General features: G+C 42.5%; 10 protein-coding genes and 1 non-coding gene across 22 annotated transcripts in view; 4 read left to right on the top strand and 7 right to left on the bottom strand.

Annotated features, from left to right (window-relative positions):
- Positions 1-6,849: 6,849 nt before the first annotated feature.
- cenpi (centromere protein I) lies at positions 6,850-25,776 on the bottom strand. Its single transcript, XM_030395342.1, has 20 exons — positions 25,520-25,776; positions 23,009-23,146; positions 22,312-22,430; positions 21,520-21,627; positions 20,243-20,291; positions 20,062-20,108; positions 19,722-19,820; positions 19,507-19,635; positions 16,767-16,910; positions 15,378-15,498; positions 15,058-15,152; positions 14,485-14,602; positions 14,228-14,292; positions 13,907-14,016; positions 12,064-12,199; positions 10,953-11,077; positions 10,468-10,516; positions 9,700-9,915; positions 7,666-7,707; positions 6,850-7,519 (listed from the first exon to the last, which is right to left on the bottom strand). Exons 1-20 carry the CDS (start codon positions 25,680-25,682, stop codon positions 7,388-7,390), a joined length of 2,205 nt encoding a protein of 734 aa, XP_030251202.1. The 5' UTR covers positions 25,683-25,776; the 3' UTR covers positions 6,850-7,387.
- Positions 25,777-27,413: 1,637 nt separating this feature from the next.
- tmem35 (transmembrane protein 35) lies at positions 27,414-29,982 on the bottom strand. Its single transcript, XM_030397169.1, has 2 exons — positions 29,760-29,982; positions 27,414-28,846 (listed from the first exon to the last, which is right to left on the bottom strand). The coding sequence occupies exons 1-2, from the start codon at positions 29,877-29,879 to the stop codon at positions 28,481-28,483; spliced, it is 486 nt and encodes a 161-aa protein (XP_030253029.1). The 5' UTR covers positions 29,880-29,982; the 3' UTR covers positions 27,414-28,480.
- A 2,574-nt stretch (positions 29,983-32,556) lies between these two features.
- arl13a (ADP-ribosylation factor-like 13A) lies at positions 32,557-37,917 on the bottom strand. Its single transcript, XM_030397168.1, has 10 exons — positions 37,798-37,917; positions 36,422-36,538; positions 35,553-35,623; positions 35,211-35,463; positions 34,959-35,064; positions 34,666-34,871; positions 34,471-34,579; positions 33,411-33,687; positions 33,206-33,322; positions 32,557-33,091 (listed from the first exon to the last, which is right to left on the bottom strand). Exons 1-10 carry the CDS (start codon positions 37,815-37,817, stop codon positions 33,036-33,038), a joined length of 1,332 nt encoding a protein of 443 aa, XP_030253028.1. The 5' UTR covers positions 37,818-37,917; the 3' UTR covers positions 32,557-33,035.
- Positions 37,918-42,517: 4,600 nt separating this feature from the next.
- On the top strand, positions 42,518-54,718 carry xkrx (XK related X-linked). Its single transcript, XM_030397155.1, has 3 exons — positions 42,518-43,440; positions 51,415-51,674; positions 53,078-54,718. The coding sequence occupies exons 1-3, from the start codon at positions 43,082-43,084 to the stop codon at positions 53,932-53,934; spliced, it is 1,476 nt and encodes a 491-aa protein (XP_030253015.1). The 5' UTR covers positions 42,518-43,081; the 3' UTR covers positions 53,935-54,718.
- A 1,537-nt stretch (positions 54,719-56,255) lies between these two features.
- Positions 56,256-65,449, top strand: nox1 (NADPH oxidase 1). The gene is made up of 13 exons (XM_030395775.1): positions 56,256-56,615; positions 56,804-56,899; positions 57,432-57,542; positions 58,446-58,530; positions 59,231-59,376; positions 59,933-60,126; positions 60,219-60,345; positions 60,445-60,537; positions 60,636-60,877; positions 62,060-62,222; positions 62,428-62,574; positions 62,665-62,789; positions 64,110-65,449. Exons 1-13 carry the CDS (start codon positions 56,571-56,573, stop codon positions 64,234-64,236), a joined length of 1,701 nt encoding a protein of 566 aa, XP_030251635.1. The 5' UTR covers positions 56,256-56,570; the 3' UTR covers positions 64,237-65,449.
- A 1,317-nt stretch (positions 65,450-66,766) lies between these two features.
- On the bottom strand, positions 66,767-79,217 carry cstf2 (cleavage stimulation factor, 3' pre-RNA, subunit 2). 2 transcript variants are annotated; one of them, XM_030395777.1, is made up of 13 exons: positions 79,060-79,217; positions 78,745-78,823; positions 78,336-78,505; positions 78,113-78,249; positions 76,390-76,509; positions 75,767-75,889; positions 75,079-75,208; positions 73,558-73,617; positions 69,399-69,498; positions 68,580-68,779; positions 68,000-68,124; positions 67,234-67,317; positions 66,767-66,898 (listed from the first exon to the last, which is right to left on the bottom strand). In XM_030395777.1, exons 1-13 carry the CDS (start codon positions 79,154-79,156, stop codon positions 66,773-66,775), a joined length of 1,551 nt encoding a protein of 516 aa, XP_030251637.1. In that variant the 5' UTR covers positions 79,157-79,217; the 3' UTR covers positions 66,767-66,772. The 2 variants fall into 2 exon arrangements, with proteins under 2 accessions (XP_030251637.1, XP_030251638.1); XM_030395778.1 differs by lacking the exon at positions 73,558-73,617.
- Positions 79,199-118,350, top strand: bcorl1 (BCL6 corepressor-like 1). Of its 10 annotated transcripts, none has more exons than XM_030395771.1 (13): positions 79,199-79,533; positions 85,852-85,917; positions 103,419-103,503; positions 103,617-106,220; positions 106,504-106,636; positions 106,966-107,439; positions 110,504-110,697; positions 110,960-111,226; positions 111,316-111,482; positions 111,684-111,829; positions 113,519-113,596; positions 114,913-115,084; positions 116,631-118,350. In XM_030395771.1, exons 3-13 carry the CDS (start codon positions 103,498-103,500, stop codon positions 116,992-116,994), a joined length of 4,605 nt encoding a protein of 1,534 aa, XP_030251631.1. In that variant the 5' UTR covers positions 79,199-79,533; positions 85,852-85,917; positions 103,419-103,497; the 3' UTR covers positions 116,995-118,350. The 10 variants fall into 10 exon arrangements, with proteins under 10 accessions (XP_030251631.1, XP_030251627.1, XP_030251632.1 ...); XM_030395767.1 differs by having other exon boundaries at positions 85,852-85,913; XM_030395772.1 differs by having other exon boundaries at positions 85,852-85,909.
- Positions 81,755-81,827, bottom strand: trnav-uac (transfer RNA valine (anticodon UAC)). The gene has a single exon. It is a non-coding gene; the product is annotated as a tRNA-Val (tRNA).
- An 18,151-nt stretch (positions 118,351-136,501) lies between the features above and the next one.
- Positions 136,502-139,441, bottom strand: mid1ip1l (MID1 interacting protein 1, like). 2 transcript variants are annotated; one of them, XM_030396580.1, is made up of 2 exons: positions 139,292-139,441; positions 136,502-137,825 (listed from the first exon to the last, which is right to left on the bottom strand). In XM_030396580.1, exon 2 carries the CDS (start codon positions 137,750-137,752, stop codon positions 137,258-137,260), a length of 495 nt encoding a protein of 164 aa, XP_030252440.1. In that variant the 5' UTR covers positions 137,753-137,825; positions 139,292-139,441; the 3' UTR covers positions 136,502-137,257. The 2 variants fall into 2 exon arrangements, with proteins under 2 accessions (XP_030252440.1, XP_030252438.1); XM_030396578.1 differs by lacking the exon at positions 139,292-139,441 and adding an exon at positions 138,244-138,396.
- A 1,130-nt stretch (positions 139,442-140,571) lies between these two features.
- The window catches only part of tspan6 (tetraspanin 6), a 9,874-nt gene continuing 8,475 nt past the window's right edge, over positions 140,572-141,970 (bottom strand). Inside the window, exons 7-8 of the mRNA XM_030396577.1 lie at positions 141,458-141,542; positions 140,572-141,240 (exon numbers count right to left, since the gene is read on the bottom strand). Coding sequence (XP_030252437.1) covers positions 141,474-141,542 — 69 coding nt within the window. The 3' untranslated portion in view covers positions 140,572-141,240; positions 141,458-141,473. The remainder of the gene's footprint in view (positions 141,241-141,457; positions 141,543-141,970) is intronic.
- srpx2 (sushi-repeat containing protein X-linked 2) overlaps positions 141,539-141,970 on the top strand; it is a 21,673-nt gene continuing 21,241 nt past the window's right edge. The window contains exon 1 of the mRNA XM_030396567.1: positions 141,539-141,970. This exon is cut by the window's right edge and continues 16 nt beyond it. Coding sequence (XP_030252427.1) covers positions 141,919-141,970 — 52 coding nt within the window. The 5' untranslated portion in view covers positions 141,539-141,918.

The following is a 141,970-nucleotide window of genomic DNA, read 5'->3' on the forward strand; positions in this document are numbered from 1 at the left end:
AGATCACTCTCCTGAATTAAAAAAAGGGGGGAGAGAAAAACATGCCCAAGACAATCTTTAACACAGCTTGCTCCCCACATAACAGCATAAATAATGCAATCCCAAAAAATACATGTTTAGAATTCATCAGAGGTGATGAAAACAAATCATGAAAGAAACCAGCTCCCCGCCTTGAAGTACTGGCGTATTTAGGATTAACCTTTGGCGCTACGAAAACTGTGAAAAGAATCCAGAAAACAACACAAATGCCTGAACATAATGATTCACAAGCGGGGTTAGTTTACTTGTATTCTGCAGTGCACAGTGTGAGAACTATTAAGCAGGGAGGCAGAGAATTATTATATCATAAGATCTGGATGTCGGACCCAAACATGGCACCTGCTCAGTCCAATTAGAATTGTTTGTCCAAGGTGTCCTGTCAACCACTTGACAAATGTATGAAATAGCCTGGCAATAGCCTGGAAACAGATTTTAGCTTGAAGTAATGGAGAAACAGTTGACGTAGTTATCTAAAACTGATAGATGGACAGCTGTTAGATAAAAGTAATGGCAAAGCAGTTGACGGAGTTAGCTTAAACTGTTGGATGATCAGCTGTTAGCTCAAAGTAATGGATAAACAGTTGGCGTAGTTAGCTTAAACTTATGAATGAACAGCTGTTAGCTAAAAGTCGTGAATAAACAGTTCGCGTAGTTAGCTAAAACCGTTGGACGAACAGCTGTTAGCTCAAAGTCGCGGATAAACAGTTGGTGTAGTTAGCTAAAACCGTTGGACGAACAGCTGTTAGCTCAAAGTCGCGGATAAACAGTTGGCGTAGTTAGCTAAAACCGTTGGACGAACAGCTGTTAGCTCAAAGTAATGGATAAACAGTGGCATAGTTAGCTAAAACCGTTGGACGAACAGCTGTTAGCTCAAAGTAATGGATAAACAGTGGCATAGTTAGCTAAAACCATTGGACGAACAGCTGTTCGCTCAAAGTCGCGGATAAACAGTTGGCGTAATTAGCTAAAACTTATGAATGAACAGCTGTTAGCTAAAAGTCGTGAATAAACAGTTAGTGTAGTTAGCTAAAACCGTTGGATGAACAGCTTTTAGCTCAAAGTAGTGGAGAAATGGTTAATGTAGCTAGCAAAACCGATGGATAAGACGCTGGAGTAGTTAAAAACTAAAAGTAATAGATATAGCCGACACGGTTGAGTTAGAGCTAAATGTAACCTGATGTTTGGAAATTAATTTTGCATAATGGATGAAGAAGTTGAGGTACTTAGCTCAGTATGAATGGTTACATAAGATATCTAAATGTGGTTTAGGATGGTTGAAATGTCCAGCATGCCGCTCCACAAAAGGAGCCTACGATAGCGAACTTGACCAAGCCACTGAAATTCAGTTGTGAAAAAGAATGATAATATCCACTTCACATGATTAAAAGTGTTCAATGACATCCAGTTTGGAATCAGTTCAGCTGATATCAATGAGGAGGTAAATCTACTTTCTTCTGAAGGGTCTGGAGGTGCATCAGATTATAAAAAAAAAAGGTCGGGAGCCACTGATTTAACATTATGTGATACAAGTGACAGTGGCACTGTCATCCTTAGGGTAAACAAAGGGCATTAAAATGAGATGACGCTGTAGAGTTTAATCTACATTCTCCAAAACGCAGCTGGAGGGCGAGCGTTGTAATGCGCAACATAAAACATGACCAGGAGGCATGTAGACGCAGAGAGGCAGCGACACTCGAGCGTCCTCGTAATCCTTTTAGCATCTTTCACAATTATACGTCACTTCTTCTGTGGAGCTTTAAGAAAAACACACACTCTGCCAGATCTGACACACAGAGCGACACATGATATGGTCATCTACAACGTACGCTGCTCATTATTGAGCGTTATAAAAAGCCACAATCTGCAGAATTGTTCCTCTTATTCTCAGATGTTTTTGCAGCAAGTCTCTGAGATCAAAAAGACGTGCAGTCCTATCATCATCACATCAAATTGGATTTGCATGAAAAAAAAAAAAAATTCCAGCGCTCCGGGTGGGTCTTTCAGTGGAGGTACAGAAAGATTACTGTCCATGAAAATCACTTGAAGCGGTTTTAAATGAATACAGATTGATAACAATGAGCAGTCCTGCAGAATGGAAACACACAAATGTCATTTTACAGAGGAATTTCTCTTTGATTCAGGATGTCCCCTCCGGCTAGGAAGCATTATTCAGCATTCAGCTTTTTTTAAACCCCAAAATAAACCGTTTAAAGCTTTCCAGAGATCTTCAATTTCATCCTGGACCGATCCATGAACGCCAAGAATTACCGGCCTTTTTTTTTTTTTTTACGATCAAAGATGAAAGAAGGAGCGACAGGATTGCTTTTAAAACCCCGAGATGATTCCATTCATATAAAAGGAAATGATTGTTTTTGTGTTCTGTCGATCCCCAAAAAAGAATGAACCTACAGAACACTGACAAACTGTCTGATACATAAAGACGGACACATTGTTGTAACAATTTGTCACAGCTCAAGTATTTCAGCTCCTCCAGTGGAGACATTAAAGGAACAATCAGTCATTTATTCTAGACATCAAAATCAAGGATATCCACATGTGGGAAGTTTAAGATAAAACAAACATTACATTTGCTTAAAATATGTATCAATACGTTTGAAAAACAAACGTTAAAGATGCATTTTGTAGTTTTGGGAAAGAGAAAGATTTTCATTGAGTGATTGACCTTAAAGGACGACACAATTTCATACTGTTTTATTTTGTTTATACGTGGCGGACCCTGCCACCTTTCCAGCTTCAAACTTCTGGGACCTTATTTTCCTCTGAGAACATCTTGTTTAGTCGCTTACGGCAAAAGGAAATAGCTTAGTTTCTATAAATTCCTCGTTAATTTTGTAAGAATAAAAATTCTGAATAAATTGAATTTATTCCCTTAAACTACGCAGTGCCCCTTTAATTCAGCCGTTTTCCCAACATTAAAGGTGCGCTACTAATAAACAAACTCTTTCTTTTCATGACTGAATAAACAAACTGACTTTAAAGGACAACACACTCTTATCCTGCTTCACTTTGCTGGTGTTTGGCGGACCCCGCCACCTCTCCAGCCTCACGCAGCACTTCCCTCTGAGAACAGCTTGTTTATCCGGTTATGGAAGAAGATAAATACTTCCGAGTTTGTATTATTGCCTCATTAATATTGTAACAATTGAAATTACAAGTTTGAAATTCTTCTTTTAAACGACATACTGCCCCTTTAATTCAGTTGTTGCTGTCAGTACACTGGGAGAGAGTGCAGCGTCACTTCTTTGTGTGTTTTACTTCACATGTTGGGTTTTAAACCTCAGACTACACTGAGCTGCTGGAGCTCCACACATGCAGGATCACTCCTCCCTCCTTCCCTCCCCGCATCCTCCCGCAGCGGGTCTCGTCCTCGGGGCCCCTCACAGGAGACGCACACCGTGTAATTGTCATCATAATTACTCGCGACATCCAAAGAGTTCAAATCCGGCTCAACACCTCAGCGTGCCCATCACACACACACATACACACGTCAGTCTCCACCCATACACACTGGTGAGGCTGCTTTATTCTGCAGGAGGAGGAAACTTAACAGAGGAATGTGTGTCAGACTCTGTCCTGCCTTTTTAGATTTCATTTCATCTCGTTTTAATTCCTTTGGGCTGGACAAAACAACGCGCACTCCATCAGTGTCGGCTGAACCCACCGGTGTGCGCGTCTTTGCATGTTTCTCCAGAAATGTTCTGCCCAAAGCGGGTCCAGCTGCTCCACAGCCCCTCATCCATCCATCCATCCATCAGCACCGCACGGACATCAGCTTATTTAAAAAAAAAAAAAAAGATAGAGATCCAGCAGCCTGGACTGTGACCGGGACGATACCTCCCTGTATCCGAACTGCAGCACAACCAAGACCACATCCTCCTCTTCCTCAGTAGGCACTCAGCAGTGACCCAAAGGCGGTGTAAAGACAACAGCCTGGCGCACTGTCACACCGCGTCCCGGTGCGTGTGCGCCTCTGGATGTGAGCGAAATATATCCCCCTCTCTCCCCAAAAAAGAAGCTTTAAACAATCTTACCTTTTTCTCTCTACCCTCCTCCAAAGGCTCAGGCAGGACTAGGGGGGGTTATCTTTTTGAATGTGCAGGTTGGATTGAGCTACTCCCCGTGAATGCAGTCGAGACATGAGCTGGAGAAAAGTGAGGAGAGCAGCAGCAGCAGCGGCGCGGATGAAGATTTGAAACGGCGGAGCGGCGCAGCGCGGCACCGGCGGCGGCGGCGGCGGCGGCGGAGTCTCTGACATCAGCGGGGGCCGCGTGTCTTTAAGGTGGCTCCGCGCGCTCGCATCACGCACCGCACGCACATACACACGGCTTCATCTGCGTGGGGAGGGACTTCCCCCCCCCGACTCCTGTCTCAACAGCGTGATATTCCTCAGTCTCAAAGAGTTGGAATGGAATGAAGTTCTCCTCTCCGTGCGTGTTTTTTTTTTTTTGGCGTTGCGGGAAGGGAGGGAGGGGGAGTTGCTGCTGCTGTTGCGGGAGAGGGATGAGAGGCTCTGGGGTGACACAGCTGAGGGAGGAGGGAGGGAGGGAGGGAGAGTCCGAAAGAAAGATCTGGTCAGGGAGGAAAGATCTGGCTCGAGTCCTCATCTGCAACCTTTCATCATGTCTGACAGCCGGGTGGAAACTTCATTATTAAAAGGATTTCAACGTGGAGGAATAAATCAGGACTAAAAGGACTTGAATACTTTATCCTGTAGAAGAACATGTGTTATTTAAAGGGCAGCTCCACCAGTTTTACATCTTAAAGGTGGTATTTGTTGGAAAAGTTGATTTCTCTTTGGGATTGTAAGAAAAGTTAATCTTTGTGTCTCCTTCCCTTGGGATGGCGGCCGCCGCCACCATCCCAAGGGAAGGAGACACAAAGATCAACTTTTCTTACAAGTAGCACCTTTAAAGTGTGTTAACAGGTCTATAGGAGGAATAAAGAGTAGTGAATAAAGTAGTTATGTTTTGTGGACTACAAAACTTCAGACAACTTTCCATCGGCTCAGTAGATTATGACTGAATTAACATTATTTCGGGTGAATTTATCCTTTAAAACTGTCCTTAATGAGTCCAACGGTGTTACGGGAGAGCATAAGTCTATACCACTGGGCTGCTTTTCAAAACCTGTGGCGCCTACATTACCCACAAAGCAACTGAGCCCCTGAGTGACATCACTGGAAGCAGTTTATCAGGTTACACACAGCTTCTGGAGCCACAAGATCCTTTAAACTACTTTTTCACAAACGCAGTTTCACTCCACAGTTTAACGTGTATAATTGGTAGTTTCATCATTCCTGATGGATCTTTAGCAGTTTTTGTTGGATTATATTTACGCAACACCCGACATTTTAAATGTAAAAAGAGAAAATATTGCAGAAACATCCCCCAGTTGAAGATCGTGCAGCTAACAAAAAAAGCCAGTTCCTCAGTAGGAACCATTTCTCCTCTCTTTTCTTTATAGTCCAGGAAAACACCTCGTGACTCTGGATAGAAAAACTTTCAGGGTATCCTCGAACTTCTGTTGTATAAAATCACAACAAGCCAAACAGTGAGTCATGAAGATTTTAAAAAGATTTCGAAAACCAAGGTCAGGATGCATTTTTCCATTTTCATTTATTTCAGACCCCGACTCGCTCCATGCCGACTCTGCTGATGTTTTTCTGCCTTATGAAAAGCTCAGATTTTTTTTTATTAAAGACAAAACAGAGATATTTATAAAAGTTCTGTTCTGATCCAAACTGGAACACTGAAGTATACAGCAGCAGTTGTTTGCAGCTTTATTATTCCACTACTTTTGTAAACTAGACTTTTACTCAGCAACTAGGAAAATGAGCGGTGGCATTTAATGAAAGCTTGAGAAGGGAAGCCCTCCCTAAATTTACTGCTTTAGTCTTCATATATAGAGATCACAGTTATATCTGTAGGATAATCGCAGATCAAGTCCCCTGATCATAGAAATTTAAATTCTGATTAATAGCTGATGGGATGCTGGTGGGTGAAATAATACATATTTGATGAGGGAAATGTTAGCTACATTGCCTGCAGCGATCCTCCAGCAGCAGGAAGGGGATGTGCATTTCCTGACGCGCGATTCACAGCATCTTAACTTGACTGAACATGAAAAATTGAGCGGCCGGCAGGTTCGGTCAGCATCCGATGTTAATTAAGGTTCTTCTACAGGTCCACAAATCAAACAGACGGTTAAGGTTCAGAAAATAGGCCCCTCTTGATGAATTGTGAACACTGAGCTGTCTAGAAATAATAATTTTAACAATAATAATTTTAGATGCTAATCTGTTTCCCTCGGAGAGTTTCCTCTGTCCTGTCAACTTTACATCTACGGCTTTCGTTGCCGCTGCTTAAATGTATCGTGATGGTTGGCTGTATTAAACCTGTTGGCCAACGTTTGGCCGTAGGCAGCCCTGCACATGACTGATGGACTCATAATCGTTAGTTTCAGACTTAAAACAGTGACATTGTATTGTTTTTATTGTTTTGCCTTAGTAGGTTTTCTGAACCTTCTCTTTTTGTGTAACTTCCAAAAGAAAGTTTACGAAAACAGAAATCAAAGTATCAGACATGTTCTCTGATTGCCGCATGTACCTGGCATCGAATAAATTCCACTCGCATCTTCAAAAGTAGCCAGAGGAGCTGGGGGGCTAATAACCACCCCAATGGGTTCTTCCATTAAATCAAGATGCTGTTTTCCAGCTGGCAAATGTGAGTGAGTGCCTCGCATAAGAATACTGTCAGCGGTAAAAAAAAAAATCAAGACCAACAGCCAGCCTTTAAGACACTAGTTAATTGTATTTGCTTCGAGGGGAAGGTTAGTCCAACGCTTATATTTTCAACAATGTACAAAAGTCAGATTTTGCAGATGGCAACGCTGTACAACAATATATTACACAAAAACAAATGGTAAGCTAAAGAAAAATGTTTTTCCAATGTAGTAGCTGGTTCAAGGTCAGTGTGTTGACACCACACAAAGAATGAGATTGTGTTTATTGCAACAACAACAAAAAAAGCTACAAAGAATAATTTATGTTTGTCTGCGGTCATTTGCATTATAAGCCATAAAGTAATTTATTTTGTGATATAAAAATCTTACCAACTGTAAGATGAACATGAGTTAAAATGAGGTTTTTACTTTGCAATAAACACAAAATCATTCCATGTGTTCACTGAACTTAAACAGACTACTGATGCTGTTTCAGGTGAACGGCCACCAGGGCATTATTGTCTATTGTGGCTGAGCGGACAATAAAAAAAAAGTTCAGATGTGTTCAAAAAGACACGTCGTTTGCAAGTGTCTCGCGAGGAGGGGTCTAAGACAGGCTTTCGTCCTGCTCGTCGTCTGCTGGTGACTTCTGGCTGATGTTGCTCTGAAAAAACAGTTTGAAGCCGTCGTAGCCCTGAGTGAACAAATACTCCAGGTACCAGATCCATGGCTTTGAATCCTGAAACGCACACAGACAGAGACAGTTTCATCACCGACATCCAAAGATTTCTGCGATCAAAGCAATCTGTCTCAATCTGAAACATGACTGACGCACATCAAACTACAGGTGAACTCTGTTACAAAAGCAGAGGAGACCCATCGTACCTTTATGGAACTGAGGTCCATGTCCTTCCTCTCCGGCCAACACTGGTGAAGAGAGAGAGATCGTTAATATTCATCGTCAGCCCACCCAGTTATATCTCCTAAGATCACTGCTGGATGTTAGAGCGGGATCGAACCAAAAAAAGGTACGTGTATTATTAACCATGATGAAGACCACGTCTCATGCAGCTCCCATTAATAATAAAATGTCCTTCTGTATTAATGTATCTTCTATGAAAGATGCATTAATTCCACATTTGTCTCCTTGTCTGGCCTGCAAGTCTATTAACCAAACTGTACCGACTGGCTGCACACTGATCCATCACAGGCCATGAAAATAAGCAGAGCCTTGAAGGAGTTTCTTCTTCTTTTTTTTTTTAAAGTGACAGACAACTTTTTAGCTCCTACTTATCATCCTGGAGTAAATACTGACTGCACGGTGTAATGGCTGCAGAAAAATGACACCATCTGTGTTCAGATTGCCTCGATTTCACTGTTTTTCGGCCTCCCACCAGCTCGACTTTTGCAGCAAAATCAAACATTGCATTATGGCACAATGGAAGCACATCTTCGATTACACAACCAGAACAGGCAGAGGCATTGTTTTTCCAAAGGTTGATATCCTCAGTTAACGGTGGAACAACTGATATAACTGTGGAAACTCAATTCCCGCTGATGGAGGAGGCAGGAAGAGAAAGACTGACGGAAATCGAGGAAAGACAAGAGTGAATGGACGAGCATTTACTCAGTGGAGACTGCCGGTGTCTGTTCCCCTGTTGATATGTTTCCCCTTACCAGCGGGAAATGAAATAGCTCAAATTGCAGGGTTTTCCTAAAAGATATGGAGAAAGCAGCCAGAGGGGAAAAGTAGCCAGCTAGGGGGGCTCGGAGAAACATCTTCACACTGAAAGCAGAAAATAGTTGGTCACCTTTGCCACATTTAAATGTACCACTTCCGTCAACTGATGTTAATTCTTGTTTTTGGTTTGCCAACATTATTCAAAACAAGAAGAATTAGGCCCTTACAGTCTGTAAATGGCTATTATGATTTGGGGTATCTGACATTAGTTTGTATAACGGGTGAGTGGCATAAAAAAAAAAACATTCTAGGACATTTTTAACTGTAAATCACAGATTGAGACTGCGGCAGAGAGATTTTCAAGGATTCAGGTCAGTTACTTCGATACATTCATCTTAAAGAAGGCTCTGCTTTAAAAAGTGCATTGTAAAACAAAATAATTGATTTATACACGTGTTTGTGGCATGTATGGAACATTCAGCCTTCACTTTGTCTTCGATTATATTGCTGATATCTGTCAAATTCTGAGAACAATTTACTTGGCATGACACGACCTCTTTGCTTTATTAGACTTTTTAAAAAGTAGCCAGCTGGATTTAAACGAGTAGTCGGCTGTTTGGCTGACAGATGGCACATATAGAAGGTCAGTAAGCAACAAAACCTGCCTACTTCTTTATACTAACTAAGGTGTTTTACTGTGTTTGTCCTCATATGGCACTGAGCTCACGGTTTCTCAGTCAAATTGGGATTCTTACGGGTGTTTTTGCAGTAGACATGTTGCTAACCTAAAAAAAGATGGGAAGGTTGTTACATCACCGAATCTTTCTTTGGGGCCAGACTGTGGTGTCAGCTTTATTGAAGTCAAGATATCTGCGTCGTATGACTTCTGATGAAGAAATGCTTCCAGAAGATTAAAATACACATTTTGAGTTCACTTAAAGTTCTTTCATTTTCTGGAGGCATTTCTTCACCAGCAGTCGTACAACATAGTTGGGTCTAGTGTGTTTCTTCATGCATCTCCCATTACCTTCAATATCGCTGACACCTCAGTCTGGCACCAAGGAAAGAGTCAGTGACATAATGACTTTTCCTTGTTTTAAGGCTCCTTGGCACCAATACAAAAATGCCTGGAGGGGAGGTAAGCTGAAAAATGGTCTATTTCCTATGTCTATTTTGGGCTGAAGCAGGTACGATGCAACCCAAATATCTCTAAATCATCCAAAACGATCCACACTCACCTTCTGGTGAAAGTCGATAGCGTAGCTCATGAAGGCGGGGTGGTGGATGAGGTCGAAGCTCGTCCAGTGTTGTGGTACGCTGCTCTTGAGCAGCAGCTCCTCACTCAGCTTTAAATCCATGTCTGGTTTAAACATCCTGGAGTTCCACAGGCTGTTGACCATGACGACTACGTAGTGGTTGAACTCGTGGAACGTCTGACTGCTGATGTGAAAGGCCTGGTGATAAAAAGAGCAAACTAAACCACTCTCCAGTTCTGAAGATTTTCACATCTGATGTTTGTTGTGCCGATTCATTTGCATGCCATTTACCAACTCCATTTTTCTTAATAAAGAGTGCCATTGACATTTCCAGGCGAGCCTACAGGCGACCTGACATGTACTTGTAAATTCACATCTCGCAGTGCCAGATATATTAAAATATCAACAACTTTTCTCAGAGGGTATTAAAGGTTATCAGCTGTGGGTAGATGCTTGTGAAAGCCTAAAGAGCCGGACTGAGAGATGTAAAAATCTATTAAAAATAAATCTCAACGTACAGCAAGTCATTATGGAAGAGAGCTACTGATAAATGCCTGAAATCTAAATGCAATCACAAGAAATGCTTTAAATGAGCTCTTCTAATCAAATCAGTGCTAATAAAACATAATTTCCTCCACATCGTATGTCGAGTGCTCAGTGCACAAGACCAGAATGAATTCTTGCATTGCAAATCACAGTGTGTTAGGTTGTCTCACGTGCATAGAGACGAAAAAAGCAGTTTGTTTTTACCTCTGTGAGCTTTTCTTGACTCTTGGCTGAAGCCAGGTTCACCTTGTACCTGAACCAAAAAAGAAACAGAGACAAGGTTGGTGACTTATGTGATCACCACAAAACTGCTTGTTCTTTCTGCTCCGTCAAAAAATATAATGCAATTACGTTCCAATTTTCTTTTTCCATGGGATTTCTACGCTCAGCTTTGGTAGAATTACTTCACCACCCTGGGGTGTAGTCAATCAGCCGACACTGTGCGGATTTGTGTTATTAAAGTGAGGCTTGAATCCGACATAAAAGGGGAGAGGGCTTAAGTGTACTGCCTCTTAGCCTCTCATTATCGTAAATCATACATTAACATTTGAGTACAATCACGTCATTCGATTCCCGTCCTGTTCTGCCATCAAATATGCATCAACATGCCACACACCACATTAAGGCAGTGGTTAACGTACGCATCGTAGTTTACAGCAGGTTATACGAAGGAGATGAAGAGTGCCCACCTGTACATGATGTAGGCCAGTCTGTCTACACTAATGGGGTCCGTGGCGAACAGGGTTGGGTAAAAAACTCCAGGTGGGGGCATCACCACCAGGGGGAGGCCATACTTCAGAAACATGTCGCACACCTGAGGGAGGAGAGAAATTGGTAACTTCACATTGTATAATTCTGTTCTTGGCATCTTATCTACGCATTTATACGTTTTGTTGTTCCAAATAAAGATGAGAACTGCAGAAACATGGAGCCCTTCTATGTTTCTAAATGTAGTTCTGAACAAGAGAAGAAAATGTTCATATATTCTGCAGCTCTTGATTGTAAAATGCTTCAATCAGACATTACTTCATCTCATCGCACTCATAAAACTTTTCTTTGTGATCTGAAAGCGATCCAAGCCTTCAGTGTCTGTCCTGTGGAGTTGGAACATTGTGATAACGACCATAACACAATGAGTGCATTGTAATGTTTCATGTGCATTTACAAAATTTGCTTTCAAACCCATCTGTCTTTTCCATCTGTCGATGCCGACCATCGCCATAAGACCAGCATACTAAATTACAAATCCTCCATTGGCGACGACATGACCCGCAGATCAGAGGCAGAGTACAACAGGTCAGCAGCAGGCGTGTTTATATCATCCTTTTGATCTCGTCTACAATATGATCCTCCATTATTCTTTCCATATATTCTAATTCTTTTCTGTTTTGTAGGTTAAGTAGCTTTTATCTTTTTCTGTCTATGTGCTGCTGCTGCTGCTGCTTGAACAGGAAACCTCTGACAAGGAGATTTTAATCTTAGTCATGTTAAAGGTCCCCTCCACACACCTTTCAAGATATAAAAAAATGTTAAAGATTGAATAGTAATTTGTGCCAAATGTGTTCTTTTGAACCAAAAACATTACTTTAAGTTTTTATAATGTATCTACTATACATCTCATTGATACATTTCAAGAATCAGTTCAACATTCAGTCATCAGATCAATGTGAAACCCAAGAAAACAACAACAATAATCAAAACACATTTTTAGATAAAATGACGTCACTTAGAAGCACCAGTTAAACCCATGCACAGGTTGTATCTTGCCTAACGAAGCACATTCATCATCAGCTCATTTACCGTCTCGTAGAAGTCCAGGGTGAAGCTGAGGAGGAGAGAGTGGCAGCCTTCAAGCTGAAGGCCCACTGAGGCCAGCTGACCCACAAAGTGAACCAGATCCATCACTGAATCCTTGAACCCCGACAAAGTCATGTTTCTAGGACAGAGGGCAGAGCAGAGAGTCAGACAGAAACTTTAATCGCAACTAGGAACGAGGCTGAGTTATAGCTTCCTCTGGCTAAATACCAGAGTGAATTTAAATGGATCTCTGCACTAATAGGATCATTTGTTGTGGAGTTTCATGTGCGAGAGCTCAATACTGATGAAGCACAGGTATTAAAAACATAATTGACACCCGCTCCACCCCTTCATTTGGAAGCTGGAAAATAATTCAACTGGATATTGGGGCCGTTTCTGTCTCCAAACCAGTTTTAATCAAGGGATCTGGTGGTTAACTGAGCTCAAAACCAAAAGAGAAAACACGTCAATACACATTTCTGCCTTAGCTGCTTTATCTGGGGATCATGGATCGCTTAAATTAAAGCTAAAAGGTTACTGTATAAACCCGTGTGGGGCTTCAGTCCACATTTCATCTTATAGAATAAAAAAATGTTGTGACAATGTTTGTAATAAATTAATAGCACCATCAAGCCTCATATTTGGAACAACAGTGGCCAGTCATCTGGGACGCCTGTAACAGGGAGTGCTGTTTTCATTACACTAAGCCACAGTAAATAAAACTGAGGCAACACCTCAATACTTTTATTACATCTGTAGGAACTGATTAGGTGTGAGAAGGCAGGCATCTTAGCGTTTCTTGGCTCCAGAAACAAGCTATAACCCTTACGCTCTGAAGTAAATACACAAAGTGTTTCAGGTCTACTGCTTGTTTATGCTTAGGGCACAAACAAGTAGCAGGAAGTAGACGTGAGAGGGAACTCAGACCTGGTACTAACTTCCACCCTGAGTGATCCTATCACAAGTGGACAGCTTTGAGCTTGTTAGGTTACACGTGGCATTAACACGGATCTCGACATGTGACTCAATTGACCACTTATGATCGCGTCTCTGCTCTGTAGGCAGATGTTCACATAAAAAACTAGAACCAGCAGTTACACAAGAAAGAAATATCTTCATGTATAACATTTGTCAAATTAATAAAACGGGTCAAATAGTTAAGAATGTGTTGTAGACAGTGTTTCACAATGTACATACAGTTTTTTCCTAATGCAACAACTCTCAAAATTGAGTAATTCGTAAAGGAGTCTGGAGACTTTCTCCACAGGTGACGCAGAAGTAGCTTGTATCAGTTACTGTCTAACGTATTTGTAAAATTTGACATATTTACAGTTGGTGAAATGTTGATAGATTCAGTGAAAATGGTGAAATCAGTCGCAGGGGTGTGTTCAAACAGCAGTTAGGAGGCAAGGCGCACTTCAGAAGTGGAAGCAGAAGCCTCAACATACGGACAGTTCTGACAAGGAAAGAAACAACTTACTGCATTACATTTAATGCCGAACTTACAAGACCCAACAAATGCTTTTGAATTTGTTGTGACCATTTCGCAAAGTTTGTTAAGTTTTTCCACATGCAAAGACTATTTAACAACGCAGTCTACAAGGGAGTCTGAGGATAATGCAGTCACATGTTCAATGGTTAGTTGAAACAGTACTGCTAACAATTAAAATATGTGATCACATATATCACGGGAAAAAGACGTGAAACCTCTTGGATTACATGTGAAGCCAATGTAAATGTCGACACGTGCAGCCATATGTATTTTTTTCCTGTGTTTTTTCTGTAAAAGCATATAGTGTGATCTGTTTGATGGCAATATTACATGCAAACAGCCTCTGAGACTCACATGGAGGTGTAGCTCTTGAGGCTGATGTCCAAGTCGTCCTCCAGAGCGTACACCGAGTGCCAGGTCAGCCACTTTAGCAGCATACTGTTCAGACACTCCACCAGTCCACACTGCAGAGACACACACACAAGACGAAGAGGAGAATCACAAACCATACAGTCATTTAAACACTAAGTCAATATGGGACTTGTGAGTGTTTTATAATTACAACACAAACACTATCGCTTCATTTCTATTAACTTCTGGCAGAAGGTTTTGTAATTCTAGTAGAGTATCAGAAGCACAATTCTTTCTGCTCGTGCCTCAGAGCGGAAAGCCTACCTTGAAAAACACGGAGGACGTGAAGAAGAGCTGCATGAGGGGCTCAAACAGAAGCCGTCCAATTTCTGCAGCCGGAGAGACAAAAGGTTACGGTTGTTATCAACGTACCACAACGCAAATTTCTGAGATACAGCACCGCATAATTGATGTTGACATAGGAAAGTGTAGTTGAGAGCGAGGTTGGGGAAACAGTTATTTACTGTACGTTTATCAGAGATGGTGATAACAGAAATACGCAGTTTGAAGGCAAAACTCACGGGAACTGGGAACAACTGGAATGTTGCTCAGCAGGGCGAGGATCTGTGGGCGGAGGAGGGAGCCGTCCCAAACTGTGAGGAACTTGTAGAGAAACGCCTCTGAACTGGTGAACCCTCCCTGATGGAGCAATGTGACAAATTATTATGAAACCCCAATTTATTTTAGTCCATAATAGTCACACTTCATTGAAATATGCACTTGATAATGTAGTTTTTGTAATTTCCTACGACAAGACAGTGAACTTAACGAAAGAACTACTTAAATTATGAATGTGTAAAACAATCACTTATTAAAACTTTAATCTCCCACATCATGATGCAGAACTATAGGCTATAGAGGTAATCAGATGTCTTTTATTATTGTAGTCTTTCAGCCCCTCTGTCAGCAGCTTTCATTAGCCTTGCAGATTTGACATGATGACAGTGAACACAACACAGCATGTCAGAAAGGACTCAGTCCATAAGTCCAGAGGGTGGATAATTAGATTCAGCCATTGTTTCATTAATGTGGGTGCGGGTTGAGGAACGTAGGAGAGTGAATGACAGGTGTGAGATGGCTGAAAAGTGACTCACCTGGAGAAAGTTCTCTGTGGACAGCAACTTGTTCAAAAACTGCAGCGCTTCATCTGAATTCTGGAAGCCTCCTCCATCACCGCAGAACAGAAATTCTAAAGAAGCATTTAGCGAGTGAAGAAGCCAAAGAGTAAAAACAACAGACGATTTCAAATTCAGCCTCTTCCAGCCCCTTTAAACCCTCTCACAGAGAATCTCTTTGATATGCCAACTAGGTAATGTGTTAGGGTTCAACCCAAGGTCTTTGCGTTGCGTGAGCCTTCCTGACAGAAGACGTCACAGCAGTTTGGTAGTTTCTTCTCCTCCCCCTCCCCCCTTACCTTCGTAGAGAGCGTAGCCTAGCCAGAAGTTGAGGCGTAGGAGGGCAGACTCATCCTGCACGAAGTCCAGGTACTGCAGTGCCAGACTGGAGCCCAGCAGTGAGCCCATCTGAGCGGGCAGCTGGTGGAGGTAAAAATAAGAAACAGGAAAAACATTCAAGAAACTGTGATGGAGAAAATAATCACATGTGCATTAAAGCAAAGAAGCACAGAAGCGGTAAAAAACAATAAGGTCAAGTATCGCGTGAAAAAAAAATTCTGTTTCAAATCTGTCTTGAGAATAAACGGAAGCACGTGTCCTTGTTTTCATTGAGTGCGCCAGCAATCCGCTACTGGGCTAATTCTTCAGTACCCAGTAATCCCCATAATGCCAGCACTGGGACATTTCTTCCATCACTCTGGATAGTTTATACAGTCCCTTATTGTGTGTGAACAGCTGCCTCCCAATATGGTGACTTTGTCAGTATAATAAATAAATTAGAATGAGGATAAGACAGACTGGGAATGGACACAGCTCAGTTCTCCGATAATTATGGAGCTACTGTATCATTAAACTGAGAAAGCTCCATTCGCCTTTTGAAAACAGCAGCGCAGGCAATGGGGGAAATAATCAATGATCCTTTGTCAATGCCTCTGCTGAATAATTTTACGAGTGTGATTGGATTTACTCGTCTATCTTTTCCTGGGACGCGGCAAACTGGAGTAAAAGTCTTACTGCCCATGTTGGCTTTGTGGGCAGTGAAAGAGGTGGATTTATGCACCATGACGCATAAAAGTCTGCGAGCCATTTAAAATGACTTATATTAGTTTATCAAGACACTGAATCTGCAGGGCAAATAGACATTTATGGAGAGGGCTCTCTAAATGACCAACTCTGATACATCGCATCTTGGGTCTTTTGCTTTCATTACTCATACGGGATAGATTACTGATGATATCTGTAAAAAGAACAATGGCCTGTTAAAAACAAGCATTGTGCACAAGATGCTTGTTTATGCTCTAATCTGATAAACAAATTACAGCCCCGGGCCATCTCTGCTGTGGTTTCCCTTGGACAAAAGTTGTTTGTAGCCAAGAACAATTTACAGTTATTCTTTTAACAGTGACACAGCACCACCATGTGGCAGTGAAGACACATCACAACATAACAGACTTTGAATTACACAGAGAATCTGGCATACGCTTTATTCTGCTGCTTACATGATTAATGCTTTTTCACACTTAATGCTTAAATGATATTCCATCTGTTCCCAGTCCAGCTGTGTTGGGGCCATGAGATTAACCACAACAGCTGAACTGTGGAAGCTGACTAAGGGGAGAGTCAGTAAAGGGGCAGGGGGCGGCACCCCACAGATGCAGAACTCAGAGATTTGTCCTGGGAGAAATTACCTCTATATGGTGCATATTTTCCAGCAGCTGAGCAAAGGAGTGGAGCTGCACCAGTGGGACCAGCTTTCTGCTAGAGGAAGGCTCAGACTGAGGCTGTTTATTGACTACAGAACTCAGCGCCGGCAGTTGCAGGTGGGTGTGTTTCTGTGAAGGATGAAGAAAAACAACAATAAATACTGAAGAAATAAAAGGCCTTGGCCAGCAACTTTTATATGTACAAACCTTATTTTCCTGAAATGAATAAAAGGCTAAAATCATGATAAACAGATAAAGTTTAAATATATATGTAATATATATGGTGCTTGGTCTTTTTTCAATCCCTGCAATCATTTAAAAAAGGGGCAGTTATCCTGCAAGAGGCTTGCTAACTGAGGTCAGGCTTATACTACCGATGTTGCACGATCCTAACCATTTTTTTAATCCCGCTGCATCAAGCACAGACAGACCATCTTCACAGAGGTTATTTTAACCTGCAGACATTACAAGACAAAAGGTACATCACACACTAAAGGATATTAATAAGATTATCGTGCCAGAGGGAGTGATGCACCACCTCACATGATCTCTCTTACATGATCTCATGGGGACTCAGAATTACACAAAATGGAGACTGGCACAACAACTTCCTGGAGGAGCTTCAGTACTTTGCAGTGAGAAAAAAGCAGAAGAAAACAGGTCTGGGGGGAAAATGTTTCGGGAGATACGTCAATACAGGTTTTCTATACTTCAGCAAGAACTGGAGGTGAGACTAAAATGTCAGTTTTCATTTATCAGAAGCAGTAAGGTAGCTAACATTAGCCTCAGGGGCTTGAATCATTACGGTTGCTCTGGGATCTCTCTTTCTTTGGCTGTTCTGGAAGTACTGATGTAATGACAATCGAACTCAGTCAATCGAGACAGTTCGGGAGGTTTACGACTGGATCTGTACACCCCTCACATTACTAGATAATCTTGGTGAAGCATTGGTACCAACTGAGGTCCCAGATCAGATTTCTCCAGGATGGCCGAATCGAAATTAAATTGAGCCCGCAGCCACTGTAGTGCTATCTTGGCTTAAGCTTAGTAAACTTAGAAGCTTACTAAGAGTAGATGCAGGTGAACAAGGTCCGTGGATTAACTTGTGTAACCGGGTCACGATTTATAAAGAGAGACATTGCTCTAGAGTTTTTCAGAGCTACTTTTTGGCACTTTGAGGACCACAAGCTGGGTGCCGTCTAGTTCCATTATATTCACAAGGATGCAGACATCCCTGCGGCAGATCTGTCCAAAGCTCCACAGCTCACATCAAAACAGTCTAGATGGATAAATAGCACTACAGGTTTAAGGAAAAACATCCAATTATGACTCAAGGGGTGAACTGTCTCTTTAAATAGACTTCCATACCAACCCCTCTAGCCTTACCTGCAACCCTGTGGTTAACGCTACGCTTAGGATATGGTTTCAATTCAGGAAACAGTTTAAATTTACTGCTCCCACGGTTTTAGCCCCACTGTTAAAAAATCTTGTGTTTAAGCCCACCTTTACCGATACCACTTTTTCCTTATGGCAAGATAAGGGTTTGAAATGTTTTAAGGATTTCTATAAGGAAGGGGTCTTTTGCTCTTTCGCAGAACTGGTTACTAAATTCAGTCTTCCACCCTCTCATCTTTTTAGATATTTCCAGGTGAGGAACTGTGGCAAAATCCTTATTCTCCAACTTCCCCAACCTTCCACCTAAGCAGCCATGGGCTGATCTTTTACAATTTAACATTTCACAGGGGTCTTTAATCTCAAGATATACAGTTCTATTCAGTTATATGATGATCGTTGATCACTAACACAAAAGAGACTTGGGAACGTGAATAGGATTGATTTTTGATGAACATTGGTGGGAATCTGCACTGCAGGTCATTCATAAACCTCTATTTGTGCCCGTTTGACCTTGATACAGTTTAAAGTTGTATTTAGGTGTCATTATTCGAAGACAAGGTTGGCACAGATTTTTCCAAATACGGCAGATGTCTGTGACAGATGTGGAGGCTCACCCTCAATCTTGCGCATATGTTTTTCTCCTGTCCAGCTCTGTCGAACTTTTGGCAAATCTATTTTAACACCATGTCTAAGGTATTCCTCAAAGACTTTTCACACCTCACCGCACATTGGTATTTTTGGTCTTCCGGAAGAGCATACTCAAGACTCTACTAAAGAATTGGAAGTAATAGCTTTTACCTCCTTGATTGCTAAGCGCCACCTCCTTCTTAACTTAACTTACTTAACAGCTCCTTCCAGTACACAATGGATTAAAGTGGCTATGTCCTTTTTAAAGTTGAGAAAATTAGATATTCAAGAAGGGGAAACTTGAAAAAATTCTACAATAAATGGCAATCGTTCATGAATTTTTTTGCGACAATGTAATTCCCCCCATACACACTCCCCCCTTTTTTTTTTTTTTTTTCCTCTCTTTTCTCTTTCCTCCTCTTTCTTTCCTTCTTTTTTATTATTTACTCATCTCATTTTTATGTTTATGTGCTCGTTGAATCACTATACAGACTAGGTCTAAACACTTTTTCACTGTAGGTCTGCTGTCTATTCGGTTGTATTTTTCTGTAATTGTTGTTTGTTCTTAAAAATATGTCAATCTAAAACCAAAGGGTGTATGCAAACATGTTTAAAGCCGACACTAATGTGTCCCGATATAGTGCCTTTGTTACTCTTTGTATACACATCAATAAAAATATGAAACAGAAATAGACTTCCATACCCTTTTCCTCGAGCTGGCCTTATCTTTAATCGTGAAAGCCAGACCGATGCTCGAGGCCGCCTGGGAACCGTTCCTCTTCTGGACACCGATCAATGTCGATTTCCACGTGGAATTGTGGTTCCTAACCCACTCTGTAAGAAAACACAACATATAATTCCGTTGGTGCTTTAGAGATGACAGTCACACAGTATTGTTACAGTAGAATGAGCATGAACTGAACAAACCCTCATTCGTGATGGAATGGAGAGCGTCACCAGTTCGGGACACAGGACTTTGTAAAGTGACAGAAGGTGCATGAGGAACGGCTGCCGTCCCTGAGGAAACAAGAGCAAACGTCAACATGTTTAATGAGACAGCTTTGTACTTGAAATCTCCCATTTATGATTGATGTTTTTCTTAATAATGCAAAATATAACAACAACCAATGACTTGGAAAGGGTAAATGTTTATGGGTATAATGAATAAAGTGTAGAACTGAGTGTAGAAGATATTCTGCAATGAATCACTAAACAGATCCTGAGTAAGGAAATAACTTAGTATCAGCAGGATGTGTACCAGTTTAGACTGCAGCTCCAGAAGCTTCCTGACTCTGAAGACTCGCACTACAATGAGGGAAAAAATGAAGCAGTTAATAATGCTTGCAGAAGTGATGAGAACACTAAAAAGAGGGAATAACTATAAAATTGAGGAAAACGCTGAATAAATGGACCATATCTCAAGTGTGAAAATGACTTACCGCTTTCCTTTCTGGTCAAAAGGTACAACAGATGGCAGATGAAAGGACACTGAAAAATGTGACAAAACATAATTACTTTGCATCTCACAGCAATTTTCAGGGGATCCAATATCACATCTTAAGTGTTGCAGTCATTTCACTACACTGTTAAGAAGGCGATCCTTCACATGTGAACAAACAACAACTGAGAAGGAATGGGACCTGTTCCAGTTAACAATTCTACTGATTCATCTGAAAGACTTTGATGAAGAAAACCCCAAAAAACATCTGTTAGTGTTCACTTTCCCAGAGACGAGGGGATTTTGGGTAACAGCACAGTTGTGAAAACCAGCACAGCATTAATTAACGGTGAGATTTGTTTTCATTTCAATCTTCTAAAAAAATAAAAAAAATACATGTTATTTAAATGTCAAATATTCATTTATTGCTCAACGGCATGTATAAATGAATCATATTTAAAAAACAATGCTATCAGATGTTACTTAAAGGGATATTCCGGTGTAAGTTTAATCCATGTTCTAACACACCGGGACACTGAGTAGGACCCCCCCTCGAGAGATAAAGTTTGTGGACAGCTAGCTTACGTAGTTTTAGCATCCTCTGAAACGAAGAAACCGAGTGCAGTAGAGTTCCGCAGCTCAATGATGATCATTACTGCGGGACTCTACTCCACTCGGTAATCGACTCACAGGGCTTCCCCACAACAAGGAAGGCTTCTCGGGTGGTGAGTTTTGTTTATCTTTTCCGACAAATCCGTCAACAATATCAAATGTTTGATGCCGCGAAATATGTGCTGGGACCCTGTTTCTAATGTTGCTGAAGTTTGGTGCTGTTCTGAGCATTTTTTGTGGCTTTTTGAGGGCGGTTTATACTTGGACCCATTTACTGCAATGTATTGATGTCGTGCGGTCGTTTCTGAGGATGCTAAAACTACGTAAGCTAGCGGTCTGCAAACTTCATCTCTCGAGGGGGGGTCCCTCGAGAGATGTCACAGTATGTTAGAACATGGATTAAATTTACACCGGAATATCCCTTTAACATCTTATAACATCAAAGGGGTGGGAAATATGACCTAATATTTATATCATGGTATTTATTTTATTGTTTGTTTGTTGCGTGAAGTTATTGTGTCACGATATTACAAAAATAAAAGGGATACCTGGCTCAAACATGATTCTACTTCTTTTCACTCAAAGAAAATTAATTCAGGTATTTGTTGGTTTCATATAGAGCCACTTCTACAACAATGCAATGATCATTTATGGAGAAATACATACCAGATTTTCTTCTGTGACGAAACTGAAGATGAAGCCGTAGATGGCTCGAAGTTGGTCCTTTCCATCAATCATGTCAAACATGGTCAACACCCATTTTATGAAAAGAACCTGAGAATTGGACACACGGGTCAACACAAACATTGAGTTACTAAAAGCTTAAAAGAAGCAGGTCAACCAAATATCTGACATACTGTGTAATTCAAGCTACAAGACTGAAAGGCCCTCACTCTAGTGAACTGAATGAATTGATCTATTCATGAAAAAGATGTGGGAGCAGAGGTAGTTTTGAATTATGATTCTGTTTAACATTGTTTAATGAGCTGAATGTAGTAATTGGGTTTAAATAATTATTGTTTAAAGGGGCTCTATATTACAATTTGTAGCAAACTACATGCATTAATCACATTTCTATTGTAACGTGACGTAAAAATAAGACCTTCCCCGTCTCCCTCTGCCTTTAAAAGCCTGTGGACGAGTTGATAAAGTTGTTTGGTGCTGCTGGACTGTGGATTTCCTTGTGAAGGATTTTCCCCACCAGTCCAAAGGATGCAAATTTTTATGACAATAGGCAAGTTATAAAAGGCCTCATCTCAGTGCCCCTCAACACTCCATTAACAGAGAGCAACAGTTTGAGATGCAGTCCGCTAAAATAAACTAATCACCAGCCTCCAGCTCAACAGAAAGGATCCACCGACCCCTTATGCAGTCAAAAATATCATACTGCTCAACACAATCCATTGAGAAGTTTAATCCTTAACATTTCTAATTGCTAATAAAATGACTTGCACTTACTTGTGTGCTCATAGGTATTTTGCCAACACCCAGCCAGACCACTGCTCGAACAACAGCCTCCTGTGGCACCACAGTGGCAGGAATCAGACATCTCAGCACGCGGGCACATAGAACCGTTCCTACAGAGAGAATTTCATAGAAATAAAAAAAAAAATCAGCTATAGGAGGCAAACATTAAGACTGACCGTAAAAATTCCAGCTGTCTACCACATAAACACACTTTTTTTCTTTGTATATATGCATCTACATGTTTGCACAGAAGCCAGACAATGTTTATACAATGCATTCAGACTGTGTGCTCCTATCACATTACATGAGTTCTACTACAGGAGTGATATTTGGCTCCAGCATTCTCATCATTTAAATGGCACTAAAACTACCAGATGGTGTTACAGGTCCAGTAGCTCAGCGATTAAGACTGCCATATTTAAACAGACTGTGGTGTGAACACGGGTGTGACTGGTTAAGCCCTGTGATAAACTGGAAACCTGTCCAAGGTGTACACTTGTTTGGTACGTGATGGGACAGACTCCAGCTCACTGTGACCCTGTACAGGTTAAGCGCTGAAGAGGGGGGAGAGGATGTATGTAGGTGTGGATGGATGGACTGCACAAACAGGCTCATTCATTCTGCTAGGAAGGATTAATTAATGCAATTAAATAACACCTACACAACTGCTGTTAAGTGCTCGTCTTACCCATACGGAGGCTCATGGCAAACTCCAGCATGACAGAGATGGCCTCCGGCGGGAGTCCTTTACTGTAGGCCACCTTCTCCACCAGCACCAGGTGTCTCTCCACTTCATCGTTCCCGTGCACAGGAGTACCTGCTTCAACTACAGGAGGGAAGGCAGACATCACAGTGTGTATTTGGTTTTTAAACATGTTCATGTACTCACAGTTTGATACACACAAGAGGAAGTTTAAGTTTACTCTTATGTTGATGCTGCGCGACGTGACAGCAGATGATCCGTTACTCTACAAACTGTCTGCTTGAACAAACACCAGTATTTTCTCCAGAAAATCCATTAACTACTTTGACTCACTGGCACAACAAAACTGCAAGCTTTTACAGTTAAACTAAGTGTAGAATCCACCATAAAATATTTAGTATTTGTCTCCACGTGGAGCATCAGAAAGACACTAATGTCATCTAGAGGCAAATCCAATCCAAAAATGTTTTGGTCAAAGGACGGGAAGCATCATTTACTTATTTAAGCATCCAGAACGTCATCTTCATATCCTCTATATCCAACTCGCTCTATTTTGTATCACTCAGACTTGCTTATCTCGTCTTCAAATGTTCCAAAATGCAACAGCAGGACTTCTAACAAGGCCAGAAGAGACACACAAATGTTAAACAGTCTTCCCCATCTCACATCGCATAATCCTGTTCCCGTATCAAACTGTGACAGAGCTGAGATCATCTGATCTGATCAAAGACTTCTGTCTGTCCCCAGATCCAGGACTAATTAGCGTTATGTAGATAGTGTTTTCTCTGTCGCTGCCCTGAAGCTCCAAAACTCTCTTCCTCCCACCGTATGATTCTCCCACACTGTTAAGATTTTCAAGAGTCACCTTAAAACACACGTTTGCTCATTACACTTTAACTATGCCTGATTCTTTATCAGCCCAGGTAATTCCCCCTCAGTCTCAACAGGGCTGCGTTATTCACTACTGGCTTTATATGGCAATTAGGGACGGGACAATAAAAGACTTTAGTGCAGATCTTGAATAAAAAAAAGGACAAAACACTCAGGATAAGTTGATCGTAGTGGATTTCCATTATGAGGATAATCGTGAATATCCTCTTGTGAGTGACTTGAGAAAGCGGTCTACCTCTCTGACATAAAGTCTTTTATTGATTTCCTGACTTATCTTGAGGAGCCGCAAAGGTTAGCCCACATTTTTTCAGTCATTCCGAATTCCTAAGCCTGTCACCATGGCTGAAGGCTCGGCTTGCACGTAGTATCCACCCAGAAAATATAAAGTTAAATGGAATTTGTTGAAATACTGTGGAATTCAAACTAAAGTATGACAGGAAGATGAGACAAAGCCTGAAGAAGATGTCTCACAGTCCAACACATGAAACATGCACTCCCATCTCTGTGACCATCAGCCAGTTCTTTTATTTAACACAAAAAAAGGTGTCCACTTAAATAAAATATGAGTCCTATCTGTGATGCGTGATGAATATATAGAGCACATTTTAATGATTTTTTAAGAAAATATTGTGAACAGCTGTTATTTGGGCGAGGATAATTTTATGATCTTTATTGTTTAATGTTCCCTTTTTATTATCATTATTGTCATTGTTATTGTTATTATTATTATTATTATCCCAACCTGATGCCTATGTGCCCTTACAGTTGTTAAGGGGTTGACCAATATGGCATTTCAAGGGTGATACCCATTAATCAAATCAAGGGAGACTGAAAATCGATATTTGGGACCGATATTCAATTTGAAGACAATATCAAATTCTTTGTTTCAAAATTTTGAACAACCAGCGATGAAATAAATAAAACTCTACTTGAGCATTTGATTTTCTGATAGTGTATATATTTCCTATCCACAACATTCATTTGATAACTTTAGTTATTAGTTACTTTGCAGATTCAGATTATTCAGTTCATAGGCTATTAATTGTGAGGTTTTACCAGGATAGATAGATAGATAGATAGATAGATAGATAGATGTTTGTTGTTGTTTGTTGCTGCTGCTATGATAACAGCAATGTTGTTTTTGTTGTTTTTTATTATCATTTCATCAGCACTAGTTTATTTATGTTTGTCTTCCTGTGTGCCCATAAAGTTGGGTTGAATTGAGTTGAGTTTACCCGCAGGTTGTGTTACAACTTTAGCCTGGTAGTTACAAAATAACTCCTTCTGTCAAATACCAGTTGATGAGTTACATGACACAGTTGTAGTCGTTTTAAATAACAATAACAATGGTACTTTCTGTTTTGAGAGCTCCATCACAAAGAAAACAGCGAGTTATATCGAACGTGCTGAGACAAAAAAAATGTTTCCAACATCTCCAGTGTTTGCTAGTTTACAAACTCGGGTTAAAGAGACACCCCGCTGTCTTCGAGTACACCTTTCTGAATGACACAACACCCCACAGATAGTTCCGTTGGTGTCAGTAACAGTAACGCCACCATCTGTCTGTGTCTGTGTCCGTGTGTGTGTGTGTGGGCCGGGTCCTACCTTTGGAGAAGTACTTAATGCTCAGAACAAACGGCTCCTCCGCCTCGCTCTTCCCCTTCTTCTTCTCCGCCACTCTGCTGCTGCTCCGGCTCGACACAGACTGGTCGCTCGCAGACGACTGGTCTGAATCCGACGGCTCCGACAGGTTTAGCTGTGTCGCCATCTTCTACATTGCTCCAAGTTTCAAAACACTGCGCCCTGCTCCGTCATCGGCCATTCAAACCAAACTCAAATCCTTCGCGCGACCGTTTGCTCTGCGCCTGCGCACTACGTTCCTTCCGCTTGGTGGCTTCTCGGGAGTTGTAGTCCGTTTGGCGTCAACCGCCGGCGAGTCAAACTACAAGGACTACAAGAGGAAAGGATGTGATTCATGTCGCAGTTTGTGTGAATAAATGTTTAAAATTAGTGTTTGTTAGAGGAGACACTGATTCAGGGCATATGTAGGAATCCTGAAGTTAAATTTAATACATTTTACACTGTGACAGTAAAGCCCTTACATTTACTTTATATTGATTGTGAGACAGCACAACTGAACAGTCTTAGTTTGTGGTAACGCCTCGTCAATACAACATAATTCATATAAGCTGACTGGGAACAAATCACAAGAGAATAAACTGAGTGACTAACCCAATTCAAGGTTTATTAAAACATTAGAAAAGTATTGACCAAATGATCAAAACTAAAAACTGAAATTATTTAAACGTGAGCTTCAGGAGGGTCGTGCTGCGTAGGAACTCCCGCACAAACACCCAGTGGTGGAAGAAGTATTAAAAATGTTTACTCAAGTAGCAATGTGACAATTTAAAAGTACTCCACACTAGCTAAAAGTCCTGCATTCAAAATAATCACAAAAAATTTACTGTAGAATGTTTTCCCTGTGACTGATATATTGTTAGATCAAGAGCCTCAGATATCTATTTAAATTAAACCATATGAGCAGGTAGGAGGATTATTGTCTGGTGACAACTCACAGACAGACATGGGAACTGGAGGATGGTGCACGCTCAGAAAATGTAAAAATGTACTCATTGCCCTGTTTAGTTACAGGTTTTTATGTCGGTCACACTGCTCCACAGACACCAAAGTGACAATTACCTCTTCAGGGGAGCAGAACACATAATTTCAAAAGACGGCTCCTGCCTCTCAAGCGTCCCCTCAAACTGTAACTGACCTACAGTCCAGTTTTCATGCTTCGGGGGAGACACACGGGCAAAATCACTTTTTGTTCTGAGGGTAGAACAGAAAGACCCTTGTGTCTGAATTACGCTGCTTGTCCCCTCACTCTCAGTGTTCGGGTGACCATGCGCCTGGTCCTTTTCTGTGGGGATAGAATTAGTGAAGGGTTTGCTGTGACAAACATCACAAGAGAATGAGGCACAGTTTCCTAGAAATGTCTGCCACATTCTGCAGTCAGCGTGACATTTTGTGAGGGAAGTAAGTCAGTTAAGGGAACGGGGGTCATGGTAACACTTTGCATTTTAAAAACCCAATGCAATCATCTCTACACAAATAACCATTTCTGCTTTGGCAAGGGAAAAAAAGTTTGGCCACTGCTGATCCCAACTGTTTGAACGCCAAAAGCCAAACTGTCAGAAAGTGACAGACATGAGAAATAAAGGATGGTGCATACTCAGAAAAAGTATATCTAAAAAAATAACGACACAATTAAATTATTCTACGATACAGTTGCCCCATAACTCCACTTATTTCATGCCAAATCTGATAAATGTTCAATTTCTGCACTGTGCCCCTTGACATGGACTGACAGAAGTTATATAAAGATTTGACAACAGAATTATCACGCAACAGCACCCAATGCAAATTTAGGGAGGGGTTAATTATTAACTTTGACTCCATGACAGACAAGAGCGCTAATAAAACAAATAACACTGGGTCAGTCTCACCTCCGATTCTTTATTTCAAGTATATCATTTACAGAAATACTGTGAATCTCAAAACTGACAGAATTTTCAACTGAATTTTCATCCCTTAACAGAAACTTAATAGGAATGCTTTTCATATTTTATTTAAATTAAAACCAAACAGATGAGCAAAACCTTTAAGAGACGGTGAATAGGTTTAAGACTTCAGCTGTGCATTACAAAAGGTAAAATTCAACATTTTAACAGACAAAAAAGACTTTTTTGGATTTGGTTTTGTTCTGCTGCACAAGTCTGCAGCAGACACCTGAGGCAGCAACTGCTGTCCTTTCCAGCTAAACGAATTCACTGTGGTGACTGAACTGAAAGGAGACAGGGGGTATACAGCTTATTTTACCAGGGAGGAAGGATTTCATGCATACTTCTGCAAAAATGTATCACAATTTATCAATGTCTTTCTTTCTAAAATAGCCTGCTGGTAAGACTGCACCAAAATAATACATGGATATGTAATAGTTGTTGATAATTAGTACAAAATGCCTTTCAAAGTGCTCATTTTGGTTTATGTTCAGTACTCTAGACCAAATGAAACATGCTTTGACTATTGTAGTTCATACATTACCAGTCTCTCCCACCTTCAGTATAAAAACAAATTAGAAAAACAAGCTACAAAGATTCTTTCAGGAAAAAACAGCATTCTCAAATCAACTTGAAACGTAAATGAATTCACATTTGATTGAAAACAAAGAACACAAACACATTTAACACAGTGTTGGACTGAAGTTGGGGAAGAAATGGGTCGACTATCGTGACAATGAGCCGAGCTCATCACAGTTTCCACAGGTATGATTGTCCCAAGGTTATGTAGAGGATGGACGGGTCAGGAGTTCTCAGTTTCACATTAAGAGTGCAGAGAGAGGAGCAGGTGAGATTAAATCAGTCTGCCGGCTGGACGGGACACGAGATGTGTGTGAGGGGTATTATATCTGGGAGTGACTCCTTCAAAATTTTAATTACTACAATCCATGGAGGCGCACCAGGTTCCCTTTGTTGTAGCTTGGAGGAGAAGTAGAAGGGGATCTTATGACTGCTTGACCTTGTTCTTTTCCTGGTCATTGATGTGCTGTTCCTCTCTGCTGTCCTCTCTCTCCGGCCGGTCTTCGCTCTGGCGGGCAATGAGCAGTCGGCAGGTCAGGAGAATACCGAAGACGAGAGCGTGGGCGTAGCGTTTCAGGGGGTCCCCTACAAGCTGGTGGAAGAACAGGACGGCCAGCATGACCAGCAGCAGCAAGAAGTTGGCCACATCCTTCGGCCGGCCGGGGACGAGGGTGAGCACCACGCCGCAGCCCACCTCCAGAGAGCCGATGATCTTACGAAGCAGGACCGAGCTGATCCCAATCTTTTTCAGTCCTGGCAGTGCCTTGGCGTAGCTCTTGTACGCCCTTTTCTGGAAGGAAGAAGAGGTCTGTTTTTAGATATCTCACATTTAAGTGAAGTCACACAAACATCCATGGGGTGTCTCTTAATGGGGTCAACTGAGGGACTGTGTGAGGTCACTATCCCAAAGTGTTGAACACTCATACAGAATGATCTCATGGTGGCACGACTCATCTTTGGGCTTTTACTCAACCTATAAACACATACAAATATGATAAAAGTATGCTCTGAGGATATCTGCTCTGATTTCTAGCATTAAGTATTTATCCACAGCGGCTATCATCCTCCACAACATCAGCAACGACAGGTGCACCTCACAGAAATTGCTCGAATGCGCCGCCATTGCTCCTCAGCCGTTATGTTGCTCTTCATATTAAACAAACAGCTTAGCGGCTAATGTTGCTACACGTTTATGAGGCCACAGCGAGGAAGCTATAACCTAGAAAATACGATGATTATAGGGGGTGTTTAATACGAACTAAAGTCACAGCATGTATTAAGAAGGCATGGTGGATTTGTAGCCTTCACTATCATCCCTGTTTGTTTGTTTTTTACGTTTGCTCGCTAACGGCTGGCACATTTCGGTTTTGTGTTAGGTGACTGTACCGATTCAGAGATGTGTAACCTTAAAACATACATGACTAGCATGTGTGCTAACTGTGTAGTAACAGGCAGTAACGGTGGAGCATGTTTCATCATTTCATACACAGGAATCTAAATAATGCTTCATGCTGTGGCAGGTTAATGTAACGTTATATATCGACAGAATCCATTTTCCCTCGTCTTTGATTATTTAGGTCAGCATCTCCTCTCATTACTCGAGCCTGAGAGCCCATCGCGTCCGCAGCCTGAGCCCCGAACAATGGCCTTTACCCCCCCCCACACACACAGATGTGGGCACAGCATCGCGACGGTTTACTCACCATTTCACTGTACGCGTCCTTGCTGAGCCTCGGAGTGAGCTTGATGGTCCCCATGAACACGAAGAATAACCCCAGAGCGAAAGATAGAGCCACGATGGTTATTGTCCTTGGTGAGGCCATCTTTCGCCACCGTGCGTGCAGCAGTCGCTTCCCACTGAAGTGAATGAGAGGCGGACGGTTTTTCTTTCCTCTCCCGGTGAAGATGCACCAGGGGGGCGGGGCTTCGGGAGCAGCCGCAAAGATGGCGACGCGCTGGTCCCCTCTTGGTCCATAGGTCCAGTTTCACAATTCTACAGATGTAAAGTCCTGCTAAACACTATATTTGTCATATTTTCCCTGATTTAATCAACAGATGCTCTTATGTGACTGTTAGGGGACAGTATTGTTTCCATACTGCTGCATTTTGGCTTGATTATACAGAAATACTTTTTTTTAAAGAAATGCTTCAGAAAGATGTCACTCTCAAAAAACATTGATACTTTACTCATTTTTAACAAATCCAACTTCTGCCCAGATTATATGTTTATAATTAAATTTATTATTTATTATTTCTCAAATGAAATGGCTTGAAAGTTTGCCCAGATTTTAAGTTACAGATTTTAAATATAATAATAATAATAATAATAATAATAATAATAATAATAATATATTGACTTCCACTGAACATCTGTAGTGCAGCCACAAGTACCTTTATTTAAACTGGTATCTTGTTATGGAACAATTTGCCACCTGTCACCAAACTTTTAAATTGTCAACGGTCTTTTACAAATCAGGCCTTTTTATGGAACAATGTATGATGAGTCATGTCTATACTTGCCCTATTTATGTTTTTACTGGATATATATTTTATTTTTCTCATAACTTTTAGTAATTTGTTTTTTTCTTTTATGGATTTTGTCTGATAGTATGTCAGTGTTCTTGTTTTCTGTGTTTTTGTGTCTTATGTGTTGACACCGAGGACCATGTTGGAAATAAGTGTTATCCTTTGGATTATGTTTTCTGTCTTGAACTCCAAAAATAAATCAATCAGTCAAAAAGTAGTGGAGAAATACTGCACATGGGACAACTTTTAATGGACCGACTCCTTATAACACTGAAGCCTTCTAGGAATGTTGTTTTGGACATAATCCTGGTGCCAATATTGACAGGGATACGCAGCAGTTATGTCTTGTTTTTGTCTCATCCTTGGCTTTGAGTCCCAAAAGGTAATAGCTGTCGAGTGTGGTGATGTATAGACTCCAGATGTGGGTGTAAGCTGGGTTGCGTGCTTATATAGGAGGATATTTTTGCGCCTTTAGCTGAAAGCATCACATTTTGATGGTTGAAGTGTCCACTTGGAAGTGTTGAATAAAATAGCGACAACATCTAAACTGTATTTTTTGTGTTTTGTCTTGTTTTGTTTTGTTTGGTTGTGCTGAGGGCGGATGGGAACTTTGAACTTGTACAGATTGTTTTTATGTCTTCGAAGTTCTTGAATAAAATATTTAAAAAGTTATAAGTCCATGGTTCCCTTCTCTGCGCTGCATCCATGAGCAGGAGACAAGAGACACAGCTGTACGATTTACAGCTAAGTATGGTTTCACTTACAAGTAATGTGTCTTTGGTTTTTACATCGCTGTCAATGTATTGAGACAGGAGTAGACATAATAATACAAAAAAAGAAAAGAAGTGAAAAAAATAGGTGTATACTATATATACCCTAAAAATATGTATTTAAAAAAGAACCAGTGACCCAAAAAATTTATATTGATCAAGTTAATTGCCGATTCACGTACAAAATGCAGTTTATTACATATTACGCTTTACCTTCATTTTAAAGTAATACATTACGTTACAGTATCACAGTCTGCGTAGAGTAATATATTGCTTATAACACTACTTTTTAGTTACTGTAAAAAAACTGCAACTTTCTCGATTTGAACATCATACAGGTAAATTCATGGCACAAATCAAAAAGGATTTTAAAAGATATTTCTCTCATTAAGTGTGGTGCAGTATAATAAAAGTCTAAAATGGCAAAAAATATGAGCAGAGCCTGTTTCAGGAATTTGATTGTGTTCCCAATTTATTCTTAATTTGTAAGAGTATTTAGTCTGTATCCTAGCAACCGTGGCTCTAAATAAGTGGAGTGCTGAATTGAGGATTTCAGAGTCAAGGACGAGCTCTATTCAACCCTCCTTCATCTGAGCAAGTCTGTTAAATATTTGATTCATTTTTTAAAAATGTTTCATAGGCAAACAAACCTTGAACAATATGTTTTATCCCCAATTCCAAAGTTTTCTATGATACACTTAAACCAGGGATGCTTCACAAAAAGCATGTAAAGCCACAGCTAAAACCCAATGAGACACTCTTAAGCTTCAGCAGAGCTTTTTTGTGCTGTGTTTGACTTCAAAGGAAAACTTACGATCAGCACAGAAGTCGCACTAATCTTAAGTCAATTTAACATCTTTTCTCGTTACTGAAGTCAAGGACAGAACAGTCATTATCGATGAAACTGAACAGCTGCCAAAGCCAGAAGCTGCAGCACTAAGACTCATATCTGTGGTGCCATCTGGTAAATACAGTTCCTCCAGACTTTATAGGAAATGGAATTGTAGATTGTGGAAGATAGTCAAGGCGACTGGAAGGCCGCCATAGATGAATGTCTCTGAACGAGTACACGTTGGAGCTGAAGTTTTACATTCAGCTGAACAATCTTGTTCTCTGTTCGCTCTGTTTGATTTTTTAAATCTAAAAACTTGTAGCACACATACTTTGCTGCTGTGACGAACAGTAAACACGGAAGACTTGCAAGTAGTGACAAAAACGTTTATTAAACAATTTCACAGTGACAACATTGTCCCATACTTTGTCTGTTCATGACAGGAAAATGTTCAAGCAATTGTAAAAAAAAAAAAAAAAATGGGGGTACCGTTCAATTTCAGTTCAGTTTCCCTTACATCAAAATTGCATAGATTCATACAAACACAACCTCCTTTAATAATTTGGCCAGACACATAAAACATTTTTTTCAAATCTAGATATATATCTTTGTATTTGTATTTCATGTTTTATTTGACATTTTTAATGTTTCTATCATTACCTGATTACACAGACCTGCCCTTCACTACACAGTGGACTTTGCAGTTTTTGCTCCAAAGGTTCAGGGCATCAGGTCTCAAGTGACTGTCTACAGAGAGCCATAAAGACACAGCAGTCAACTGTAAAGGTGTGAGTTTTTGTGAAGCGATGTAGTTTGAACGTGCACCACATCCTTCACTCAGGTCCCACGATTCACTGTCCCTGATCCTGCCGTTCCTTCAGAGCCAGTATTGCTTTTCGGTAAAGATCTATCGGGAGACAGGGTCATCTTTTTTTTAAAAATCGAAGCCGATTTTCACTATTTCAGAGCCCAAACTGTTATTGTATTTGATTTGTAGATGGAAGAAGTGGATGAGGCTCACCAAAGGTTGCAGACAGGTCTACAGGCTGAGAGTAAGCTGCAGGCATCTCCTCCGTGTTGATCTTGTTCTTCCTTTTCACTTTGACAATTTTCTTCTTCTTCTTCTTTTCTCCTTTAACTAGACAGAAAACAAAAGAAATATTAGATTTTCATTGTTACAACATCAAACAAAGAAAATATATAGAACATTAACAACTGATTTCTACCTTTGAGCGGCTTCTCGTCATTCTCAGGTGACTCTGGAGCATCTAGCATCTCTTCTTTTACTTTTGTTTTGCGTTTTTTTGGTTTGTCCTTCTTTGGGGGGATCAGGGCACTGCTGGCTTTCTCTCGGTGACCGGAGTTTTCTTGCTCTCCTTCATTACCATCACCCTCCTCGTCCTCCTCCTGATCATTTGCTTCTTCTCGATTCTTTTCAGCTTCCTTGACCTCAACCAGCTTTTTCTTCTTCTTTGTCTTCAGCTTCTTTTTCAGAGTAGTTTCCTGTGAACAGCAGCCGGCCTTTAATTCAACATTTATTTATTGCAACATTCATTTTACTGTGTATCCATACCAAATTTTTTTGTTTGATTTTCCTTAACTAAAAAATATACCAAAATTATCTTGTTCAGCTTCTCAAATGTGAATATTTTGCTGGTTTCCTGAGTCTCCAGTTGTTTGACAAAATAAGACATTTTCAGATGCCAGTTTGGGCTCATGCCAATGGCGATGATATTTATAAACCGATCAGGACTGTCAATAAATCGACAAGATAATCAGATTAATCGATAAAGAATATAATAGTCAGTTACAGCCTGCAGGTGAAAAAGCTGATTCCATCAAATAAAGACAACAGAGACTGTCTGTAGAAATATTCTTCACATTTACTACTTTAAATAGGTGTAGAGCTTAAAGGATTAGTTGATTAATGGTTAATCGATTGAAAAAAAAACTTAGTTGCCAACTTTTTCGATCACCTATTAATCATTTCAGTCAATTGCATGTAACATTTTCTGGTTCCATCTTCCTAAATGTGAGGATTTTCTGCTTTTTTCATGGTTTGTGACGCACAAGAAACACAGTTCCGTTCAAACACCACTGCAAACCACAACCTTGATAATACAATTACGTTTTCTTTGAATGGTGACCTCTTTGATGGAGTTCATCACAACTAAGTGAGGCTAGAATTCATAGCCGAGCTGTTGTGTTTGATTGCATTCGATTTTCACAGCTGAACCTAATAAAAAGGGGCCACAGAGAACAGTTGGAAAAAGATCGTCGCCAAACCTTTTGCAGCATGTTTCGGATGGGTTGCAGCTTTCCTTCACCCTTGGGTTTCTTCTCCTTGTCTTTTGGCCGATGAACATGGCGAAGATCGGACTTGCTGGATCTCATTCTGAAAGGAGGAAAACATTACATTAAAGCTCAGATTAAGTTATCTGTCAAGTTTAGTTTCATGTTGATCCGTACAGTTTTTCTTACCGTTCCCCTTTGGTTTTTCTCCGTACTTTCTCTGATTTCCACGTCTTCTCTCTCTCTCTTGGCTCCAGAGGCCTCTTGCTGTCCTGGGCCACACGAGTACACAGCTCAGGGTAATCCAGACAAACAGCGCGCAGAAGCCAGCGAAGGCCTCGCAGAGTCTTCTTGTCCGACCAGCGCCGCAGGTCCATCAAGGCTGAACAAGGCTCCTGAGAGATGGAATGATAAATAAGATAAAAAGGTCAGTTTCTGTGCATGTGTGGTCTGTTTCAGGGGATTTATGATTTATGACTTACGATATGGCACAGAGAGCGGCTCTGGTTGACCAGCGTCTCCAGTGACAGAATCTCAATCAGCTCACTTCCCAGCAATGCGTTCATTTTGTCCTGTTTGTTCGCCAACCTGAAAACAAAACCATTCACCACAGCAAGCCTTCAGTGACTCAGATTTCAGCTGTGCAGATGAGTTATCACAGCATTTCCTCTCATTAGCCCCCAGGGGGCACTGTTCACTCTGTTTCTTAACACTTGACAGTTGAACACACTCACACTAATATTGGTTTTCCTGCCACTCTTGGTTGTTTCAGCAGGTCAGCGAGAACCTCCTTGACCTCCTTTATCCTCCCTCTGTCACTGGAGTCCACCACGAAGATGATCCCGTGGGCCTCTCCGGAGAGCTCCCTCCAGGCTCCTCTCGACTCTGCTGATCCTCCAACATCCAACAAGGTGACCAGGTAGTTCTCCACTCTCAGCTCATTGCGGATGCAGCCCTGAGTGGGTCCTGATTCCACACCATGGGGGACTGAAGTGAAACACAGGCAGATCATTTATTGTGCCTCGACTCTGAGAACTTTAAATCCTAATCCAGTTTTACAGTCGCTGTTGAGTTACCTCTCAACATCCCTCTGATGGAGGAGGTTTTTCCTGCTTTGTCAAGACCAACCACCAGAATGGTTGTTTTCCTGCAGAGAAGTATGCACAGAAATGAAAACGGAAACCAGGAAACCAGGTGGAATCAGTGAACTGTGCATGACATACAAAATCTAATTACACATGACTACAAATGGAAAAAAAAGGAAAGATGTAAGTGTGATTTGTGTAGTTTTCTCTAAAAACAACTGAGATGAAAAATAGAATTGCAAAATATTTTATTATTTGCCAACCATCAGGATCATTGGTTAATGAATTTGACAAGTTTTTTTGAGTCTCATTCTCAACTGGGATGAGGGAGCGATCTGACATACAGTCCCAAAGTGTCATTATTTGACAAATTGGGAATGAGACTAAAAATATTTACTTCAAGCTTAGGCTTAAGCCTAAACCTGTTCTGTTTTATTTTACATAGAATGTATTCAATATGAGGCTCATGCAGAAATTATATGTTTTTTTGTATTCATCATATATCTAAAGGTGCAGTCTCTCAGAGTTTTAGTTGAAAACATTCAAAACTTTTATAAATTGCCCATAGAATGTGGTTACGCAGATATCAACAGAATTTAACATGCTAACTAGCTAGCCTTGCCTCGTCTCGGCCCAAAGAGAGCAGACTAAACATCAACTCTCCCCCGCTGCCTCGAGCTCCCACTCTGGCCTGCTAGCTCAACAGCTAACTGAGCTAACCAGCTAACTGCAGCTACAGTTAGCAGCAGTTAGCATCTATTCTGGTGTTTTGCTGCCACCTATTTCTTTTGAGTATAAGTTTGACACGTGGTCGATCCTTACATTTTGCATCTTTAATGCTAGACGCGAGTCATCCGTACCTGATTGGCTCCTGTATTTTCGAGACCCAGGTGCAGCAGTTGCTCATCAGGTTGAACATGCTTACTTGAGGTGAGAAAGGTGTGCACAATGGCCACCATCTTCTCTGGAACTGGTAGCTACAAACAGATGGCAGGCTTTAGTGTGACTCACACACACACACACACACACACAGGCCCGGTCGGTTGAGTCACTGGGGGTTCACAGTCAGGTCTACAGATGGTCAGACATCCAGACAATGATTTTACTGCCAAGTGTGTCTCTCAAGTCTCCAGGATTTAACTCTAGCTGTAATCTAGCATTGTTAAACCCACTTTAATGTCAAAGATTATTTTGCCTTAGTTTCTTGTACTGATAATAAGAATCAGAATAAAAAAATAAAGTATTTCTCTGCTGTCAATCTTATGTTTTTTCTTTGTTAACTAGTCTTGATATCATCTTGTTCGGTGCTGATGATGATGCATGAGTCCTGTAAGCTCTTCTCCATGTGAAACTATGAGTAGTCCTCTCTAGCTGTGTAATACACAGGCAGCAGGTGTGGATGAGGCCATGTGCTAAAAAAAAACACCGGCAGATCTTTCAGTCCTTTGTCCAGTGTATCTGCTGAGGCTCTGTAATCTGCTAAAGCCAGTTTACAGTGGCCTGTTTTTACAGTGTAGTCAACAAGCTGACCCATATCTGTTTTGGCTAAAGAAGACAGTGCAGTGGTCGACCACCATTTACACCTGAGTGCGAGTTTACATGTTTGAGTAGAGTATTTGCTGTGACGGCATAGAGACATTTACAAGTTAGAATGTGAAATATTTATATGTTTTCTGTATGCAGAGATTAAAATGATATATATTTTATATTTTTCCTCACAAGTATGTTTGCGCAATGCAGAACCTCATTTAAAATTCCATAATTTTAAGCATTTTGTAGTGTGATAATGATTAGCAAGATGCTTTTTCATCCAAATGCATGTTAGATTCTGGTCCATACTGCCAGACAAATATATGTAAATATGTTACTATACAGACTGATTTAAGTGACAGCAGAAAGGATAGATAGATAGATAGATAGATAGATAGATAGATTTTATTTATTGCCAAAACACAAGAAACTGGAATATTAAGCACAAAAATTACCCAGTGAAATTGCAAAAGGTTTAAACTACAGTAGATTACTTTGTGTTACTCATTGATAGTAATGTTGTATTTTTTTTCCATATTCCTGCATCAATGTCTAAAGAAACACAATGCATAACAGTGCACATGGTTGACAAATGCAGCAAATCAATAAGCACTAAGCTTCCTGTATCTGATGCCACAGAATGACTAAATCACATTTAATAGTTGTAAAACTTTAATAAATTAGTACATATGTAAAGAATACTCACAGAAGTAAGTCTACGTCCATGCATTTGTTTGTGTGCTCCTCTCTACTAACATCTTTAGCCCAGCAGCTACAGAACTAATCAGGCTCACACTAAGCCCCTAGTCACCCCATGTGGGAGGTACAAGCTGCGCGATGTTGTTATGGTGCTTCAGCCAATCCCAGAGTCACCTGAGTCAATCACCAATCCCATTGGATGGCGTGGTTCATCTCTAAATACACCTAATTAAGGTGTATATTCAACTTCCTGGAGAACTAAATGTGTCTGATGGTGTAATCTGTGACCTCCTGCTCCTGAGGGAGCACAAAGAGACACTGGACACATTTAGGCTGCACTGCACTGAACTTCAAACACTTTCTAGGAGATAATTACATCCTAACTGTGTTGATGTCACACTAGGATGTATCTGACACGAGTATAGACAGCTTTAACTAGAAATAAAGCCCACAATAGAGGACCTGTTTATTCTTGGTTTGAATTAGATGTGATGTGATCGTTTCACAAATAACAAGTGGATGTCACTGTGGATTGTATCCATCATGTTACTGTGTGTATACTAATAGTTACTGGTGGGTGTGTGGTGTGCTATTATTATATTATTATCTATTGTGTGAAGATATGTCATGTTATTCTACTATTATGTTGCCTTTGTAACGTCTGACAAGCGGCAACAGATGGAAATTAAATTCATTTAGAGGTGTTTTCTTGTTGATCAGCGAGCGTTGTTCCTTTAACATAAAAGAAAAACTTCATTAAACAAAATATTATTTAGTGTGAATAATAAAGAATAGAAAATAAAACTGTTTATTTCAGGTAAGGTTTATTTATAATAGCTCATTTTATCAATAATAGATACAAATTTTGTTCAGAAGAGATCAAAACAATTATCAGACCGCAATTTTAACCCTCAAAGAAAATCAGAAAACTGAAAAACAGCTATTTTTCAAAATTGTTTAATAACTTTTGTATCGCTAATCCTTTCCATATGATATCACATGAAGGGGGTCTTCTCAGCTTTTCAGGTACAACACATGTCTTGTTTGGGTGTTCAAGGATCATAGATGGCCGTAACTTGCTTGGGGAAGGTCAGATGCAGAGAAAAAAAAATCATATGAAAGTCTAAAAAGATCAAGTACATCTTGTAAATATAAAAACACTAAACTTCCTCAGGTTCCGTCTGAGTTGAAACAAAAAACACCAAATTTTGACTGGCATTTTTTAAAATTCTGGTAAATTCATCCATTCTGAGACAAAGAAAAATGAGCCAGACTGAAATGTGAAGCTCTGTTGAAACAGGTGATGTATGGCACTTGATGCTGACTGCTAGAATAAGGTAAGAAGAACAATACAGGAGAGTCAGGCACTACGAAAACTCTTCCATGTCTTTGAGGGTGCCACATGCTGTCACTGAGAGGATCATCATATTGCATAATGATATTAATACGGTAATTAAGCCAGTATGAGCCACTAGATGGCCTCATACTCACAAGTTCTGTTCTCACTGGCGGCAGCTGTGCATCTTAACATCTCTGTAAATAAAACCGTGGCTCTGTTTTGTTGTCCTTGAAAGGCTGAGCTGCGTCACCTCTGCAGCTAAATCTCAACCTACTTACAGCTGAACGTACATGTTTCCATCTGCGGCCTCTACGTATCAATCCACAGCCGATTCTGCTTACATAATGATGTTTGTGCAGGTCAATAAAAAAAAAAAAAAAAAATGGACAGTGGACTGAGGAGCAGAGCTGTAACCAAATTATACTTTAATTGAATAAATGTTGACGACAGCTTCCAGAGACCTGCAGCAGCTGTTGTGTGTGGAGGCTTTATCTTATTATGTCATTAAACCAACATCCAGTCAGGCTCTGCTGAGTAGACGCATCCCAGACTCTGACCACAGCCCTGTGTCAGCTGACACACACACACACACACACACACTCAATGCAAAAATAAAAAACAGCAGCAGCTGAGGACCACACCCCTCTCTGCTCCTGTTCACCACATTGCAAACATGCTTCAAAGACCCCAGACTGCTGATTTTGCAATATGAGTTACAGTCAGATTACTTTGCAGTCTGTGCTATAACATATTACCACTAAGGGAATACTTCAGCACAGCGTAGCATTTGCTCAGATGATCAAAACCTTCGTTATATCTATAAGATAAATATTCAACTGTATAATTATTGGATTTAAAGCGGGCAGGACGGTTAGCCTAGCTTAGCATAAAGACTTGCAACAGAGGGAAAGGACTAGCAAACTTATCAGCCTCTACAGTTCACTAACGTGGACTTTATACTTGGTCTGTTGAATGTGTACAAAAAAGTAGATAGATAAAAGACATGTTGTGATTTTCTGAATGATCATGTGGCAGGCAGCCAGCTGAGAGGAAGTGACTGGGTCATCAAGACATCACAGACACGACCCACGCAACATGATGCATCGCTGCTTTACAATTAGTTCTCCATTTTGGATTCAAGGTGCACTAAGTAACTTTTTTTTAGTGCAAATTTTGATTATTTAGTCCAACAAACTTGAACCCTAGGACTCAAACTATCAGCCTGTTTTGCTCTAATGTCCACACATACAAACATAAACATGTGGCTATAAAAGGTGTCATTTGCAGGAAAGGGTCAGAATTTAAAAGGTTCTTCCTAAACTACAGGGGGCAGCATAACCACTCACTGCTGCTCATATTGGGCTTAATACTCTCTGATATCACTATCTACCTGTTGCTAGTCTTAGTTTGGTAAAAGAGAGAAACTTTAAATCTTGTATTTGTTGGTTTAGTGTAAGAATATCTCCTTTGTTGACTTTTGTGTTTGTTAGTGTCAAGAGCTCTGTCTCTTTGTTTACAGCCCTTTAAAAATGTTGCGTAGTGCACCTTTAAAATTTTGTTTTCTTCATATTAAACCATACAGACGTGTGAGTGGTGTCAATGTGCTCATTTATCTCTTTGCACAAAGGCGAAGACACGCTTTCCAAAATGTCAAACTATCCCTTTAAAGTCGTTCAAACCCAAAAGGCAGGGGGAATTGTTTATTTCTGTCACTTGCAAAGAATTTTAAACAGAGACCGGCAGTGTAGCCTTTCACTGACCTGATTGGCCGGTAACACTGTATACAGCATGTCTGCTGCTCAGTAATGAGGTTTCCGTCTCCCACTTCCCCCGGGCTCCACGGAGCACACAGCCTCTGCAGTCTGAAGTCACTGACCCACACCAACGCTTCACCAATCACATGCATTAGTAATGACGAGCCTTTCGCAAGCTGTGTCGACCCCCCTTCACAGTGCCAGGGTGATGTCACTGATTTAGATGAGATCTGAATGGGCGTAGAGGTCAGCATGTTTGGGATCAGGAGTGTTAAAACTGTACAGTGCAGCTCCCTTTGTTGGTTTTGTTTTATGTCATTGGAGAGGAAACAGCAGCAGAGTAACATCCAACATCCTGGATGTGTCTTGAATTCTGATCTCTCCAGTAAAATAAAACAGGACAATAACCCAGACAATTGTTTTGCGACGGAAAGTGTGGGTGTGCCGCTACAGATGTGTGTTTCAGACGCTGAGCAAACAGCATTAGACGCCGAGCAAACATCAAACTAGTTCTGTTCACCTGGGTCACAAAATGTTAACAGTCACGGAGCTTTAACAGTAATATAATGAGGAAATGTCTGTGTTTGATGGAAGATGGAGTGACGTTTCAGTAGCTGATTCAATCTGTGGGCGTGTGTTTGTGTGTGTGTGTTTGTGTGTGTGTATGCTGCACCTGTTCACTCACAGGCCTGCAGGTCGCCATAACAAGGCCAAGTCCGCCCTGTTGGTGTAAACTAAAAATGGAAGTGCAGAGAAACTGATCTCTGTGTGCTCGCCCTCCAAAGTGCTTCCATTTGGACGGGCCAAATATTGTATGTAAAAAAACTACAGTGCATTCACATTGTATCAGTGTCAGTTAGTTAGAAATGTAAAAATAAACCTCAGTGTTCCTCTCAATTAACACTAAATCCTTCTCTTTTCTTACTAATAATTGTAGTTATAATAGATGGACTTCAAAGTCTCTGAAACTTTATGACGTTGACCTTTGACAGTAGTAGTAGTAGTAGTAGTAGTATTAGGCCCATAGCCAGTGTGTACAAAAGTCGTACTTGGGAAGATATCCTATTGAAATATGACTTTGATAAAAGTGAAACTTACCCATACAAACAGGACTTGAGTAAAAGTCCCGAATAATCTGATATCAAATGTACTTAAATATCAAAAGTACAAGTAAAGTAAATTATATATATAATTAAATGTATGTATAAACTGTATATAATGGGTCAACCGATTATCAGATACGATAATCATCATTTTCTTTTTTTTTTCTATTTGTTGTATAAATACAGAAACACATTTTCAGAGACTTCAAAATTCATCTGAAATAACTACAATAAAGAGTAAGTATATAACACTGTTTACACGACTCTTTAATTCCCCTCTATTTCATTTTTAATTTAGTAGGCATATGTACATTAGTATGTATGCCTATATATTTATTTCCAGAGTAGCTCTAGCCAGTCATTGTTCCTTGTATGTTTATTTATGTGTGTATATATATATATTCTGACAGAATATATATACAGAATAATTCTGTGTTTACAGATGATACATATATAAACGTCTTCAGTGATGAGCGACGTTTTGTTTTATCTTATCTCTCTTACTTTGAAGGCGGCCGCCCTTCACTTCCGGTCTCGCCCCCTGTGTTTTTGGCTCGCTTGCCGCGGCCGTTAATGTCAGCGCGTCAACAGTCTGGAAACACGAGCTGACAACAGCCGCACAAGTCCGCAAAACCTCCCACAGTCTGCAGTCAGACTCTGGAGGAGACGTCGGCGTGTGTTGAACCAGGAACAACAAACTGAATCAAACTTTGAGCGACAGAGAAAAGAAACCTCCGCGAGTTGTGACGATGACTGTCTGTTATGAACCGACTGATGACGCGGCTGAACTCCCCCGGTGTCCGCGCTGATGCCGCTGCGGACTGTGAGGTGGTGTCGTTCAGATTAAACGAGGGTGGTGGCGCCACGTACGACGGTTCATACAAAAAGATTTGGCTAGTCAAGTGTTTGGCCGTGCAGCCGAGTTGTTGAGCGAGAGCAAATGTGAAACTAGCGATGATCAACTTGGTGGAAAGTTGGGAGAGACGACGCAACAAGGGACGGAAATATTAAAAGTCATGTTTTTCTAGCGCGGTTCGGTGAAACGCCGGCGACCTCCGAAGTCGTTACTCCCCCGCTCGAGACGCAGATAACATCATGAGCGAGGTGGCCATGGAGGAGCACGAGAGGGACATCTCGGACCTGGACCCGCAGGAGTGCCCCTCGGTGGTGGTGGAGAACGGGGTCATGCTGGTGGTGAATCACAGCCACGTCCACGCGCCCTTCAGCGTCGTGCTGGCCACCGTACTCTACCTGGCGGAGTTCATCACCGCCGCCGTGCTCTGCAGCAGGTACCATAAGTCCGAAGACAACATCTGGCTAGGCTTCACCATCACCTTCATGCTGTTGCCCGCCGTGCTCATACAGCTGGCGCTGACGTTCATCCACAGGGACCTGGGTCGGGACCGGCCCCTGGTCCTCTTCCTGCACCTGCTGCTGATGGGCCCAGTCATAAGGTGGGTGACGCGGAGGGACGGGGTCAGGTGGGGCCACGGTGATGGGTGTGGCCGGCATGATAAAGGACTATTCAGTGTAAATCCTGATAGTCTGCAACACGCAAAGTAATCATTCCATGTTTGTCCAGCTTTTCAGCCAACGAGCAGGTTTGTGTGGATGAACAGTTAATCGAAATATTATAGAAATCACATAAAGGCAAAACCCAAATGTGTCACAACAGACCACTTTAAATAAGCAGTTGACTAGTTTTCCATTTTCTCATGTAAAATGAGAGAAAAAGCAGAATATCCTGTAACATTATTCAAACTCCACAGAAACTACACAATACAGTATGGTATAGTAGTATACTGCAGAGTATTATAATACAAATATAGATGTAAAACCAGTGAGTTGTTTGTTATAGCTCGTCTTATTTTTGTCTTCTGTATGTTTACTGTTGATGAACGCAGCCCTTGGTTACCCGTGTTCATGATATTCAGCTAGTCAACCATGAGTAATACGCTGTAATTCAAAGGACAAAAAGGCGTTGGGGTTATAAATTGATTCATTAAAGAAGATTAGATAAAGCGCGCTCCCTGTCCGTCACACCAGCGAGATCTCAGGCGTTTAAACAGCGGTTTCCAGAGTCGCTGTCAAGGAAAATGCTTGTTCATCATTATTTTTGTATGTCTTCCAGTGAAGTTCTGACTTATATCTCGGTATCAGTATGATTTTCTTTGCATAACGTTCAGTTCTACTTGAAGTAAACACCAATTAAAAAAGAACAAAACAAAACACAACAAAACCTAGAAACTTCCTAAACTAGAACTTTTATTATGAGAGGTTTGGAATTGTTCAGTTTTCCCCATAAACACTGAGACCTTCAACTATTTGTCAGTTGAGAGATCAGCAGCTGTTGTGATGCGAGTTTCGGTTTCAGTCAGAACAAAAGTGGAAACCTTCACTCATCCGAGCGTGATTGAAAACAGTTCAAACATCTTTGTCTTTTTTGATTATTGGATCGACGAAGCTGAAGATTAGCAGATTTCACCTTGTTGACTCCAATTAGCAAATAAGATATAATTCCCGAGTTGCAGCGGCAGATGTTTATCTGATGAGTCGCATCACATTTGAGCTTCCACATTAATCAGCTGCTGATTCACGACCTCCCTGTGATCAGTTTGTGTGTGTTGTAAAGTTCTTATCAAAGATTGTGTAACGATTGATTGAATCACTTGCAGCAATCAGCTAACAGTAGTTTTTATGTTTTTGATAATCAAGATTTCTTTGTTCATCTGTCACACACGGGGGATAAAAAAACAACAATGAAAACATCAGTATTGACATTTTCCTACTGGCAGAATTGATACTTTGTTATCAGTATTGGTGTCAGCGGTCCGTCTAACTGGACCTGCTGCTCTCTTTTACAGTGCGGTGCAGTTAATGGAGTCACGAGTTCACAATCTTGAGTGCATGAAAGCAGTCCAAGGATCTCTGAGAGCGGCGTGATGCAGCAGACATTAATCATTATGGATCTGAGAGTTGTTTTCAAAATGTAGGATGCTGGATAGAGCTGAAAACACTTCATCGATTAGGTGATCAGAGAATAATCGCCAGCTGTTTTTTGCCGTGGATTAATAGTTTTCAGTGTTTTCAAAGCAAAAATAGTGACCCAGCCCCTCGAATGTGATTTGAAGCTTCCCATCATCGTATTTCATTGTTCACGCAACATTTTTGGAGCTTTGGACATTCGGTCAAACAAAACAAGACATTTGAAGACATTTGTGATGTTTTGATCATCATATTTCCAATATTTTTGACATTTGAATAGACTAAATACTCGTTTTTTTTCCAGCCCTAATGTTGACTGACAGTTGGCATGGCTCTGTTGCAGATCATCAACTAAAACATAATGAGCCGCATTAATTTGTTATTACAGGCTGTTGACTGATTCACAGTCCAGATGGAAAGCCTGTCCGGTATGACGAACAGGAGGGGCGACACGAACATAACAACCTCCCACATCGCCCAGACAGTTAGATAAGGACAGACTTCAACTATGAGGAGCCCCGAGCTTCTTTTAATTTGAAATCTTCCCTCACGGTGTGGTCACGTCCTCTGGTGAACCCATGCCTGTAAAAAAAAACCAGTCTGTCAAACGACTCTGCAGAGCTGGTTGCTGCCCTAGTAACACATATTTATCGCTTGTACCGCTCAGTTGTATGACCTCATGTCAGGATTATGGCACCGACTGGCCTCAGTGCTGCCAGACCTCCGGAGGAGACGGGAGGTCAGAGGGGAGTTAAAGATGTTGCCGGAAATAAGACAGCTTTATTTTTTTTTTCTTTACTCTTGAAAGCCACAGCGAATGTGACAGGAGCAGCAAATAGATGTTGTATTTGTTTTTAAATAGAGAGACGTTGCTCCTGTTGGGGGAGGTGTTCTTATTTAGATGGCGTCGTTTGTTCTTTGCTGACAGACCTGTTTGACGAAGCGTGACTCATGCGAGAAGATAGAGGCGGAGACTCTTTTGTCGTGTTCTCTTGAATTCAAATCTACCTTTTACCTGATCCTCGATCCGTTTTCTCTCTGTGAACTTTGATTTGTCAGCAGTGAGCCCCGAGGAGCCGCTATAAATGAAATGAAGGGCGTGTCTCTTTTCAAAGGGCAAGAATTTCCACCTTTTCTTCGGCTGCGTGCAGGATTTTATGCCACAGGAAGAACGCATCGCTGGAGAACATGTTGCTAAAAGGCACAGAAATGACTTGATTTGTGGTTCAGCTGTCAGTGTCTGGTGCAGTAGGGACGTATTTTTAACAGATTGCAGATATAGGAAGAAGTATGCAGATAAAAATGAAGCTCAGCTCTTTGTAATCCCTTTCAGAAGACAGGAAGTGATCTTATCTTCAATATTGTATTGTAGTGTATGCATCAACACAGGTGTCTTTTCAGAATAAAATGCAAGACTCACAATATTCCTGATTTAATGACATTTGAGCCAAAAGCGCTTCACATATCGGGACTATAAAACACAGACCGGTTCTTTTTCTGTTCCCACACTTGGACTGGATCAAGGTCAGGCACAGGTCTATAATTATCTACTAACACACGAGAGATAGTTACTGAAGGACACCACCTGCAGCTTCAGGGTCTGTTTCAGTCTGAAGCGAGCATGTTCGAGATTGTTTATACTTTTAGTCAGTCAACAGAAATGCAACCAAATGTCCAGGTTGCATGCAGCGTTACGTGTCAGTGATGCTATCTGTAGCTTGGACGCGTTGTCTGAATTTAAATGTCACTTTTTTGGTTATGGGGAACTTGCAGAGAAGTGGCTTTGTGGACGATCTGGCCAGAAGATTTAAACGCAACCTATTTAATCACAGTAGCTTTACACGAAAGCAATTTAGATAATGTGCAGAATACAGCCAGACTTGAAATAGCTCATGAATTTCTCAATTTGCACCAATAAAACACATCCGTCAAGTCAGTGGGGTTACGTGAAGTTTGTAATCAGAAGTAAGACGACTTTAAAAACAGCAATCTCCACGCTTTACCTGAAAAGAAGAATGTGAGCGTCTACAAGATCGGTCATGAGCCTACCATGGTCAGATTGCCCACCCCGAGTGGGACTTATTAGTTCAAATAGAAAAGACTTTTATTTTGAAAGACAAAGTGGTCGTGTGTGATACACTGGCCTGGAGACGTTTCATGATTATCAGGACTGATAGTAGAGATAAATCAGCCGATGTTAGGTTATCGCAGGTTTGTCAGTATTGGAGTATTTTCTCTATGATCACTTCAAACAACGACGTTGACGAGGCAAGATAAAAGAAATTCTGTGCGTGTCAGACATTGTTTTTTTAAGATCCTCTTTGTGCCACTAAATTGCGAAATAATTCTTCGAGGTTATTTAGAAACTGTGTCACCGTCACATAGTTTGGCCACAAACAGATTTACTTTCCAACTGCAAAATTACACATGTTGGTCACAATTCTTTAAAAATAAATCTGAGGGATCAGCTTCGAGATTGTTTCTTTATTTTATGTGTTTGTGATTTGTTTGGCTGTAATTACATGAACAGATCAGAGTCTGGTTAGAGGTCTGGGAGCTGTGATGTGAAGTCAGATACATTGTTGCATTCGGCTTGAACACTCCAAGTTAGAAAACCAAAAATATCTGGAGGTGTGGCGGTAAGAAGAAAACCTCTGTAACACAACAGCTCCAGGCTACGTTAGCAACGTCTCTGGTTTTACTGCCTCGATTTTGATAAGAGTCCAACAGTGTCATAGAATGCGATACTAAATAGGTGGAGTTCTCTTGTGAGAGCCTCAAAATCAGTTTGGTATAGCAGAACAACAAATTAATAGAATGGAAGCTGCTTGCAGGGCGCTGTGAAGCTTCAAGCTAAATGCTAACATGCTTACAATGATTATACTGATGTGCTGACGTTTAGAAGATATGTTTATGACAATATCTGTACACGTTTCTATCACAGTCCGTCTATAGCTGTTCAGATAGTTCTGTCTGGACCGAGTGATTGTGGGACTGAACCTGCCATCCACAGAGACATGCTGCTACAGTAGCACCATGAGAGTTTATCAGATTTTTGTCCTGCTGCTGAAACCAAAAGCAGCTGTTATCTCTCAGCTACGCTCGCTAGTTTATGACCCCGTTCACGTCTTTCCTCCACCTCAGAACACTTTGCTCCTGCAAGTGATTTAAAACGGCCGTGACCGATGAAACAGCTTTCAGTATCAGAGAGAGTTTGTGTCACCGCGCCGGCTGCATCTCTAATGTGAAATCATCATCCGTCACGTCTCTGATGCGTGCCTTCTTAGAGCCAGGAAACAAATCACAGAACGTTTCATTCTGGTACGCTCTGCGCTCTCTTCTTGTGTTTTGTTTCCAGCTCTTCTTGTTCCGGGCTGCTCTCGGCTCAGATGGGAGGTTTTCTTGTGTGTCTCGGTGATGGTGTAATTGCTGATCTTGTGGCCGCGCCGACAAACACAACACGTCTGCTATCGGAAGTGGAATTTCGACTCACATTTTTAATTCTTTTTACAAATATCTGCATATGAAACCTTTTTGTATTGGTTGTTTAGGATTCCACCAGGAGAAAATGTGACACAGTATCCTGACAGTCAGTATAGGAAAGGGGGCGGTCAGGTAATCTGGCACCTTGTCCCGACTTGTCCTGAGAAGAGGATCCTGCTCCCAAAGTAGGGACAGAAACTCCTCAATTACTCCGTCAGCTCGGACTAGTCTCGGCATGCGGAGCCTCTTGTTTTGTGTTCGACACTCTCCACAGTCTGATGAGCCTTGTGTGGTAATCCCGAGCGACCAAATCTTGCTAAAGAGCTGCTGAAAGAATTTCCTGAATGTCCCGCCACCCTTTAGTCAGAGAACAGCAGTATTTCAGATGTCACAGCAGCCTCTAGACTTCTGTTTAAAAGGCAGTTCCTCTTTTTTCATGTGGTATTTGTTACACCACGGCGCTTGTGAGGGAACAGATTGCATGTTTAGACTGCAAATGCAGAGCAGCGGCCTGTATTTCCTCTTATAAATCCGCACAGGGCTACCCTGGAAGTCAGCGTATTGATTCTCTCTGCTAATGCATTCATCAGTAATGCTGTTTTTTTCCCTTCCCCTAAGTGAAATTCAGTCCGCCTCGCTGTCTCTCAGTCGCTTTACAGAATCCTAAGTGCACGCTGGCTCGAGTTCAGAGCCCTCATACCGTCGGCTCATTGTGCTGCCAGATTTCCAGGGGAAAATATGTCAGTAAAGCAGGTTTTCGTGCCTGTGCTGTTCCCCCGATCACAGACACCGTGCACCGAAGCTGAATGACTCTCATCTGCCTGTGGCTATCAGTCTGGGAGAGGAAACACTGTAAGCGTTATGCGTATGGGCTGGTTGAGAGATAAGAGTCTGCAGATTTCCTCTGCCAGGCTCCAACATTTGGGTCAGGCACAGTTCAGGGACTTGTGTGTAAGCAAAGTTTCCATTCACGTAGCAGCTGAAGCAACAGCGTCTGAAAATGTCCGACTGCTGAGTCGGGAGTGTCGGCGCAGCACACAGCTGAACCATGAAGACGTAGATTCATGTGGGAAGTACAAACACTGTAGCAGATGTTTCACGTATCTGTACTTTATCTGAGTATTTATATATCCGGCAACTTTTTACTTTCACTGCCTAGATTTTAACATATAAGTCAAGTCAAGTTTTATCCATTTGAGAGGAATTATCGATTATGTTATTTGGCATTAAATGTTAGAAACCTCGTGAACTCTTCTGTTCGCAGGTGGTACAGGGCGAATCACAGTGGACCAAAAGAAAGGAATCATTATTCCAGCGCACACCGGGATACAATTAACACTGTTTAATTAAGAGACACATTAAAAACAACATGTGGCATGATGCTTCAGCAGATTCCCTCCGTGCTTAACCAGCAGAGAATCCACAGTCCTCTATACAGATACAAGTACACTACAAAAAAACACAGCAATAATTAGCAATAGCTACGATTCCACTGTACAAAAATATAAACACCAGGAGAAATTATATATGAGTATGGTAATTATGAAATGCTATAATTTTGCATCATTGAACGCCCCCTTCCCAACATCACAGGACGGATTTCAACCTGTCAGATGTAACAAGATGTAAACAGAGAGGGAGACTGGAACGGGGAGCTCGCTGCCTGGATTTTCTTATTTTCTCAGTGTTTTTTGCTGCTCGGGCCGCTTCACCAATCCAAAATGTCGGTGTTTGACGTCCTGGGAATGAGACGCAACAATCAGCTGTGAAAGATTTAGCAGTAATGCTGTTAAGATTGAAAAAATGTTAAATTTCAGTAGGAGCGCTGTTGCTTCGAGAGGAAAAAGGTTAGTCCGGAGCGCTGCAACTGTCTTTGCGATGCGTTATCGAACAGCGGGGACAAATCCTACTGATTCTAGCTTTGTTATCATAACTGGAGCTTCAGTTAGTACATTTCAGAGCCTGTACTTTCTTACTTTCAGTGAGTATAGAACTTGACTCACTGTTTTTGTACAGAAGCGCCTGTGCTTATGTTCCAGTAAAGAATGTGTGTACTTTTGCCTTTTTGGGATTCTTAACATCTGATGTCCAGGGTTGGAGATTTCTGGAGCTAAAGATCACATTCCTGCACAGTGATGTGAGATTCGGTGCAGCAGTGGGAATCCTCGGAGGACGGGGTTTGTCTGCTGAGAGCAGATGTGCAGCACTGTGTGTTCACGCAGGTCATTTTACAGCGTTGGTCGAGGATTACAGTGCTCACATTTGGCTGTTGGAGAGGAAACCTTGCTTTTCCTGTCCAGGCAGTTTGAACCTTTGTACTGTAATTAAATTAACAACTTCTGTGTCATCAGGGCCTCGAAAAACCAGTCAGGAAGTGCTTGGATTAAGTCTTTCAACCGTCAAATTTGACTCTGACAATATTTGTTGAATTCCTTTTTAAAGTAGCAGTGTGCAATTCCTGCACAGAAACCTCAAGTAGTGGAAAAACACGTTTCACTCGTCATGAACGGTGTCGATCTCCACCCTGTGAGCGAACACAAGGAGCATTTACCTTGCAAACATTAAGAGCACCACACCCAGACTTTGTTTCTGTGTATACATCCAGGCCTCGGGCAGGATGTGTTCTCTGTCTTCTGGCTGCCCTCTGGTGGATTCTCAGTGTAGTGCTGGTGTTTGTCCGGCTGTGATTCATAAAGATGTACATCAGATCAGTGTTGCGTCTGTGATGGAAAAATATATCTGTCATTTTAATCCCTCGACTGAAAACGAGCCGCTGCAATTGATACCGTCCTATTTTTATCTTGCGTATTTACACCATGATTAACTGTTGATATAAAGACTTAAGGCCTCACAGCGTCAGATCGTGGTGTCCTGTAACTCAAACGAAACACTCCACCGCCCTCTGCTGGTGTGAAACCTTCCTCCGCTCACCGTCTCTCTCTCCTCCATGGCGTCCTCAGGTGTTTCGAGGCTCTGGTGGTTTACTTCAAGGCGGGTAAGAGGGAGGAGCCGTACGTCACCATCTCCAGGAAGATCAGCCTGAAGAAGGGGCAGGGGACGCCCATGGAGTGGGAGATCGGCCAATCGGAGCGCACGCTGGCCACTCACAGGAACGCCTTCAAGCGCACCGCGGTCATCCAGGCGTTTCTGGGCTCCACGCCTCAGCTGACGCTCCAGCTGTACGCCACCATCCAGGAGAAATACTTCCTCCCTGTGAGAGGTGAGAACGATTATGTGGGTTTATTCGAAAATCACTACTTTATTTGTATTCTCGCCGAGGTTGAAATACCAAATCATGACATTCTTCGAGGTTTGGCAGGTCTACAAGACTCCTCACCTCGAATTCTACAGTACAAATTAAATGCCACCGCCAGCCTGAGTGCAGTTAATAAGGATGGTAGATTTAAATAATGGATACAACCCAATAAGTCCTTTTACTGAGTCGCTGTCTCATCTCTCTCCACAGTTATTAAGAGGCTGTAGTATAAGGAGATGTCTTTTAGAGCGTGACCAGTGCCTCAATTCCAATTCTGATATATCGGCCGTTACACACCATCCCGCCATGATCTCCTCAAACACGGTTATCATAATTGTGCTGGATGTATAACAGGATATTTAAGAGCATGATGGCTTCAACAACATCAGTGCTTTGACACGGCAAACTAACCCCAAGCATCTTTTCTGTGTTATAACCTCTTTAAAGAAAGGTTTTTAGCACGTGTCACTAATACTGATATAACAACACACTAATGTTACATCTCCGTTGAGTTAATTTGTTATTTTTCTTTCCAAGAAGCTCGGTGTCGCTGGTGGCGGCGCTGCTTCTTTACTGTCGGTGCGTCTCTCGTGCCGTCATTTGCTTTTCGCCAGGCTGGGATGTGAGTTGACTCCCTTTGCTGATGATGGGAGACAGTTCTCTCCTTATTTTCTTAAAAAATATTGTAAATAAATATTATAAAAATGCACCACTAGCTGACCAGTCCCTGCAGATCTGAGAGATCCGCCCGGCTTTTCTTCTGTTAACATGTCCACTGATCCGTCTGAGGTCAGGGTTTAATGTCTTTGTTCACTGAAAATATCACATTGTTGTTTTTAAATGGAGATTTGTGGCAAGAGGGATGTTTCTAAGCAAACTGAAGACACTAGTAAATGTCAGTGGATGCAGCGTCAAACAGTCAGGCCTTCATTAAGACAAGAATAAGACTCTACAGCCGACTAGCAGCTCTGAAAGGCACAGCTGCGCTCGGACCAGTCGGCAGAATAAATGTCGCTGTATGTATGTTTCTGTTCAGCGACATGTTGTGACACTGCTGTGATCACAGTGTGGCCTAACAGCACCTGGTTACGGGTACGAAAATATCATGTTTGTGGCTCAGATGAATTTTCATTATCGAGGTAATCCTGTTCACTAAAATCAGATGTGTGTCCTGTCTGTGATGCTTTAAAATTACTTTTAAAATGTAAAGTAAAGTGATTCTAGTATGTTTCAGTGTCATTTTCAAGAATTGTTTGCATATTTTGATGATTGTTGGAAGAATAAAGTATAAATGATGTTGTGAATTGTAATTATTTTGGTCAGAATAATCGCGAAACGTGAACAGCTGCCTTCTGTTTGTTTCACAGGCGCTCTGATGATCATCACCCTGATCTCCGTCATATACGGGGCCCTGGTGTGCAGCGTCCTCGCCATCCAGATCAGGTACGACGACTACAAGGTGCGGTTGCGCCCCGCGGCCTACCTGTGCATGATCGTGTGGAGAGGGTTGGAGATCGCCACGCGGATCACCGCTCTGGTCCTCTTCAGCACGGCGCTCACGCACTGGGTGATCCTCGTCGGGATGGTGAACCTGCTCTTCTTCTTCTTCCTCCCCTGGGCTGAGTTCTGGGCCCGGAAAGGCTCGCTGACGCAGGACGTGGAGAAGAACTTCTCCAAGCTGGGCACCACGGTGGTGCTGAGCATGTTCACGCTGCTCTACGCCTGCATCAACATCTTCTGCTGGTCGGCGGTGCAGCTGGACCTCACCCACAGAGAGCTCATCGAGAGGAAGCAGCGCTGGGACCGCCTGGCCATGTACTACTGCGGACGCTTTGTCGAGAACTTCATCCTCATCACGCTCTGGTACTTCCACAAATCAGACTTCTACGAGTACGTGTGCGCGCCGCTGCTGGCCGTCCAGCTGCTGATCGGCTACAGCCTGGCCGTGCTCTTCATGCTGCTCTTCTACCAGTTCTGCCACCCCTGCAGACGCCTCTTCAAGTACAACGTGCACGACTGCCTGCACTGCGTCTGCTGCCGTAAAAGAACGAGGGAAGCGAGACGGAAGCCGGCGCCCTCTTACTCCAACGCCGCCACCATGGTGCTGGTGCCCGAGGAGCCACTGGAGCTGCTGGACCCTCAAAACTCAGAACAGCCCGACCTCACCAGTCAGCTGGGAGGGCGGGAGACAGTTATCATCGAAGACATCATGGAAGCAGCCTGAGGAGGGCTGTAAATTAACAAACTGAATTAAGTTCTCTGATGTGGAATAGAATCAAAGCTGGAGCGGCTGAACAAGACCTCGAGTCCGTTCAGACAAAAACCGGAATGATTTTGTGTTTTTCTTGAGTTAGAGAACAAACTACCACCTCTTTCCCCCCTCAGTGCACGGAAACTTATCTTACGTGCACGATCACGAACACTTAGGGCGCCACAACACCCCCGTCCACCAAAGAATGCAGCATGCCGAGATGTGCACAAAGGCCGCGTTGAGAGATCAGCAGCGGGTCGTGTTCAGGACCGAGCCAGGTGTGCTGGAAACGTGCCAAGTGCGTCCGAAGTGCCCGAAAAAAAAAAGACTGATGGGGAGAGAGAACGACCTCCACCGGTTTGACTTCCTCTCAGGGTGAACGCCCCCATTTGCACGTGTTTGCGTCTACACTAAAACAAAACAAAACAAGAAAGAATTCATCTTCCTCATTCTGCATAAACCTGCTGTGATGAATGCCTCCTGTTGTTCATTGTCCAGTCAGGTTGCCTTGATGGGAAGAAAAAAAAACAAAAAACAGGTTTTAGTTTGGCAGAAGACACGTGGGAGTGTGTGAAGAGCTGGTGAATATCATGTGTGTGTCTCAGAGTTTAACCTTAACAACACTGACACGGAGCTTAGCTTCTACTTCACTACACTGCTTTCATTTGGCTTGTTATTTTCACTATATGTTTGTTCGTTCAGTGCCTTGACTACTGTTTTACTTGAAAGTTAAATAAAAATAATGTCTGCACACATTCTTCATTCTCACCTTTTATTTGTCCCAAAAGTAACGATCTGAAGTGCTGATCAGAAGTTCCCGTTTTTCCTGTGGAGCGGTGGAGCGTACTGGTCAAACGGCTCGATCGCGTCGTGCTTGTTTTTTAGCATATTGAACCACAGCTCTTCTTTTCTTCTTCTTCTTCTTCTTCTTCTTCTTCTTCTTCTTCTTCTTCTTCTTCTTCTTCTTCTACTAACTCCCTGCTTATACTAGTTTTAGGGAAAACCCTGATATGATTACAGAGCCTGACGATTTACCATTCAGGAGGAAAACTGTTGTACCTTTACTCAACTGCATTTGTCTGACAACTTTAGTTTCTGCAACTGTGTTGATGTTGAATGTTTGTGATAATCTGAAGGATGAATTTCTGTTTTCTGCCGGAGAGAGGAGCTTCTGTTTGGTGCAGACTTCGACCTTTTTGACCTGCCAGACCTCTTACATGCACAAGAACGTGCAAAATATAACACCAGGAAGGAAAGGAAAAGCAGAATACGTCTCCTCTAAAATTAAAAAAGTGATGGTAATCTGCTAAATAAAGTATATAGTAGTGAGTATTTCCATTTTTTTAAACAATGTTATATTTCCTCCACCGTATCCCAGAGGCAAGTTTTTTTTTATACCTTTACTCCACTACGTCTGTCTGACAATTTAAGTCACTAGTTACTTTCCTTTATGAGTTGAGATATTTCTCCTACTTCTTAAGCGACATAAACTCTTTAAAAGCCCGCCTGGATCAGTAAGAACATTTCACAAAGCTGAGAAAAGGTTGTTCTCCTGACACCATAAAAAGTTTGTTAGAAATACGTGTCTCACAGGACAGGGACGCTCTTACAGAATGTAATTTATTGCAGATTTAGTTTATAAAGTATTTTAAAGGAGACCTGTAAAGCTTTTTTGTTTGTTTTTCTCCTTTAGTATTTATAAGTAAAAAAGAAAAAAATCTGCACCAACAGAAGCTCGTCTCTCCCACAGAAAACGCCGCTCCCGAAACACCTCGTCAGTAGCCCCGCCTTTAACTCCGTGACTTTGTGACATCACACTTGCATCACCACGTCACACGTTTGCATAATTTGTGCCTATATTAACGGTGGAAGTGAAGCAGACTGGAAGCTAAAAAACACGACAGAGAGCAGATGGGAGACATTGTGGCGGGAGCTGGTTCAGGCGTGTGTGCGCCGACCAATCAGAGGAGACCGGAGGATTCATAAGTAGGGACTGTAAAGAGAAACTTATGAGACAACTGACGTGTTTTTTGAGCATTAAAGCCTGTTAAACTACTCTAGTAGTGACACAGAATTTAATCATGAACCTGACATTGAGCATAACACACCCCCTAAACGACGGTTTATTAAGACAGTCATCACGTTAAAAACACACAAAACCTGAATTATCCCCTTTTTCCCGTAACCGACGGCAACATTTTATATTTTTATGATGCCCGTCTAGAATCCAGTCGCCCTGCTGCTCACTCATTCCCGTCAGGAGCCCAATTAAACTTTATTCTTCCCATAAATCTGGTTGCATCACAGTCCAGCAGGGTGAAGCTTCCTGATGGGTGTCACATTCACTTCCTCATTCCTGCACGCCGCACTTGCTCCTCTGGCAGGCAGGAATGTGATCCGTCAGCTCCTGGAGGACAAACCTCTCCACCAAACTTCCGTAACAACGCAATCTCACCAGCGTCAGCCTTTGTCTCCTTGCGCCGCATCACCTGTACACCTGGAGGAGGAGGAGGAGGAGTCCGGACAGGACAGGAGTGTATATAAGATTAACCGCGCTGTCAGGCTGAGGATGCGGGGAAGCTGCTGCAGGTCGTGAGGAGTCGCTCACCATGGGGAACTGGATTATCAACAACGGGCTCACAGCCTTCATACTGGTGAGTTCAGTAGTCGCATCGGAAAAGAGGTTTAAAGCTGAGAAAAGGTGCGACTTTACGCGCGAGGTTTGTGCGTAAAAGCGCCCCCAAAAATGTCCTGCATCTTCAAAACAAATAGATTAAAATGAGTTTGTCTTTAAGTGAAATGTGATTTGTGTGTCGGAGAATGACCCTGGGTGTGTTGGCAGGTGGTGTGGATGGGCATCAACATCTTCCTCTTCGTCTGGTTTTACTTGTTCTACGATTTGGGGCCTCAGTTTTTCTACACGCGCCATCTTCTGGGGGTAAGTACAGAGAAGCAAGACGTCGGCGAGGATGATTTTAATGTTAATTATTGTAATTACAGTCAGATTTATGGAAGCGAATGAGGTGAATAACAAGCTTGCTGAAAGGATTATTACCATGGGAAGTCACAGAGGACGAAATGATGAGATTAAAAATCTAAATTATTAAATAAAAAATCGAAATTATGAGATAAAAGTAAAAAATTGTTTGATAGAACGTCAACATTGGGAGATACAATTTGAAATAATGGGACAAAAGGTGGAAATTATAAGATAAATTGTCAAAACTATGAGATAAAAATTGACATTCTGAGATTTAAGGTTGATGTTACGATGAAAAAACTGTTGAAATCATGAGATAAAAGTCAAAATAATGAGATGTTTATTCATCTATCTCTTAATTATGATCTACTATGTGAATATATTCCTAAATCCAGACTAAATTTCCATCATTTCTTTTCTTTAACTGGCAGAAATGATCTTCCAAACACGCTCACATGACTAAATCCATGTTGTTTTGTATTGATCCCAGTCTGCGTTGGCCTGGGCCCGAGCTCCAGCCGCCGTCCTCAACTTCAACTGCCTGCTGATCCTCCTGCCGGTCTGCAGGAACCTGCTGTCTCTGATCCGAGGCTCCTTCGTGGTAAGACCATGACTTTGTGATGTTAATGGGGCGAGGCTCCCTGAATGCATCTGTGATTACAGACTACAGGTTTTTAACGGGTGTCATGGAAACTGGTTTGTCTCCTTCTCTTGTCATGCCTCGATAGTTATACAAACATTTAAAATACCTTTTATTTTATTTGTAGCGACCATGTTAAAAATAATCTAAATCAATCTTTATAATTTGAATCAAAGAGCCGCTGCTGCACCAGGAGCTTGAGGTGTACGCAGGCAGAAGGAGTTCACTGTCTGTTCACTTAAGTTCTTTTGTTCTAATTTATTTTCCAAGAGCCAAAAAAAAGCACACAAAGAACAAATAAATCAGACTTCCTGCATCCTGATCAGGTTAAACACACCACAGGTGCACCGCTGTCCTTTGACCTTCGACCTCCCCGAGGTGCCCACAGTCACCTTATCTCCAAACAAAGCTGATTAAAAATAGATCCGCCAAACTGGGAAAGAATTAAACTACACAAACAACAAGCAAAATTAAAATCCAGTTATCAGTAGTAAGACTCGTCGTTTGATTTGTCTAGATTATAAAGACGTCAAACAGATCGCTCCTGCAGCCAGTGTTCAAGAGATTTAGTTTGAGTTTGATTTTATCAAACATTTTATTTCATGTTTATTTTTGCTCAGGTTAACTTTGGGCTTCATCTCTGTGTTAAAGGTTCAAATAAAGTTTTTATTTTCGATATTCGGCAAGAATCTTAATCTCCTGCTTGTTCGACAGATTTATTTAGGAAAACAACAACTGAACAATTTCTGTTTCCTCTTCACACCGCCTCGTCCTCGCCTCAGGGCTTCAGTATCTGATGTTCTTCCCCCTTCTTTTTAAAAAAATCTTTTCTTTCCTTCTGTCTTTGTCTCTTTATCTTGTCAGTGTTGCGGCAGAACGATGAGGAAACAACTGGACAATAACCTGAGTTTCCACAAGCTGGTGGCGTACATGATCGCTCTGATGACAGGTGAGCCCACACAAGCATCTCTCTTTTGTTCCGAGATGAAAATGATTAATTGTTTAATGCAGAAACAGCTTCTTGAGTCGCCGTTTGACTCCAGGTTAGAGTTTATGTGTGTGTTACTTATTTGAACAGTAGATTCAGGAGGATGTGGCGCTGAATCTTTCCACCCTGTGACACTTTTTTCAAGAGAAACGCATAGATTCACAGGCAGACTCAATTTAAAAACGCCTTTTTTGTGCACGATCCTGGAACATTACGTACGAATGTCAGCACTCTGTAAGCTCGTCTGACCTGAAGCTTATCAGTGTTTATCAGCTTCACTTTAGAATGACAAAGAAGGGTGATGCAGCATAAATGAAATGGGCACAAATGGGAGGGAAAACATTGTTTACCTCGGGCTAAAACACAAACTGTGATTGTTTTTCCCCAACATACTTCCTCCTCAACACACACACACACACACACACACACAGGTCAAGATGTTAAAAGGGGGTCATGGTTGCATTCGGGGCGGGGACGCTGAGAGCAAACTGAGCCTAAGATAAATATTAGCTGAAGGTGTTTTTTCTCTACACAAAGATCAGATTAAATCTTTTCGCCGCTGCAAACATGTTAAAATCCAACGTGCATGAAGCTGAAAGCACCAGTGTGTTGTTGAAAACACACAGCGGCAGTAACGAGTCTCCTCTCCGTGTCTCCACAGCCGTTCACATGATCGCCCACCTGCTGAACGTGGAGTGGTACAACAACAGCCGGCAGGGCGTTTACGACGCGCTCAGCACGGCGCTGTCCAACCTGGAGGACGCGGGAAACACCACCTACCTGAACCCCATCCGCATCACAAACCTCGTAAGTTTGTCGCAACTAATAATTAAGAAAACAATGCAGCGACACAAAACAAGTTCAAGTTACGTAAATCAGGGCAAAGACCGGGACTGACGGGGACACGATGCACCACAACAACACCGGACCATCAGCATGATTTTGAAGCTGTTATTTTAAGGTTAGAAAGGGACATAATGTTGCTTTAATGGAAATTAACTTTGATCATAAACTCGTGAATGAGTCATTCCTCTGTTGCCTCCACACTCGAGTGCCGACGCTCATGTGTTTGTGCATCAAAGCAGCTGCTGATAAAAGGCTGAGTGGTTTTGGCAGGAGAAGAAAAGACGTGTTGTCAGAATTTTCAACAAAGGACCTTTGAGTTGGACAGGCGGGGAAACACCTGCTTCACCATCATAGTTTAACGCGTTAGCATGCTAGGGTTTGCTAATTAGCAGCAAAGACAGAGGCTGACGGGACTGTCGTTAGTTCTGCAGGTATTGTTAATAACCCGAGTCTCAGCAACAGCTCGTGTGTCCACCATCATCACTTCCCTCTTCCTCCTCTTCCTCTTCTGTCTCAGGATCCGCAGCAGATCCCCACCTACTTCGTCTTCACCACCATCGCCGGCCTCACCGGGGTCATCATCACTCTGGCCCTCATCCTCATCATCACCTCCTCCATGGAGGTCATCCGACGCAGCTACTTCGAGGTCTTCTGGTACACCCACCACCTCTTCATCATCTTCTTCGCCGGGCTCGTCTTTCACGGCGCCGGGTAAGGGGAAATGTTCTGGCTCTCTTTTTTGTCTTTTAATGGAGCGCTGTTGTTGTTGTTGTGAAAGTCTCACTCGTCTGTCTCATCTGCAGACGCATCGTGAGGAGTCAGACGACAACAGATCCACCACACAACTTCACCTTCTGCAAAGATCGCATTGAGGACTGGGGACGGATCCCTCAGTGTCCCGTCCCTCAGTTCGCTGGAGGATTCCCACAGGTACGTCTTTTTTTTTTGTTTTAATTTTCAGCAGCTGAAACCGGTCAAGCTTTCTCCACAGTTCAATTAAAAGTCTCATTTCGTGCTTCCTTTGTTCAGACCTGGATGTGGGTGATCGGTCCGATGGTTCTGTATCTTTGCGAGCGTCTGCTGCGCTTCATTCGCTACGTGCAGACAGTCCGCTACAGGAGGGTACGTTTGATTCATGGCTCCTCTTTCCCTCTCTCAGTTTTCCAGCAGGTTTTTTTTTTTCTCACGCCGACTTTCCTTCCCTTCGCTTTAAAATCCAGATCGTGATGCGTCCGTCGAAGGTGCTGGAGCTGCAGCTGCAGAAGAACGGCTTCAAGATGGAGGTGGGTCAGTACGTCTTCCTCAACTGCCCGGCCATCTCACAGCTGGAGTGGCACCCGTTCACCATGACCTCCGCCCCCGAGGAGGACTTCTTCAGCGTCCACATCCGCTCGGCCGGGGACTGGACGGACAAACTCATCGACATCATGCAGAAACTGCCGGAGGGAGCGCAGGGACCCAAGTGAGCAATTATAATTAAATAACTCCTTCATGGAGGTTTTTATGACAAAATAATTTCCCCAACATCACAAACATAGTCTTTTTTTCCCCCGTCACATATGACAGACCTCAGTTTCATCTTTTGGCCTTCCTGCTTTTGCATCACGGCCTCTTGACTGTGGCCTTTCCCTCGTTGTATTTAGCAAAAGCAGGAAGCTCAGGAAGCATGAGTGTTGTATGTTCAAGGACGGGCATTGCAGTTTCACTCACAGTCTATTACTAGTATGGTGCGGGGTGTGTTGCGAGCCACACAGTATACTCATTACTATAAAGAGAAACATTACAATACAGACAGTTTTTTTCTTTCTTTCCACTGTGGCTCGTTTCCAGAGTTAACAATAAAGTTAAAACCACAAATTAGCCGACTGGTAGAACCTACAAATCATTTGTGCCCGCAACATTTTCTCCACACCTTGTTCCCTCGACTCCAAACAAGATCATGTTGCGCAGCCAAACCGAAATCCCAGAGCTTCAGAGAGAGAAATTAAACTGTCAGAAGTCAGTTATTCAAAATGTGTGTGTGTATAAAGTCAGACACACTCTAAACAAATAGGAGGCAGCGTATCTCAAGAGTGAGCGCTACATCATGCTAACTGTAGCTGCCCGTGCCTTTCATTTCCTCTGGTCTTCTATATGTAAAACATGTAAACGATCGTGAAAGTTAAGGTCAAACATACAGAAGCTCCAATCTCCCACAGAAAACACCGCTCCTGAAATGCCTCGTCAGTAGTCCCGCCTTTAATTCTGTTACTTTGTGATATCACACTACGTCACCATGTCACGCCATTTACATAATTTGTGCCTAGCGACTAGTTTGGCACAGCTGCTCTGTTGTTGTTAGCCGTGCTGGCTCAGGCGCGTGTGAGCCGACCAATCAGAGCAGACTGATATTTTGGAGGAGGGGCCTTAAAGAGACAGGAGCTAAAACAGAGGGTCAATTAATTTGGACAGAGAGAAATGATGTTTTTTTAGCATTAAAGCATGTAAATCTATCCTAACAGCAACCCAAAATAAAATCATGAAGTCATTAAGTCACAACAATCTGCAACCAGATGTTACTGTGGTGTGTATTGAGATGTGTGTAGACGTCGTCACCTGTCGTTAATTTGCCTGATAACACTGTTTTTGTTTGGTTTTTTCTCAGAATGGGCGTCGACGGACCGTTTGGCACAGCCAGCGAGGACGTGTTTGACTACGAGGTCGCGATGCTGGTCGGTGCCGGCATTGGAGTCACTCCCTTCGCCTCCATTCTCAAATCCATCTGGTACAAGTTCAAAGAGTCCAACCCTAAACTGCGCACCAGAAAGGTAACAGCACCTCCTTCAGATCTGTCTGGTTCTGTTATTCAAATATCTTTTTCAGAACTGGGTCACGCTGCTGCACCTGATTGATGTGAGACAGGAGCTGTGGTTGTCTTTTAAATAAAGACCACCGTGTCGAGCAGCAGCGTGGCCACCGCTTACGAAACAGGATCATAGTTTTAATGTTCCTGCGTCTGCTTCCTGGTTCCAGATCTACTTCTACTGGCTCTGCCGGGAGACGCACGCCTTCGAGTGGTTCGCCGACCTCCTGCAGGTGCTGGAGAGCGAGATGGAGGAGAGGGGGATGGGGGATTTCCTCACCTACAAACTCTACCTGACCAGATGGGATCAGAGCATGGTATGTGTGCGAGTCAGGCCTCGCTTTGATCAGAGTTTGATGTGAGTTCAGCTTATAAACTCAGCGGTGTCGTCCTGTATCTTGTAACAGGCCGATCACGCGAAGGTCCACTCTGACGAGGACAAAGACGTGGTCACCGGGCTCAGACAGAAAACCTACTACGGCAGACCCGCCTGGGACAAGGAGTTTGAACAAGTCCGCAAAGAGAACCCCACGTAAGAACAAATCTTCTGGTCTTAGCCATGAGAGTGGCTTCAGAGACGCTCTCTCGTCTTTTGGTCCGGACTGAAATATTTCATTTATGTGTTTGTCATAAAATTTTGTTCACAGTTCACAGTTTCTGGTCTTAGCCTCACTGTTAAAATGTATACATCAATGATGATATTGAGTGGCCTTGTTAGTGAAACAGTCAGTGAATTTAAGTCCTCCCTGACAAGCAGACACACAGTTTAATTCTGTCTAGGGCTTTTATTGTGAAGGGTACAAAACACAGAAAGAGAGATTATGCACTTCAGAATAAAAGTTTGCAGTCTTGAGTTCGGATCCTCGCTTCATATTATTAATATTCATATTTTAGTAACATCTGTCAGCGACATATATGGCATTTGTTATTTTCTAAAACAGATGTAGCACAAAGGACTCAGACGTGTGTTTGTGTTTTAAGAAATGAGAATTAATTAAAACTTTGTAACCTTGATGTTTGTGCTCGAACAGTTAGCAACCATCTGTCACTCAGAGCAGCCACACCATTAATTATGCATCATTTTAAGCTTTAACTAATTTTTTTTTATTAACACTTTTAAATCAGATCCACTGTTTTATCAGGAGCCTGTATAAAAATATGTGCCCGCAAAAAAAATCTATATCAGACTGCGTACAATAAAATATGATCTGTGTGTTTTTGAACAGAACGACATCAGCCAGTAACGTCAAGAACTAACAGGAACAGCAGATACATTAATATTAATTGTCCGGTATTTGCATGAACAATTCTCCAAAAAGCAACAAAACCACAAATATGTTTCGTGACTTGAATTTTAGCGAAGCCAGCTAAGTTGCCAGCTGTCGCTCGAAGCGCCCTCGCCCTTAAGTATGCATAACTGTACGCTTTAATATAATTTAAACATGTGAGTTACACAGAAAAGAGAAAGAAAATCACCTTGTGTAGTTATCATGAGACAAAGAATGGGTTTTTTTTTGTTACGGACTGTAGACGTGTTTGTTTCGGCTGTAAAGTTTTGTCTCTATTCGGGATTTACTCGCTTCCGTAGATTGCCTCTCGCGGTCACTGTAGGAGCTGCAGCTTTCGATGTGCTGGCTCTTTTTTTAATCCTCTTATTTTGCTGCTTTCTTATGCTCACGTTAGCATTTAGCTCAAAGTACACTGTGCACAAGTACAGACCTTAGGAGCTGTTTGCATGTCTGTAGACTGTGAGACTGAAGTTGCCTAAAAAGGATTTTACTTCCTGAATAACTCTGTAAAGCACCGTTTTTATTATCATGACATCTCAACGCCTCGTCTTGTTTGTCCTCAGGTCTGTGGTGGGAACCTTCTTGTGCGGCCCTGAAGCTCTGGCAGAAGTCTTGTTGAAGAAATGTGCCAAATACTCAGACGTGGATCCTCGAAAAACCAAATTCTACTTCAACAAGGAAAACTTCTGAGCAAAGAACAACAAAACAAGGGCTTTTGAGAGACTATTTGCCGGGACTTCCTCATCGTGGAATATTTGAAAACAATGACGACGACCTGCGACACCAGCTGGGTGTGTTCTGTCCCACTGTGCTGCTCAGAGATAAAGAGGCAGGGCTCGTTATTCAGCTCCACTTTCTGTCTTTGTGATGAGACCATGAATCACTCGGACTCATAATCCTCCGTGACTCATGGTCTCTGCACGGCTGATTACACTCACATGTTTGTAAAATCATACTTGAGCGAGACTTTAGGGACGTTTTTGACTGTTACAGAGACGCGTTTGTCTCTATAAAACACTTCTTATTGAAAAAAAAAAAATACATTTTAACAGCAGGTTAACATTTGAATCAAGTTTGTGATTTAATGTCCGTCCTTTAGATACATTTAACTACTGCAGCAGTTCAGATGGAGCTGCAACTATCAATTACTTACATGATTCTGTTTACTGGCTTTTTTTCTATAAATGAAACTGTACAAAGTTGATTATTTTATCCAATTTTAAAGGAGCACAACGTAGTTTTGGAGAAGAAATTCAAATTCAGAACCTTAATAATTTCAACATTGAGGTTATAACAATAAAATCAAATTCCTATAACTCAACAAACAAGCTGTTCTAAAAAGGAAAATAAACTCCCAGATCACTGTTTGAAGCTAGAAAAGTGGCAGGGTCCGCCACATATAAACAAAGTATGAAACTATGTTGTCCTTTAAGGTCAAGGTTTGTTCATTTTGTTTGTTTAGGCATAAAAAAAAAAAAAGTCAGTCAATGAAGCTCTTTCTCCTCTCACAGGTACATACCGCTCCTTTAATCTTCAAGGATTTTCCACTCAACACAGAAACAGCCTTTGATCAAATCCACTGTAAATACTGAAAATAACCATGTTGTGTTCTTAAATACATGATGGAGCTTAGCTGGAGGGTAAAAAGCTGTCAGTAAAGTGTAAACAATTGGTACCTATTTGTAAAGCTTGAATGGTTAAGGAAACAGATTTCTTGGAAACATTCATTACCGCCCGTCGGATCGCTGGTATTTCCTTATCAGAGTGATAAGATGGCATCAGCCAGGAGGAAGGCTGCCGTGTGAAACATCCTCCTAACACAATGAAGGACTTTCATCACTATTTCTCAATTCAACTGTTTCTTGTAATTTCCGAACTGTCTGAATAAATGAATAAAAAGGCAGTCAACGTCTTTTTGTGTTTGTTTTATTGACAAAACAACATACAGACAAACGTCTTCCGGAGCCGATGACATTAAAAAAGAGTCGGCTTTGGAGGAAAAAAGGATGAAAACCTCGTGACGCTCCACTTCTGGTCTGTTTGTATCAATCTGTTCAGCATTCACCACCATCTTCTTGTTGAATCCACAAGCACGACTTCACTCTTTCATACAGCTTCAACTTCCTAACAGACAATATGATTAAAAAAAACTATACAATATTCCAAACTAATGAGTCTTCAGGTCTGTTGGAGCTGAAGGTGACGGTGTGGAGCAGGTGGAGTCCTGAAGAATGAAGGAGAACAGAATCACGCGTCAGAAAATCCAGAGTTACTCCATGACGAGGCAAGAATGCAGGGATGGAAAGTACAGACGGCATCACTGTGACATCACTGTGACATCACAGTGAATTCTGGGTAGAAAGCTGCGGTTCACTTGCATTGCTCACATAAGTGAACTAGTTTTATATCTGCTGCCGTCTTCAGCCATAACTGTTAAGTTTAAAGATAAATGGTAAGTTACGACCGTCTTACTTGCCGACACTGACGCCTGAACAACAGGGAGCATTTCAAACCAAAGCCGGAGTCTGACAGTAATCATCAAGTTCTAGTTTCAGAGACTTTGTTTCATGCGCTGGTGTGACTTTATAGAATGAAAATAACAATTAGCAAATCGTTCACCCAGAAAACAAGACAGAATAATTAGCCTCTCTGGTATAAACTTAAAGCTCTGGCCTTTAAGTATTTCTTTTTCTTCTCTATTCTCTGTCCGTCTCTCGCTCTCCGAGGAGGATGAGTTGAGACGGAACAGTGGACGAGACGCTGTTCAGCGCCAGGAACTGTTGTTGTGATGAACAAGGTGTGAAAACTTTCCATTAATCGAGAGAAATTCAGGAGAATTGCGACGCCGGGAAGTCTCCCGTGGAAACCGGGGAGGGTTGGCGAGTGTGACAATAATCCATCCCACATATCTGCCGTTTCTGCTGAGCTTATTTTTAGCACCGTGTTGCTTTGATATCTACACGACAGCCACGTCTCGGCTGTCAAATCATCAGCTGAATCAGTTATTAACGAGATATGAAAACATCAAGCGTGCATATAAATGAGATGTCAACACTTAAATAACATCATGAAAAAAGACTTCACTGTATGCAAGCTCATGTGAGATGCAGGAGTTTTCAACCCGGACGTTTTTGTAAACAATCATTGTGATTGGTTCTTTAGTGATGTTGAGGAAATAAAGAGACTTTTACACGTTTACCTGAAAACCTTTGGGGTGTTGTTTTTTTTAAGGTGCCCCTCCTGCAGTCTTCTGAATCTGCTCTTTGAGGATGAGGATGCTCTGCCGCTGCTCCGGGGGCAACATGGCGATCTGTTCTGGGGTCAGCTGCAGGACCTGCATGATCAGGGCGGCCTAGAGGGACAAAACAAATGGTGAATACTCAGTTTTCATGAAGGTGGTTAAGAAGGTGAGAAAAGCTTTTGGATTTCAAAGTATGCAAAACTGATGAAAACATGTACTGTTCAGCTCTAAGGAAATCTGAATCCTTCCTTAAAAGCTCTTGTTGCCATCGTTCAAGTAAAACGATCGCTGCTGCATTTCACTTGCGACCTGTTTTGGCCCCTCAGGTGAAACATACTCAGGATGAATTGCACTCAGTGAGTGAGGATAATAGAGAGGACCTGCAGTGTCCAACCCTGAGAACCACTGCTGGTTGTTTTATTTGCGTTAGACAAAGTGTCACCCACCTTCTCCTGGTCCTGTGTGGAGACCTGACTCTGCCCGGGACTGAAGCCTCCTCCCGATGGAGGAACACCAGAAATACCAGGACCCTGCAGGACAAACATACTGTTAGCTCTCACTGTTTATCACAGAGGTAATGATTATCCAGTCTGAGCACATGGCACTGATTTCTTTTATGTCACATTCACACGGCTCAATGTACTTCAAATAATAATAATAATAAAAGGTATTTTATGAGTCAGAGAAGGTTTTCAAATTCCTTGTGACAATAAATTTAGATATTCTGAGTTTTCCACAACAACACAGGAAAAATAAGTCTTGAAAGTAGTTTATTTGTTTAGTTTTTTTTTCCCACACTGCATGTAGCTTGTTTCACAACAAGAAAGACTAGTGAACCAACGCGTACACTTCATGTGCTTGACAGGACGTGACAAGATGTTATTTATGGTCTGCCAAACTCACATATCTTTGGGATCATTGTTGATGCCGATGCTAGTTTTTCGGTGTTGTCTAGTTTTCTGCTTCTTCTATATCCTGAATAATAAAAGTTTTTGCCAAAAAGTCCTTTATTTTATTTTCCCCTCATTTGCTTGCTGCTCATTCCACTCTTTTTTAAGATATTTTCAATCCCTTACACTTTGTTTTAACCAGGCATAACTTCATCTTGTCTCCAGGTTTGTTAACAGGAAACCTCGAGGTGATTATCTGTCAAAGATAACATGAAACAAGCAAACAGCACACACAGACAAACACAATGGAAGTAGTTTTTACCGGTCTGGCGGGTGGAGGAGCGTTGGGCCCCATGTTATGAGGAACGGGGCCGGGCATTCCTGCTGCCATGGGAACCCTCTGTCCCGCCACTGGGCCACGAGCGTCCATCCCTCTCGGGTCACGACCTGCAGAAGGAAACAAAGCCACAGTCACCATTCACATCTGATGACCGAGTGATTCGCTGGAGGTCAGTTCTGTTTGAATATGACTCACGCTGTTGAAAGTTAAAGAATTACAAGAAACATTAACAGTAAAAAGCATAAAATGCAGGAACGTGTGTTTTTTATTGGCTTCTACAAACATTGTCACGTGGATATCTGGTATTAAATACAAGGAAATATAAAGTGTTGACCAGGTGTAATCGTATCTTAGCAGCAAAAATATCAAACAACTGCTCTTTTTCTTAAAACCTGTTGTAGGACAAAAGACTTCTGTGCGGTTTCATGGGGTTTTGGATCGTCTGCCAGCTGCGAGTGAAACTGAGCTCAGATCTGTTCCAAACAAAACGTTGCCTACGTGCGGGAAAGAACACATTGATTCAAACTATTTTAAGTTCAGGTTGTCGGAGTGAAGGAGCTACCTCTGGTTTCCATCGGGGGTCCCCGCTGCTCCATCATCGGAGGCCCTCTGGGGTCGCCCATCATGTTTCGTGGTTCACCCATGGGCGGGCCTCTCATGTCCATCGGAGGTCCTCTCATATCCGGAGGGGGTCCTGTCGCCATCGGGCCCATGTGTACAGGCGGGGCTTGGTGGGGGGGCGGAGCTGCCATGTAACCCCGGCTAAAAGAACGCAGACACAAAATAAGAAAAGTTAAAAGGTGCAATGTGTTAGAAAAAACACCAACACCTGGTCCACGAGCTCCCAGTCTGGACTGTTAGCTGCACGGCTAACTGAGCAAACTAGCTAACGGCAGCTACAGTTAGCAGCATTTAGCGGTTAGTCTGGTGATATGCTGTCTGTTTTGTGTATGATTTGACATATTGCCCCTTTAAATCTTAATAAAATAAATAAATAAATAAAAATCACAACTAGTTACTTTTAGCTTTAAGGTGGAAAGTCATAATCCATGAGGTTGCATGAAATAAATTTGTGTCTGTATAGTCAATGTTAGTGACGTGGTCTGCTGTTCTGTAGCTGGATTCAAATTGCCTACGCACAGGAAAGGACGCAGCATTTGATCAACGTGACTATTTTTACTTTATTGATAAAAGCCTTCTTCACTCTTCTAACACTGTATTAAATTGTAGCAGCATCAGGAACACATTGTATTTTTGCTTTTCCCCCATCAGCTCATCTGGAGTCTGCAATATTTAACTACACCTAAAAACTTGCAGATTAGAACTTTAATTGAGAGGCTTTTCTTCCGTCAAGGTAAGCGGGTTTGTGTAATCATCTTACTTGGGGTCTATGACCTCTCCAGTGACAGACAGCAGAGTTCCTCCTCTGGGATCATTAGGACCGTCTCCCAGCAGCCCTCTGGGGGGGATCCCACCTGGTCCTGAGGGGAGAAAAATCACACATTCAACCACATAAAAAACAACATCCTCAAATATTTTGTATCTATTCATTAACCAGGAAATGCTTCATGACTAATCCAGTCAAAATAGGGTGTAACTGTGAAGAGGGCTGAAATTCCAGGTAAGGGAAACCACAGCACACACACAAACACACACACAGGCACAGGCACGCACGCACGCACACACACACACCTATAACAAGGCGAGTGTCTGCTAGATATCTCAGGTAACAACCAGAGCTGTTTGGGGTTGTGCACAGTGATCACATCAAATTGCAACACACAAGGAGCTCACAGGGGGAATGGCGTGAGCAGGAACACAAGAATATGGTCCTCCATCGAGGTTGAGAGGGAGGTTAAGGGTTCAAAACACGGTAAAACACAGTGATGGGAACATGTCAGTTTCCTCAAACCTCCTGTCACTTGTGATCATTTGTCTTCATGTGTCATCATGAAATCTGCTCAAAGTTTCCACGTTATCGACAAGGAAGCTTGTCGTTATGATTGATCGATTGCTTGAGGCTAAATCAAAATGACAGCTGGAATAGTGACTCCCTGACATAGTTTTACTTTAAATGAACCAGATTCCACCACGTGTGTTTTGATTAAAGTGTCAGTGTGATTTTTATTTACAGCTGGGAGGAAACTGTCCTCTTTGTTTGGTTGATTTCAGACTGAAAAGATTCAAGGTGAAAGGTAGGCAGTGTGATACAAATATGCATTAAAAACAGCACTTAATATTGATTTAATTAAAGAGAGAAGAGCTGGTTTATAGAGGAGAAAAATGTAGCGGCTAAAAGGGCATGTGGGCTGCTGTTAGTAGAATTATAGCGTGGAAAAAAATGGAATGAAATTGGACACGTTTTTAACTACTGACACAGACGAACATGAACAAAACGACAGCAGACTCGATGTCTCTCAGTCCTTTAAAGTAACATGCTGCTTGAAAGCATTCTCAGCATTTTCACATCACAACAAACCGACTTATTATTTTCAGCCTCAGTATTTCATCCACATTCATTCCGGAGTGGCGGACCACCACAGCTGGATAAAACAGGAAATTGTATCTTATACTCCAGATAACACAACAAACAAAAAAGACACTAACAAGCCTGAGGTCCAGTGCAGAGAAGTTATGCAGTCCTTTACGCATGATCAAATAAATAAAACAATAGTGCTGCAATTACTTATGGAACAAGAACCAAACTGAAACCAACAGGGACGGATGCAGAACAAATGCCAAAATGTTCCCCCCCCGCCACCACAATTAAAAGAGGAAGCGGTGCATCTTCGCTCCGGCAGAACAGCCGTAGATCAAACCGACGCAACCTCATTACAATCAAATTCTGCTTGTTGAAATAAAAACATCCCACGTTGAGCTGAGTGCCTTCATACGAAGGAGTGGGAGGTTTGTGACTAACTGCCAGATACGTTTCCTAAATAGCACATCTCGTTTTTTAATAAGTTGCTAAACACAATGCCTCGTTCATTTTGTCAGGAGCAGAAAACAAGATGTCTAAAAGGCATAAAGAAGGAGGAGGAGCGAGGCACCCGTGGCTAAGTGGCACGACACACAGATGTGGGAATAAATGAGCTTTTTTCCTGGCTCCAGACCAGGAGACCATTTCTGGAGACCGTGTGGCTAAAATTCTATAATTTGGACCACCTGTGCGTCTTTGCCCATACGCCCCCCACGAGTTTGCTTCTCGACATCATCATCGTTCATCATGTGAAACACCGTTTCTGCAGGTGACGTTTTGCTGTGGCCGCCAAGTAAAAGAATAAAAATACTCCATCAATCGTCTGATCCACTTCCTCAATTTAAACAAGGTTATTGTTTTACACATTTTCTACACTATGAACAAGAACAATACTCTTAAAGGGGCAGTATATCATTTTGGGGAAGATACTTCAATCCTAAGAGAAAGGATTAATTTTCAGACGACACAATTTCATACTGATTTACTTTAACACCTTTCTGGCTTCAAACAGTGTTCTTGGGACCTTATTTTCCACCGAGAACAGCTTGATACTCAGCTATGGAAAAGTAAATATTTCTGGGTTTCTATTATTCCCTCATAAATACTGTAAATATTAAAATTCTGAGATTTAATTTGTCTCCAAACCTACACAGTGCCCCTTTAGGAGGACCAGTGCTGCTTCTCTAAAAAAAAAAAAAAAAAAAGGAAGTCTGGAGTCCTGCTTTTTATTTCCAGAAAAATAAATCTGGCCTCAATATTCACGTTGCATCAAGTCCTGAACAACAGGAGCCCTCCTGTGGTCCACATCCATCACTCTGGATCAAAGGCAGCTCAAGTCTCTTCCCAACAACAAACACAGACTCTGCAGAGCGTCAGAAGACAAGAAGCACACGGGCAGAACATCCACAAGCAAGAACACCTCGGAGGATGTTTTGATGTTGCCATTAATCCAAAACTACAATACAGTCTTGTTTGTTTACTACAGGACTCGGGCAGCTTGTTTGGAGGTCTTAGGCACACCTGAACATTTTCTGCAGGTCACAGTGTGCAGCGTGACACAGCCGGCCTGAGTGGACTACCTGCTGTGTTGAGCTGATGAGGCCATTAAAGCTTTTTTTAACTTCCTTAGCAGCATCTTAAAGTGAGCCACAGAGTATTTTAAGTGCTCTTTTGGATCAGGCTGTAAAATGCCGTCTAACTAGAAGAGTCCTGAAGGCAGAGAGTTTGCATTGTCCACAAGAAGCAGGCTAAGTTTTTGCCCGTGTCCGTTTGTTGGTTGGTTTGTGATCAGGATTACACGAATGGGGGGGATTTAAATTTATGCTGTGTCTCAATTCAGGGTCTGCATCCTTCGGAGGACGCATCTGAAGGCCAATTACGTCACAATGCCGCGCGACGGCTGTCCCAATTCGAAGGCTCCTCCAAATGCAGCCCACAAATGCGGCCTTCTTTTCCCTCTTTTTGGAGGATGCACCGCTACTATCCTTCGTGGCCTCACATATCCCAAGATTCTTTGCATGCCCGAAAAAGAATAAAGAAAGAGAGAAAATGGAAAAAGGAAAAGGAAATGAAAGGAAGACGGCAAAGACAGGGTCCTTGGAAGGATGCAGACCCTGAATTGAGACACAGCATTAGTGTGATACAGAGCTATCAAGTGTGAAACCAGATTACCTTGAATGAAAGAGGATTGTTGGGCCTTGGCAGAGGTATGCACTCTACTAAATGCCACTCTAGCTATTATCTGGAGTTGAATAACATACTAATCCACATGTCACTGGTGTATCCATGTATGCTGCGTCATTCCACAGAAACAAAATGTTTCAGATAATCGTTCTGTCAACATTACACAATAATGTGCTTCTCGTATATATGTGTCGTTCGTCTATGCACACAGAGGCGTTCACATGTTTAGAGTTTCCTTATTACCACATGCACGTGCAGACTGATGACTATATTTATTGTTCACGTCTCTACACTTGACAGCTCTGCTCTTATAATTTTTTTTTTTGGTATTTGTAGTTCGGTATATTCTGCATCAACTGTGTTGTAGGTAGTTTTTGTCTAAATATTCTTCTGTGAGGTCTTTATTACTGTCTCTGCTGCATCACATGCTACATTTCTACTCAGATAAATCAGCTGAACTCATGTTGAACTGAAGGTCGCGTGAATTTTAAAACAAAAAACAATACACCACCTGCTCTACGTGATATCCATTCAATACGTTTTGGTTTGGATTTAACACTGACAAAGTAATCGTGCAACAACATCTGTGTCGAGTCACGTCAACACGTTTACTCCTGGCACACCTTTATCTGTTAACATGCTTTGTCACCGTCTTCCTCCCACCCTCATGACACGGCACACTCTGCTTTAGTTACTAAAATGCTCGGACATCATTGTCTTTTAACAATCAACCTTAATAACTATTTAAAGGCAAAAGGGTGGACATGCAGTCTAACAAGCTGTAGCTCTTAATCCCAGACATGCTGTGTGTTTGGCCAGAGGCCTCTCCACAACAGTCCAATGATCTGACTGGAGAACTGAAGGAGTGCAGTGATACCTTGAGGCCGCTCGATAGCGGCTTGCCCAGACGATCCTGTGGGAGAATGCTGAAGGTTTCCTGAGCCAGCATTAAAGCACAAAAAAAAGAACAGGAGACACAAGACTCAAGAGAGCAAAGCAGCACTTTAAGAGCATTTTGAAGTATGCTCAGCACACACACACACACACACACACACGCACACACACACGCACACACACACACACACACAGGGAACTTTCAGAATTGCAACATGAGTCAATATGTGACATGGGGGATCGACAGATTCACACTGAGACAACAGAAAGCCAATCAATCAGGGAGAATAACATGATCGTAAAGAGTCGAGTTGATCACACACTCGCTGCTCATAAAGCACCACGACTAATTAAAAGGCTCTGGTGACACCTAGTGATCACAGTGAGCCATGACATGTGTAAAACAGTCATTCCGTTGTTAGTGTTTACTTTTACCAAGGTCACTGGTAATGAGGGCACCGCAGTGGCGGTTGCAGACACTTTTATAGATGAACTAGTAAGATCACTGCATTAGCTCGTCCAAATGATGACTGTTTAATGTCGCTTTCACTTTTAAGCATAATAGGTTAAAAAACAGTTTGGGTTTTTCAAATCCAAACGTAGAGATGCATCAGTTGTGAGATTCAGGGCCGATACAGATGTTTTTTTGGTCATTATTCATTTTGATTTTCCTCCTCTATTGTCAGGGAAACAAAAAAAATCTTAATAATAAAAAGAAAATGCTGAAATGATTTAAAGTCATCCAGCCGTTCATTACATTATCTTTGAGACTGCACACATTTGACCATAAAAAGTTTCTTTCACATGAAATGTAAAGTAACAGCTTCGAAAGCCTTTTTTATCATCCGCCTATACAACTTACTACTCATTGATAAGAAAGTTTTTAGTTCTTAGTTCTTTAGATATCATGTGTCAGTATCTTACAAATGTGCCAGTGCAAAATCTGACGCATCAAATTAGTTAAACATTAGTGAATGTTTAGCATTAACGCTCACTACATTATCAAATAATCTTAATTTGACATTTACAAATTCTTTTTCTTTTAAATTGTTTTTTAAGCACACTAAATGAATGGCTTTGTTTCTCTATTATCATTAAAGAACTCTAAAACTATAATCCTTAAAACGTTCTCGCACTTATTGGGATAAATTACAACAGCCTCACAAACCAGATGCAGCTACAGCTCTAACAAGCTGAACATTTACAAATATTCCAGAAACAACTGCAGCAAGCCTCCAGAATTACAGACGACTCTGGTTACAGAAGCTGCTGCCAAACGCAGAGTTTTCTTTCTTTTTGGCTGACTTAAGAATAGAATAGAGATTTAGTAATCAATCATTTCGGGGGCTCGTTCTGCATGAGGGACGGGTGCCACGAAACAGTCACACCTCGGACATGAACCATCAATCAACCTCAGTCATCAATATTTGGATGTAACATAAGGGTGATGATACCACAACTAGTTCAGTGGCTGAAGCAGGTTTTCAAGCAGTTTGAGGATTACCTGGAGGCCCCACTGGTACCGGTCCTGGCCCCTGTACTGGTCCGGGTCCTGGGACGGGCATCGGTCCAGGGGCGACACCCATGGCGGGGGGCTGCATCATTTGAGGGGCTCCGTTGACGTGCATTCCAGGCTGATTGTACAGAATATAAAATAAATAATAAACATTAGTAATTTAACCTCAACCCTCATCTCGACACACATTTGACGTAATATAATAAATCTTTAGAATAAACACCCTCCCTGTCTGTAAAAGATGATTGGATAAAACGTCATACTCATGTGTTACTCTAAAGAAGTTGTAATCTTTCATCACTTACGGATTTCAATGATTAAATTTGCTAGATGCACGATTAGAAAAAAGTAGCATTAAGACAGGAGACGGACTGTCAATGACGGGAATTGTTCTTTATTTTGTTCCTACATCGATTGTACAATATAAACATATGTTCAGGTACGGTCACATAATACTTTTGTCCACTCCGTCTCCAGTTCTCTCCAATTAAAACAGACTAATTCAAGCTTCTGTTTCCCGTTTCAGTGAGATTCTCCAGACAGATCGCTCTCATCAATATCTATTAATACCTGCATCACAGCTGTGACATCGCTTCCGTTTTCAGGGTGAAGCAATCAAACTTTGTTTATGCGACCCAAATCATTTAATGCGTCTGTAAACGACCGTCGTACTTACCACGGGCTGCGGCTGAGACACCGGCACGTTGGGCTGTACAGGAGGCGGATTCACCGGCGGTGCTCCTCCACCCTGTCCGCTGGGAATCAGAGGCTGGACTGGAGTTTGACGGTGGAGCATCTTCTGTAGACGGAGTAGGTGGAGAAGCATCCCTCAGAAATGTGGACAGCATTATGAGATCAAAACATTATTTTGACCTCGCCTATAATAAATTGATATATCGAAACATATGGACTCTGAATACTTGAAACTGTTTCAATACTCATTTTACTGCAGTATTAAAATACATGTACCAGCTACAATTTCTCACTCTCTCCAACAACTAGAGGCACATAAACTATCTTTAAGGAGCTAATCTTAGGAGAAAAAAATTAGTATCTCTAAAAATAATACATTTTTTAGATTTTCTGCTTCTCTGCTACTGACCAAGAAAAGCGAGATTATATCTTGTTGTAAAATAACAATCTAAAAGTTTTCGTCAACCATTGGTATCAAACAAACATTGTTATTTTTCAAGGCATCGTATCCAAATTCAAAATTCCAGTATGATGACAGCAACATATTGAAATAAACATAAGACCATATAAGATAGGACTACATCCATTCATTCTCAGTTCTCTCACCAAGGCGATCTCAGGGTCGACAATCCGCATGACTACTTGGGCCTGTAGCAGAGCGTAGGCCAGCTGAGGGTTCTGCAGCAGCATGCTCCTCGCCTCCTGGGGGCTGTTCTGCACACACAGCTGGAGAGAGAAATCAGAAATATGACATTAAAAGGACCGCATGAAAAATCATAATTGAGCAGAGGGAAAAAAAAAACAAACACTTTAGAACCATCCCCTTTACATAAACAGAGATCCCCACTTAAGAAAAAGTTGTGTGTTTACCTCCTGACACGTTAGGCACAACACTGTAGTTTTTGCTACCGCTCATAACAAACCAAAGTGGCTGCATCAGCGCAAAACATGAAACAAGGATGCACAACAATATCTGTGGTATCGGGATCTGAGCTTGCACGCTCGCATTGATCAGCATATGGAGCTGTCCTACTGACACAAGCTTTAGTGCAACAAAACACTTTTCCAGTCAGGGGAAAAGAGAGTCTGCAGTGTGGTGTTTCTTTGAGCCTAATGAAGCAAACTGCCAGATGTGCAAGGATAAGGCTTCTTCTCTGGCAGAGCTGAGAGAGACAGACTGCAGAGCGCAGACTCCATTTATGAAAGGGAAGGAAGAGCAACTGCATACAGTTGTCATCCTGCAGGTGATTTAAGGTGAGCAACATTTGTCATCACCTCCTTCAAGACTGAAGAGGGTAAACTGCTTTAAACACACGCGGCTTTTAGGAAAAACTTAATATTCTTTAATTATTTTAGATTGCTCTTTTGATATCTTCTTGTTTATAATATTTGAAAATCTCTGTGACTGTCAGAATGTTTCATCACATTTTGGTTTTACACTTTTGACGGAAAGAGGCCAATTTATAAAACTAGGCATCATAACTGCCCATTAACCCATTCAGTGCCAGGGCAAAAACTGTCAATCTTACATTCATTAGCCTGTCAAAGCCTTTCTTTAGCATCCAATACGGATGTACTGCACACATATTGATTTTTGGTGGTAACAAAGTATGTATGAAGCAAAACAACAAAGATTTAGTCAAAGTCACATTTACTAAGGTTTTTTCTCAAATCAAACCACAGCACTGACTTTTCAGCTTTGTAGGGGTTAAAGGTTCAACAACTAGAATGTGAATTATTTACAAAAAGTGTTATAACTAATCACAAACAGAGGCGACCACTGTGAAACTAGTGTGCCCTTTGCAACATTTCACACCAGGGACGTGGGAAGTCAGTCACAGTTGGGGTGCTGAGGAGTCAGTTTTTATAACGAGGTCATGGTAAATAGTGCGCGACATTCATGTTTGTGGTATTGATTTCAACGGCCAGGATAACATGCATCTGATCTTTACTATCAATAATTTGACATTTTGCACTATAGCAGACGGCAGACTTATTATAGGTCAAATCAGCCACATCAACTACAAAAATTGATCAACTACAACCTGATTTAGCTGCTCATGTGTTGACTGGATTGCCATAATAACACACCAGAAGGGTTGTAAGTGAGCATGATAGGTCATTTTGCTTATGAGGAGCAGGATTATTGATATTTATATTATATTAATGTATGTCCTGCCTGAAGAACATTTAAAGTGTGATGCTGGTGTAGAGGAAGAATAACCCAATCAGAGTGATCCACTTCTCTTTGGAAATGCTACATCAACTGATTTATTATGTCAATAAATAAGGATTATGCTTTAACATCCGAGTCTTTCTTCCAGCCTACCTTCATCTGTTTCATCAGTTCAAACATCTGCTCAGGCGGCAGACTGGCCACAGCTCTGCTGATGGACTCTGGGGCTTCCTGTGGCTGGATGCTGTCTCCATAAGGAGACTCGATGATGGGGGCTCCTGTTCCCAAACCTGTGCCAGAGCAGACAGAAGAAACAGAGCTGTAGCTTTGCAAATATACATGAAATAAAGCACGTTAGTTCGGAATAATTGCTTACTTTTGAGCTCCTCTTTGTTTTTCTCGCTGGCTGCGTTGTCAACACGGAGAGCCCGACCACTGAACTCTCTCCCGTTCAGGTTCCGCATGGCACTGAGGGCCGTCTCCTGGTCCTGATATTCACAGAAGCCATATCCCTTTGGCTTCCCTGTCTCTCTGTCATATACTAACCTGAACACAACAAAACACGAATCATCGCATCTCAGAATCCACGTGTTGACAAGCCTTCTCAAACGTCTACGTGCACAACACTATAATATATGTGTGGGGAACACACCATTGTTCATTTGACCAGGGGCAGTCTGTTTAATGGTTCAAAAACTGACTTAAGTATGTTTTGTTTTTTTACAGCACATAATGATGGCTAACTTTCTGCAACAAGAAACTGAATGGCACCTTCTTTCACTCACCTGAAGCTGACAACAAGTCCGACTTCAGAGAAGATATCTTTCAGCTGCTCCTCTGTGGCTTCATACGGAATGTTCCCCACTGCAATGATTATGAGACAAGAGAAACATTAACGTCACAATAAAAAATACATTTAGAAATGTGTAGTTCTTCAGGTAGCTACCGTTAACTTTGTTCCCTCGTTGCCTAGCTAAACATTAGCCGGCTATCCCCGTTAGCAAGCTTTAATTCATTAGCTAGCGGTTTATTTATTTACTCACTCTGTATATAATGGATAAACCTGCCGGTAACCGGGCGAGTACCGACAACAAACTTACCAAACACAGAACGTAATGAACGGTCGACGGCCGGGTCTCTGTTCGCGGCGGCAGCAGCAGCGGCGGCTGCAGCAGCAGCAGCAGCGACGTTCGCCATTTTGGGGACACAAATTACTGTGACACCAAACCGGAAATGAGAACGAGATATCCGTTTGTAGGAAAAAGGCCACATTCAAATACGAACAGTTTCCTAACCTCTCCACAACTGACACTGTCAGCTACTAGTTCTGTTTTTGTGCCTTTTAATAATTAACAACTATGAATAATAATTACTTGAAAGCGGTTGAAACACGGACAGCAAAGTGGTTGGCACAAATTGGTAGAAGAACTAGATGGCGCTGTTGTTCGCTGTTAACTTAACGTTAGCTAGTTAACGGCTTGTTTGGATCACTCGGCGCTGTGACGAAAAAAACAAGAAAAGCCATTAATAGTCAAGTCAAGATCAAGTTTTTCTACAGAAAAGAAGAAGATTTGGTGAGTAGTTAGTAATTAGGAGGCTAGCTAACTCATCTTTAAATTGTTTGTTAGCTAACGTTAATGCTTTAAAGTCAGAATTCAGTTAGCCGTTGCTAGGGGTTACGGATACCGATTATTAGAGATCAAGGAGGCAGCAAACCGATAATCAGGATTTATTCGCAGTCAAAATGAAACTCTGTCTCAAAATTTTTAACAACCGGCAATTTAAAAATATTTACACACAGAAAAAGTATGAATATCAGATCAGATGATCGTTCAGGCCTATAATCAATCGAACCATAGAATATAGAAAATACAACCACGTAAGTGTATAATTTACTTCTAATTATAACTTTCACTTAAGTAATTTTTGTATGCATGACTTTCACTTTCACAAAAGTAAGATTTTAATAGAATAACTTTACTTTTACTCAAGTATGATTTTGGGTCATTTTAATAACAACGTTGATATCGATATTGCAGCAATATTGTTGGAAATTCCTACAATTCTCTACAAGGTTTGACTATCGGTACTTTAATAACATATTAACAGAATGAGATTTTTGATAAATTATCATCCGTAATGTGGATAAAATCACTTAGTGGGTAAAGCCAAGTATTAGAACAAGTAGAAAAGGGGTAAGGTAAGGTCATAAAATTACATTATTTTACTGTAATGCAGCCTTGAAAACAAAAATCTAAAATAGTCTTGTATCCTGGTATAACATAAATATATTGCCCAGCCTTAATCCACACCTACATTGACAGAAACCCTCTTTTAACAGAATGACACATCTCCTTCATTTTAAATATTTATCTCATTATTTCGCATTAATAAACAATCAGAGTGCAACCCTCAGAAAAATAGCAGAAGCACTTATAATGAACACTTTGTGTCAGGTTTTTAAGTGCTTATTTTTATGGCTTGGTTAAGTCTTACTGCATTTTCTTTTTTGGCACACTTACAAACAGCAAACATCTGCTTTTGCTGTGTAGCTGTGTGGGAGCCATCTCTGAGCTCAGTGTCATCACCAGTTTCGTCTGCCAAGGTCATTGTTTTGTAGTTTGTCTTCATGACCAGATGTGTTTATTAAATGAATTGAGGCACTGTAGGCCTTGGGCCATAAAACGATTGACCACACTTCGGTGGCATGAAAATAACAGGGATAGTAGACTGAATGCACGTGGTATTTTTGCCGTATCAAAAAGTCAATACACCTGAATATTTGATAGACATAAATGATGAATTTGTTGGAGAAGTGTGATGTTTTGCACCATACCACATACTTATTTTAACCCCAACTCGTGTGGCTACTGTAAGGCTTAAGATAAAATTCTCTTGTATCACCAATCACATGAAATATGAAAACTACTGAATATTTTATGGATCCATTTGTTGTTAAAACACCAGTCACATGGAGAGATCCAAAGTTGTCAGATTTTTCTCTGTAATCCTGATTTATGCATTTGATGTGACATAACTAATTATTAGTGCTGCAACTAATGATAACATACATTATCGATTAATCCAATGACAGTTTTTTGGAATTAATAAAATGTCATAACATTGTGATGAATGTCGAGGGGTGTACTTGAATGTTTTGTTTAATTTGTCCAATCCTGACATTAAAGTAGCAGGAGCCAGCGATTGTTTGCCATTTCTGCTTGAAATGTTCCTCTGTTGAGTGTTTAAAGTCTCATCTCCAAACTTACTTAATCCCAAAGTTATTTTATTGATGTTTCTCTGCCCTGTTTTGACATTATTTGGTAAACAATTTTTTGTGTGTGTTTGTTTGGGTCTATTCTGGGCCGAGACTCATCCCCCATCCAAGCTTCATGGAAATCAGCTGAGAAGTTTTTATGTAAACCTGCTGACAAACCAACCAACCAATGTGTCGTTATTAGCTGTGCACAATCTCTTTGTTTTGTTTTTTGTTCCTTTTGATATTTATTGTTCCTCTTAAAATCTATATGCGACACACCCACAGTTGCTTTGTTTCTATTCATAATGTGTATCTCAATTTGAGTCTATCTATCTATCTATCTATCTATCAGACACGGTGAAAACATAACCTCTTTGCTGGAGGTAATAATAATCATCTGCAGGCCTAATGTTCACTGAGTGGCTTTTCCAACTGTAGCATTTATGCCGTTTATGTTTATTAGTGTCGTTAAGATCTATTTTAATAGTCGTATCATACCAATAAATTATGTATAATTGACAATGTGGGAAAACACATGGTTCCACTGGGGCTCGAACCCAGGACCTTCTGCGTGTAAAGCAGACGTGATAACCGCTACACTATGGAACCAGTTGATTGTTACATGTTACACAGCCGGTGTATATATATACATGTTCTAACACTGAGTTGTGGCGATTGATATTTATATTCAGTACGCGATAATCACATCCTCCACAGTCCGCTGACCTTCACGTGACTAAACTGAGCGCTGTGCTGCGGTTTAAAGCGAACACGTCTCAGCTTCTGGCTCCTCAGCGCAGCAGCTCGTCTCCCGCAGCGTTAGCGGCAGTTAGCTGCCGGTGTCGAGACCTCCCGGGACGTCTCGCTTTTGCGGCCGGTCACACGGTGCAGCAGCTGCAACCGAGCGGACGAGCTGCCTACCTGCGTCCGTCTGTCCGACCCACCGCCTGCATGAACTGCAGCCAACACATGAAGGAGGAGGGGTGTTTGTAAAAGCTGGACTTATCCACCTGACGTGGACCAAGTGCGTGCATCTTTAAAATCAGTCTTTTTACAGTAATAATTTGTGGTATCACGCTGTAATTGATCCCGTATTAAATAAGGACACTGATGAATCTTACCAGCTGAGGTCACCTACTGTAAACACACGACTAAAAATCATTTAGGGATATTTTAGTGTTTCACTTGATTGTTCATTCTGTTCATTTATTTTGTGTTATTTTTGTGTTATGTGCTATTTTTGTTCCCCAAAAAGAATGCAAGGCATATCCAAATATTCCTAACAGATTTTCTATTAGTAGTGTATGACAGACCTCAGTGTATTGTCTCATGAAGTTAAGTGATAGAAGTTGAGAGTGAGACATCCCTTAAACACTAACATTTACCTAGAGGACTGAAAATCTGGACTCAAGTACGAGTACAGTTACGTTACTGAGATGTTACTCAGTTACAAGAAATCTGCTGGTATTAAAATAATACACTACTCAAAATTAGTTATGGGTATGACTAATATGATATTAAAATGAAACGTGTCACATTATTTTGGGGATTAATATTCACAGAACACAAAATAAAATTCAGATATGTCACAGATGAGTATTAGTTACCTTTTGTCCTTTGAATTTTAATGCATTATCAGTAGGAGGCTTTCCCTCACAGAGGTTTCTGTTTCTCCAAATATTTGGCCTAAATTACTCCCTACTCCTGCTTTGTTCTGCTGAGTGGTCACTTCTCCAGACCCGGGCCTGCTGCAGAGGCCGGGTTTCATTGGCCCGTTTGTGCGAGATAGTCTTATTGGCTACAAAATTGCGGGTGGACGGTATGGATATGTATGCATTTTTGTAGGCCAACCCTAAAGTTGTCGTGTTGTGCAGATTTAGCCACTTGTTAACAGCTGCAGTTGCGGGCCATCAAGGATGTATTTTATGTCGTAGAACAAAACGTGTAAATATCTTAAGCCTGTGGTAACCACGGACCTTATTTCAGGCATTTAACTGAAAATCAATTGAAAAAACTTCAGTGAAGTGATTTTCGTGTTTTAGGACTACAGACTGCTGCACTCTATAATGAGTTTATGAGTTACAGAGTAGATTACAAGGTGTAATGCACACTTAAATACAAGTAAAATTACAGACTTGAAAAGTACCCAAGAGATGACTTAATTACAGTAATTTGAGTAGATGTAATTAGTTACTTTCCACCCCTGTGTATACCTACTATACTTAACAAATAGAGACCTTGCAAAGTGCTGCACGATATAATCATCCCAATAATTATCATGTAATTATTGGGATGATTTTGTAGGAGGGTGCATTTAATCAGAAAACCAAATTAAACCCTGCTTTGTTTGATAAAATGATCAATAATGACTGTGATTGGTGGTTTTGCTGTAGATTGTCATGCACACAAACCCTCCTGTTCATACAAAGATACCAGCAGTAAGGCTGCAGCGGTCAAACATTGTCACGGATTATTCTGCAGCTCGGTCTTGAACAATGTATTCTTCCTTCTCTCCTTGGCAAACAAAATCTGCTCCTTCAAAGGTTACCTTTCTGAGGCAGAACTCAAGTTTTTCATAATCACCCAGCCGAAAGAAATCGGCATGCATTGAGGTCGTTTTAGTGAAAAAGTACATCCCTTACGTCCTTGTAGACGAGGCAGCGAGATAGAAAAATGACCTAATTCTCAGTTTCACCACCGATCACACAACAAAGTCTGTCCCTCTATGGATTGTTCTGTTTTTACAGAGCCTCTATGTCACTTTCAAGCAACAAACATGAAAGAAATATTAAATTGGACTAAATTAAACAGACTTCTGTTGTACATTCGTCATGGAAAATGAGAAGCCAGCAAAAACATTGTAACCAGAGACATCAATCATCTGGCAGCGAGACTATTGCACATGCGTGAACTGCCATGTCAGTGCTGGAATAATGTATTATTGTTTTATTATTTATCTATTATTGGGGCAGATATTCAGCATTTTACAGTTATCGGTGATCGTATTGGTGATTGTTCCACCAGATTGCAGATCAAGTAAACTAATTTAAAAATGTGCTACTTTGGGCGCGCAGGTGGTCGAGTGGTTAGAGCGCATGCCACATACGCAGCCGCCCCCAGTTCAGTTCCGGCCGGAGGTCCTTTGCTGCATGTCACATCCCCCTCTCTCTCTCCCATATTTCCTATCTGTCTACTGCTTAATAAAGGTGTCTATACCGGGAAAAAAATCTTTAAAAAATGTGCTACTTTGGCTCTGATGACACTGTCTGATCGCTCGAACGTCACAATTAATAACCCGTAAACGCTAATTAGCGTGAGTCTGCAAAGTAATCAATAACTAAATTTATCAAATAAATGTAGTGAAGAGGAAGTATAGATATCAGATTTATGCTGAAGATCAGCGCTCGAGTAAATTGTACTTTGGTTTATTTTATCGGTGGTTGTTCAAAATAAATGAAGGAATATTGTTCCCAAATATTGGTTTTCAGTCTCTAATACGCACGGCCCGCCTAACAACAGGGCTAGTTTAAAGTTTCTTAAACCCATTTATGAGGTTCGCGAGTTAAATTAGCTTTCTGACCTTCAGGCGCTGCACCATTCACTTGTTACCTATTAATCGCAAGGTCATGATTAAGGTCCGCTTAGACTAAGGGCCAGAAACTGAAAAGTATTTTACCTATTCATAGATCTGCAGCCTGAGCACAATGTCCTCATACAGATTTTTGTTTTCAGGCTGCTGTATCTTGTATTCATGAAAAGGAGCACGTTCGCTCATCTCACTCGTTTTCTGAAAGCTCCTGCGCCGCGATGCTATCAGTTATATCTGCGAGTGTTTCTGCTGTGGTCTCTGCATCAAATGCAAATGGAACTGTTAAGAGTTCAGAAGTGAATTTCTAAGCCTTACAGCTGCTGTTCTCCTGCTAACTTCTGCTTTAAGATATTCAGGCTGTGTATATCCCCATTTGCCTAAAGTTGTGGGCTTAGGGTGAGTTTCTTACTCGTTAAGGGGCCTCGAATGTCCAGTGTTTAAGATTTAGGGGGTGTATAATCACCTGAAACTAGAACCCTGTGTTAAAATGTCAAACAGAATTAAAACATTTGCAAACAATCTGTGTTTATCAGCAACAGTTTTACAAAGTGTTCTTGAGCACATAATATTCTTTAAACAGTCACAAAGCGGGAACCTTTTCTTTTTTTTCATACTTCATTTTCACGCACGTAAGACTATATAAATTCAGATGATTAAAAGTGCCAAAAACAAGTGCCAAATATCAGAAAAACTCAATCAATAGACAACGATCCATCAAAAATATAGAAATACATAAAAAAAAAACTAAAACAAGGATAAACACACACACACACACACACACACTCAACGCCTCTAGAATCTCCTGAAAAGCTTTAAAAACGAACAATTATCGAGTGAAAATGAAGACTAAAATGTTTTAAAATGTCACTGGAAACACATTTTTCTGAAGAATGGTTGTAGTATAAGAGTAAGTTCCAAACTATGCTCAGATTGATTAGTTAGCACGTTTTATAGAGGCTATTTTGCCAGGATATAAACACAGATGTATCTTGAGATTTTGACTTTGAGAACCATTGACCTACAGCGAGCCTTTATTGTCTACAGATGGAGCGGGTCCTCTGCTATGGAGCCATTTTGCCTCGCCATGTTTCTACAGCTGTAAGTAAGTGAGTAAGTAAGATTTTATTTGAATAGCACCTCTCAAAACCTAGGTTACAAAGTACTTTACAAGAGGATAGAAGGTTAAAAGGTCAAGAGAAAAGTGTGACACAACCATTTCAACCACAAACAGTTAACACAATAAATACATCCTGAACATACAAACCAAACAGTGGCTCTAGGGAGTGGCCACTGTGGGGGGGGGGGGTAATTCAGTTGGTTGCAATCTGCAAGCTCACCATTACACGCCACCTTAATCCTACACACTGGACCTTTAATGTGAGCATCAATAAAGCAACTTTCCAGATTCTAACCAAAAGTTTTTCCAAAAGTCCGTCTCTCCATCGTTTACCGGTGTGAGGTCCGAAACCTCCCTCCTCATTTCAAATTGTCTTTCCTCCGCATTGTTCGTCCATTTTGACTGTTGAAGCTCTTCGGCTTCCTTATAGGTGCCAGTGGGAGAAGGGCAGATTGGCTGCATCGGGGAATGTGGGGATGACAGCTGCATCTGTTTATCATGTGGGGTACAATAGCACACCTTGAGAGGCAGCCAGGGCTTGTATTCTCTCTGATCCTGGCTCCAACACAGCGGGCCAGAATTAATAGACAAGACAGATTCATATGTGGGCAGGATCACAATTCAAGATGCGCTAGATCATTTCCACAAGCTCAGTCTGACTGACACACAGGATGGTTTGTGCATGTGATACTAGAAAGCAATCATAGTAATGTACTGATGTCTAATGTCATATTTACTGTCGAACAAAAAAAAAGTAAAAGAGTAAATATCCGTCAAGCGCTTTAAAGTATTATTTTCATTAGCGATTAATCTTTTGTCTTCCAAGTCAAATTTGACTTCTTTAGATGGTTTCCTTTTGTCAAACCAATAGACCAAATCCTAAAAATATCATTATTCAAAAACAAGTGTGTCAAATACTCATATTTGAGAAAGTGCAACCAGAGAATTGTTGACATTTTAACTTTATAAATGAATTGAACAGTCAATTGATTATATTGAAAATGTGTTGCTTCTGGATTGTAATAAATGAATTGACTTAACTTTTGAAGCTGTAAATCTATGTTCATAATCTTTTCAACAAAACGTGCTACCAAAAATATTAGCTTCTCCGTCAGTTGAGGCAGTGTCTGAGTAGTTCATTATTATTTTATTTTTGGTGCCTCAATGAAACCCGAATATCTCACAGTAGAGTGCACACCTCCACCGAGGCCCAGCAGTCCCCTTTTGTACTCACTTCATACCTCTTTTAAAACAAGGTGGTTCAGGTGCTGGTTCGGAGCCAGTGCCTGCTCTGGAACCAGTTCTTTGTGTTTCAACAGACAAAGAACCGGCTCACGGCCAGGCAAACTGGTTCCAGAGTGGCACCAACACTTTGCTGGTCTAGAACAAAAAAACACTTACGTTAGTGGCTGAGAGAATGGGAGCTGTCCATGGGAGAATAAACCAAAAACATTCACTGTTTCGCTAGTCAAAGATACAGTGATCTGAGGACCGGTCATGTTTGGATGCCACTGTAGGGATGCAAAGCCAGGCACAACACCTGAAGCATTGAATTGGAAACGTAGAAATTAGAGATGTATACAGTGACTGAATGATGTGGCTCTCACGCCCGTGGAAACGCAAACTGGTTTGAATTCTTAAGCTACTTTGAACCAGCGCCAGCCAAGAACCAGCACTTGGTTCACATTGGACGAAAGGTGTGATCATAGACGCCAGCTCCCTCAACACACCTGATTTTGTTGTCAAGATCCATGCATCATTCCCTCAGAAATTATGGGAAAAGCTCTATCTCTAGATGTTAAAGAAAGTGAGAACTAATTCCTGGATCCGTCTCTTTATCCAGATGTGGTCTATTCTGGGCTGAGATCCATCCTCCATCCAAGTTTCATTGAAATCCATTCTGTAGTTTTTGTGTTTTCCTGTTGACAAAGCGACCAACCAACAAACAAACTGATGAAAACGTAACCTGCTCCATGTAATCCACCCGGTGTGACATGATGTGATATATATTCAGCTGCAATTTGCTGAGGGCCTGTTTCAGTTATTTCTTATGATTTTATAGCTACATTTGTTCTGTAAAAATACTTTGTAGTGAATCTTGATAGACATCTTCCATCACAACTGAATCAGATGACCTTCCAGTGAGTTTTCTTGTAAATGCATCACCGCTTTCACTCAGTAACAAAACACACCGTTCATGACCTCCGGGTCTAAAAACATGTTTGCATTCTGTGCTTCTTTTGTGTCTACTGTATATCTGCTCGCCATCTTTTTGCCTTTGTTAACTCGTAGCTTGGCGTGTTGGCCTTCACCAGCTCCATTTTGTATGTCTTGTGCAGGTGAGCACATGTGGAAAGGCCTGTCTTGCAGATTGCAGCTGAGACGAGTGAACAGTGAATGCAGATTTTTGTGTTAACCCGCCTGAAACTAGAAGATCATATTTGGATTTGTCTTTTTGTCCCTGTGACGTCTAATGGGTTTAAATGAATCACGACTGCTCAGAATAATCTGCGCTTAAATCGGAAGGCAAAAATGTTTTACTCATTGTCTCCCCCACACTACAAGATAAGGTGAGCCCACTGTCAGTGGTACCTTGCCTTGTGTAGTGCAGACTCTCTACAATCAGTCATTGTGACTAAATTAGCTCTACAGTGGGACCGTGCAGTATGTTCCGAGTTAAACAGGGAACGCCATTTCCTGCTACACCGTGGCAGCCGTTATGATGACGGCCCTCCTCTGATACTTGTGATTCCATAATTCTGTCGACCACGCAGAGCATTTGTAGACAGTCTCAGTCGACACAGACAGCACATGTCGTCTCTATGAGGAGTATCTGCCCCCTGAGTGTCCATCTGACTCTCAGGCTGAATCCAAATGTCGACCCTCTGGACTTGCGGACCGAGCTCTCGCAGGCTTCAGTCGTACGTTCAGGGAGAGACTGCAAGGCCACTGACACACAGGCCTAAACGCATGTTGATTACCTCTTCAGCCTGTACTTTTCTAGCCGACACAATTCAAGTACTGTTTTAATCAAGTATTTTTTTTTTTTACACATTCATAATTAGTTCTACAACGTCACGTCCATACTGCAAGAGACTGTAAGTAATTAAATCAGTTAAGTCGGCAGAAATTCTGCGCGAGGCCCCCTATGGACTGGATGGATTGTGGGTTTGGAACGCCCTCAGCACTCTGGGACTTCCCGCGAAATCCCCAAAAGTTCCATTAGTCTGCAAGAGCGGTAGAGTCGAGACATTTGGATGCAGCGTTCATTGTGTCATATGCCTCTTATATAGAACAGTTCATCCAAAAATGAAAAATTCACATGCTGATGGGAAAGTCAGGTGAGGTTTTTAAGTCTGCAAAACATTTCTGTAGTTTCAGAGCAAAACAGTGCGGCAGGATTCTTGTAAGCAACTGAAGTAGATGGGGACTTGTTTTAAAACGTAAATAAAATTTTTTTAAGATTTTGCTTAATAAAGGGTTCTTACAGCTCTTCTGGCTTAATCCAATTTCGAGTCTCCAGAAGCTGGACAAACAGTACGACTTGTGGACTTTCCATCGGCGTGAGGGTGTGTAGATAATGACTGATTTGACATTTTTGGCTGAACTTATCCTTTAAGAACAATCACCTGCCTCTCTGTTTCAGACAGTGGCGTAACATCTGGGGTAAAGAGCCACTGTACTATGATTACACCTCATTTTATCAGCGAGTCCTGTTGGTGTCTGGCCGTCTGGTAATATCAGTTTTTCTGTGCCGCTGTTCTCAAACAACCACGTCTGTACCTCCTGACACCACCCTGTGAGAGTCAGGGTGAATACACTTTCATTTGTGCCGCTTAAAAACTTCGGTGAATTAGATTTGAAGAATGCTGCAGTGTCCCAGTTACTCAGGATAATCCACAGACCTCACTGTCAACAGTTTCCATAGGGTCTGCTGCTTCAGTGGAAATACAGTATTTCCAATGAATGTTGCTCACAGAGAGGTGACAGTCCGTAGATTATCAAGAGCAACCGGTGTATTGTTTCAGGTGATGATGACCGGCTTGTATCTGCAGAATCGAGCCGTGCACACTCCTCAGTGGGTGATTGGCTTCCCCTCGATGAAGGCGAAGTCGCTATGGGAGAGGAAGCTGTCCTAAATAATGTCCTGTATTTGTGGCCGTTGTCTGCAGAGGCTTCCAGTTTGGTGTCTGTGACAGCACTGCTCCGGTGTTGTCTTTAGAGGCGACGGTAAACGGTGAAGCTAGTGAAACCATGAGCGCTGTATCATAAACTTGTTGCACTGAGACACGGCTTACCCGACCTCTTACTGTATTCTCTCTTCCCACCACTTAGGTCTTGACCCCTCTAACTAACCAACAGCAGCGCCTGATTTGTTCACAGACTTAAGCTACTTGTACTCTAATAAGTTGACAGGATGTACAGACCTCAAATGCCAGGGTATCTGTAAGAGCTCTGTGTGTAATGACAGCAGAAAGGAGTTCAACAAAAAAAGGCGAGAAAACTTGATTCAGCCAGCTTTGTGCACATTTGCGTCGATCGTTATTACATTTTGTGCTCCAACTTCTATATTTGTACTTTAAGAACATCTCATTAGTCTCGTCTTGTCTGTCTGTGTCATATCGCCAAGAGAACAAGGACGAGCTGTTTCTGATCTGTTTACCATACATAAGCTCCCTTCAAACACATTTACAATCCAGGATTCATTAGTGGAATAACAAGATACTGTTGCTGGCATTTAGAGGCTGAAAGTTCTGCTATTAAAGTAACTGCGTGTTCTCGGTGTCACACCTACAGGTGATGGTAGACACTGTGTATGTGATTTAATTATATTAGGTGGTAATAAACATAGACTGATTATGAGACGATCAGCGCCGCCAGATGGGAAATGTTTGACCGTCATACTAGACGTTTATCCATCATATTTTTAGGGGAATTTATCGTAGTTAAGTCATCATGTGCAAAGCTTCCTGCTACATCAAATCCACACTGACACCCCCCAAAAATATTATTAAGAATATCAAACAACCCTACCAAATATTACAGAAAGCATGAACTGACCACTGCCGCTAATGATACTGGCGGGTAAATCAGCACATTATCGATATATTGCTCGAGACACACATGATCAATGCAATGATCCTTCAAATGTGGTTATCAAACACTTAGTAAAAAAAAGTGTAACAGAAGCAGGATATTTACACTTTAACGGTAAACTTTATTTCTCAGAAAATGTGATTAATTCCCTGGGGAATTTAATAATTATTATAAAAAACATAAAATACAGATATCTGTTTCTATATTCTTTCTATAAAAAGTTCTCATGTCATATCAAAAGTTTTCATATCGATGCATATCTGACAACATATATGCCAAGAGCAATGTGTATATGTGACAGGCCGATACCGGCTTATATATCGGCCTACTGATACATCAGTCAGGCTCCAGTAGAGCGGCATCAAAGCCAGCCAGCCCTCTCCAAACATATTACACAGACACTTAACGACACTTCACCAAATACCATAGAAACTGTGGCCCAACAAACACACAAAGGGCAGAAAGAAAAAAAGAAACAGAGGAAAAGAGAAAACTGACAAAGAGTCATAAATATGTCGACGCACACGGACGTATCCAGCTGTAGATTTGTCAAACTGGTAAGCTGTGGTTTGTGGTTCTGGTGATGTATTATTATCATGCACCCCAAATTGTTTATAATGTTGTGAACAACTGCAGGGGAGAAATATACAAGGCAAGACATTATACAGTTTAAAGGCCCTGACACGCCGGCTCAGTGAGTCTGTGGCTCTAATGGCTTTATGGCAGCTTTTTGGCCAATTGAGCATGTAGAATCAGCGGTGGCGCATCAGTGTGAGGAATCACTCTGATTGGCCGCTCAGGTGAGCTGATGAGTGCACATAGAGAGCCGAGGTCACGCCTCCTGCGGTTTGTCCCATGGGACCTTATTTCAGCAAAAATCTGCACGATAGGAAAAAAAGGAGAGAGACGAATAGTTGTTTGTTGAATGGCTTGAATCGTGACATGAATCACACAAACGATGTTAATTTTAAAGTCAAGAAATACCATCGAGCTTTGTGTTAAACCGCTCAGTGAACTATATCGTCTTGCGTTGCACAGAAAAGGTGCTAAAAAAGATGAAAATCACAATAAATCCGGTTGTATTGACAACGGCAGTTATATAAAAGGAGAGTTTGTCAGTTCTGTCAGCTGCTGATATACAGGAGCAGCTCTACAGTGTTTGAGTTACAGGTTTTTGGTGAGCGTTTAACGAGACAACATCGTTAACGCGACTGTTGGCTGTGTAGTCTTTATAATTGCATATTTTCACTTCTTACATTTCATTTGTTTTATGACAAACTTTCTCAAGTTTAATATGAGTTCATTATTTGTCCTTTTGCATTTACTGCCATACAACTTTTGTTCGGAAATCAGGTCATATTGGGCAAACCAGAAACGGTGTGACCTCGGCTCTCTGTAGTGAGAGATTGAAAAGGAAAAGCCTGTTGAGTCTGTCGCTGTAGTTTCGCCCATTTAGCGCAGTGTCTCCTCATTTCACTCCTTCAGCCTCGTCGCCAGTCACATTTGCGACTTCATATCAGACAAATTCTCGATTAGAAGCTATCATATTAGCGAGAGCGGTGTCAAAAAAAATGCTGCTTAACCATGACAGTGGTGTTGTATATCCACAGAGAGGTATTTCCTTTCATGCGGGCACAGAACGTACGAGCGTGTTGGCTGTCGGCTGGAGCCATTGTGATGTGTTCGTGATGTGAGGCGACGCAACAGTCGGCCTGCGTCACAACAGCTCTTTGATGTCAGTTCGGTGTGCCAGGCCCTTAAAAACCAGCTTGTGGCTACACTCTCCGACAAACTGAAGAATCGACACTGTTTGAAAACGCATGTTTGTACTTCAGTCTCTTCCATTGGCTCATAGAAACACAGAATCCAATTAATCTGCAATCAGCTCACATTGTCCCGGCTGACGTATCTGTTCAGCTCTCATAGAAAGTCAGCAAGAGGAACCTGTGGTGTGGTGCACGTTGTACTTGCTCATCGTCTTAAAGGGGCACCATGTCGTTTCAGAGAAGAAATTCAGTCTCAGAATTGCAATATTTACGAGGATATTAATGAGGAAATAGTACAAACACAGATATAAGTTGTTTTTTTCCCCCCGTAACTGAGTAAACAAGCTGTTCTCAGAGGAAAATACTGTTTGAAGCTAGAACGGTGGCAGGGTCCGCCAATATAAACAAAGTAAAACAGTGTGAAATTGTGTTGTCCTTTAAGCTCAGTTTGTTTATTCAGTTTATTCAGTTGTGAAAACAAAGAGAGTTTGTTTATTTCTCTTCGGATTGAAATTTCTTCCCCCAAAGAACTACATAACTGAATCGTGTCGGCAAACTCCGACACACCTGCCAACCCTACCGCTGTGACCAGGAGACTCCTGGATTTTATTGCCCTCAGTTAATGAAGATCTCTCTCTTCTGATTAAAAACCACACAGTGCACCTTTAAAGCTGAATGACGGTTTTAAAGTACAGTATTTTTACTGCGGCCGACACTTGAGTGTCGTGAAAAAGCGAGGTAACCGTCGCTTCCAACAGATCCTCTGAAACTGTGCCCAGTGGGTCCAGTCAGCCATTGTAATCAGATATTAAACGCTTAATGTAACTGCTGCCTAAGTACGGCTTCAATAAACTAGCGAGTGCACCTGCCAATTGTTGGAACCACTATTTTAAACACTTATCTCCTTTTTTTAAATCACGGATGGCCCCGCTGGAGATTAAACCAGAGTCTGTGTGTGCCACCATGTACAATATTTTGTGGAAGACTAAATGGCAAAATAAATACTTTTGATAAAGTGGCATTTAAGCAGTTTACAGGTGATCCCTCTCCGTGTGACAGCAGACCTTCAGCACACCTTTAAAGCAATTAGACGTGGCACCTTCTTCTTTTTTTTTCCTTTTGTAAATGTCATCCAAACAGAATATTTAAATGTTTGTTGGTTAAAAGAAAGAAAGAAAGAAAAAAAAAGGAAAGAAAGGCGAGACAGTCTGGCCCTGGAAGGACTATTTATGTGACTCCAGCAGAAGTCCCCCTGCAATTAAAGATTCAAACCCACCGAGCAGCAGCCTGTTTGTTATTCACCTGTAGGGCTTTACCCGGCGCTAGGACCCAGGGTGCGCGATTTTCATCTCCAGCTGCTGCAGACCGAAAACTGGCAATAAGGGAAGATCGCGAGGACAAGCCAAAATTGCATACTGTATTCAATCTACTTGAAAATCACATCCCTGGCCCCGCACGGACGCCCCTGTGCAGACAACAATAGCTTGTTGCGCTGTGTGCGGGGCTTTGTGGCTGTAGGCAGCTCGGAGCGCAAGGTAAGACGGTGCAATACCATGCGATTACTAATAACAAAGGCGTTACGGGCGAGCAGGGGGCATTAAAGGGGGCATTGCACAACGCTATCGAGGGCGAGTTAAAACTCTGCCAAACTTTGACCTGGATATCTGTATTTTTGTAGTTGCGGGCGCCCCGGTAGTTGCGGTGATGTCTCGCTGTTATGTCGGATCGTGTCACATGTATGGACAGCCAAGTTGTGTGTCGAGGTGACACACTTGGGGTCCGCCGCCGCCGCCGCCGCTGTCCATGCGTGTCGGTGTCGGTGGATGCAGCAGGGGCTTTGACACAGTAACTATTACACGAAGTGATGCGTTTCGATTCCTCCAGACTTCGTGTTTGAACAGCAGCCGGACGGCGCATCGGGCCATCCGTGAACCCGGCGAGCGAGCCCATCACCCTCCGCTGTTCTCCCTGTGATCAGCTGCCATCCTGCCTCCGCTTCTCCTTCTTGTAGAATAATTCATTACTTACACCAAGATGGAAGAATAATGCGCTTGATTTTTTTTTTCTTCCTCTCACTCAGCCTTCACCCCCTCCTCCTCCTCCTCCTCCTCCTCTTCCTCCACCTCCTCCTCCTCCTCCGCCGCCTTCCCAGCCTCGACGTTCAGTACTGACCAGGTGAACCACGAACTTAGACGGGACATCCTCGTCGCTGTGAAGCATGGCGGCCTAGATAGGGTCGATAATCTCCGATGTGACTCACAGATAGATGACCGTGTGTGCCCACTTTGAAGACGACATTCTCCCCCCCACCCCCCCACTACAAAAAAAAAAAAAAAAAAAAATCAGGCCTTCGAAATAAACAACGTGCCTTCCTTCATCCGTGCTATCGCAGTTGTCATAGTGCATGTGCGGAACCGCTCGTCTCCGGCTCGACACGTTCGCCGTCGCACGCAGAACAAGTTCTCTTTTAACCCCGCGCGGCTCCAGACATCCGATGTGGAGCTCGCGAGCCCAACTCGTCTATAATTGGTGAAGCCGCGAGCAGCCGGTCACTACCGGGATAGCGCTGCGCGGTCGTTGAGGTCTCCGGGTTACCCCCGGCTCAGACACAATGCGATGTGTCAGCTGCCCACTTTGTGATACTCCCGCTTCACGCCGACGCGGTTTCTCTCCGGTGTTCCTCTTTTTTCTTTCTACTCATCCGCGTTTTTTGTGTTTTGTTTTTTTTTTTCTTTTGGTTTCCCAATTTCACGTTTTGGCCATCTGTCAACGATTTGGCTGCCTGCACGCAGCCATTACTGAGCGAATGGCGAAGGGCATGTTAGAGGCTCTCACAACAGCGATCCGCTCCGCGATACGAGGCGGACAAATAGTTTGAGCCCTCAGCGCTGCTCTCCTCTCCGCTCCGCTCAGCTCCGCTCTGCTCTCGGCGGACGGGATCGGTCGCCCTGCACCGCCCGGTCAGGGACGGCACGGACCGTGCATGGTAGTAAACAAACTCTTTCGATGTCAGCCAGCCTCGCCGTGCTGTGCTGTGCCGTTCCGTGCTGTGTGGCTGTGAGTGTGTGTGTGTGCACGGTTATTTCCTCACCACCACAAGTGTTGAGAAAAGTAGGAAATTTTGTTGGCCTACAGGAGCGGACAGCCTCGTAAACCGCAGGCCTACACTGGTTGTGTTCAGGAATCAGGTAAGACAAGTGGCCTAATTACAGCCGACAGGGTAACCTGTGCTGCTTAACTCCTGCGCCAAAATGTGCTTATGGAACAGGTAGAGCTGAATATCCTGCTGGGTGTTTTATATGTTTGTGTGTGTGTGTGTGTGTGGGGGGGGGGGGGGGGGGGGGGGGGGGGGGAGATAAGTGCAAACCTCCCTCCGCTTCAACCGAGTGGTTTCACAATCCAAACTTCTATCTGGAAGTTGCAGATGTGTTGTCATTCAGCTCGTGATTGCAATTATGAGCTGTCTTGTCCTCATGTATTCTCGTCAGCTCTCTTGCCTTTGTTTCCCAGCGCTTAGATTATAAGGAAGGGTGTGCACTTTTTTCTTTTCAAGGTGAAAGCACAGAGAAAGGGCTGTACGTTAGGGTGGATTCTTATTTTATCACAGATGATGTGAGTACGATCTAACCTCCAGAGAGAGGTCACATTACAGCTGTTTCATCTCCACAGAGGCTCGTAGTCACGAGACGACCCGTCTGTGTGGAGTTTGGATCATCTCAGCCGTGCAGGTCTTTATGAGCCCGGCGCAGCTCGTCTTGATCTCGTGTAAACTCTGCAAAAAAAAAAAAAAAAAAAAATCGAAAAAAGCTTCACCCTAACCTCGGCTGAAGTCTCTGTGGGGAAGCCGTCTGTGAGAACCCAGTTAAAGCCTGACCCGGTGATGACAGGAAATGTGATTTTGACACACGCAGCACTGCAAGATGTGAGCGACTGCAGTGTGAGTGGCACTCTTTTGTTCCTATACATAATCGGTGGTTATCAGTGGCCTTGTAGACAGAAATGATATCATGCTGTCAAAACTGTGGCCCGGAAGAAAGCGATAGAATCGCGAAGGACGGTTTGGTTCGGCCCACATTACAGACAGCCACGAGTGAGGAGTGAGAGGAAGGTGTTCAGCGTGAAGCCTGAGTTTGGAGTTATTGTGTGTTTTAGTCTCTTCAGTGAATGACACGTGATCGTAATATTGGCTCTGCAGATTCTTAATATCTTGGGATGCACCGATAATAACCTGCTTTTCGTGGCCTATATCGATAAGATGACCAGTAAGTTCAGATTGCAAGCTCCTAACCTGTCGTTTACGCACACCTGAGGGCGAGAAAGGCCGAGATGAAAGTGAGAAAGGATGGATGATGGAATATGTCGAACCTTCTTCTTCCCCTGTGGATCATGTGTTTGCGGTCATGTTCTCTGACACTGTTAAAACATGTTGGACTCTCTTATCTTCTGTGTTTGCTGAGGGTTCGCAAACCAACTGCTTACTCAAGTGGTAAGCAGCCACACGGTGTAACGCGTACTCGCCAAACTTCAGATCTCAAAAAATAGGGAGGGTTATAAAAACAAAGCGGGTTTCTGGGGTACTAACCCCCCCAAAAATGTGAGATTAAGGGACAGGGTTTCCTGCATTCTGGTGACTGTTGAAGGGCGATAAGTTAAAAGTAACAGCATTTTTATGTCAAATCATTTTACCTTTAATTCTCAGAGAAGCAACGCTGAATAATTTTCCCTCTAGTGCAAACGTCTTTGGCACGTCTTTGGCATAAAGTAAAAAGTATCACTTTTAATTAATTAATTCCTCTCAGCGAGTCTTTGCACACCACCTCCCCGCGTTTGTCAGCCTCTCGATGTGGATCGAGGTGGCGCAACCCCCCCGTGACTGACAGGAAAACCCCATCGTGGCTGATTAAACAGCACCTTTCCCCTGTAAAACTTAACATAAGAAACAGGAATTCTTCTCTCCAGGGCGTCTGAAATGTGTTTATATATCCTTTCTCCCCCGTTTGTCTGTGTGTCAATCACTCACGACTCCACCCTGTACAGAGCCAGAAACAGGTTGTGACAAAGCGGAGGAAAAAGTGTGAAAAATGTTCGTAAATTGGAAGAAATATGGGGACAAATGTGAAACTGGGAGAAGGAAAGATGTGTGTATCAGACGGCGGATGGATACACTGTGTGGTGTGCTGGAGTTTGCCGACCCGGTTGAGTTATGTAGTTCTGGGGAGGACATTTTAATTGTTGTCTTCACTGACTCTTTTTTTTTTTTTTAAACAAACTGAGCTTAAAGGACACCGTTTCATACTGTTTTACTCTTTTTTTACAAGTGGCGGACCCTGCCACTTTTCTAGCCTCAGTCAGTGTTCTGGGGATCTTTATTTTAGCTCGTTTATTCACTTATGTAAAAAAAAAAAAAGTCAATGCGTCGAGTAAATGAGTGTGTGTTATTCCCTCGTTAAGTTTGTATTTATTAAAATTCTGGGTTTTGAAATTCTTCCGCAAAACTGCACATTGACCCTTTAAAGTTAATGAGAGCAATTTGGCCTCATATTATCATAATCTCACTGCTCAACACCGATAAATAGCTCATCAATCTTTATTTATAGAGCGTCAATTCACACAGAAGTCCTCTCCACGCACTCTGGCAGGTCTAGACTTTACTCCTTGACGATATAAATTTCCTGGTAAAGGGCCGATAATAAACATCATGCACCGCTACTAACATCACTTTTGTTTTGCGGGGGACTGTGGAAATGGTTGTGCGGCTTCTATCACATAATCCAGAAGTGAAATTTTTAAAGAACAGCCCACTGTGAACTCCTGAGAACATGATCTGTGTTTCCAGAGCTTTTCATAGAACCAAACATTCTTCTTCTTTTTCTTCTTCTTCTTCTTCTTCAGGTGTTCATTAGTGAAGCAGGTTAGACTCATGGCAGCCAAACTTAGTAGAAGAGGGGTTGTTTTATAGAAAACCCTGCACAGAGGAGGCTTCAGTGTGTCTCCCTCCATCTTCTACAGCCTGCAGCACCCCAGACTCCCTGGAGTTAACTCCCCTGCATCAGACCCGAACCCTTCCTCCCTCACACTCTCTTCTCTTCTCGCTGTTCTCTCTCTCTCTCTCATATTTTGGCAATCGCGTCTCGCAGCCATCAGCCGCCGGCCTGACTCTGTTAATTGACCTGACTGCCGGGGAAACGCAAACACCCACTGAGTGAGACTCACTGGAGGAACAACACAGTTTGTGACTCCGCTGCCCTCCGATAAGGCTTTTCAGTTTAGCGCACCGTTACTCTCTGGTCGCGATCTCCCTCTCCCTCTCTCTCTCTCTCTCTCTCCCCCACCACCACCACCTCCATTCCCCTTGAGCGGCTGGAGCTCGCGTTGCATGCCGGTACCTGCAGTCCTCACCCCTCCCAGCCTCTCCAGCGTCTAATCCTGGGCGTGGATAGCCGAGCACTACATCTCCCATGCCGTCACCGAGCACCCTTCTGCCCCTCTCTCCCCCTCTCTCTCTCCCTCTCTCTCGCTCCCACCAGACTGGAGACTGGCGATACGAAACGGACTGTCTTAGCGACCCCCCCCCCCCCCCCCCCCCTCCTCCTCCCTCACCCTCCCCTCCTCTTCCTCCTCCTCCTCCTCCTCTCCCTCCCTCCCTCCCCCCTCCCGGACTTTTTAGAACCGAAAACCGTCGAGATTAGTGAGCAGCCGCGGACGGCAGAGGCGAAAGGCTGGAGCTGGAGCCGGAGCTGGACACGACCGTACCCGAGTCGTGCCCGTTCGTCGTTCACATGCCGCCCGGACGAGCTGGTTCGTAACTGTTTGTGCCATTAGACATCTTTTATCCGGCCTGCTGATTAGCTGCGGGGGGAATTATTGGATATCTCAGAGAGACAGAGAGAGGAGAGTCTTTAAAAAAAAAAAAAAAAAAAAAGGAGGGGGGTGGAAGGACGGAGAGGAGAGGAGAGGAGAGGAGAGGAGAGGCTCGGTGACTGCCTTTCAGCAGCGGAGTGGTTCAGTCCGATACGACGGCGGCACTTCACGTCAGGTCGGCCGGGGATAGATAACAAGGAGCCCGCCTCAACGTGTGAGAGGAGAGGGGGGCTCCGCGGCGCTGCTGCTGCTGCTGCTGCTGCGGGTGGTGGTGGTGTCGGTGCTGGTGGTGTCGGTGGTCAGTGGAGTTTAAATACATTGTTTTCTAAAAGCCAGCGGGGGGAGAAGTTGTGTCAGCCGGACACTTTACGCGTTGTGTTGATTATTTGTGTGACTGTGAGGACTTTTGTTTGCTCGCCTTCTCTCCCCCTGTGCTCTCTGTTGACTTACCTTATCGGGCTGAGATGTGACACACTGCCACATTGTGTCGACAACAGCCGCCGTAACACACCACAAACATTCGCTCTTCATCCTTTTTTTGTTTTTCTTTAATTTAAATATACATATATATATACGTATGTATATAATGTGAGGCTCAGAGAAGAGAGGGTGACCTGGATGGAGAGGGATCACCTGAGAGAGGGACCCGGAGCTCTCCAGAGTTTGTCCGTGCTGATATTTAAAGCATGCGGACCGTCACACATGACACCGGGGGAGTGTTGTGTTGCACGAGCCGGACAGTGACACACACATCATCTGCTTTTCTCAGAGGTTTGACTTTGTTGTGTCTGCGCTGCTGCCCACGGCGTGTGTGTGTGTGCATGTGTGTGTTCGTGTTATTGGCCTACATCAGAGCGGATGAATTCAAAATGTTATATGTGTGTGTGTGTGTGTGCGTACGATCGCGGCACAAAGACAAACTAGCTGTGAGCAACTGTTGTACGGTAATGAATGCAGACCCTCCTTTGCACCGAGCCGTATCTGCATCGCTGGATTCTCTTTTCAGTCCGTGCTCGCAGATTCCTGCACAGATCGGTGTGTCTTGTCATTATGTGCGTCGTATCCGTTCTGTTTCACTGACTCCAGGGTGAAACGTTTTTCCATCTCCAGCCCCCCCCCAAAAAAATGCTTTGACGGAGATTCTTCTTTTTTCTTTCAATGCCGAGTCCTGTCTCATTTACTTGCAGACGCGCTCGCCTGCGCTCACCTCTACCTGCAAAACCACAGGGCTGTTCTCTGTGTGTGTGTGTGTGTGTGTGTGTGTGTGTGTGTGTGTGTGTGTGTGTGTGTGTGTGTTTTCACATGACATCAAGGTAGATTACCTGATAAAGGTGCACTGTGTAGTTTTGGGGAAGACATTTTAATCAGAAGGGAAAGATCTTAATTAATTTTAAATGCCTAAATAATCAAAGTCTTTGTATTAAAGGACAACACAGTTTTTACTTTCTTTATCTGTGGCGGACCCCGCCACCGTTCCAGCTTCAAACAGTGTTGCGGTGATCTTGTTTTCTTCTGCGAACAGCTCATTTATTCAGTTGTGGGAAAAGCAATACATCTAAGTTTGTTATTTTTACCTCGTTGATTTTGTGAATATTAAAATTCTGAGTTTGACTGCGCACGTACGTAAAGCATTGTGTTGTGATGGCAGTGTAATGTCTTTATGTTTGAGAAAAGCAATAGGTGGAATTTCTTGTCTGATTTTAGATCAACCTGATGAGGATTTAAGGATACGTTTATGTTGTTCTGTCCTGTACATGCGACATCTGCTGTCATGGCAGAGGGAGCCTCCACTGTGGCTCTTCCTTAGGGTTCTTCCATCTTTCTTCCCCTGTAAAAAAGTGGCAATATATAGCATGTTTTTCCTACGGACAGAGGATGTTGTTTACTGTACAGACTGTAAAGCCCACTGAGGCACCAGGATTGTGATTTGGGCTTTATTAAAAAAAACTGTATTTGACTTAAAGGTCCTGTTTGTGAGAAAAGTTGATTTTTGAGACTCATTCCCAACTCGTCAAATACTGACCCGTTGGAATGGCGGCCGGCCCGACCTACAACCCCGATACCTCAGTTGGGAATGAGACTCAAAAACCACCCTTTCTTACAAAAAGCACCTTTTTAAATTCACCCGTAAGAAGAAAATGCAGTCATCGTAGTTCAGAGTGTGTAAGCGCAGCGAGGTCTGGACATTGGGACGCAGTGTTCATGATCATATGTCTCTTCCTCCTTTAACAACTACGTTACACAGTTCATCCAAAAAGGAAGATTCAGTCATTATCTACTCACCCTCGTGCTGATTGAAAGAGGTGACGTTTCATCCTCCACAAAGCATTTCTGGTGATTCACAGCCAAACAGCGTTGCAGCATTCTCATGAAGTAGATGGGGACTTTTAAAAAAAAAAAAAAAAAACCTCAAACAAAAACATAAAATGGCTCCACACAGCTTGTCCAGCGTCATCCAAGTCTCGGGAAGCTCTAAGATCCCAAATTGATTTGAACAGATGTTATTTACAGTGTTTTTAAAGCAGAAATGTTCTTCTGTAGCCGCTGAGCTGCAAGTGTCGGCGTACACCCCGTCTGAAGTGGGTCGACGAGCTCAACCGCTCGTCAAGGGTGTAAATGATAATGTATCAAACAGAAAAGAACAAAACGAAACCTCAAATGGCTCCATAGAGCTCGTTCAGCTTAATCCAAGTCTCCAGAAGCCTCCAGATCTCAAATTGATTCGAAAAGACTTCTATTTACACCCTTGATGCTCAGTCAAGCTCATGCACCCACTTCAGTATGCTGGCACTTAGTTTAGCAGCTACAGTGGAGATATCCGCTTTAAAAAAGGTTGTGAATAACATCTTTTCAAATCAATTTGGGATCTCAGGTCTTCCAGACTCTTGGATTTCGCTGTACAAGCTGTTTGAAGCCATATTATGTTTTTCTTTGGTTGCTTTTTTTCCACATTATATAAAAAAAAAAAATCTTCCCATCTAGTTCAGTTGTTTAAGACGAGGCTGCAGTGCTGTGTCGCTGTGAAGTGAACTGTGTGAACTGCTTTATTGTAATCCCAAACGATTAACTGTCCAGTGGTGGCAAGAATCAAAACTTTTGCTCACTCCCAGTCATCCACTTCTCACCGGTTCACATGGCTCCAGCTGCACATAACACACTGAGGCTGCCGCTCACTAATAAAAGATCATTGAGCAGTCGCAGCCGATTGGCTCATGAATGGATTACTGAGCGGGCCTACGCAGGCCCAGGGGCCCAAGGGGTCACAGGACGCAAGAAAGACTCTGTTATGAGCATTTGTTTGTGATGTTTAAAAAAAAAGAGAGAGAGGTTTTCTGAATACCACAGAAAACACACGCAAAACAGCTGAAACAATGTTACAGGTGGTGTTTACCTGTTTACGTGTCTCTGCCAGAGGCTTCGCTGGCTCATAACCCGTCCATGTTGCAACTGATGCATTAAGTCTCATTTCCTTCACCAAATATCCCGATGTTAGTAAAGATAAATCACTCTCTGGATCAATCGGTACTGACAAACTATTAGTATTCCCTGCGTGCAAACAAACACCATGCCCTTCCATTTACCACACTTTTGTCTGCTACCTTGAATTGACTCCCTGCTCGGAGGAAATTGTAGCACATCTGGCCTCCAAGCTCGTCTGAAAGAAAGGAAGTCTTTAATTTCCCAGTGTTGGTTACTTTGAGTCACTTGCTGTTCCATAGAATGAGTCTTATTAATCCACAAAGGGTTTTTTGTGTGTGTTTGTTTTGCAGCATATCACTGTGTTATAAGGAAAACACTCACCTGACGGACTCAGCTACCCCTGAGGCATGTTGTGTTAAAGAAACACCTATGCAGGTAATTGTTTTTTTGTTTTTTGTTTTTTTTATTACGATTAGAATACCAGATTACGGCATTTATTTCCTCTTATCTAATTAACACGGGCCTTATGAACTTCTCTTATTACTCAGGTGGATCCTACACTAATGAATGTAGGGGATGGAGGCACGGTGAGCAGAGAGATCAGTGCTCCAAATAAAGCGTCTGCTAGCATGGTGGGAAATCCCCCCCAGACGCTACCCCCTGAGTTTAGAGGAGATGTTACGCTCAGTCAGCAAAACAAGACCACTCCAACAACAGACTGTAAGACAGCAAAAGCCTGCCTGGACACTAGCAATTACAACCACAGCCCTGAGCTTTCTCCACCTCAACAGCCCAACAATGCACCGATGTCCGGCTCAGCCCTCAGCAGCTCAGAGAAGAGAGCAGACAAAAGGGCAGAGGCCCCTAAACACAAAGCCGACGGTGCTGGGGTCTTCCCCGCTCCTCAGTGGTCAAGTGGCGTGAAAGTCAGCCGTGAGGACTCGCTCAGCCCCTGTCACAGCAATGTGACAACCAGTAAGAAATCCCACCCGCAAACACAGTCCGTGCAAAGTGTCCCACCTGGGTTTCAGTGCCCCACCATGTTTAAACCAGTCCAGCCCGTTGCCTTCCTTCCTTCCGCTAATTTTTCCTCCCCTCTTTGTAAAATCACTCTTCCACCAGCATTGGGTCAGATTGCAGCGCTGAGAGAAGCCACAGCCAGTCAGTTTCAGAAGGAAATCCAGCCTCAAAGCTCAGGTGTCGGAGGGACACCTCACATGCGGACCTATCCCTACTCGTTCTCTGTGGGCCGGACTCCAGCGGCGGAGAAAAAAGCAGGCACGTCGAAACTCAAATCAAACCATTCGTCTAATAAGAACACCAAAACTGTGGGAGAGCATAAATCTTTAGCCTCTGTGGTAGCCTCACCAGCTATTGCCCTACCATTGCAGCACCCGTCATTAACTTCTGCAGCACCCACCTGCTACACGCTGTCTCCCACTGCTGCCATTTGCTGTGGCTCGGCACTGGCCAGCCTCACTTCTCAGAGCAGACTGCTGAACCATGTGGAGAAAGGCAACAGCATAGAAAAGACAAATGCGGGCTCTCTTAAAACGACACCTCCCTCGGCATCAGAGGACCGCACGGCTTGCTCAGTCGAACTGAGAGATGTACCTCTTGATTTGTCCGCAAAATCAAAACGTCCAAAATGCTTAAGTGACCCTCCAGTTACAACTATTGATCCTCATAATAAAGAATTGAATCAGCGAGATTTTGTGAACTCAAAGAGGACTCACTCTACAACTTATAGCTCAGCTGTGCAATACCCTGTCTTACCCAACACCCACAGAAATGGTTCTCATCAAAAGCAAATAAACAGGCCTCAGAACCACCAGGTCCCAGAGCCTAAACCAAGCTGGGGTAAGGGATCTCCCCAAGACCCCATCAAAAACATCCCTGGAACTTATGTTGGTGTTGCTAGCCCCATACTGGCTTCTACTCTACGGGGCAAAGATGGAAAAGGGACTTTTGCAGATGAATTTCAGAGTTTTGCAAAGCAGGAGTTTATATCTATAATCGACCAAGGAGAACATCTGGCCTCAGGGGGAAAGAAGCCATCCTGTCTGATGAAGGGCAACCATCATGCTCACAGCGTCAAGCATGTTAAAAACACCAGCACAGCCATTACTAAGAATTGTCCCTCTAAAGGAGCCCTAACGACTGCCCTGACGAGCTCTCCCAACGCTCAGATTCATCCGAAATCTGGACCTGGCAAAACAGCGGTGCCGTACTCGACCACCGTTGTCAACCCAGCTTGGCAACAGCCGCCTCATCTTGCGAATCAGGCCTCGTCCGTTCAGAGAAAAATCACACAAGGATCTCCAAAGACCAAAGGCACTGCAGTGACGGATGGATCGAAGTTCCAGAGCGCCCATCACAGCCCGTCCAAACCCGAGGATGATAAGTGGGAGAGAATCAAGTCTCCCCTGTCGAACCTTGCGTCCATCGTAAAGCAGCAAGCTCTCGAAACAACAGCACTGACAGGCGAGGGTAATACTCAAGCTTCGCCTGTTGCACCGAGAAAAGTTGATGCTCTGACTGGGAGCCAAGACCCCCAATCTAAGCATACGTCTACCTTTGAATACCCACCGTACTGGTCTGTGGAAAAGTGGCCTGGCGTGCCATCTCAAGGGGATTCAACTCAAGCAATGAAGAGACACGAGAAGGCGAACGCCACCGAGCCTTTGGAGAATAAATCCGAGTTAAACACCAGTCAGGGAGAAGATTCGGGACTACAAGTGAAGCAGGGCTCCTCAAAGCCTGCTGGCCAGTCTAATCTCTTAGTTAGTAATGCATCAACAAACGGTAACAGGATGGAGAGCAAATTAGCCCAGGTGTTAGAGGGGGGGGTATCGAAGAAAGAAAGTGGGGCATCAGACAGTCCTCCCAGTGACAAATTGGAGGGCATGGTTGCGGCTATTCTAACAGGCCAGTGTGCCGGGGGAGGCGACAAGTTCGAGAAGAAAACAAACGGAACCAAAGAGGAGTCGCCGACCAAAGCGAAAGCTGCTGCCATCAAAAAAGAAAAGAAAACCAGCCCCAAGAAGCCCCCGAAGGAGAAGTCGCCAACGGGCCCGTCGAAGAAGGCTGCAGGAAAGAAGAAGAAAGACACAGAAAAAAAGACTCCAACCAAAGTGTCTTGTCAGAATAAGGTAAATTATGTGTGTGAGTGGTTATGTCCTTTTTAATGTCTAAAATATCTTTGTTCTTTTCTTATCTCCATCTGGTTGAACTATGGAAATATTTAATGTAGGAATCATTTTTTTTTTTTTTTTTTTTACAACTGAATCGGCCAAATAGAGCTCCGTCTAATAATATGAAATTTAACTTCCAAGGGCTTATTGTGAGTCTGCTCCATGCTTTCCATCACCATGAAAGCTTTGTGATCAATAGCATCCAATACAGCGTGCTCCCTCTGTCCCCTGTGTATTCCAGCAGAAGAGACAATGTGCACCTGTGCCGGAGCCGAGCCTAACAGCGGGAAAACTTCCTCCGCAAACTAAAGAGACGACTCCAAGGGACAAGATCAGTTACGGCAAGGTTGATCAACCAACCCGCAACAAACCAGGTATGTCTTTGTTCTGATAATCCTGTGTCATTTACTGGCCCTGTAAAGATCTCACAGTGTGGGGCTTTGTCTGATATCTATCACAAATTTAATGATGCCTTAGTTGTGTCAGACCTGTAGCCTTTTATCGAGCTTACAGTTCGGTTACTGTGGCATCTTATAGCTTCAGCCGCGGAGATAAATAGCCTGCAGTCAGCCTCGGGTAGTTTGTGTGTTAAGCAGGCAGAAAATGTCACATGTATTGTCTGAATGGCAATTTTGGATGTCTCAGTCATTTCTATGCATAGATGCTGGTGTGACTATAACAATCACAACTGTGATTTAATCAGTTACAGATAGCGGCAGCGGTCCTCGCCGTGAAGAGACTCCAGTGTCTCTTGATAGCGCTGCTGTGCCCAATAAGGAGACCGAAGCGACAGAGAGCTCCTTCCCAAGACTGAGGAGAGGACGGCGGCGAGCTGATGAGGCTCGACTCGACCTCTGGGGCTTTGCGACCCCTTCCCCTCCACCCCCACCGATGCCTCCTCCCCCAGCAGCTTCTCTGCCACCCTCTCCGACTCCCAACCAACCCACCCGCCGTCCGAGAGGGAGGCCCCGCTCAAACCCCCTGCCTCAGCGAGGGTTTCAGGGCAAGGGCAAGGCGGCCCGCGCCGACGGTGAATCGCCCGCCAATAAGAAACGCCGGCGATGTCGTAGCAAAAAGTATCAGACTGGGGAGTACATCACTGAGAAAGACAAGATGGAAGATGGAGAGCACGTCCAAGGATCGGACTCCCAGAGACAGGACGGCGGTATCCCAGCAGGTACGCTGTTTCTCTCCAGAGACCAGTCAAGTTTTCAATGAACTGTTTCCAACTCAAGTTTTAATCAAAAGTGCAGCGGATTGAAAACATTTTACAAAGTTATAGTATGAAATCTTAAAATGTGACTGTGGCAGCTGCTTCATAACAATATATTTATTAGAGTTTTTGTCGTATATACTCGTATGCAACCAAAAACAGACAGTTTGCTGCTTCGTCACCCAAACGACACGCTGAGGCACAGCTGATCAAACATCACAATAAACAACTTCTCAGATTTAAAGCCATCTTTTGCACAAACATTGATCCTAAAATCATAATTGAATGAAGTCTTTCAGATTAAACATATTACAAGATCTCATCAGGTTCATAACCGCTTATTACTATTCTTCTACAATCCAGGGCTGAAATAAAAAGCTTGTCGAATAGCTGCAACAATTGAATAATCAATCATTTGAATGACAGCAAATTACTTCGCAAGTATTTTCCTAATTGATAATCGTTGACTAGTTTGCCTAACGTCACATTTGAGCTTCTCCAATATGAGTTGCGATTTTCACTGTATTTGATTTTGTTATGAAAAAGAATATCTTTGGGTTTTGGGCTGTTTTTGGACAAAATAAGAGTGTTCCTACCCAACCTGTCTTGGTTCAGTTAAACAGGCCAGTGTTGTAAAAGTTAACAGATGTCATACTTGAGTAAAAGTGAAGACATCATGTTAAAATATTACTTTGATAAAGGTGAATGTCCCCCCTGCCAGTGGTATGTCAGTGAAAGTCTTAAAATATTTGGCATTAAATATAGTTAAATATCAAAGCTACAAGTACATTTTACACTCATTTACATTTAGCCTTCAAAATGTCGTGCAGTGGAAGTATAAAGAATAAAGTACAAGTAATTCAAAATCGTTCTTAAGTATAGTACTTGAGAAATTGTACTTTGTTACCTTCCATCAGTGAAGTGCACTCTGGGTAGTGCAGGTCGTTTGGGCTGATGTGAAAGCTGTCAGTCAAGCACCAGACAACCTGACAGAGACTGATGAAAAGTCGTTCCTGGTCCTCTCACAACTGGACTCTGTCGTGGTTCGTTTGTGGCGTGAAAACAAGCGGAACAACCTCAAGATTTTTCCTGATAGATATGTGATCGTAGCGTAATTTCAAAGGCTTAATTACTAAATCTCATCGGCTGATCATTAAATCTGTCCAGGAAACAATCAGTCGATCTGTACAAGTGATTAAAAAAAAAAAAATCGTAACCACGGCAACTCTATGTACCTCCTGCCGATTATTAGGTCAAAAGCTGTTAAAACTGCTGCGCTGTATCCCGGACCGCTCCGTGCAGCGATCACACAGTGATCAGCCCTGAGTCATTACTGTGCTGGAGGCCTCCTGGTTCTCATTATTCATAACGCGAGGTCGATAAGACTAATAAAGCTCCTGATCAGTTATTTCTTCATGAGCTCTTTCTGACACTTAGTAAAAACATGGATATACACATCAGAAGCGTAAAAACCTAATGATGCAGGATGACAACCGGCAAAAACTGTCAGCTGTCGGCAAAACGAGTGCCCGATCGATGAATTGGTTGGCTGATATTGGCCAATCACTGATATATTGGTGTTGGCTTATACGTTGCCCGATATGTGCAAATACGGAAACTTTCTTTGATGCTCAGGATGATTAGTACTTATTATGTTCCCAATGAAACCTACATGTCAGTGCATTAGGGTCACGTTAGGTACATTTGAGGTATCGCTGCCAAAACCTGCGTATATTTCGGCTGATCTATCAGTATCAGAATGTTTTTATCTCCTAATATCAGCCCCAGAAATCAAGTACGAGTCGGGCTCCATGAACAGGAACCAGAACCAAAACTGAAATGCAAGCTGTAATGTCTTTTTTTCCCTTCTTCCTGAAAAGATATCAAGTGGGGCCTTTTGTAAATGGTGATGGACATTTTAAACTAATTTTCTGACATTTTATAGTCCAAACCATTAATCATTGAATTGTGAAAGTAATTGACAGATGAAATGATCATGAAAATGATTGTGTTGTTCGTCTTTTATCATCAAATAATTGTTGGAGTCCTTGAACGACACCAAACAATAGTTGGTAACGGCTTCACAAATGTGCCCCGTTTTAATTCTATGATACATTAATCCTTTTTTGTTATTGGCTGCTAACCAGACAAAGTGACAAAACATTTGGCTATGCTGGCTGTGATTGTCTGTGTTTTCTGACATTTCGTTGACTTAAAAAAAATTAATGTGATGAATGAACCTGTGCAGACCGTAGTAACTAGGCTTTTAGGAATGGTTGAACATGATGAAAACCATGAACAAACACTTCATTTTAATTTCTTTTGTTTATACGCAATATATTTTACCTAAATATAATGTTTTTTTTCTTCTTTTTGTGGCTTATGTGTCTGCGAGGCCTGAGTGTGTTCATATAATTATGTTTAGGAGGATAAATGAGTCAGAATTGACCACAGGGAAGCTGAGCCGGGGGCCTCTGTAGTTAGACTATATTAAATAGACATGGGCAAGTACATTTATGGGGATGTTCATCTTCATAAAAGGTACATTCTGAAAGCATTGATATAATATTGAGAGACAGATTTAAGTTATTCAACAACTACAGTATATACGGTATATGATGAGTGACAAATACAAACTACAGAGATAAATTCAACATCAGATTTTTCCTTATTTCCCCGAAGTGCCAGCTGGTACGGCGCTAACGCAGATAAAGACGTATCATAAGGTTTAAAGTGTATGTGGAAATTTTACAGAATCTCCTGAGTAAAGGGTCGCAAAGAGCAGAGCAGAGTGTCTCAGACAGCAGTTACCCTGTTAGAGCAGATAAGATGGCTGAGCCAAGGGCCATTGGTTCAGGAAGTACCATGCCGTCTGGTGTCGGCACAATACGGCATCTATAATGTTCCGTGCTCCGTGATGCCTATAGTGGCCTCAGTACATCATAGAGAAAATGGGAGATGTTGAAATATTAGCATTGTGAGTGGTTCTCCCTCACAGCATCACTTACAATCCATTTTGTCATTACAGATCCACGGGCGGATCGGTGTCCGAGTCCCGCTGCCTCCAGTCCTGAGCCGCCTCCTCCTCGGAGGTCCTCGTTCACGCGCTCGGGGTCGGTCCGCTACCAGGAGAGCGAGGAGGTCTCGCCGGAGGGCAACGACAAGCCGTCCGGGAAGAGGAAGTTCAAAAGCAAACACTTGAGTGACAACGAAGACCAGAAGGTAAGTCACCTGCCGATGCTGCTCGTAGAGTTACAGTCCATTTCGAACCACATCAGGTCGACGAGGCACAATGCACCATGAATATATTAGCTTGCAGTGCCCCCCTGTGGCTAGATAAATGCCTTGTTTGTCACCTTTATGACGGCAGCTGGTGTTATACTGCACCGGTCCTCGATCAGTGGAACCTATTCCCTTAACTTGGCAGTGCATTACAGGAGATTCAATTTCACACAGCGCTCTAATCAATAATACTGTATTTTAGATTAAGACCAAACGCAGCAGCCTGGGCAAGCGCGGGGCCTCGGTTGCTCCGGATGATGACGGCGCTGATGCAAAGAGAACAGCAAGCCCTCAACCAGCTCCAAAAAGTTTGCCGTCGTCACCGCCCAATAAGAAAGGCACGTCTGGGAAAAGCAGCGGGTTAGAGTCTCCACCCAAAAGGCCCGTCCCCCCAGAGGTCCGGCGGCTGATTGTTAATAAGAATGCCGGGGAGACGTTGCTGCAACGCGCCGCACGTTTGGGCTATCAGGTAAGGAAAATCCACCTGTTTACACGTGTCGATCTGCTAACACGAGTTGACTCCTGTAAACCTCTGAACCGCGTCGTCTGTCTCTGCAGGATGTCGTTCAGTACTGTCTCGAGAAGGACATCAGGGAGGTCAACCGGCGGGATAACGCCGGTTACACTGCTCTCCACGAGGCGTCCTCTCGAGGCTGGACTCAGATTGTCCAGATGCTGCTGAAACACGGGGCCGATGTCAACTGTAGCGCCCAGGACGGAACACGGTGAGACATCAGGATGGCATGATTTAATTGACTTGGTCAGAGTTTGATTATTTTCCTCAAAGTACTAGTCGAACATTCACACACATTGTAATAAATCAGAGGAACGTATTTGAAACACGTTTGCAGACAGATTCAGATGCAGTCTGTTGTTGTTGCGTCATCCCTGAAAAGACATCTATATTTTATTCATTCTCTCCTCAGGCCCCTCCATGACGCAGTAGCGAGTGATAACCTTCCGATCGTCTGGTTGCTCCTGAACCACGGCGCGGACCCGACCCTGGCCACCTACTCTGGACACACACCGGTGAAACTGGCTCACAGCCCGAGCATGAAGACCTTCCTCACAGGTGAGTTCACCCTTTTTATCAGCCTCCTCTTCCACCAGCAGAACTCGTTCTCAGATTAGCAGAAGCGTTTCCAGAGTGTCAGAGAGATGTTTTACTCCGGGCTGAATTCATTCCTCATATCATCATCAAACACCTCAGACACAATAAACAACGCGGCACAGAGGCTCTAATTAAGTTAATTGAAATGAGGGAAGAAAATAAATAATACAACTTTTATTTTTGCACTTCACCGTCTCTCGAGCATTGTGTCGACACATTAATACACCCCGTGTCCATTTTCACTACCTTACATTTGGCACGGCGAGCAATTAGCAACGCAGGTGGCGTGAAGCAAAACTCTCTGGTCCACTTAACAGTTTGAGCCACTTGCTTTCAGACGTGTGACTCAGATTGGTTTACTGTCTTGAAGTCTGAAAGCCTTCGAGTTGGTTTCTATACGATAAGAGCAGCACAGTGACACACAATTAACGACAATATTACAGCACAGGGTTGGCAGAGTATCTATCATAAATAGTATATAATCACAAGAAAACGCCAAGGAACTCTCTTAAAATTTAGAAATGCATTTTATTGTCAGGGCATATCAAACTCTTATGCTTACTCTCTTTTTTTCTTCTTGTGCCGCAACAATAAAGGCATATCAATCATTTAAAGAGAGTGTGTTGGAGTTTTTCTTGTGATTTGTATGTCTACATGTAACCCACTCCCACCTATCTGCATAGGTAGCTTTTGTAAAGATGGCGGCGTCAGGAACTCGGTATGCTTGAGAAATATAGATCCATCATCTCGCCCCTCTAAACTACCACGCCCTCAATTTATTTTACCACGGATTGATGTTCTCTGCGTGGTTCCGCTCTTGGTTGCGCTGACGATTGTCGTTGTGCGTCAGCTGTGAGCGACACAAAAGACGCTTTGAAATCCGATATGAGCGTTCAGAGCGCCGGGACTGAGGCACATTTATAGAAATCTGATTTGATCGCATTTCAAACCAACTCCAAATGTGGTTTGGATCAGATTTTCGCTGGATGCAATCTCGATAAGTCAAACAAATGGATTTGGGCTTGCTGTCTAATCATAGCCTCAGTGGACCAGAGGGAAACCCTCCAGCCAGCCTTTTTTACAGACACCATGTGTTTTTAGCTCTGTAGTTTATTTCCAGTTTTAAGGATCCTTCTCCGAACCTCGGCCAGTTTGTGGAGAGCGATGAAAAATCAGCCAGCTGCTAGCGCGGCGATGCTACTGGTGTTTCTTTCAGTGTTAACTCGGCCGCTCTATCAGTATTTACTGGAGTGTGTTTGTCTCACATGTTGCATCTCAGGTAAATAAAGAGATGAGGGCTCAGTAGCTAATACAGTCACGCACACACACACACACACTAACACACACAGCTTCGATGCCCAGTTTTCCTTTTGCACTGGCAGCCGCAGACAGCTGAAAAACAGATTGTTTGACAAAGACAAACTGCTGCTTCGGTTAATTTTCTGATTCTGAGAGCGGATTTTCTTGCTGCCTGTTATTTTGTTCAGACAACTGCAAGAGACATCGTACACCAATTTTTTCGTCCTATACGGGGAAAATCCTAAATGTGAAGTCCTGTCTTTATATTTTTTAAACATTTAATGTAAAAACACAGTCATGACATTCAAATTACATCAAAATTAACACAAGACACTTTTTTTTTTTTCACAGAATATTTCACAGACCTGGAAGGACGAAAGGAACAGGATCCTACTTTACACTGGGATTTCTACAGCAGCTCCCTGTTTGGTAAGACGCTGCCTGTCAGTCTGCCCATTAATCATTATATCTGCCATGCCAGTTTGTAAACATTGTGGCGGTGGAAATGTTGGCTGAAAGCTCGTTACTCCTCTGGCTGCGAGGAAGACGAGCCAAAGGCCCGTTGGAGCAGTGACCGGGTCGCCGCAGGGAAATTATTCTAGTTTTTAGGCCGGGTTCAGGCTCGGCCGCGGAGACGTGGAGGGGTGTTCGCCTCGTGTACCAGCGTCAGCGTTGTGTTGTAAACAGCCACAGGGAGCCAGTTACCCAGTGGAGGGAGAACAGGATTAGAGCTGCATGGAGGAGCTGAAGAGAAAGTGGACTGCTGCTTTCTGGAGACAAAAAGACCACTCCAGAAACAAATATCTTTATTATTCTTTGACATTTTTTTGTTTTTATTTCCCTCTCTTAACTGCTCATCATCAGCCCAAACCTACTCGAGACACAACGACTTGAATTTCTTGTCCGTGTTCATGTCTGGCTGTCAATATTTAAAGAGAGGGAATATTTTTTGATTTAAAAAAAGAAATCAAGAAAGAATTTCCGTTAATCTCACTAAACAAAAATTCAATCAATTGTCATGCTTTTTGAACAGGTTAAAGAATATAACCAATGTTATGATTATCTGACAGGTAATAAATAAATCCTTTGCCTTCATCATGACCAGATACTGCAGGGAAGACAAATGTTTCTTGCGTAGGGAGAGACTGAGTTGACTTTGGACTCGACTTGCCCGAGAAAAAAATGACTTGGATCAAAAGACGTTTAAAGTTTAAATCATTTAACTTGTACAATATTCTCCAGGTTCGTGTTAAAATCTTGATCACGCTCAATAACATTTTAAATCACCAGTAACAGGGCCTGCATGTCCAGTTCTGCCTTTTCATATTACAGCCTTTCCTCCCCGCCATCTTTTATTTCTGAATTCGTTTTGTTTGGCTTTGTTTCGTCTGTTAATGTTGCAGGGTTCTCTCTCCTTTATAATGTATCTCTCTAACGACACAGAAACGTGAAGAAGAAGTATCTGTTTAATTATGTGAAAGTTTTCATATTAGTCGCTGCGCTGAATTGCACTCCACGCCATCCACCGGTAATTAATCCTTCAGAGTATGTGGCCATGCGTCTCTGTGTTGGCTGTAATTAACGTCAAGCTGCGACTGACTTCGTAAAGTTTGTGTTCCTTTAACTGATGGCGGCGTCACCCGGCTGCTGTGGATAAACCGTCCACAAGAGGGCGTCCGACCCCCGTCTATCGGATGAGTCCGTCCGCTGGTCGCCTCCTCACCTCAGTGAACTCTTCTCCACAGAGACCGACCAGGAGCCGTGCTGGGACTTCCTGCTGTCTGAGGAGAACCAGGAGCTGGAGGAGAACACGGCGGGGAAGACGGACCCGGACTCGGAAAAAGACAGCCTTCTGTTTGAGTTCTCCTCCGAGCCGCTCCTACCCTGCTATCACGTTCAGGTGTCGTTGACCCAGGGGTGAGTTCACAGCCATCAATACTGTTGGAGAGCGTTATTAGAAAGTGGTCGACTTCTCCGTCTCCACCTCCAGTATTTATGGTGACGATGATAGATTACAGATAGATCATCACATTAAGATGGAAACAGACCTTCCACAGTTTTGGTGATTATTAGAGACAGAGGGAGATAAATAGTGGCAGAAGTCTGCAAAGAAGTCTGCCTGGTTTGCCCCTGTGTTGATGTTAACATAGTGTGACAGCTCCACTCATTCTGCTGCCTGAAACTTCAAACATGCACCTGGTGTGACCCAGATTTAAAGAGTGCTCCGGTGACTCAGCACGCTGCCTTTGTAAAGTTGGACTTTTGAGTTCAAGGCGGAGATATCACGATGGTGATGATGATGGTGATGATGATGATACCAACTGGACATCCGCATCTTTCAAAGTCCACGTCCAAAGTCTGTTACATATTTTGGTCTCCACCTGATTAAATTTAAAGAAAACTCCCTTCAGTGTTCACAGTTGTACCACCATTTTTTTCATAAGTCTTTTCTCATTGATCCAATGTGAAAAATCTGTGGAATTTCCCTTTTTAAGGCCTTGTTTGTGTTTTGTTGATGATTTATTACATCATCTCGGGCCATTTGTGAAAATGTCTATCATTTGTCATTTTAGCTGGTGTGGTAAACTTAACTGTGTTCCACCTGACAAACAGACGTGTCTCCAAAGCCTTGTTTGCTTTTCTCTTTGTCTGTATTTACTTATTGTGTGTCTCAGTTTCACGTGGCGACGTTAAAGCTCTTGGCTGCTGTGTTCGAGGAAGGAGAATTTTATTTTGAAACGTTCAACCACACAACTTAACCGGCTACGTGCTGAGATTACCAATCTGAGGGAAGTTTCAAGTCTCTCCTGGTTGCTTTTACGATTATATTGTCGTGAGAATCAATCTAAAAAACTTGATCGACAGTTTTTTTATGGTCTTAATTGGTTTAAAAGATGTGAATTTGTGTAAGCGTTCGGCCCCAAAGTGTGAGATGGATCATTGTTGTTCAGTGTTAATGTGTCCGTGGCTGTGATGACCTCTTTGTGTCAATCTTCAAAACCTCACATCACCTGGGATAATGAAGACTGACTGGTGAGCCCGTCAGGCTGGCACCGATCCCGTCTGCTCTCATGTCTCCATTATGAACTAAATGAATGAATAATCTCGTGTTTTGTTTCCCGTGCTGTCGCTGTAGTTGTTGCTCTGAGGAAAACAGGAAATGATCTGGATGTGTTGGCAGCGGCGGCACCAACAGTAATACAATTGGAAACAAAATCACAAATAACAATGCCTCAGCAGGCTTTACACTCTGTCCTCTGACCCTCCGTCTGAAAAGAGAATACTCCCCCAAACATCAAGAGAACCTCAGGAGGAGCCTCAGAGGAGGATTTCTAAGCTCAGATCATATTAAGTTCTCCTGATCTGCTGTGTGTGAGATGCAGGTTTTGCGTCATCAGTGAGTAATGTTTCTTATCCATTACTCTGACCGATGACTAACATCAGACATCTTCCTCTCTTGCAGCTTTTGCAACTGGTTCCTCCTGACGGACGTCCTGAAGCGTCTCAAGATGTCGGCGCGGATCTTCCGGGCCCGTTACCCGCACCTGGAGGTGGTGAGCTTGCCCCCCGCTGAGCTCTGGAAGCAGGTGTCGGTGAGCCAGGTGAGCTCGGCTCTGGTTTCACCGTACAGAGGCAAACGCAAGGAGGAGGACAACAAGGAGGAGGAGGAGGAAGGACTTGTGGATCTGGTGCGATGTGTACCAGAGCTCCAGAGACTACTGGGCTCCTCCATTCACATCCTGCAAGAGGACGAGGAGGAGGAAGAGGAGGAGGAGGAGGAGGAGGAGGAGACGCCGAGGAACACAGGGAAGCCTCGCTGCCGATAGCCTCTCTTTCACTTCAGCTCGAGCAGCTCAAAGGAAAACCTCTCCGTCCAGTGTAACGAGCGACTGCAAAGACTTGACACTCCACCGATAACCTTTGACCTCAGACAGAAGGTGATTAAGTGATCACAAGGGACCTGCACACGGGAGCGGTCGGCGCCGGAAAAAGCAGCTTTCAGGTTCCTATCTATAGGTATATTTGAATAAATGAGAACTATTGAACAAACCTTTTTTTATCGATTATGTATGTACATGGTAGTGTATATGTATATCTTGCCATCAGGGTTAACACATTTGATTCTATAAATGTATTCTTGTGGCAAAGGACGGATTATGTTAGGACTCTTTTTTTTTTTTTGTTTGTTCCTGAGGGAAATTTTTTCGGCGGGAGATAATCCGAGGCTTTTATCTTGGTGAACTCTAGCGTACAGCTAAGACGCTTAAGTCAGGGAGGCCACTGGCCCGGATGGTTTCTCTTGTCACAACCTGGGAGACCTGGAGGACCCCGCAGAGGAGAGAAGACCGCGGCACATATTATTCAAACATAATCACCGGCTCACATCAGAGCTTCATTTCATTTCCACGTTCCTCCAGAGATTCGCCACCAGACGGAGCGAATAGATGTTTTATTTCTCCTCCAGAGTTTCACAGTTTGAAATCATGTCGTTCTGGACCGTGAGAATTGAGAGTTTGTTTACAGAGCTGGACAGATAAAAGTGTCTCCACTCCTCCTGAACTGATACAGAATCCTGTGGATCTCGCTCAGAGGAAAAAAAAAAAAACTCGTTCCATCTCTGGAGTCCAGAGGTCGCTCCCGAGACGCCCTCCCCCCCCCCTCCCCCGCCCGACCCCCGACGTCCCGATATGGTGTTTCCAGACCCCAGAGTGCTTTGTGTTGCAGTGTTTTATTTACACTGTTTGTTGTGCTTAATTTAATAGTCATTAATATATTTGACCTCTTGTGTATCTGACAAGCCTATCTATTGAGAAAAAAAAAGAAAAAAAAATGCTTTGTATGGTTGGTGCTTCATTTTGAAATGTACTTATTAGGATCCCTTTATTCTGAGATTTTCCTCCCTCGTTCGACAACAAACAGTATTTCAAACAAAGCTAAAGTACAGTTTTATTGTACTGGTGCTACGACAGATTTTTGTGTTGACAATCAATGATGTTTTGGTTTGAAGTCACAAACTAATAAAAGATATTTAAGATGAAGAGACTTAAGGTGTAAAGAGAAGTATAGTTTAGTTAACGGAGAGCGGGATACAGCAAGACTGAAGACTGAGCAGCGTGTGAAGAGCCTTTTATTTGATTCTTTTATAAGAAATCAACAAGAATAAAGCATGATTGTGAATCATAGTTTGTTTTTCGTCAATTGGATTATTATGATAGAGGTGATTTATTATATCGAGTTGGATGTTCAGGGCAGAATCCTCCCCGAGGTGTGTCAGATCATCTTGTTCGACTCCCGACAGTTTTTTAAATCAAAGATAATTTCGCCCCGCGGAGAGAAAATCTACTTGGGTGTCTGCCGAGAGTATTGATCCAGTGAATGTGCTACACGATCACAGTGACACAGGTTCGATGCTGGAGGGGTAACCGGTCCGTCTCCACTGTCAGGATGGTGATTAAAGGTGAAAATGTCGGCGGTTAATATTTCTGCCACTGATTTGTTCACATTTGTGCGCGTCATGGCCGACGTAGCTCATTGACATTTCAACAAAATGTGTCCCATCAGGTTTAAACACCATTACATGTTTATTACCTGACTGTGAGGGGATGGTTGTGGAGCGTGTTTTGATATGTGTAAGTGTGAAACCCCTGGATATTTTTAAAAAACATCTTGCCAAAGGTCTTAAAATTTCCAGCCGTGACTGTCAACAAAAACTAAAAAACTTGATATTTTTGACAGGAAGTTCCTCGACATTTGTGGCGACCAAAACTGGTATTTTAGGCCAAAACATGTGCCGCCTTACAGATTGCACGCTACTTCTTCATGACGGTGACCCTTGAGCCTCTTGCTCCTTTATCTGTCGCAGCTTAAGCATGAAATGTTGGAGCACAAAGAACGTAGAACTGCTTAAATCTGCTTTCGTCTGTGGATTTGTGGTGTCTGTCATCTGTCAGTGAGCTGTCATGTGTTTGTGCTGTCTCGACACAACGTGACGTATGTGTACTAGAACACAGGTGATGATGTTTCCTTAAGTGGATTTGTGCCTTAACCTACCACACAGTCCGTTAAGTACAAGATGAAATTGAAAATTCAACCCAAAGAGACAGTTTCAACACAGAGAAACATCTGTTGCTCCGAGAAACGTAAATTCCCAACATTTATTTTGGGGATAGGGTTGGAAAGCGTGAACAAAAAAATCTATGAGTTAGCGCCCAATTTGATCCTCCAACTCAAAGCGTTAGTGTTTGATTCTGGGATGAGACTCAACAATCGGATATCTTTCTCCAGAAATTTAAGTAATATGAATCAGACTTGTTTCAACACTTCCTACAGATGCTGATCGATTGAGATCTGAGGAGGCCAAGTCAACACTTCAACTCTTTCTCATGTCCCTCAAGGTTTTTCACGTCAATGACTCCTCAATCTTTGTCCCAAGATTTTGTCCCACGTGGACCAAACCAGCCGTACATGATGTCACTGTGCTACTTATGGATGGAACTATCAGACCACAGAGGGAAAACTGAGGCCTAAAACCTGATGTCTGTTCGTGCAGTTATCGCCTGTGTCCTTGTTTTTTTTTTTGATTGTGCGTACTTGTTTCTCTCCATAAAAAAAACAATCCTTCCCAGAAACAAAAAGCAAGATTAAAAATGTTGACTAAACAATCTCATTTCAAGGTTCACGCACTCGCCCGGCGCGGAGCGTTCAACAATCTCACGCGGTCAGCAGATTTGACCTTCCAGATTATTTTGTCCTCACGATGAAGAGTTGAATTCATAAATAGAACACTTGTCTTCGCTCGCTTCAGTGCACCCAGTTTGTTTTTTTACTGGCGAAGCTTTAAACAGACTCGAATAACAACGAACTTAAAGGTGCACTACGCAGTTTTGGGAAAGATATTTTAATCCCAAAAGAAAGATTTCCATTGATTGATTATTTTTACGCCTCAACAAACAAAATAAATAAAACAGAGTTTAAAGGAACACACTTTCACACAGTTTTACTTTCTTTATGTGTGGCGGACCCTGCCACCTTTCACATTTTCTTCTGAGAACGGCTCGTTCATTCAGTTATGGGAAAAAGAAATATCTGAGTTTGTATTGTTACTTCACTGAGTTTTCATTTCTTCCCCAAAACGACTTGGTGCCCCTTTAAGGTGTCTGAAGTCACACCGCGACATAAAAGTTGCTGTTTAACTGACAATCCTCCATTTACAGAATGAAGTCACTCGCAGGCAAATCTCACAAGCACTCGGTTTCACTTTAAGCCAGCAGAGATAAGACGAGCGAGACGTGCTCAGAATCACGGAGGGTCCAGGTGAGCGACCTCAGCCCGCTGATAAAACTGAAGACCGTGTGGACGTTGTGCCGCGACGCTCAGGACTGAAACTGTTTCAGTGATTTTTGTGGAAACTCAGACATTCAGGGTGATCCGACTGTGTTTTATCCACTAGAGGGAACCAATGACAACAACTTATTAATGTTTAAACTGAGGGGCGCAATCTGCTGTATGAGCTCATCGAGCTTTGGTTCATGACTCACCGGGGGGATTTCACATTTTATTATTCATTATCTGACAGAAAGCCTCTAACGCAGGTGTGAGCAAACGTAGGAGCAACCTGAAGAGTCCAACAACCTCAGAGGAATCAGAGAAGCGCCCAGAAAATGTGAAGCAAACAACCTCTGCAAATTCTTTCACCTCACTGTTCAGACACGGCTGTTCAAGACGCGATGGAGCCATGTAATCTAAAGTTACAGAGCAAAACAGGAGGAGGAGGAGGTGGAGGAGGAGGAGGAGGTGGAGGAGGTCATCATGTGAGGCGTGTTGTGACTCCCAGCCTGCAGGCCCATGTTGGGAAAGTCTTCTCTCAGACTCAACACACAAAAATGTGATACCCGCTTCATGCTTCCCTCACTAATTTCCTCTGAATTTAACAGAATTGCCCGTCAAAATGAAACACATATACATCTGTGTGGAAGCGAGATGATACATTATCTACAAGAACTGCACTAAAGAGAGCAGAGATGTGACTGAAAAGTGACTGTAAAGGTTTCAACTTGTTGGAGAGAAAAGTTGATTTTCAGGCGTCACCATCACTTCCTCAAATACTGACGCTTCTGGGATTGTAGGTCCGTTTGGCCTCCGTCCCATTAAAGTGTCACATTAATGAGTTGGGAATGAGATTCAAAAATTAGCTCCTCCTACAAACTTTCCTTTAAATCACACAAACTCATCAGATTCATTTCACTTTTGGTGCTACGAAACAAACTAAAAGAAGCTTCAATTTCCTAATATTGCAAAAAGACAAAACTCAGCCGGGGAGACACATTTTCCTCTTCGCGCCACCGCTAATATTTGAGCCGTTATTAAATCCAGTATTTCACCATTTGCCCGGGAGCATATGGGCCTCTGTTTGATGTCTCAGTGTGACTGTGAGACGCAGAGATGTTTCATTGTTGCCGAGGCGTAACATACCAGTCGCAGCCCCTCGCGGGGCCTCATGGTACAGATGGTCCCCACCACAGTGTAACCTGTGCAGTCCCCACGAGGTTACTCGAGTTCAGCCGCTGGGCGTCAGTTCCCAGCACGGCTCTCTTTATATATCTGTTTTCATCCTACTTATAGCTGAAGAACAAAGATAGATTCTTAAATCCGTCACAAATCCTCTGGAGTTTGGTGTAGAAGATTTAGAGTTTTTGTTGCATTTTATTAGTTTCATGCTATCCGGAAGGTTCAAGACGTTCCAAGTGATCATATTTCAGAGGAGGATTCTGGGAGGGAAACTTTTACTCTCCCGTAAATCAGGTCCTATTACATCATACATGGAGCCGAGCTCTGAGGGCCGCCCCGTTCACCGAGCCCCTGTCATGCCTCGGCGCTCATTGGCCTCCCGTCGCGGGCCAGTGGCCTCTGATTGGACGAGAATGAGGGCAAGTCTGCACAAGACCTACTGACAGACTGACATGGAAAGAGGAAGGGAGGATTGCCTGTTGGAGCCGTGTATTGTCCCTACATAGAGACACAAAGGGCCAGTTTAGTATACGTCAAATTAAGAGCGTGTGTGTGTGTGTGTGAATGAGCTGTATTACATTTAACGGGAACTTCTAATGTGTTAAAATAAACTTTCGCAAACAACATAAACTCTTTCTTTTCACTAAATCTTTGAATAAAACTGGATCCTCACATGCAGTCGCGCTTCGAAAGTCTTTTTTCAGGTTGTAAATGATCGTTTCATGTCCATCTGTGTATTTTTTTGGTGTGAAGATTAGTTCTTCTCGCCTCAGGGGTTAACTGAGGGCATCTGTTGTCTCTGTTAACGGCTCAGGTTATGTAACAGAGCTTTTTGAAAAGGACAAAAAAAAGAAAAAACTAAAAGCCACCAAAAGAAAGTCCTGCCTGCTTAACTTGCATCTGAAGCTCAGCCCGGATACTTCCCTTTCACTGAGTCCTCATTGAAAACAACTTGACATATTGCTCCGTCGACTGCTCACCAGAATCTTAAACATGCGAGAATAAATGTTGTAATCTGTCTGAGATGTTCTTTGGACGTCTGAGGAGCGCTGAATCGCTCGAGACAGAACAAACTCCTGAAACTTTGAGCTGTCGTCTCCTGAGACTACACAGCATCCCTTCATCGTTCTCTCTGCACAGCCGGGCACGTCTGCAGACTTTAAAACATGTCTGTAAATCATAGAAGCTGCAGGACAGACTTTCAAATAACACTCTGGGTATTTCTGTTAAGCATACTTTGTTCATGCTAATATTAGGACATCTAACTTTGTTTAATCCAGCGTTATCTGAGGCTAGTTGGCTTCGCCCCTGCAGCTCTAAATATAACCCAGGGGGGGAAAATAACACTGTCATGCATTGGCCACTCGCTATGTTGCAAGAGTTAGCATCTATGCAGCCAACATTTCAGACAGCCTGCATGTAACCAGTCGCCAAGACACGGTCGTGAACTCTGGCTGAAACTCAGTGACATCTGCACTTTGTATTCTGAGCTGCATGAAGGTTAACGTAACCAGAACAGGGCTGAAAACTGCAGGCGCTGATTCTTTGCACGTGAAATAACTTCAGAGTGAGTTTAATCTGGAGATCTTGCAGGAGTTGAAGTGTTGGTTTAAAGTTGAGGAACTGAAATTTAGCCAGTCTGTAAGGTGAGCATTGAAACGGACTGAATAGGTAATAGAGCTGAAAGCAACAAATCTTTCTGCTGGTGAGCAGCAAGTGAAAGCAAATGAAGTGTCCGTTGGCATAAAAGCACTAAACGCAGTTGAATCGCCAGCTGCATGATAAATATTAAATGGGAGTTGCAGCTGAAGCACTAAAAGGAGCAATGAAATGCGGGACCTGAAGTCAGTTGAAGTGTACTCACTAAAACCATGCAAAATGATTAATTAGTTTAAAGTTAGTTTAATTTGGACCTCTTGCAGAAGATGAAGCGTTCGTTAAAAGTGAACAACCGAAAGGAGTTGCAGCGTCAGATCTGATAGTTTGCCTTCTTTTTTTCATTTTGGCCAGTATGTACTGAACAGTAAGGGCTGAAAGCAGTTAAACTGTCTGTTGAAGTGCAAGAAGCAAAAGCAAATGAAATGTCAGCAGACACAAAAGCACTTAAAGCACTTGAATCGTGAGCTGTATAACGGAGTTGCAGTTTGAGTTGAAGCGCTGACACAAGTTTAATTATTAGAGTTTGAAGCACTGAAAGGAGCTGAAGTGTCAGTGATAAGTTAGAGCTAATAGCATTCGCGTCAGTTGAAGTGTACTTGCCGAAAGCATGTGAAAATTTATGCATGTGACAGTCAAACTGTCAGTTTACATATAAGAGATTATCTCAGCAATGAATGCAACAGACATATCAGCTGACATGAAAGTACTGAAGCGCTAGTTGCTTGATAAATATTGTAGTATTGAGTGTTGCAGTTGTGATTTTCAGTTGAAGTTGAAGCCATAAAAGAACTGGATGAGTCGGTTGGTGTTGAGGCACTGAAAGGAGCTGATGTGTCAGTAAAATGTTAAATGTTTAGAAACACACTGAAGAGAAAGCAGCAGTTGAAATGTCAGCGCTGACAGGTTGTCTAGTTTTTTCAATTTTTCTAGTTTGCAGGTTAGTATTTTACCAGACTGAAAAGTTAGAGCTCAAAGCAATCAGACGTTCTGCTGATGTCTAACAAGTGAAAGCAAATGAAGTGTCAGTTGATGTAAAACCTTTGAAAGCAGCTGAATCATAAATGATTAGTATTGTAGCGGAGTTGCAGCTGAAGCTGAAGCACCGAAAGGAGCTGAAGTGTCAACTGGAGATGATAATGGCCGTTTAATGTTAAATTGCTTACAGAAGTTGAAGCACTGTCGTAGTTGAAGTGGGTGTGAGTAAAAAGTTGAGTTGTACGTCGATGAGTCGAGCTGTAAGCAGTTGTGAGCTGCAGCAGAAGAGATGAAAGCAGTTGAAGGTGACCTGTGAGGTTTCCTTGTACAGAAACAGAACTTGTGTTTACATTCACCAGAACACGTTCTCTTTGCAGTTTGTCAGCGGACACTGTGGCTGAAACATGTTGACTTTTCTGTTAACGTTTAAGAGTTTGTTTTGCTGGTGTGCCAACATCTCGTCCAGCCTGCACATGCCTTTATAAAGCTCCATCGCCCACACATGAAACATTGTTATGTTGAGAAACTCTTTTCCGGGAAGATGAAGAAATGAATAGAAATGCTCTTAATGTGACGAACATCAGCACTGTTTTCTAAAAAATAAATGTATTCAAATGTTTCCAGCTTTTTGCGTGTACTCACTTTCTGGGATTAAAATACAAAAACATGATACAAGAGAGATTCAGAGGAAATGTCCTCACGCCATGCAGACAGACCTTAGAAGCAATATGTCGCTGGTAGAGTCGGAGCTGCCTGGATGGAAGTTAACTGAGGTTAACGACAAATACTCAAAACAACATAACAGGTGGGGACGGGAATTGATAAGATGTGAGTGATGCAATTATCCATTCTGCTCATCGGTCAAATTCTTCAAGAAGATAAAACTCATCTATCGATCCAGAGGGAAACTCTTGTGCCAGAGAAAAATACTCCAAATAACAGAAACATCAGAATAAAATACAAAAACATAACAGCCTGATAAAAAAAATTAGTAAACGGAGTAAATGCTAACAACAGTGCCTGATAGGATACAAATACAAATAAATTAATTTACATTTAGGAAAAATAAGTAAACTAAATAATTTCCCTTCTGATTTCTAACCAATATTCTCTGCGTAAAAAAAATCTGCTGAGCTTGCTTGGGTGGCATAACATCCAACTAACTTACATAATACGGGATATTTACCCTCCGTTACTGATTGACCACTCTGTTGTCAAGCAGAGGTTCTTGTGTGTCGAGTGTTAAATAGATGGAATTCGTGGAATTTAGGCCCACGTTTTGGAGAAACGTGTGTCAGCATGTCGCTGTTGTTTCCCCTCCCGACAATTGAAATTGTATTTTACAGACATAACAGCTCGTCGCGGTCCTTGGGTTGAGTTTCTGCTGATTTCCCTTTTTTCGATGAGCGGTCACGGAGGCGAGCAGGTTGAACAATAAAAAACTTAGCTTCAATGATGAGCTGATATCTGAAATACAAAGACAGCAAAAGTCAGCTGATAGAAAGTCCAAGAAAAGAGGAAAACTAAAGTGAAGACAAACCAGAAGCCACAGAAGAACCAACAAAAAGTAAAGACAAAAACAGATCTAAATACACAAGAAGGGCTGATGAACAAACCCTGAGGTTGGGAGAACAGACAAAGACAAATATTTAATAGTAAAACATGAAAAATGAGGAATAACATTCAACAAAACATCATGACATGAATCCACAGTTTGGTCCGTTTCTCTGCCGCGACTCCTTCAAGTCGCAGCGCAGACACGAGTTTGACGTCATCGTTTTGAAATTGCAAAACCATCTGAAAAAACATGCTGACATCAAATAAAAGGACTTGATAATCTTGTTGAATTGTGAGGAACTTCTCTGTTCTTTGTCTCACATCATTTTTGAGGTCGCGTCGGTTTGTTAAAGAGGAAAACAAAAAGATCACTTGACGACCATGAAAGCTTCTCGGTGAAAGATAAATCTCGAGTTTCGTGCTACAAACAAGCTCTGATGTTGGAAATCTGATCACTGTGTTTTTCGGTGGGTTCAGTGGGTTTCCAGTAGCTGCACTCACAACAGAGGGCTTCATGTTAGAGAGCACACTCGCACACACAGCCGGGCCATTGTCTCATTTCTCGTCTTGCAGATTAGATAAAATACAGCAGCAGGCCTGAGTGGGACGCGAGCTCTGACCTGACTGAACTCAGCTCTTTATCTCACTGTGTCACGGAGAGCAGAGGATTTCTGCTGCGAGGGATCACCCGGATTCTTATCAGCTACCTGTGTGATGATTAGAGTTCGGAACACGATGCCATCGCTGCAGAGACGCTCCGCTCATAACTTTCAGTTGTCCTGAAGTGCTTTTATCAGATAGATAAAGCAGTGTTATCAACAAATAGATCATGATGTACGAGGTGAAGATAAGAACTACTACCATAACTGTATAACTATGTCAAGATTAGGCTTGGGCGATATCCCAAATTTGATATCAAGATATTGTCCAGACCAAACATTGTGACATTTTTAATCATTACAACTAAGATTTTTCCCCCATAAGCTAGAGGTGGCTGTGACTTGGTGGATAATTTTTTTCTATGGCGTCACAGCAGCCGGCTAAATGACTTGTTTGACTATCGTAAGTTGAGCCTTTCAGTCCAATTATATTTTAGAAATCCCCATTCAAGTTAGCCAGGCGCTGAACGGGAAAGTATTTCATAGCTGGGAAGTTGAGCCGTTATACGTGATCACCCACATGTGGCAAAGACAACATGTATTCTTGATCACATTTCTTGCCTCATCATTTTCTCACGCTTATACTGACACGTTGGGAGCTGGCGCTCTTAGAAACTAAGTCCTCCATGTCTGTATGTTAAAGTGCTGCGTGCATGCTGCTACATCAGGCCAGTTAACCTGTAGTGACCTCCTAAATATTGATCCACGTCGCCTCTGCTGCCACAACAGTTCTGCATGCATTTTTGTTTCAAAATAAAAGGCCAAAGATGACATAACAGCTGTTCGATACTCCATAGTGTGAAAAATATCACAAACAGTGTCAATATAATCCAAAAATATTATGTAAATTATTCTGAAATTGGATATTCTGCATAATAAGTACTTTCACTTTTGTTACTTAAAGTATTTTTAATCCTGATATGTATTTAATATGACTTCCTTTTGTGTTTACATGACTTTTACATGTAACAGAGTATTTTTTATCCACTGTGGTACAACGATTACTTTCACTCAGAGTTGTGAAAAAGTACTTAAAAGTTGTACTTAAGTAAGATTAAAAATGCTCTATTTTGGCCCTGATGCAACATTCAATCTACAAAGTAATAGTAACTGAATTCATCAAATAAATGTGGTGTGTAAAAAGTATTTTTTTTGCCTCCAGAATGTAATGGAGTGGAAGTATAAAGCAGCAAAAAATTAAACAACTCAAGTACAAGTACTTTAAAACTGCACTTAAGCATAGTACTTGAGTTAATGTACTTACGGTAAATAAAGTAAAACTCTGCAGAAATAACTCACTTATTTGTTACAGGATTTGTAGAGCGGCCATTTTTACTCATTTCTACTTAGACTCAAGTCTTATGTAGCCTACGAGCCAAAGCTCACATGACTCTCAGCCTGAACTAACCCGATGCTGAGCGTACATGCGTGTACATCGTGCATGACAGGAGGTCGTATTGACCTATATAAGCAGCACGTAGAGGGATCAGCAAGTGTGCGAGCAGCAGGGGAAACAGGGCGGGCGGAGGGGATTGTTCGCTCTCAGAGACACTCTGTGTCAGGCTGTAAGCTGCTCCAGCTGGACTCCACACCCACTCGTCTCTTACATAACCTCATACATTCCTCCCTATGTTCTGTACGAGGCGCTCACATACTGATTGTGATGTGGTATTCATCGGCGATGGCAGAGTGGCATGTTCACCGGGATATTCCAAGCGTAGCACTGTGGGTAGATTACAGTTTTCCCCCCTTTTTGGAAAAATAAAGAAAAAGCTTTATTGTGCTTTGAAATCAATATTTCCTTCTCCCGTCTCAGAGGTTGGTTGGTTAAGTTTCACTAACAAGGAAAGCCTGAAGAACTCTTGACTGATTATTTTCCCCAAAACAGAGAACAAAGCTGTCAGACGGGTCCAGGTTCTTATCATAAAGTGGAGCGGAGAAGCAGGAAGGGGGTGGGGGTGTTGCATCTGTGTGGTGAGGGGTCGGTGGGAAAACCTCCGCCAAGAAGAGAACATGATGTTCCCGTCTTTACATCTGAGTCTCCGTGCTGAAGAGACAAAAGAGCACACGGTGAACTGAGGCTGGACTAAAACCAGACACTTGGACTTCACACTGAGGGTTTTATGTCAGTGTTTGTGGGTAGTTTAATACAGAGGCTTTGTTAATTTTACAATTACAATCAGGTAATAGTCACCCAGAACAACATCAGATTATAAAGGAACAAAAGTGGTGGTGAAAGTATTCATATCCTTTACTCAATTCAAGTACTAATTTCACAATGTAATAATATTTAATGAAAAGAAACCTCCATAAGTAAAAGTATTATGTGCAACATGTACTTCAAGAATATCACAGAATCCTGTATTATTTGATTATTATTATTATTGATGCAAAAACATATAAAGAATATGAAAGTCTACCAAAAAAATACACAAAATTATCTCAAAGACACAAAATTACAACAGCAAGATGTAACACCACCAATAGAGAGATGAAAAACTACCACAAAGACACAAAAAATAAACACAAAGAGACAAAAAATTACCACAAATGCAGACACTCAGACATAATGTGAAACTGCTGTACTTTTTGTGCTGTCTGCAGAAACTGAATAAAGATAATGGGGGAAAAAAACAAATACCACAAAGACACAAAAAACAACCACAAAGACACAAAAGACAACCACAAAGACACAAAAGACAGCCACAAAGACACAAAAAACAACCACAAAAAACAATCACAAAGACACAAAAAATAAACACAAAGAGACAAAAAAACAACCACAAAGACACAAAAAACAACCACAAAGAGACAAAAAATTACCACAAAGACACAAAAAATAACCACACAGAGACAAAAAACTACCACAAAGACACAAAAAACTACCACAAAGACACAAAAAACTACCACAAAGAGACTATTACCATAGAGACGAAAGGCTACCACAGAGACATACAATAACTACAAAGAGACAACAAACTACCACAGAAACACAACGTTACCACAAACACATAACATTACCAGCCTCAAGTTTACTCAGAAAAAGATGCATAATGACAACAGAGACAAAAAACTGATTATGTAAAAACAACCAGTGTCACAGTAAGACGTCAGTGAGGCAAAATGTTTCTCAGTCGTGGTGTTTCTCTGCTCTATGAGACCTTTTATGTCCAGCAGTTTATTTTCCCACAGTCCGTCCATGTCTCGGGGCTATTCGGTGTTACAAATAGCAGCTTTATTGATTCAGTTTCATGTCTCAGACTATGTGAGCTGTTGATAACGTACAGTTTGTTGTTGCAGTGAACCGAGGCTTTAAACTCGAGCTTTAAACACACCATTAGTCATCTTACAAATCTGCTCCCCGTCTCTAAAACTGTCTGAACTCGTGTTTGGTCCCAGATCATCTCAGTTCCTGATTTAAGTCCTGCATACAAACAAAGTCACTTCCTCTTCTTCTGACATTCAGACCGTAATCAAAACAGTACCATCTACTTATTAAAGCCGAAGCAATGAATCATTACATGACACGTAAACATCCTAATTGATGAAAGTACAATGATCACATGGAGTTAAACATGCAGCTGTTTGTCACCGCCTTGCGTTTGATCTGTTTCTAGTTGAATCAGGTTCATTCAGCAAACCTTGCTGACTATATCACTTTTTTTATTACATTAAATTGCTCAGAGCTGGAGGAGAGACTTCATGAGATATGATATAATTATGACTTTCCAAAGAAGTCCGTCTCCTTCTCGGATGTTGTCTGCGTCCACGTTGCTCTGGAGCCGTTAGAGACGACAAACAGAAATGTTAACGACATCAGTGAGCGTGCTGGCTCTCATTACATCTGCAGCACAAGGCATCGTATTGTAACTCTGGGCCTCGCACGATGTGGGCTTCACCCTCGTTCACATGAGAATATTTTACACAACAGTGAAGCCCGGCAACCCTATGTGGGCAACATGCGTCACATTACACAACAACAAACCTGTTTTTAATCTCGAGCAACAGTTACCATGGAAGCATGTTAGAAGATTACTGGAGGGATCCTTCAAGTTCAGTTGGTGGGATGTAACCAGGAGCGTTTACTCAAGTCTGTACATGAGAATTTTATGGTGACATTTTCTGCTACTTTTCCTTTTTTGATGGCGGTTACTTTATACCTACCTCGTGCAAGAGCTGCATTCACGAGATCACCATCTTGCAGAGAGCGTCCTATGAGGAACTACTGGCGACTATTAGTAGAAACAAAAATGGCGGCTCCTCGAGATGTTAGCGTAGCTGCTGTAGCATCAGTTATATCAGAGCATTCTTCATTAATAGAGAAGCAAATGATGGCACAGAAGGCGTTTCTCTCAAATTACCACAAAGACAAGAAAAGAAATTACAAGGCTACTACTAAGAGATAAAAAGTAACTGCAAAGAGACATCAAACTACCACAAAGAGATGACAAAAGACCACAAAGAGACGACAAACTACCACAAAGAGATGCGACTACAAAGAGACGACAAACAACAACACAGAGACGACAAACGACCACAAAGAGACAACAAACTACCACAAAGAGATGACAAACGACCACAAAGAGACGACAAACTACCACAAAGAGATGACAAACGACTACAAAGAGATGACAAACTACCACAAAGAGACAACAAACGACTACAAAGAGATCACAAATGACCAAAAAGAGATGACAAACAACCACAAAGAGATGACAAAGTTACCACTAAGACACATCTCTGGTTTTGCTGGATGGATTTTGATCATTTGTTTTGAAACATGTCCACAGTGAGTCCAACAGTTCTTACAGGAGCTTTTTTAATAACCTGGCCACTACATTACCCACAATGCAGCCCTGCCACTGAGTGACATCACTGGAGATAATTTATCTGATTACTTCCATCTTCCTCTTCAGCCACAAAAGGCTTTTTAAACACTTCTTCGTTTTACTCCCAGAGACCCTGTAGACACACTTTAATGTGTAAAAATTGATGCAGTCACCCTTCAAAAGCCGTCTGGAGGCAGGAAAAGAAATTGTTTCCAAACTCACTTACAGTCACGTATTTGTCTTTTTATTTGATTTCACAACTGGCTCAAAGGTGAACTGAAGCATGTCTGGTTATTACAGCAAACAGCTCAGTGAATGCAGCCGGGCGTTTACTCAGGGAGCAGCGCTGAAACCACAGAGAAGTGCAGAATAAGGTGTGATAAGAGCGAACCCGTTGCAGGCGTGACAGGCAGGTACACGTGAAGGTATCAGCACATTTGCACGATTAAGTGGATATAAATCTTTATTTTTCAAGTTATTGACGCTATCAGACATCACACCTGTGCCAGTCTGACTCTCGCTGCCTCGTGAAGAAGTTATCTCTGCTCCGTCTGGCTGCCAGGTAAGAGTTTTACAGCTGTTGAGAAACAGATACCGCTCTGGCAATGCCATACGAGGCCGAGCAGACACTGCCATTATCTGCCAAGTCTGTGATCACGCAGCCTCATGCTGGCCGGCCGCGTGGGGCAATGACCTGCCAACCCCAGTTTCAAGAGGCCTTTCAACACCAAATGTCTCCCATGCCCCAAGATCTGTCTGCCGCATTGCACTGAACCCAAAACCTCTTGCAACACTCCAGCCTTGACAAAAATATCCGACGCATAAACAGCTGTCGACATCAAGGTTTTTACGAAGCAGTGACCTTGTCGCATAAGCAGATTTCCTACTGCACATAAAATGTTTAATTTGCCATTTAAAAATGTGGACTTTGAAACACTGTAACTGCAGTGTATGAGAAAACAGGACAGTGTCCTCACAGCGCTGGAGCCAGTTCAGATCTGCAGCACACTGAGTGGTTTGCAACCCTTCCGCTCTCAGGTTTCTCAAGATGTTAACGTGACTTGGGAGACTCGTGCAGTCAGAGCTGCATTGCAGAATATTAATGTCCCGGTTCAAGTCCTTTGGGATTCGTCTGGGTTTGAGTCTGCAGTGGATTTATTTTGATATCAAACATTTACTGCGAGACGCGGATCTCAGAGCAAAGAAAGTTACTGTCACATACAAGAAGCTTACATAACGTGTTTGTCCTGAGGCAGCAGTTCCTCATGTGTAAGGGAAGTGTATATATGTGGGTTTACAGCACGCAACGCCTGTAGTTATCCTGTCAGTCATTCTCTGGCAGAAAGTGTGGTGAGAAGATTTTGATATCCTAAAGATCAACGTGGAAGAGGAGGCCAGAATTTAAAAAAATAAAAAATGCACAGACAGAATGTGAAGAAATAACAGTTTTGAGTCAAAGACGTCTTTGTATTAAGTTGCGTAGATGTCTACTGAAGTTCGTGTGCTAACAAGCTAACAAGCTAAACTCGTAAAACCACTTTGCACCCCAGGAGGAGAAGGTCTGATGGTGTAGTAAATGTCTGCAAGTTTGCTAGATTTCACTGGCCCGCTTACGCCTATTTTCCACGTACGTATGTGACTAGTGTCGGTAGATCTGTAAATATACAGTTAATGACCAAAGTGGCAAACACAAGGAAATGCCCTTCTGTACAGGTGGGCACCTGTTTAATCATGGGTGAACTTTTAAACGGAGAAAACAGCAGGAGAACTGGAGGGAGATATCAAACTAATAAAGACTGTATTTCTTATCAAACCAATAAAGACTGTCTGGTTTTATTTCTTATCAAACTGATTAAGACTGTCTGACTGTATTTTATATTGGACAGATAAAGACGATCCAACTGTATGCCATGTATAACCATATTTTAGCAGAATAACATTACACAGAATCACAATGTGTGGTAATTTTTAATTATACAAACTCACTTGACAGTCAACATCAGCAGCTGAATTGATGGAAATATCCTGTTCTGGACCAAAAAGGGACGAGTGCTGTTGGCACATTGGGTATCACGGAGATTCCCATATGAATAAATGGACTTTCGGTTGTCTCCGTACACATACGTATGTGGCAATGAGGCGTCTTTAAAATAAACTCAAACACTAAATCTGAAGATGAAATTTTCTCCAGCTAATTTATTTCATTCATACAATCGCACACCTTCTGACCTCATGTTTTTCTCTTTTACCAAACTAAGATGAGCTTAATTGTCTCTAGAAACACTCTTTAACTTGACAGAAATAATATAAAACTCACCAAATATGTTCAGTTTCCTCCTCTCACATCTCCTCTGGTTCACCAGCCTTCCTCTCTTCTCTCCTGCATCACATCTCTCTTCTCAGAGCTGCTGTAAATCAACTCAGTGCTGTGATGTCGTCAAAATGGCCTCTGTCGGTTTCAGAGTCTGTGTTTGGTTCGGTGTTCACTGGGAGGCTGCTGAGCCCGGTTCTGTCGTCCGTGGTCCAAACAACAAACACTCCCCAACGCTCTGAACTATCGGTCTGTTAAGCTAACAGGGCCACTAGCTGCACGGCTGACTGAGCTAACTAGCTAATGCCGGCTAGTAGCTCCAACCAAAGATAGCTGCAGCGTTAGCTTAAGCAGGCTAAGTGTTAATAATATTGTTAATATCATTCACTTTATAAAGTTACTAACCCAGATCTTCATGAATGAATGATACGCTCTCAAAAACAAGATTAACAGCATTAGCATTAGCATGTCACCACGTACAACGCTGGTTTTAGTGACAGTATGTGGTGCTGTAAGTCACACCTAGAGGCTAATACACACAAGCTAACAGCAGCTACTGATCACTCAGGTGTTTGCCGCTACTTTATTTTTTCTTTGGAGCAAAAGTGACCTTCCACAGGTGGCTGATTCTAAACTGGAGTTAAGCTAAGCTAACTGACCAGCAGTCAGTAGCCGTTTTGCATAGCTTATCATATAAACTGGAAACAGGTGGGAAGTCCCTGCTGGAAAAACCATCATGGACCAGCACCAAAACCAGCACCAAAACACAGCATATGCTGGTCACCGGCAAGACCACTTGTTTTACCTCACTTGTTGAATTCGGACTAAAAACTGAATACAAGACATATAATACAGGCCAACATTTTACTATTTTTTAGCAACTCTGAGCCAAAATATAATATGATATATAGCCTAACTTATTTTTACACTTCAGTTTTTGTGTGAATGAAAGAAACAAGATTTAAAGCGAGCTTTAGAAGTTTTGTTGGGTGAATTTTGCAAACGTTGGACAGCTAGCTGTCCTCCCTTATTTGCTTGTTTACGATGTTCATGCTAAGCTAAGCTAAGTGGCTGCTGGTTGTTGGTTTAACAGACAGATATGAGAGTGGGTGTATCTTTGCAGCTAAGTTTTGGCACAAGAGCAAATAAGATGAATTCCCAAAAATAGAGCTTTTGCTTTAATTTAGGCCGATGATGAGCTCGTACATACGTAGATTTAACGGCTGTATTTTGTAGTTTTTCTATCCGCTCAGTTAAAAATCTTGAAAGCATAGAAACCTCATTTCTGTCCACATTCTCTGTCCTGCCAGCTGTCACCAGTTTGGTTGACCCAGTTAGTCTGAGTGGGCTCAGGCACACTTGACCAGCACAGCCATTTTGATTTGCAGCCATTTGTATGGCCCATTGTGAGCGTAAAGACAGACGGGGCCTGCAGCCTCGCACCACCGGGCTCACGCAGCACTTTTTTTTTCTCTTTTTATGCAAACTCTCATCCCTGGCGTCCTCGCAGCTGCTGGTCAGAGGAGCACCGGTTTGTTTGACCATGTCTGCCCTCCACTCGCTTCCTGGATGCCCTTCATCACACTACAATCTCTTAATCACCGCTGTGCCTTAGAGAGAGAGAGAGAGAGAGAGAGAGAGAGAGAGAGAGAGAGAGAGAGAGAGAAGCTCTGTGGCTTCCGATTGGCTGCGCTCGGTGGAGCTCTGTTGCTAAGGGGAGGGTTTCGCTCCGTGATGGATGGATGTGGCAGCTGGAGAGGGCAACCGGTTTGAGCGACGTATATATCAATTTAATGTCTCATCTATATGCCGCCGCCATCGTGTTTAACGTGACAACGCTGCAGATCGACATCCTCTAAATCTTCTCTGGTTTTAAAGATCATGTCCTCTGAACACCCCGGGTGGCCATTTATATATATATGTATATATATATATATATTTGTTTTAACAAGTTCATTGTCAAAACAGAGTTTTATCACTTAAAGGTGCACTATGTAGTTTTAGAGAGGACGTTTGAATCAGAAGAGAAAGATCTTCATTGACCGATTGTTTATGACTAAATAAACCGAAAACAAAGTGATAGTAAAGGACGACACCGTTTCACACCAATTTACTTTGTTTACATGTGGCGGACCCTGCCACCTTTCTAGCTCCTTACAGTGTTCTGGGATCTTACTTTCCTCTGAGAACAGCTTGTTTATTCAGTTGTGGGGGCACAAAATACATGTTTGAGTTTGTATTTTAACCTCCTTATTATAAATATTGAAAGTCTGAGTTTTAATTTCTTCACCAGAACTACACAGTGCCCCTTTGAGATGATTGAATGCAGCTTTTATCGCCTTCTTCCAGCTTTTTATTCCCATCGTTTGAACCCATTAGCAAACTGTAAAATATCAGAATTATGAGCGAGATGGAAAATGAGAACAAAAACATGTTGCGGGGTTAAAATTGTGTATTTAACCTTCAAGAAATACAAATAGTCTTTATTCCACGCTAAAGGACAAAACAAGCTGCAGGATATTGTATTAACTTGCGATAAACACATGGCAGGTGATTTCCCTGTGAGCACAGCTGTCTATTTGCATAAAACACCAGAGATGTAAAAAGGTGTGGAGTTAACAAAATGTGCTTGAAAGCCATGACCTCTTTTTGCAAACCTGCTTTGCAGTAAAGCACCTTTAAACCCCTCAACATTACATAAAAGCTGCGAGTCAATTAGCTGCTGCACCTTCCAGCAAAGCTTTAAGCACTTTACACAACTTGCATTAAGAGGAAGAGGCATCGAGACCACCGGCGACCTTCGCGATCGCACTGACAAAACACAAGGAAGCCGACATCAAGTTTCCAATTATTTATTTCAGTTTTACCGCATTTCTGCTTTAATATAAAATTGGTTTTGAAATATCCAAGGACAAACGAATGCATCATCTCATCATGAACATCTCGATGAATCATTTAAGCAGTCAGACAATGGAGAGGTAACCGAACAGGGCATGATGATGAGGAGGGGGTGTACAAAAAGTCAAGGCACGCCATGTTACAGTAAAACCCAAGTGGAAAGATTTTAAAAGCTCTGCAGGTCGGAGCCCTTCAGCTCAGCGCTAAAAATCCATTTTAAAAAGTTGTTTTCTTTACAGGAGGGACAGAATAACCAGCATTCAACTTCTCCTACAGTCAGAGACTCTTTTATTCACAATCTGGTGACAAACTTATGCTTAAATGAAAAGACAAGAAAATAAAATAAAAAAAAAAAATAGGCAGGGCAAGTTTCTGCATAAACCAGAGCTGTGCTTCATCTGGACTTCTGGATTCAATAAAACCTCCACCGAGCACTCGGAGTGTCGACCTCTGCGCCGGAGGGACAACGTGCAGGCATCACCGGTTTCAGGTACATTTGGTGGTGCTGGGAAGTTGGAGTGTCGCTACTCAAGGGAGAGAGAGAGAGAAGTCACGAAGTGGTTACCCTGGTCAGTTCACTGTCCACTGAGATCTATTAGGAAGAGATGGAGCCCTTCTCAACACATCCCACTGTGCAAGTCAAGCAGTCCGAGGGAGAGGGGATGGGGGGGGAGAGGAACCAACGTGGTGACTTCTATCTCATGAAGTTTCCACCTCCGATTTCCCTCTTGTATCTGTTGGTGAGGTGGTCGGCTTGCAGCGTGAGCTTGGACAGAACTCCGAACAGTCCCCTGAGGTGATAGTGAAACTGGTGCTCCAGGTCCGAGTTGTCGTCCAGGAGCAGCTCCCCGGTGACCCGCTGCTGCTGCTCCTCCTGCTTCACCGCCATCTCCAGGAAGCTGGCCCCGCTGCTCATCTCCCTCTTCAGCAGGCCCCACTCCATGTCGTTCTTGATGGACTTGAGCAGCAGGTAGTGCTCGTACATGTCCCTCTGCTTGTTGGGGCACGGCGGCTCGTTGTTGTTGCTCTCCACCGCCTCGCTGGCCGCCTGCTCCTCCAGCGGCACGTCTCGCAGCAGGCTCGGCACCATGATGGTCTCGTCCATGTTGTTGGCGGCCGCTATGAAGCGGTGCATGACGTTGATGAGGGAGTGCTTGTTGCTGGCGGGGTCGCTGCTGATCTGCATCATCTTGAAGGCTTTTGTTGCGGTGTAGAGCTTGGCGGGTGGGGTTGCTGAGGCAGAGCTTTTAGTGGTGGGTGATCTGCAAACGAGAACAAGAGAGGAAACGTGAGGATGGCAGGAAGGGTGCGACGACATCAAGGGCGAGAGCACTTTGAAATAAAGAACAAAAAAAAAAACACAGGTTTGCACATTCAGCACACACACAAAGGCAACCAGCTCATAACACACACACACTAGAGTACATCATGGCTGCAGGAAATGCTGTGAAACCGCAGCAGCAGCTTCCTCATCTCATCCACAGAGCACACCCTGACTTCTACCACCCAAAATATCCCACAATACATTTCGACTTCCACACCAGTAAATCACCTTACTGCATTATGAGCGTCGAAGCACGTCAACGTGACCTTGGACTTCCTCATATTAAAAAAAATAAATACAGCACATTATATTCGCTCACAGGACACAGAAAGAAGAAAAGGATGTAGTTAACTGACCTGAACCGCGAGGTGACCTGAGGAAAATGATAATCTTGTTTGTGCCGGTTTGCTGGATCAGATCAGATCGTGTCGGGCTCTGCTCGCCACCCGCCGGGAAGGAAACTCAGAATTTCCTCGACTGACTGTTAGCTGAACCCGGGTTTTATACGGCAAGAGCCGGGCAGGGGTGGAAGGGAAAACACAAGCTCCGCCCACCTCGTATTCCTCCACCGAGCTGATTGGCCAGCACGTAGGATGTGGGCGGACTCTCATAGCATCTGATCCCAGACGGGCCAATCGGAGGGCAGATCACAGCTGCCACTCAAATGTATTTGTCAAAGGCTGGTCAACAATTAGCTGCACCCTGTTTACTTCACGGTTTCCAGGCCGGTTGTAGCCTGAAGGCTGATGCAAGTTTGTACAGTTACAGTTGATGTGCGTCATGTCTCAGATATGGCAGGTGTGCAGTTTACCTGCAGTAATTTACTTTGCATTTTAAAAAAAAAAAGATTAAATATTCAGAAGTCTTGGTTTTGAGTGAATGTGAAAGTAGTTTGTGCGTATTCTTCCGCGTTTACCTCCAGGGACACTGAGTCCACAGCTGCATGGTTATTATGTTACACAACACTGCCCCCTGCTGGTTTAACCTCTGTACAGACACCAATCAATCAATCAATGCTTTACTGAAATAGATAATTATAAAAAACTAAATAAATAAATAAAAAGGAAGAAGCTTTGTTCAGGGAAATAAATAAAATGTTCTCTTCCGATTAACAAAACTACATAAATGTGATTTTCATGACTGAACAAACTGACCTTAAAAAAGGACAACACAATTTCGTACCGTTTCATTTTGTTTACCTGTGGCGGACCCTGCCACCTTTCCAGCTTCAAACAGTGTTCTGGGACATTAGTTTCCACTGAGAACAGCTCATTCATTAAATGACGGAAAGGTAAATGTTTCCAAGCTTGTATCATCATCAAAATATTGTAAACATTAAAATACTACATAATGCCCCTTTAATCTATCAATCACAGTACGTATATAATGCTACATTTTACTTACAGAAAGTGCTTCACTGGCCACAGAGCCTTCACAGGGAGGTTTGGACCCTTCAGGTAAATCTGCAGGTACTAACAGTCGGCAGTGCTGAGAGGAGTGGCTCAGGTGTGTTTGATGAAGGTAATAAATGGTGAGGCGTGACTCTGTGCCTGCAGGCTTATCACTGATCTTATTGATCACACCTGTGACCAGTAGCTCACCAAATGCTCTTGAAACTCAACTTCACAGTTTTAGTACATTTAAGAAGCTTGGGGAAAACTTATCTGATGATTTAAAGAAAAACGATATAATTTTGTCCTGTTTTTTTTGTGGTTGTTGGATGTGTATGTTTGTTTGTTTTTTCTGCTTGTGTTATGAATATTTAACTTGATACAAAAAAGTATGCCAGGAAGAAACATGAAAACATTTTGTAACTTTGTGTAAATTTGAAAAAAAAAAAAAAAAAAAATAGATATCTAACATTGATTAAATGATCAATACAGTTTTCAATACAGTTTTCAATACAAACTTATTAACAATACTGTGTAAATCAGTATCACTGAGTGGTCGACCTGTTGAACAGTTTACTGGTACATTTCATTATTTCAGTAGAAATGATTCCACAGCATCATTGTGGAATTAAGTTTGAACACTACTATTTAATTTGTGTTTTTACATGTGCAACATTTAAGTTATATTTTGTGTCCCCTGGCTTAATAGCGAACATTGGTTCCTATCTGCTCGTGTTTCAGGAGGGCGGGTATGAGTGTAACAGAGCAGAGTAACGCTGTCCTGCCGTTTGGTGTCGATCGAAAGATTTAAGAACAGTAACGAAGACAAATTGTGGAGACTGGAGAGCAAGAAAACAAGCGTTACATGTTGATACATAAATATTCTGATAGACTACATGTGTGTGATTTCTGGATGACATGTTGCACTCTAGATTAAAGTGATCCTCTCTGTTATCTCATGTTACTGTTTGACCGTACAGTTCACGGGCATCGTTTTCTTTTACAGTACAAAGAGTATCTGAAAAAAAGGGGCCAAACCTCATAATGAAAATGAATTAACATCAACAAGTACCAACAGACTGCACTAAGGCATCAAAACTTCAATAAAAACAGTTTTGACTTTAAATATTTAAGTCTTAAATGAACAATTTCTTCATGCATATTTAAAACTAAACGCCTCTCGCGTGTCGTATTCTCTATGAATCCCTCACAAGGCCCCAAATAACTCATGTCCGCTTCTGCCAGAGTATTTTGTTTCGCGTATTCTCCGAAGAACGCAGACGCAGACAGCTGTGGGAGAGAGACGCATTTAAAGACACATCATCTTTATTTTTCTTTTCAACTCAAGTCTTTCACATGCATCCACAAAAGAATAACAATTTAAACACTGAAAACTGTGATACTGAAGACGGCTGGTTGAGTGTAGTTGGCACGCTCGGCCTACATGATCGAGTCCTTCTGTCCGGCTCTCAGGCTTAACACGGGTTCGACACGCAGATATTCACTTAGTGTTGCAGAGAAGTTTAACATTTATCAGCTTATTGTCTAGATTTTCGACTGCTCAGCTACGGACTAATTTTAGCAAAAAAATTACAAAATAAGGCTGCTGCGTTTATATAAAGACACGAGACACACGGAAATGTTGACAGTTGGAACTCAAATGACAGTGACGACAGCTTTATAATAACATCTAGGCTTAACGGAAACCCCTAAATAAATCCCAGGAGTAACAAACGATCCCCAAAATGTCCAGGTCCCTTTTAATTTTTTTTGGTCAGACTACACTGCAGCTAACGTCCCTTTCTCTTTATTCCCTTTTGCCCGTCGTGGGTGAGACTGAATAAAAAAGGAGAAGCAGTGGGTGTTTTTCCCTCTAAAATAACATCAACTAACACAAACACAACGTTTAAAATCACAGGAGGTTCTTTCACTCGTCCGCGTCAGGAGCTGCCGATCGGCGACCTGCAGAGACACACAGAGAACACATCGTTATAGTTCATTTGCATTCGAACATTGGATAATTAAATCACTGCAGCGGGAACACAATCTGTGCAGAGTACAATCTGTACTCATTTGCGTGAAACGTGATTACGTGTACCAAACGAGGAGCTGCAAGCGTCCAGTTCCTCATTATTCAATAATTTAACGGCAATAATAAAAGAAAAAAAGGGGGGCTCACCTGTGGAAGGACACTGTTAGACCATCTCATACTGGTTGTTGGTGATGTATCGAGACAAGCAGCAGGACAGGAAGATCCCGATGAGCTGAGACGCAGAAGACAAAAACAGAGACACAATTACAATCCAAACACAACAGATTCATCCGAGAGCTCGTGTCCACGCGGCGTTTTTCTCTGACAGAAGAAGCAGAGCGCTGAGAGGAAAAACACTGCACGTGCGTCTCGTCTCTATGACAACAACATCTAGACTACTGCCGCTGTAACGGCCCTTTAAGGTTTGCTGTCAGTTTGTTTTGTATGTGAAATCAGGTCAGCAGAGCAAGGAGGACGTGGGTGCATAACATGATCCATAGGAGACGGAAACACGGTGATTATTATCGCACAGGCCACCGTCCAGATATTACACTCGAATCACTCGGAGCGACGCCGCAGCCACAGATGCTCGCTGCTCATCGGAGACAATGAAAAAAAAAAGACGCTGGCACTCAGGACAAACCCTGTGTGGACACAGGC

Source organism: Sparus aurata, chromosome 18 (assembly GCF_900880675.1).
Source record: "Sparus aurata chromosome 18, fSpaAur1.1, whole genome shotgun sequence".
Lineage (NCBI taxonomy): Eukaryota > Metazoa > Chordata > Actinopteri > Spariformes > Sparidae > Sparus > Sparus aurata.

What these genes read in the sequence shown, in the direction of transcription:
- cenpi (XM_030395342.1), bottom strand. Translation starts at nt 25,682, where the DNA reads ATGGCGACACAGCTAAACCTGTCGGAGCCGTCGGATTCAGACCAGTCG. An exon ending in AAATACCTATGAGCACACAA is followed by an intron (nt 21,628 to 22,311) that starts GTAAGTGCAAGT and finishes TCCAATTCTCAG; the next exon opens with GTTCTTTTCATAAAATGGGT. An exon ending in TGGAGCTGCAGTCTAAACTG is followed by an intron (nt 19,821 to 20,061) that starts GTACACATCCTG and finishes TTGTTTCCTCAG; the next exon opens with GGACGGCAGCCGTTCCTCAT.
- tmem35 (XM_030397169.1), bottom strand. Translation starts at nt 29,879, where the DNA reads ATGGCCTCACCAAGGACAATAACCATCGTGGCTCTATCTTTCGCTCTG. An exon ending in AGGACGCGTACAGTGAAATG is followed by an intron (nt 28,847 to 29,759) that starts GTGAGTAAACCG and finishes TCTTCCTTCCAG; the next exon opens with AAAAGGGCGTACAAGAGCTA.
- arl13a (XM_030397168.1), bottom strand. Translation starts at nt 37,817, where the DNA reads ATGGACGTAGACTTACTTCT. An exon ending in GCCGCTCTCTGTGCCATATC is followed by an intron (nt 34,872 to 34,958) that starts GTAAGTCATAAA and finishes TCCATCTCTCAG; the next exon opens with GAGCCTTGTTCAGCCTTGAT. An exon ending in TGACGAGAAGCCGCTCAAAG is followed by an intron (nt 33,323 to 33,410) that starts GTAGAAATCAGT and finishes TTTTCTGTCTAG; the next exon opens with TTAAAGGAGAAAAGAAGAAG.
- xkrx (XM_030397155.1), top strand. Translation starts at nt 43,082, where the DNA reads ATGAGCGAGGTGGCCATGGAGGAGCACGAGAGGGACATCTCGGACCTG. An exon ending in CTGATGGGCCCAGTCATAAG is followed by an intron (nt 43,441 to 51,414) that starts GTGGGTGACGCG and finishes TGGCGTCCTCAG; the next exon opens with GTGTTTCGAGGCTCTGGTGG. An exon ending in ATACTTCCTCCCTGTGAGAG is followed by an intron (nt 51,675 to 53,077) that starts GTGAGAACGATT and finishes TTTGTTTCACAG; the next exon opens with GCGCTCTGATGATCATCACC.
- nox1 (XM_030395775.1), top strand. Translation starts at nt 56,571, where the DNA reads ATGGGGAACTGGATTATCAACAACGGGCTCACAGCCTTCATACTG. An exon ending in GGCTCACAGCCTTCATACTG is followed by an intron (nt 56,616 to 56,803) that starts GTGAGTTCAGTA and finishes GTGTGTTGGCAG; the next exon opens with GTGGTGTGGATGGGCATCAA. An exon ending in TCGCTGGAGGATTCCCACAG is followed by an intron (nt 60,346 to 60,444) that starts GTACGTCTTTTT and finishes TCCTTTGTTCAG; the next exon opens with ACCTGGATGTGGGTGATCGG.
- cstf2 (XM_030395777.1), bottom strand. Translation starts at nt 79,156, where the DNA reads ATGGCGAACGTCGCTGCTGCTGCTGCTGCAGCCGCCGCTGCTGCTGCC. An exon ending in TCGACCCTGAGATCGCCTTG is followed by an intron (nt 75,890 to 76,389) that starts GTGAGAGAACTG and finishes CTCCGTCTACAG; the next exon opens with AAGATGCTCCACCGTCAAAC. An exon ending in TGTCTCAGCCGCAGCCCGTG is followed by an intron (nt 75,209 to 75,766) that starts GTAAGTACGACG and finishes CTGTACAATCAG; the next exon opens with CCTGGAATGCACGTCAACGG.
- bcorl1 (XM_030395767.1), top strand. Translation starts at nt 85,852, where the DNA reads ATGGAGCGGGTCCTCTGCTATGGAGCCATTTTGCCTCGCCATGTTTCT. An exon ending in TTAAAGAAACACCTATGCAG is followed by an intron (nt 103,504 to 103,616) that starts GTAATTGTTTTT and finishes CTTATTACTCAG; the next exon opens with GTGGATCCTACACTAATGAA. An exon ending in CCGCACGTTTGGGCTATCAG is followed by an intron (nt 111,227 to 111,315) that starts GTAAGGAAAATC and finishes CTGTCTCTGCAG; the next exon opens with GATGTCGTTCAGTACTGTCT.
- mid1ip1l (XM_030396580.1), bottom strand. Translation starts at nt 137,752, where the DNA reads ATGATGCAGATCAGCAGCGACCCCGCCAGCAACAAGCACTCCCTCATC.